General features: G+C 41.5%; 1 long non-coding RNA gene across 1 annotated transcript; it reads left to right on the top strand.

Annotated features, from left to right (window-relative positions):
* Nucleotides 1-35,848: 35,848 nt before the first annotated feature.
* On the top strand, nucleotides 35,849-92,188 carry LOC147375949 (uncharacterized). The gene is made up of 5 exons (XR_015160592.1): nucleotides 35,849-36,186; nucleotides 70,567-70,644; nucleotides 72,317-72,451; nucleotides 74,920-75,027; nucleotides 88,624-92,188. It is a non-coding gene; the product is annotated as an uncharacterized LOC147375949 (long non-coding RNA).
* The last annotated feature ends 24,723 nt before the right edge of the window (nucleotides 92,189-116,911 follow it).

Below are 116,911 nucleotides of genomic sequence, written 5' to 3'. Positions count from 1 at the left end.
GAGACCTGAGTTTGATCGCTAGGTTGGAAAGCTCCCTAGAGAAGGGAATGGCTACCCACTCCAGTATTCTTGCCTGGAGACTTCCATGGACAGAGGGGCCTGGTGGGCTGCAGTCCATGGGGTCACAGAGAATCTGGTATGACTAAACAACTAATACTTACCTACCTGGGGGTCACAGTGCCAAGGAGAATCTGAAGTCACAGTCTTCTTGGTACATTTGGTGGAGTATCAGTTTGTCTTGAAGTTGTGGGAAATAAAACTAAGTATGTTAGTGTGTGTGTTAGTCGCTCAGTTGTGTCCAACTCTTTGCAACCCCATGGAGTGTAGCCAACCAGGATCCTCTGTCCATGGAGTTCTCCAGGCAAGAATACTGGAATGGGTAGCCATCCCCTTCTCCAGGGGATCTTCCCGACCCAGGGATCAAACCCAGGTTTCCTGAATTGCAGGCAGCTTCTTTACTGTCTGAACCACCAGGGAAGCCCCCAAGTAAGTTTACTGGTAAGTAATTAAGTAATTATATAATTCAGATTTATAAATTTGGTTTAAAAAGATAAAACATAAGACTGCAAAGAAATTCTGTGTTCCAACTTGAATGCTCTCCAGCCTCCCGGAAAAACTCCTTAGCCCTCTTTGACTCTCAGGGCCCTTTCTTAGAAAAATGCCACCAGTTTGTTTCTTACCTGTCTGTCTTGTATCCCTATCCAGAGGGTAAGTTTCACAGGAACAGACATTGTATTTTGACTGTTTTGTCCTTTGAGCTTTACATCAGGTCCCTTGTGTAAAATCGTGGCGTGGTTTCCCTATCCCCAAATAAGAATATTCCTGGTTCTTTTGCTCTCATGGAATTTCTCTGTTTTGCAAAGAGCACCAAGGAATAATTAGGTGTCCAGGGGAGCGACTGACAACCCCCCTTCACCTCCTTTGCCACATGCCCCACTTGGGAGACGCACAGAGCAGGCTGAACTTGTTTAGACCATTCTCTGGGACAGTATGCCCTGCACAGAGCCGTCTGCCCTCCTGCTTCCCTGCAGGACAGAGCTGTGCCGAGGTCCAAGCTGCCTAGATCTGAACCTGCTGCTGCCCTCTGACCATAATTGAAGACACCTATTCACAACTTTCTGTGTATGTGTTTTTTTTTTGGCTTGTTTTGTTTGTCTGCTAATTTGCCCATTCTCTGGTTGTCACTGGGCTCCACAGCCCTATATTCAGATGCCCGGCCATAGCCACTGGAGCACTTTGCTGTGAAAGCAGAAGTGCTCCAGGCCTGGGCCACTTGGCATTTATTCCATCAACATTCACTTGCTCTTTGATGCTTTCGGGGAGTGTTTGTTAACTGCCTACTGTATGCCAGACACTTTTTGGGACTTAGGTCACAGCATTAAACAGGACTTTATACCTTTCCTAATGGAGATTGTCTGGTGGAGACAGACAACAAAGTAAGTAAAATACGTAATATGTCAGATGGTGGTAAGTGCAGAAGGCAGGGCTGAGGCTGAGGTGGTGATTTTAGGTAGAGAAGAGCTTGCTGAGAAGGTGCTGTTTGAGTAAAGGGCTGAAGGGGACACGGGAATGGGCCACACTGATGTCTGTCCAGGAAGGGCATTCCAGGCAGAGTGAACACAGGAAAAGGCTCAGGGTAGAGGAGAACATCCAGGAAGCCAGAGTAGCTGGAGAGAGGGGAGCAGAAGGGAGAGTAGTAAGTGATGGAGCCACAGAGGGCTGGAGGGAGGCCAGTCGGCCTAGCATTTCCAGTACTGCAATGGCCGCAGTTCCGTGGTGATGCTTTGCAGCCAAGTTTCAGACGTGTCTCCTCTAGGGGTAGGAGTCTCATTATTGGAAACATTATTGGAAAACACCTGCACTCTTGTAACCATCGTGTCTATCACACAGAATGGTTTTCCCCGCAATTGCTGTCCCAGCCTAGTGACCCCTTCCCCAGGTGGCAGGTCTGTTGGCTACTCTCTGCCTTACCCTCTCCAGGGAGGATTTTGATTTTTTAAAAAGAAAAATTAGAGACCTTAAAATCTTTCTAGATGCTTTTCTGAGAGTTAGAGAACTTGAATCTTAGCACTTGGCAAACACACAAGACTATATTGTTGTGCTCACTCCCTTCTCTGACCACCTTGTATCTGCCCAGGATTTGCTTAGAATTGGTACAAGCTGTACAATATTGCAAACAATCCTTTTATTTTTTGTTAGTTGATACTGTCCTGCTTTGAATTACTTTCTCGAAGTCAAGATAATAGTAACCAAAGACATGATTGGTATTTTGTTACTCTTAAAAGAGGGCCAGGGATTCTAAAGCATTCTAAAATACTCTTTCAAACTGAAAAAGTGAAAGTGAAGTGAAGTCGTTCAGTCGTGTCCGACTCTTATGACCCCATGGACTGCAGCCAACCAGGCTCCTCCGCCCATGGGATTTTCCAGGCAAGAACACTAGAGTGGGTTGCCATTTCCTTCTCCAATGCGTGAAAGTGAAAAGTGAAAGTGAAGTCGCTCAGTCGTGTCCTACTCTTAGCTACCCCATGGACTGCAGCCTACCAGGCTCCTCCGCCCATGGGATTTTCCAGGCAAGAACACTGGAGCGGGTTGCCATTTCCTTCTCCAATGCATACTAGAGTGGGATGCCATTGCCTTCTCCGCTTTCAAACTGAAACTTATTGCAAATCCTTGGTGTTTGCTAATCAGGTGTGTTTTTGAAGAGTTTATGCTCATCTCTTTATACACACCGTTCCACACAATGCAGTCACGACCATGGGTTCAGGATGAATTGGCTTCAATTCTGGCACTTGTGATCAGTGTCAGCTGCAAATATGCATCACTCAGCCTCCACAGGGAGTCCCTATGTGAATCTTGGTGTGGCAACTGGCATGTGGAAAAAAAAAAAACACGTGACATTTCTGAAGTTTATTTAAATTAGCTTAAATCCAGCTGGAAGCTCTGTACTACTCAGTGTTGTGCCAGTGACCTGGGATCTTGGCCCCTCTAGTTGGCCCCACCAGTTGCTGCTAAGGGGCCCTTTGTTGCAGCCTGCATGGTCCCTTGGATCCAGAAGTTTGGCATGGTAGTAGTTGGTAAGACATGGGACATCTGAGCCTGGGGTCTGGCCTTTGCATTCTGCAAGGCTGAGGAGTTGAATGTGATTCTCTCATTACCTTGGGATCCACCAACTTTTATCTCCTTCTCGGTTCCTGGGTTTGACCCTTTGTCTCTCTGCTCTTAAAAGCACCTATCTGCTCATCCCCTGGGACTCCTGGCATCTTATCTGCAGGTAACTTGCAAGACAGAAGAGCCTCTGATTGAAAGTGACTTCTGTTTTCCATTTTTAAAAATCACTGAGGGGAGGCAATACTAAAGCCTGAATTCCTTGTCTGAAATGAGATGAAAGGGAACATACAGGGGGAAATGAATACATATTAATCTCTCGGTTATTTTACCATAGGCTCTCTAACTGCCTCCTACGCCTTGTACTCTGTGTCTCAGGAATGAGTGTCATTGTGCCACAGAGTGGTGGGCTCTGCTCACTTGAAACAACACATCCTTTGCCTACTGAATCTCTAAATCCCCAGAATGTTACTGGGAAGTGGCAATGCAACTTCATGGCCAGGTGGTTCAGTAAACAGTGTCCTAAATGAAAAGTCAATAGTGTAATTCAGAGTTGATACTTTTCAAGGGCTTAGGAGGTGATGGAAAGTAGAAGGTAAAATTAATTGTAATGTGGAAAAGGATGATAAGATTCTTCAGAGTTAGAACTGTTTCTAAATCTGTTTCGTTTCTGGATTATTTAAGGAATATGAGTGTAAGCCTTCAGAAGACATGGGTGATAAGGTGCAAGTGTAGACTTACAGGTAATAATAATGACTCAGGGGCTCAAGGCTCTTACAGTAGAAGGATCTGCAAGAAAACAAGGTGAGGAGAAGTTTTAGAATCCATCCACTTGTGATTTGTTCCTCCTCTGATTTTGTTCTGTCCCTCTTTACTCTTTATAAAGATGTCCCTCCTGGACAAATAAGAGAAAATCATCCATAAGATAATAAAACTATAACAAGGCAAGGAGAAAGTAAACAATTGAAGAATTTTGCTGTAGTTTGAAAGTTTGGCTCTTTTGTGTATTTGTCTTCTTTGTCTAGTAAAAATGTACAGCTATTGTTTTAGGGAATTCTGACCAGATTATGGGAAATGCTCCTATCTCTGCCAGGCATTAATAAGTCCCTGATTGTTCTTACAAAGCAATCAGCACAAAGATTGACAACATCATGAGACATACATCGATTCAGCAAAATTCTTTCTATTTTTTTATGGTACAATTAACTAATAATCAGATGACGACTGCTGGTGAGGTATTTCCCTCCACCTCTCAGAACACCCAGCAGTGGAGTTCCTCTTGGTCAAGAGGGGCAGGAAGAAAGACCTGGAGAGGTTGGTTCAGTACAGATCTGTGGACGTGCCCTTAAGGTGAGAATTGAACCAACAGCCTTATTTTCACTATGGTAATTGCTCATTGTTGTTCAGTTGCAAAGTAGTGTCTGACTCTTTGTGACCCCTTGGACTGCAGCACGCCAGGCTTCCCTGTCCTTCACCATCTCCCGGAGTTTGCTCAAACTCATGTCCATTGAATCAGTGATGCCATCCAACCATCTTATCCTCTGCCAATGCCTTCTCTTTTTGCCTTCAATCTTTCCCAGCATCAGGGTCTTTTCCAATGAGTCAGTTCTTCGCATCAAGTACCCAAAGTACTGGAGCTTCAGTTTCAGCAGCAGTCCTTTTGATAAATATTCTGGGTTGATTTCCTTTAGAATTGACTAGTTTGTCTCCTTGCAGGCCAAGGGACTCTAAAGAGTCTTCTCCAGCACTACAATTCTAAAGCATCAATTCTTTGGTGTTCAGCCTTTTCTGTGGACCAATTCTCACATCCATACATGACTACGGGATAAACCATATCTTTGACTATATGGATCTTTGTCAGCAAGGTGATATCTCTGCTTTTTAATATGCTGTCTAGGTTTGTCATAGTTTTTCCTTCCAAGGAGCAAGCATCTTTTAATTTCATGGCTGCAGTCCCCATCCACAGTGACTTTGGAGCCCAAGAAAATAAAATCTGTCACTACTTCCACTTTCCCCCTCTGTTTGCCAAGAAATGATAGGACTGGATGCCATAATCTTAGGTTTTTGAATGTTGAGTTTCAAGCCAGCTTTCTCACTCTCCTCTTTAACCTTCATCAAGAGGCTCTTTAGTTCCTTTTCATTTTGCCATTAGCGTGGTGTCATTTGCATATCTGAGCTTATTGATATTTCTCCTGGCGATCTTGATTCTGGTTTGGAATTAATCCAGCCTGGCATAGAAAGTCCTTTATCACATATATACTTTGAAAATATTTTCTCTCAATCTGGTGCTTGTCTCTCTCTCCTGTTAATTATGTCTTTGAAGAGCAGTGTTTAGTTTTGATGTAGTCCAATTTGCCAATTGTTCTTTTTGAATCATAGTATTATATCCAAGAAAAATTTCTTAGATTTTAAGATTTTCTTAAAATTTTAAGAACATTTTCTCCTAGAAGTTTTGTAATTTAAAGTTTTTGAAGTTAGGTCTATGATCAGCTTTGAGTTAACTTTTGTGTATGATGCAAGGTGTGGATCGAAGTTCAAGCTTTTGCATATGAATATTCAATGCTTCTGGGACCCTTTGTTGAGATATTGTCTATCTACTGAGTCATCTTTGTACCTTTGTTGAAAGCTGGTTATCCATATATATGCGGGGCAGTTGCTGGACCCTGTTCTCTTTTGTTCATCTGCTTGTGTGTTTTAATGCCACACTGTCTTCATTACTGTGGCTTCATAAATCTTGAAATCAAGTACTGTAAATTATCCAACTTCGTTCTTCTTTTTCAAAGTTGTTTTGGCTACCCTAGGTCCTTTGCATTTCCATATGAATTTCGGAATCAGTTTGTCAGTGTGTACAGTAAAGCCTGTTGGAAATTTAACTGGCATTACATTAAATTTGTAGATTAATCTGGGGAGAAGTAACATCTTTCTGACCCATGAAAAAGGTATCTCTCTCCATTTATAAATTTAAAAAAATTTTCTTGATAATGTTTTGTAGTTTCATAGCAATGTGTGTGAATCTAACAAAAGCCATAATTTTGAGTAAAAAATGCAAGTTCCATAAGAATATTTATAGTATATCACCTTTCATATATGTTTAAAAAACTCAGCACAGTGAGTTACTAGTATAGTATTTAAGGTAATATATAGTTTAAAATTATGGTTTTAAGAAAAGCAACATTCAGATTAGTGCTTGTTGGTGGGTGGAAGGGGGTTATGATTTAGGGGACATTGTGGATACTTCAGCAATACTGTTAAATCTTAGGCCAAGTAATGGAGACACATCATATTTTATATATACAGTTATATTTTATATAGAATATTTAATTGGGATATTGAATCAAAACTGTAAAATTGCTGTATTATTTATAATCTACTTAGAGAAGACCAAAGAAACCTGAGAACTTAACCAGCCTAACAGAATTGAGCAAAGGGGTTGTAAACAGAATGTGTTATGTACATATCACATGTGCCTGTGTTTATAAAGCTTGGAAAGGCACAGATAAGGATCTCTGTTGAAACAGTGTTATTCTCTGGGGCAGGGAGTATCATGGGTGGGCTGTGCATGAGACTTTCACTATTTAATGTAGACCTGCTTATTGTTTGAATTTGTACAGCTAGTATGTTTGACTTTTATAACCTTTAAAACCATAAAAAACAAAATGAGATTGTGTTCTGTATGGCATTTTGTCATCTTAATTGTCCTGATCCTGGGCCTGTCTGCCTTCAGATTTATTCCTTGCCCTTCCCCTTCCTTGCTCTATATTCCTGGGTATGACTCCTTGCTCCCAGGTTGAGCTGGCCAGTGGGGGCACTGGCAGGAGACTGGAGGGCAGAGGAAGGGGGAAGCCAGGGTATTTCTTCTCCTCCCTCTGCCTTTGGAAGCCTCTTTGGCAGCTGCTGCCTAGCACGATATATACATACAAACACACATACACATCTAGACCTGCCATTGCAAAGTTCAGAACACCGAGGAAAATGAGAAAAGATCTGAATAGGTTCCAAAATGGAGAAGGAAACGCCTCCGTCTGCAAAGGAACAGAACCAAAATGCATCAGACTTTGCAGCTGTATCCCTAAAAAGTAGGAAAGTGATAATTGAGAATCTAAACCAATAAAACTGTTTACTAAACTGAAGAGGAGAACAATAAATTTCCAAAGTGAAAGGAAGTTTACTTCCCACACATTCTGTCTTAGGATATAACCAAGTAAGGGAGTAAATATACCAGGAGAAAAAGGAGAACAGGATATAGGCAACAGTGGATCCAACCAGGGAAAGCAGTGTCAGGGGGTCTGAGGCTGGCAACAGACACAGAGAGGACTCCAGATTGGAGCATCACCATGGAAGGTGCTGCAAAGAAACTCTATGCAGGAGAAAGAGGGGCTCAACAGAACCCCTGATCCCTGATGAGTCAAAGAGGTTAAGGAAAAACATCATTAGGAAATAGAAGCAAAAATGCAAGAACGTTGAAAGACAGAAACTTCAGGACAAATGAGGAAGACTGAATAAAAAGGAACTTATGGTGAACACTAGGCATGCAGTGAAACATACTGGGTAGTCACGTAATTGCACTTTTAAAACTAAACTGAATTCCCAGGACTTGGTACAGCTGTAGGACAATGTGACTGAGAAAGCAAATACAATCAGAAGTTGAGAGGTAGGAGACTACAGGATGGGGTGGTGTCTGAAAATCTTTATCTTGGACAGCAATGGTCCGCAACCTTTTTGGCCCCAGGGACTGGTTTCGTGGAAGACAACAGATCCCGAGGAAAAGACACACAATTAGTAATCTCTGTAGAAATTAGGTGGGATTTGTTAAATATTTAAAACAGTACTTTACCTAGAGGCACTACTTTATGTGCCTGTATAGGGAACTGCTGTGTAGTTGTCATTGACAGGAAGGAACATTTTGTGTCTTGGGTATTGCATCTTGTCGGGATTCTCCTGATAGTACACCATGTGTCCAATGGAACCTATGACCCAGGACTCTGTAGAAGCAGTTCGTGTACATGTTAGTTGCTCAGTCGTGTGTGACTCTTTGTTACCCCCATGGACTGTAGCCCACCAGGCTCCTCTGTTCATGGAATTTTCCAGGTAAAAATACTGGAATGGGTAGCCATTCCCTTCTCCACTGGATCCTCCCTACCCAAGGATAGAACCCGGGTCTCCTGCATTGCAGGAAGATTCTTTGCCACCTAAGACCCCAAGGAAGCCTTTCCTGATGCCACCTAAGACCCCAAGGAAGCCTTTCCTGATGCCACCTAAGACCCCAGGGAAGCCGTCCCGGCACCAAACTATTACAGTATTATACCATTCCATGGTATAATAATAAGTGTAATGGCCTCAATCCTCCGCTGGGTGGCAGACTTCTCCCAGCTCTGCAGACCTGCAGGTACCTGGAGCCTCTTAGCTTTCTCTCCCTTTGCCTGCAACTGGAAAATCACTGAGCTGCTTCAGGCCAGATTTGAATTTCCTGCACAAACCATCATTGCCTTGTTTAAAGGAGGGGAGGTAGGTTCGGTTTGTTACCATTCCAGGAGAGAAGGTGACAAAGAAGTTCATTTATGTGTAGCATTGAAGAGAAAGGCTTGTTTACCTTTTTTTAGGCAATTTTTCAAAAATAGAAAAATTCCATGTTTTGCAAGTCAAATTAGAAGTGATTAAAAAAAAACCAGCATTACTTCTCATACACAGTTATATTTAAATGTTCCAATATGAAAATTGTGACCTTAGAAGATATTTTGGAACATTTGTTTTCATAGTGTGATGAATATTTTTTCATTTGCTTAAAATATTTCAAAAAGTGTATTCATAATTCAAGTTTGAGGTACAAGGGGGTCAACATAAGTATAAAAATAAAATAAAACAAACAAGTAAAATACACCACAGATGTGAGTTTTGCCCCATTCTCCTTTGGGCGGTTTTGTTTGTTTTTAAACAAGAAGCTGTTTTCCTTAATTGCCCTTTGGTTGATGTATTTTAAAAGAAATACAGTTTAGGTTTCAGATTAAGACAAGCTTGCTCTGATAAATCTCTGGAATAATTAGCATCATGGGAAGGATTTAATATTACCATTCGACAATTCAATCTGTATTATTGGATTAATCTAAAGTATCTTTCAATTCTAGTAAACAGGGGTTTTTTAATGCTAAATTTGTATTTCAATGTTATGCAACTACGTCAATATAAATATTGTTCAATATACAGTTCTGACATCCATCGGGAATTTCTTAGGGGAAATATGACTGCAGACACTTTATTGCACAGACCCTAACAAACATAAATTTTGACCAGAGAAAAACAGAGATTAGGATGGGGAGCAGAAATACTCAGTTCTGGTGTGATGATGGGCCCCCCTCACAGCGTCCACCAGCTGCTCACCTGTTTGCCATATCCCACTGATAACAGGAACTGAGAAGTACTGGCCCCACCTCCTTTGCCTCTTCCTGCCTCCTTCCTCTCACCCACCACCCTTTGAGCCATTTTTCCCTGTGATTTTTAAAATTCTCAGTTATCTCTTTCCCCTTGTTTGTTAATTTACTAAAAAACTGCAAGCTGGTCACTCCACAACCTAATGGCTTTGGAGGAAAATGCTCGAGAATTGAAAAAGAAAATCAAGGTAATAAAATTGGCCTTGTTAAATTGTTAGTCTTTCACCCTGCCTGAAATTGAGATAAGTTTTTCAGGTCATTTCCCTCAAAATTTGGAAAAATGTTGGTGCTTGAAAAGAAAACACAGAAAGAATCTTGATTGGAGACCTGGTGATATTCTGGTAAATTTTTAGCCAAGGGCTAAATTTTCTCTTCAAATGATCAGGGTTTAGAACTAATAAAACAGATTCTTACAAAAAGTGAGAAAGAAAAGATTATAAATGATTGCCACAAGGCTTGTTCAAGTAGAATAGAACATATTGATATAGATTCCCAGTTTTTATTATTATTATTTATTTTAATTTGGGGAATATGGTTTTTAGTATGTGACACAGATTCTGAAATCTATTTGACATTTAAATAATAAAATTAAATAGTACTTGATTAGTACTAATGATATTCACCAGGTCTCTCTAGCTGTCTCTCTCTTTAAGCCTTAAAACTTGGCTGTGCATTAGAATCATTAGGGTAGGAGGGCCAGGGAGTGGTGTTTAAAAGTCTTGGGCCATACCCCCCAGACCAATTAAATGAAAATCCCTGGAGGTGAAACACAGGCGCAGGGATTTTTTAAAGCCTCATCCCTCCCCCATTCTCGATGATTCCAGAACACAGTCAAGTCTGAGAACCACTGCAGACTGATTTCCTTCTGATCACTGCGTGTAAAGGACGTTATTAATGGTTGAGATGAGAGACCTATAGATAAAGAGTAATGTTCTCCAGCCTCCTACACAGAGGAGAACACGACAGAGGGCTGACAGGATTTGTTGACAGATTAGATAGGGGTTTAAAAGAAATTGTTGAGTACAGGATGACTAAGTTTTTGAACCAAGAAAGATAGGACAGTGAAGTTGCCTTTTATCGAGATGGGAAGAGTATATTAACACCAAAAGAGGTGGACTGAGTGGGAAGGTGGAGAATTGGATTTGGAGCATTTGAAATTTGAGATTCCTATGAGATATCCAAGGTAAAATTCAAGAAGGCATATCTGGAATTCAGGGGATGTAGACTGAGACTTTCGGGAGTCATCAGCATCCAGGTGCTATTTAAAGCCAGATCAGATAGTTACAGAAATGAGTACAGATAAGGAGAAGACAAGGGCTGAAGACTGAAGCCTCCCTCTAGCAAGAGTTCAGAGAGATGAGGAGGAAGCAGTCCAGGGGATAAGAAGGAGCAGCGGTGAGACTGGAGGAAAATCTGAAACACGGGCGGCATTGGATGCCAGGTAAGGTGAGGACTGAGAAGGGATGGAGAGCTTTCCCTCCATGAAGGTCGCTTGGGCAAGGAGAGGAAGAAGATAAGAAAACTCTGTCCTCCCACACTTGATTTTCTCTGGTATGGATGTCCCTGATGTAAGCACCAAGGCAGCAGATGGCTTGGTTAATTGAGTAGGTGCCGTGAGAGCACAGACCAGAAAGGAATTGCAGACACTGGAGAGGGAGTTGTTGACGTCAGGATCGCAGAGTCAGAGCAGAGTAAGGGGAAAGGAGGAGATGGACGCACAGAGAAGTGTGTGGCTTGACAGCCTGGAGGTTCTGGTGAACTCGAAGAACAAAGTTGGTGGGAATGACTGGTATATACATTGAGAGAGGGTGGGTCAAACAGAGATTTTGAGTTATAAATCTGACAGAGAACCAGCCTGGGGAGCTGACAATTTCTCGTGTCCCAGCTAGCTAAAGTCTTTAATGAATGAGAGCGCGTGACGAGGAAATAGAGAAAAGTGTTGGCTACCAAGGGAATAAGTGGTCATGGCAGAGCCTTTGGTGGGATGGGGTTTCACAAGAGATGCCTATGTGGGGAATGGTCTAGAAGTTGAAGTGAGGAGCACACACATCCCACCTTTCACTTTGTGGAGGGCAAGGGGTGTGTCCTCATGGGAGCAGCAGGAGAGGGGAGGAAGGGAGAGACTGAGGGCAACGTTAGACCTTTATGAGGCTAAAGATTACGGGAAGCTGATGAAAGGGAGAATTTGAAAAGTGTGGAGATAGGACTGTGCTCAGAAATGACACCTGTCAGTCTCCGTGCCCAGTTGTGGCGGGAAGTGCTCCTTGAAGCTTGTGCTTCCAGGGGTCCTCCTCTGTGGCCTGAGGCGGGGACCGCTTGGTGGCGATCACGGAGAGAGACACCTCAATCATGGAGAGAGACAGCTCGTCCAAGCAAAATCATCGATTCACGATGCTAAGAAAGTATGGGGCCATGGTACAAACCCCAAATGTAGGAGTTATGATGGCAGGAGACTTAATGGGAGGCACAAGTGGGCGGGGGAGCAGTGAGCATCCTGGAGGCAGAGCAATGACCTGCTTTTTCTTGCAGTGACTTTTTAATCCAATCCCAATGAGGTCTAGTGTGTGTGGGCATGGTTCATTTACAAGGAATAAGATGAGCGGAAGACAGGGTTTTCAAAGAGCGATATGCAGTAATTACTGCACAATGACAAAATTAGAAAAAATGAAAGGAAATTAAATATTGTAAACTATAGAGGCTTTGCTTTTTAAATCAAGAATAGCCAATTAAGCTGTTTTGTTATGTAATATCTCATTCATTTGTTGTTGAATTACCTCTGGCTGTAGGTACTGTTTCCGTGAAGTTAATTTTTATTCTATTATGAAGAAATAAATCCAGTGAAAGGAAATCTGTCCTCATTGCTATCTACAGGAGGAGGGGCTTGAGCCAAAAGTCTTTCATGGTTTCATATTTTTGGTTTCAATTTAATAAAGAAGAAGAGCCTGAGGGATGAGAAAAGAGGTCAGGTTTTGCCATTTCCTCTTGAAGCACATAAATAGAACAAAAGGAAGCAATGAGACGAAGACAATGGTAAAGAACATGAAATCAACCCAGGACATGTTAAATGTTGATGGAAAGCCCAAGCACCGAGGATTTGTGGTACCCCTGAAAATAGAGTAATTAATTCAGCATGTTTTTATTGATGTCTGTGCTAGTCTACCAGGGACTATGCTAGGCATTAGACATGCGTGAAAACAAATAATGTGTAGCTTTTGTTCTTAGAGTTCACAGTCTATTGAAAAGGCTGACATGAAAAAACAATTTCAATTTAAAGTGATAAGTGCTGTAACGAGTTTGTACAGTGTACAGTGGGAACAACAGATGGGGTGTTGACAAGGCATCTTAGGGGAGATGACATTTTTGTTCAGTCTTTGAAAGATGAAGAGAATTTTGCCACACAGAGAAGATAAGTAGGGGTGTTTCAGAGAGAAGGGGGGAGAGCTAGTATAAAGACATATAAGTATGAAGTGGTGTGTTTGGGAAATTGTGAGTTGTTCTATGTGACTGGAGTGTTTGCTGGAGATAATAGCTAGACAGATTAAAAGCAGCCAGCATGTGTCATTCTGAGGAGCTGTGTTTAAAAAGAGAGCCACTGGAGGAATTCCATCAGAAGGGAGTAATGGAACCTACCAAATCTTTGCAGAAGGTGGATGGGTAGGAGGGGAGTGAATTGGTAGCAGGTACAGACTGAAGGCTTAGTGGCTCAGTGGTAAAGAATCCGCCTGCCAAGGCAGAAGATGTGGGTTTGACCCCTGGGTTGGGAAGATCCCCTGGAGAAGGAAATGGCAACCCACTCCAGTATTCTTGCCTGGAGAATTCCATGGACAGAAGAGCCTGGTGGGCTACATACAGTCCATAGGGTCGCAAAGAGTCAAACACGACTGAGCAACTAACACTGTCTCACTCACAAACTGAAGGCAGAGAGACTACACTCTCATCTTTCATGTCTGCATCCCCAGGGTCAAGAACATTATTTGCTATATGGTTGGTGCTCGACAGATGTTAAATGGAGAATACATGAAGGAAGGCAAGGCAGGACTACTGAGTTGGGGTGGTGGATGCAGGATGTCAAGAAAAGCTGTATGGGAGGGTGGTTGTGTCTCCCTTCCGTCCCTTGCCAGATCAACTCACCCATGCCCCACTGCCCTGCCTACTCATAAAAGCAGAGGGCCCGTGACGGGACTGAGGAAGAAGGAAGCACCAAAGAGCTGGCATCATAGAACCTGGGGTGAGAGAGTGTCACAAGGGAAGACATGGCCAACACCGTCACATGCAGTGGGAAGCCCAGCACAGACAGGTCCCTGGGCATTGCCAGGACCGAGGTCCCAAGTGCCTGCAGTGAGAGGAGTTCCCGGGAGTGGCAGCAGCAGGCTCCAGGTGGCCATGGAGCAATGACTCGGGGGAGGAAGAGGAGAGCCTGAGGGTGGACATTTGCTCAGAAGGCTGGTCTCTGAAGGGAGGAGTAGGGAGGGAGGAACTTGAGGGGCAGGCAGGATTAGAGGGATGCGGTTTTGTTTTGAAAAGGTGATAAGTTTATGAACTTGAGAAAACCCAGCAGAGAGCAGAGGTTCAAGCCAGTGGGTAGAGACAGAATAAGGGAGATGGGTTTGGCTAACTAGGGATAATGAAACATTTTCAGTTTTAAAATTGAAACATGCATTTCAAAAGAATGAAAAATGTCAGTAAGGGCAATAGGGTGGGGTGGAGGAGAGAATGCTGCATGTATGATAGAAGTCCTGGGCTCTAGTTCTTTCTTTGTGACGACCCAACTGTGTGAGCTTCACTGAGCTGTCCACCTGCTCTGAGCCTTCGTTTCACTTTTAAAATGTGTGATGCTCTGTGGAATGGTCTCTTTCAGCCATGAACTCTATAATTCAAAAGTGTTATATGCTTGATTTTATATATATATATATACACACACACACACATATATATGTAAAATAAGGCTTTTCCCCACATAAAATTTGACTCAAGTCTAATTTAGGTATTTTGTTTTTGAAATTTTCACTTTATATTATCTTTAGAAATAAATGAGATTGTGTGTAAGAAAGAATTTTGGAGACATAGGGAGGCCTGATGAACTGCAGTCCATGGGGTTGCAAAGAGTTGGACACGACTTAAAGACTGAACAACAACGAAGTAAAACAGCTGAATTTCTGTTCATTAATAATCACAGTATTTCTGACCCAGGGACCTCACACGGTTTCCCTTTTTTGTATATATTACCCCAGAGTATGATAAAATCTTAGCAGAAGGGGAACTAAAATTAAATTAGCTCCTTATCTAAAAATTTAGATGCCCTGATACAAACCTCTCAAGAATAATAAACTAATAATTTCCCTGTGGATGGTGAAATTATGGTTTGCATAATTATTTCCTCATGATTTAATTGAAAATATTAAAGATTAGGCTTATGCATACCAAGGACTCTAATACAGGATAAAACATTTCCCTCTGTCTCTGCAACCCTTGCAGCCGATAAGGTTTAAATGAAAGCAGAAATGCTCGTGAAAGACATTTCTGCATTTAGATGTGAGTTGGGCCATTCGAGGGTATATTGAAGCACTTGGTCATGAGCCATGAGGTGGAGGCCGCTTCCAGGGTTCTGTGGAGAGCAGAGGCCAGCAGCTGTCTTGTCCAGCATCAGGCTGCAGGATCTGGTAAGGCACCCAAACATTCACACCTCAGACCTGGCAGCACAGCAATCGACTGGCTTGTTCTCACACCGAGCTTGTAAATAGACCTGCTGCATGGCTCTCTCCACCACCACTCGAACCCTGTGTTTTAGAGGTATGACCAGTCACTGGCTAGAAACCCAATGGCCATCCTCAGCTTCTTCCTTTCTCTCTTCCCCTGTGTCCAATGTATTAGTTACTTTCAATTTTGCCGCCTGCGTAGCCTCTCTTCTGGGTCCCTTTTGCTCTTTCTGTGTTTGTTGCTCTAACTTCAGCTATTATCTCCCTCCTTTTTCTCCTACTTCCCAGCTTCACTCCCTTCATATCCGCCCTCCACCTGGCTGTCAGGTCTTAAAGATGGCATTCAAGGCCTCCCTGTTTGTTCGGGCCTCTGATGCCTCTAGAGTCTTCTCTCTCACCGCTGTGACTACTTCCATGTCTAGATTCTGGCAAACATTGGTGGTGCCCTCTTTCATCTCGTTGCATATGGCTTCCACTTGGCCATACTGCCCTTATCCTGACTTTTTCTGCCTTTTATTCATATTTCTATTCATGTTTTCTATCATCTTCCCTTGAAAGCTCTCTCTGTTCCAATCTCTCCAATGAACTATAGGAGGCACGGCCAGTTTCTCTTGTTGCATAGATTAGAGGTTCTACATAGTATCTACAGGTTCAGTTTCACTTGTCTCCACAACTAGATTCTGAACTTCTCAGTGGCAGGAGACTAGGTCATACTTATCTAGCACATAATAGGTGCTTAATACATGCACGTGAAATGAAAGTAAATTTTTTTACTTTCCATCTTTGCCAGCTATATAACCCTTTCATTTTTATTTTCACAAATATGTTTCTAGTAAAAGAGAGAGCTTTTCTTTGGCTTTCATACATATCCTAATAATAATAATAGTAATAATAATTGCTTCCGGTATTGAATGCTTTTCAAATGACAGGCATCATTCTAAGAATTTTACATACTTTCTCTCCTTTATTCTTCACAACAGCCATGTGAGGGAAGCATTACTGTGCGTATTTCGTGTCTGAAGAAACTTAGCCTCAGAGATGAAGCAACTTGACTAAGGTCTGGCAGCCGACTTTGGAACGTGCCTGCAGATGTGGGTCTCCTGAGAGCAAGGCATATGCTCTCAGTTACCTTGCACCTGGCTCTTACCAATAGTAATTACCACTTGTTGAATGGGTTTGGGAAACATGATCTTTGTCAATTTTTTTTTTGGTCAATTGTTTTTAAAAGATATTTTAAAAAATGCATAATATGTGAATACCTTCTCTTACTTAAAAGAAAAACATTGCAGAATCTTTGACCACTCATCCCAAACCCATCCCCCAGCCGGGAGGAAACTACTGTGAGCTTTGTGTGTAGTCTTCCAGATCTTTCTCTGTGTTTTTACCCACACTGCACATACCCACATTGTACAGCTGATTCTTGAACAATCTGGGTTTGAACTGTGCAGATCTACTCATATGTGGATTTTTCCCCCCCTAAATATGTAGCAAAGAATCTGTAAATATGTACATAAATCTCTGGATATTTAACCATGGATGTGAGGTCCTGCAGGGGGAGTGGGCACATTTAACCCCTATGTTGATCAAGGGTCAACTGTATTAGTGGGGTCAAAGCAAGCTACTTCAGCAAAGAGGACCCCAAATACAGCTGATTAAAGAAAACCAGACATGTATATTCTCTCACATAATAGTTGCAAGGTGGACAGTTCAGGTAGCAAGGTGGCTTTGTCCACACAGCCGATAGCAGACCTTCCTTCCGTTTTTTCTGTCTTCATGGTTGAAGTTAGGTCAGAGATAGCTCCAAGTCCCATTGTCAGGAAGATGCCTAGAGGAGCTTACACCTGTGTTCTCAGGAACAGACCTACAAATGCACACCTTCACTTCCGCTGATTCTCCATTGGTGGATTATGACCATTTCAAATCTAAAAAATTCTGTCAAATAACTTTCTGTTCAGGGCAGCTGAATCTATTTACATGGTTGCCAGCTGTGTATGAGAGTCTTTGTTTCCTAAATCCTCATTACCACTTGATACTATTAGATTTTTTTTTTTTAATTTTACCAATCAATGGGGAATCTTTTTCTTACTAATTTGTAAGTCTCTCTCCATAATAGACTCTAATCTTTTATTGGGGATATATATACCAAACAGCTTTTCTCTCTAACTTGTCTGTTGACATTGTTTATGGTTGGATTTTTCAACCTTGGCAGTATTGACAGATTGGGCTGGATAAGCCTCCATTGTGAAGTCTGTCTTGTACATTGTAGGATGTTTAGCAGCAGCCCGGGCCTCAGTGCATTTAGATGCCAGTATTATCCCACCTCACTTTCCAAGTTTGGGCAGGTGAAAATGTATTGCCAAACGTCCCCCAGGGGGCAAAGCTTAATTATTAGTACAATTAAATTGAAAGTGCTTTTTATTATGATTTTGCTTTTTTGCATCTTAAGAAAGCCTTTGCTATTCCCAAATAGCATAGCTATGCTCTTTTATTTTCCTCTAGTGTTTTTATAGTTTATTATTCTTTGCCTTTAATGCCCTGGAAATTGTTTGTGTAAAATGGGACGTGGAGATCTGTAGCAGAGCCAGCTTCTGTGCCATTCCAGGTCTCCCTGGCTGGGTCTGGATCTGGCCACCTACCCTGTTTTCCTGGCCAGAGTGACCCTGGTAATGGCTCTCTTTGCTCTCATGGTCATAACGCCGTGGCCACTGAGGCCGTAGACTAAGATGTTCTTACTTGGCCCTGACTGAGGAAAGTCCATCATACCTGCACCCTGATTAGATGGGACCTGGGAGGGGGCTTGGACTTCTCCAGGGGCTGCCTTGCAGGACACACAACCAGGCAATGTGAGGGGGTCAAAGCTCCAGCAGGTGGATTCCTACCAGGACAGAGAAGAGAGGAAGGGGAAAGTCAGCCTTTAAATGGCTTGCTCATCCTCCTCCAAGGAGTTCTGAGACACAGTGGTTTCATACTGCGTTTTTGGAGACATCCTGCAAGACTAAGCAGTGAGCAGTATTGGTTGCAAAGCTGTGGCTCTCACCTCCCTGTATTTGTTCTCTCTCCTTCCTGAAATACAGAGTTAGCATGTAGGCATTTCCCAGGCCTATCAGAAGTTAGAATTCCACTAGCATTTACCTCATATCCATAGCCAATTTCCCTGCTGCTGCTAAGTTGCGTCAGTCGTGTCCAACTCTGTGCACGTGTCCACCAGGCTCCCCTGTCCCTGGGATTCTCCAGGCAAGAATACTGGAGTGGGTTGCCATTGCCTTCTCCAATGCGTGAAAGTGAAATTGCTCAGTTGTGTCTGACTCTTAGCGACCCCATGGACCGCAGCCTACCAGGCTCCTCCATCCATGGGATTCTCCAGGCAAGAGTACTGGAGTGGGGTGCCATTGCCAATTTCCCTACTTTTATGCAATTCTCCTTCCCTTTTATTCAATCTGAGAATGATTTTTTGCTGTAACAAAATTGCAACTAAAAGTAGCAGGGCTGGGACTTCCCTGGGGGTCCACTGGTTAAGACTTTACCTTCCTATGCAAGTGATGAAGGTTTGATCCCTGTTTGGGGAGCTAAGATCCCATATGCATTGTGGCCAAAAAACCGACACATAAACCAGAAGCAATACTGTAACAAATTCAGTAAATACTTAAAAAAAAATAATCCATGTCCAAAAAAATCTTAAAGAAACAGCAGGACTACAACTGGGGTGAAGTAACTGAGGGACTTGTCTTGGGTGTAGATTTGAGAGAGGGCACAAAAGAAATAATAAAATCAGTAACAGAGATTAATATCATTCAAATGCAATGTTTTTACTTTGTCTTTTTCACTTCAACTATTTTTAATTAATTATTTTTAATTCATTGGTGATTGGTTTACAGTATTGGTTTTATTTCTGTCGTACATCAACATGAGTTAATCATAGGTGTACATATGTCCCCCTCCCTCCTGAATCTCCCTCCCACCCACCACCTAATCCCATCCCTCTAGGTTTTTATAGAGCCCCAGTTTGAATTCCTGGAGTCATACTGCAAATTCCCATTGGCTATCTATTTATATATGTTATTGTATATGCATCCTTGCTACCCTCCCCGTTTATCTTACCCTTTCCCTATAAAACCACAATGAATAAAATATTGAAATTTTAAATGAAGTCAGAATCTAATCTTACATTTGCTCAATTTACACACTTCCCCTAATCCTGGGAGAATTTTGTAATGAGTAATATGTTTTCCTTTGTGACCACATGGACTGCAAGATGCCAGGCTTCCCTGTCCTTCACTATCTATCAGTGTTTGCTCAAACTCATGTCCATTGAGTTGGTGATGCCATCCAACTATCTCATCCTCTATCACCCCCTTCTCCTCCTGCCCTCAATCTTTATCAGCATCAGTGTCTTTTTCAATGAGTCAATTCTTTCCACCATGCGGCCAAAGTACTGGAGCTTCAACTTCAATCGGTCCTTCCAATGAATATTCAGGGTTGATTTCCTTTAGGATTGACTGGTTTGATCTCCTTGCAGTCCAAGGGACTCTCAAGAGTCTTCTCCAGCACCACTGTTTGAAAGCATCAATTCTTTGGTGCTCAGCTTTCTTCATGGTCCAACTCTTGCATCTACATGTGACTAGTGGAAAAGTAGCTTTAACTATGTGGATCTATGTTGGCAAAGTGATGTTTCTACTTTTCAATATGCTATCTAGGTTGGTCATAGCTTTTCTTCCAAGGAGCAACTGTCTTTTAATTTCATGGCTGTAGTCACCATCTGCAGTGATTTTGGAGCCCAAGAAAATAAAGTCTGTCACTGTTTCCATTGTTTCCCCATCTATTTTCCATGAAGTGATGGGACTGGATGCCATGATCTTAGTTTTCTGAATGTTGAGTTTTCAGCCAGCTTTTTAACTCTCCTCTTTCAATTTCATCAAGAGGCTCTTTAGTTCTTCTTTGATTTCTGCCATTAGGGTGGTGTCATCTGCATATCTGAGGTTATTGATATTTCTCCTGGCAGTCTTGATTCTAGCTTGTGCTTCATCCAGCCTGGCATTTCGCATGATGTACTCTGTGTACAAGTTAAATAAGCAGGGTGGCAATATACAGCCTTGATGTACTCCTTTCCCAATTTGGAACCAGTCCATTGTTCCACATGCAGGTCTAACTGTTGCTTCTTGACCTGCATACAGGTTTCTCAGGAGGCAGGTAAGGTGGTCTGGTATTCCCACCTCTTTAAGAATTTTCTACAGTTTGTTGTGATCCACACAGTCAAAGGCTTTAGTGTAGTCAGTGAAGCAGAAGTTCTGGAATTCTCTTACTTTTTGTATGATCCAACGGATGTTGGCATTTCAATCTCTGGTTCCTCTGCTTTTTCTAAATCCAGCATGTACATCTGGAAGTTCTCTGTTCACATACTGCTGACATCTAGCTTGAAGGGTTTAAGCATAATCTTGCCAGCATGTGAAATGAATGCAGTTATGTTATAGTTTGAACATTCTTTGGCATTGCCCTTCTTTGGGGTTGGAATAAAAATTGACCTTTCCAACCCTGTTGAATTTTCCAAATTTGCTGGCATATTGAGTGCAGCACTTTCACAGCATTTAGGATTTGAAATAGCAAAACTGGAATTCCATCACTTCCACTTACTTTGTCCATAGCAAAAGCTTCCTAAGGCCCACTTGACTTCACACTCCTAACATGTCTGGCTCTAGGTGAGTGATCACATCACTGTGGTTAACTGGGTCATCAAGACCTTTTTTGAACAGTTCTTCTGTGTATTCTTGCCACCTCTTCTTAATATCTTCTGCTTCTATTAGGTCCATAGCGTTCTGTCCTTTATTGTGCCCATCTTTGCATGAAATGTCCCCTTCAGTTCAGTCACTCAGTCGTATCCAACTCTTTGCGACCCCATGAATCACAGCACGCCAGGCCTCCCTGTCCATCACCAACTTCCAGAGTCTACTCAAACTCACGTCCATCGAGTCGGTGATGCCATCCAGCTATCTCATCCTCTGTCGTCCCCTTCTCCTCCTGCCCCCAATCCCTCTCAGTGGTAGGTATAATGATCATCTGAGTTAAATCCACCCATTCCCATCCATTTTAGTCCACTGACTCCTAAAATTTTGATGTTTACTCTTGCTATCTCCTGTGTGATCACATCCAACTTCCGTTGATTCATGGATCTAACATTCCAGGTTCCTATGCAATATTGTTCTTTATAACATCAGACTTTACTTTTACCACCAGACCCATGAGTAATATAACGCTAAGAAATTACTCTATTACGTGACAAGAAATCCATAGGAAGAAAACGGTAGGCTCCAGGCATGTTACAATCGTCAACTCAGTTATGCCATCGAGGCCGCAGATTCCTTTCTCCTTCTGTTGTGCTATCTTCACTGTCAGCTTCAGCCCAAGGCAAGTGTTCCATGGGATTGTAATTTGCAGTAACATCCCAGAAATTACATTCAGAGAGGACACACCTGCTCGTGTAATTCTACTAATTGTGTTTTGGACAAAAAAAGAAAAGCCTTTGTGTAAATTAACTCAGTGATATGTTTTCTTCCTGACATCTAGTTTAGCTTCCTTGAGGGAGCTTGAGTTTGGGGTCAGGAATAATGACGGGAAAAGTAGAGACTTAATTTTGTGATTTTGGGGGGACACTCCAGAGAGAAGAGATCTGGGTGGCCTCTGGGAAGCTGAAAGTGCAAGAATACTGGGAACTTTGGGCAGGAGACGAGGTGCCAGAAGGAAGGAGGGGAATGAGAAGGAGGCTGAGGATTGACTGCTATAGAGTATGTAGGACCTGCCTACTCCCTCCTCACCCTTCAGGACCTCAGATAAGGGTCTCAGGTCTAGATAAACTTGACCTTCAGACTGTGGCCACTGTTTCACTTGATCCAGTGAGTGGCTCCACTGACATTTACTTGGGAACCTGGGGACACTTCCCAAGCTGGCTAGACAGGGGCCTGGAAGCTCGCTCTCTCTCTCTCTGTATGTGTGCCTTTCTGTCTCTGATGGCACTCTAAATGGTATCAGCCTGGTTTACAACATGAAAACCTCATTTTCTTTGTTTTTTTGACAGCTGTGGCAGCTCAGGCCAGGTGTGGAGGGCCCTCTCTTGGTCACCTGTCACACTGTGGTGTGACACTGTCACACTAAAAAGGGCTGGCCCTTTTTAGGCTAAGCATCATGACCCCAACCTGGGGTTCACCAGATTGTTGGCTAGCTGATTGCTGATCTGATGGAGGTGGGTCTTTCCGGATGAAATGATGTATCTGGCCTTGTACTTAATCCACGGCCCAGCTCATTCTTCCCCACGTGAGGGGAATGGGAGGAAGTAACTTATTTGATTGACTTCAGAAGGAACCGGACATGTTGGACCCAGCCAGCCTCCCTCCACTTTCACTCTTTTGGAGTTGCTCATCCATAGAATAGGCTTAGAGATCAAATTGCCAACATCTGCTGGATCATCGAAAAAGCAATAGAGTTCCAGGAAAACATCTATTTCTGCTTTATTGACTATGACAAAGCCTTTGACTGTGTGGATCACAATAAACTGTGGAAAATTCTGAAAGAGATGGAAATACCAGACCACCTGACCTGCCTCTTGAGAAACCTGTAGGCAGGTCAGGAAGCAACAGTTAGAACTGGACACGGAACAACAGACTGGTTCCAAATAGGAAAAAGAGTACGTCAAGGCTGTATGTTGTCACCCTGCTCATTTAACTTATATACAGAGTACATCATGAGAAACACTGGGCTGGAAGAAGCACAAGCTGGAATCAAGATTGCTGGGATAAATATCAATAACCTCAGATATGCAGATGACACCACCCTCATGGCAGAAAGTGAAGAGGAACTAAAAAGCCTCTTGATGAAAGTGAAAGAGGAGAGTGAAAAAGTTGGCTTAAAGCTCAGCATTCAGAAAACGAAGATCATGGCATCTGGTCCCATCACTTCATGGGAAATAGATGGGGAAACAGTGGAAACAGTGTCAGACTTTATTTTGGGGGGCTCCAAAATCACTGCAGACGGTGACTGCAGCCATGAAATTAAAAGATGCTTACTCCTTGGAAGGAAAGTTATGACCAACCTAGATAGCATATTCAAAAGCAGAGACATTACTTTGCCAACAAAGGTCCGTCTAGTCAAGGCTGTGGTTTTTCCAGTGGTCATGTATGGATGTGAGAGTTGGACTATGAAAAAAGCTGAGTGCTGAAGAATTGATACTTTTGAACTGTGGTGTTGGAGAAGACTCTTGAGAGTCCCTTGGACTGCAAGGAGATCCAACCAGTCCATCCTAAAGGAGATCAGTCCTGGTTGTTCATTGGACGGACTGATACTGAAGCTGAAATTCCAGTACTTTGGCCACCTCATGCGAAGAGTTGACTCATTGGAAAAGACTCTGATGCTGGGAGGGATTGGGGGCAGGAGGAGAAGGAGATGAGAGGATGAGATGGCTGGATGGCATCACTGACTTGATGGACATGGGTATGGGTGAACTCAGGGAGTTGGTGATGGACAGGGAGGCCCGGTGTGCTGTGATTCATGGGGTCGCAAAGAGTAGGACACAACTGAGTGACTGAACTGAACTGAATCTGATTTCTGCCATACTCCATGTGGCCTCTGATTGTTCAACTTGGGGTGAGGAGTGGGTAAGTCTCTGGTTAGTCACTGGTAAGTCTCTTCATTCTGGAGGCCTTAGAAAGTCCATCCACATCCATATGCTCATATGTGATGTGGTTACACACCCACACCATATGCTCCAGTCCAATTACATTAGAAATAAAGCTGTCTGATGACTTCCCCCTCACCTCAATGACTCTGAACTATTGGCCCCTAAAATCCTAACCCTAAAATGAAATTTATTCCAAAAGAGAGAGGTACATAAAGCATCTACTTCCACAGGAAACTTTAAATTTGCTCATTCATTCAACAGATACTTAAGAAGTGCATACTAGGTGCGCAGTGTGGTGCTTGGTGCTGGATATGTTGTGGTGACCAAATCCAGCATCACAGAGGTAATAATGAGTGTGTGTGTGTGTGTGTGTGTGTGTGTGTGTGTGTGTGTGTTGGGAGTGGTAATGAGGAGGAAGGTCAGTAAAGAGAGAAATCCCTAAATTAGTTTATGACAAATGTTAAGGAATTTTACTATGAAGGAAAAGTGCCAAAAGAGTCACTAGTTCTCAGCCAGATCAGTCTGCCCACACATAGCCTCAAAGACACCCTCCCACACCCCATTTCCCATTAGGCAGAGGGCGACAGACAAAGCAAGCCCTGGAAATACCCTTATGTGTCCCCGGGGTAGATACACAAGTTATAGTAGTTCTAGGTTACAGAAGTATCTTTAATTAGAGATGTTAAATTGCCAAATTAAGAGAAGAGGGAACACCCACCAAAAAGAAAAGAGCATTGCATCAAGGAAATAATTGCTTAATCACCCCATGCTGTCCTACACTTTTAAGAATAGGAACATGAATGTTTTTTGGTTCAGAGCAGGCATCAGGCTCCTCTTAGAAGTTGGGTGCAGTTCTTAAGCTGTTCTTTAAAGCGTGTGGGTGTGGAGTGAGGCCCCAAAGATGCAGGGAGACCTCCTGTTGAAAAACACCTTTCCAGTGTTCCCACAAATGAGAAATTTTTCCTGATTTACGAATAACTGATTCTAAAGGTTATGTTAATAATTTTTTGTATAAATTAAGATAATCTGCATTGGGATACTAGCAATTTTATTTGAGAAACTGAGGCAGTAATAAAGAGTGTTGTTTACTGAGAATTGAACTGACTGATTTCTAGAAATTATCTGGTAAAAAGTTTGAGGTGTGCTTATTCCAGTGGGTTTTGAGAAGGTAAGTGGCTTGCTGAAGGTTGTACCTCTGTCGATCAGCATAGTTGTGATTGTAACCCAGAATATTAAAAACATTTTTTTTAATTTAAATTTATTTATTTTAATTGGAGGCTAATTATTATTATTATTATTTTTTTTGGGTATGCCAAGTCTTAGCTGTGGCATGTGGGATCTAGTTCCCTGGCCAGGGAACAAACTCAGACCCCCTGCACTGGGAGCGCAGAGTTTTAGCCGCTGAACCACCAGAGAAGTCCTAGAATCCAGGACAATCTGACTCAGAGTCAACGCTTTAGTCTCATGGAGAATTTTGGGGAAGGAAGGGAGAGAGTATCTCTGTGATATGAGAGGGAGATGGAACAATTATTAAGTCAGATGTGTGTGTGTGTTTGTTAGTTACTGAGTCGTGTCCGACTCTTTGAGACCCCATGGATTGTAGCCCACCAGGCTCCTCTGTCCATAGGATTTTCCAGGCAAGAATACTTGAGTGAGTAGCCATTCCCTTCTCCAAGGGATTTTCCTGTCCCAGGGATCAAACCCAGGTCTCCTGCATTGCAGGCTGATTCTTTACTTTTTGAGCCACTGAGGAAGCCCATTAAGTCAGGTAACTGCAGTTTACTGGGTACATACTCTTCTCAAACCACCCAATATATTATAGTAACTTTTACCCTCTCAACAACCCAAAAAGGGGGCAGGGTAGTATGTGATCCTCACTTTACAGATGAGAAAGGGAGAGTGAAGAAGTTTGCATGACATGCTCAAAGTTATGCATCTTCTAGGTCCAGAAGGCAGCTTGGGTTGCCAGATAAAATCGTACCACTGCATTCCATCCCGAGGGCTGAAAACTGCTGGTGCTTTTGAGAGGACATGCTGTTAGAGGCAGGAAGTAGCCTCAGGTTCGTGATCTGGGCATAAAGTACCTTGGGAAGCAATTGAAACCCAAGAACTAGAATTCTGTTAAGTTTATTTTCCTACTCTGAATGTGTTATATTTATATATAGAATTAGCTCAGAATCACATTTAGAGTTTAATCCATACCTATTCCATGAGGAGCTTTGGGTGTATTGCAGGAACTCAGTTTACACTGGTAGTTCTTAACCCTGCAGGGAGGGGAGGGGAGAAGCAGCAGGAGGAGAAGATTCTTATAGAGTCAGGTGGTCTCTCTGGCTGCCTGAGAGTGGACTAGTCTGGACATATGTTAGCTTTGCTTCATCTTCCCCAGGCCCCCAATTTCTCCCAAAATGGCATGAAACCAACCGCCTCAAGTTGCTTGGTGTTATTCTGTCAAAGTCATCAGAAGAAACCCCATGTTCGAGTCACTAATGAGCATGAGCCCCCAGGAGGTATGGAGGGGACCAGTAGCCTCTTTTTAAAAATGTAGTAATCTTCTGGGCAGAAATAATCTGTGTTGTGGAAGCTTTTCATGGGGACTAAACCCTGAAACACAGAGTCAGGGTGGACTCAGGAGTTTGCTGCCACAGGCTGGAGCAGATGAGCTCCTATCACTGTTGCTGTTGAGTGTGTGTTAGTCACGCAGTCGTGTCCGACTCTTTGCGACCCCATGGACCGTAGCCCTCCAGGCTCCTCTGCCCATGAGATTCTCCAGGCAAGAATACTGGAGTGGGTTGCCTTGCTGCTGAAAGCTAAGCCCAATTTACATTGCTCCAACTACCGCCTCAATCCGTTCTTCGTGAACTCCCCAGAAAGCCCCAGGTGCTCTTGCCATACTACTCAAGTCCCAGGAAATGGTTCGGGTTCCCCAACTTCCCTTGGTGTGTAGATGCAAACTGAATGTGATGCCAGGCCATATGCACAAATTTAGAAGGTTAATAAACTGTTTCAGGAAGTATAATTAGGCATGCTAATAAGACCTTAAGTGAAACACAAGTTAGGCTGTCTGATGAAAAAGGGCTTTGCTGACAACTTCATTAAACTTATATGAGGAAGTGAGTCAAGCATTTCAGCAGAGGAAATCCAGTAGACAGTGGGCAGGAAACTATAGGAACACCAGCAAGGCTTAGAGACATGTGAACACGAAGCATAGTTCATAGGATTAGAATAATTGACTTTGGGATGGATGCATGCCATTACATAGAGTTAATGAGGCTTTGTTTATTCACTCATTTAAAATAATTTGTGGAGCTATTTTTTCATCCCAGGTCCTGTACTAGATAAGGAAAATCTAGTACAACTAAATCTCAATACTTACATAGTTTAATGGGTTAACATTATCAGGAGTTTTTAAGAGAGCTATATAGGCTAGTGGACAATTTGAGCAAGTATTCTTGTTTTTTTGAATTCTGAAACATTTAGTCAAAGTGCATAAACACAAATGTACCTTTTAATGAAAAATAAGAAATACCTGCAGATCTATGGTCCAGATTAAGGAACAGAACGTTACTGAAACCTCAGAAGCCTCCAATACCTTGGGAAAAATACCTTCCCAATTCAATTCTCTTCTCAGCCCCACCCAAACATAGATACTCAAAAATTTGTGGTAAGTATTCTCTTCCTAGTTCTTTTCCTTTTGTATGTTTCTCTGAACAATATTTTGGAAATTTGTAAAGTGTGTACGTGATTCTAAAGGTCATTTTGATAAGAATTATCTTCAGTATGATATTAAATCTTTTTCACTAGGAATAGGGCATGTTTCTCCATTTATTTAGATCATTCACACTCTTGCAATAAAGTTTTACATTTTTTCTATAAAAAGATGTACATCTTTTGTTAAGTTTTTCCCCTAGCTAAATGTATTTTTTAAGTATATTAAAATGTATCTATTAAAAATTATTATTTCTGACTGGTTTTTGAGGGTGCAAAGCAATGTGATTGACATTTACATGGGGATTTTGTCTGATTTGTAGCTGTTTTTGAATTTATATGTGGACAGTCATATGATATGCAGATATTGGCCTATTTATTGCTTTCAAATCCTTTAAAACATATTTTTCTTACCTTACCTGTAGTCTAAGATCTCTAGTACAATGTTAAATAGAAGTTATGGTAAACAGGCATCTGTGTCTTGGGCCAGTCAGAGACTAAGAGTGAAATTTTAAAGGTTTTAAAATTTTATCTTTATTTATATATTTGTTTTTATTAACATATAATTGACTTACAATATTGTATTAGTTTCAGGTGTACAGCATAGTGATTTGATGTCCTTTTACATTACAAAATGATCACCATAATGTTTAGTTACCATCTATTACTATACAAAGTTATAATAATATTATTAACCACATTCCCTGTGCTGTGCATTATATTCCCATGACTTATTTATTCTATAACTGGAAGTTTGTACATCTTAATCCACCTGTTTTGTCCATCCCCATACTATCTCTCCTCTGGTGACCACATCTCTTCTTTGTATCTATGAGTCTCTCCCTGTTTTGTTATGTTTATTAGCTTTTAGAGTTCACATGTAAGTGAAATCTTACAGTGTTTGTTCTTTCTTTAAAATTTAAAAAAAAAAAATTTCTTTTGACCATACCACATGGCACATAGGATCTTAGTTTCCTGAGCAGGGGTTGAACCCGTGCCCCATGCACTGGAAGTGTGCCATCTGAACCACTGGACCACGAGGGAAGTCCCAGCATCTGTCCTGAAACCACTGCTTTAAGTATGGTTGGCTATTGGTTATTTTTAGATACCTTTCAATAAGTTAGAGACTGTTTCTAGTTTCTTAAGGTTTTCAAAAATAATAAATGGATATTGAATTTTATTAAATTCTTATATCTGAAAGTGAAAAGTATCAGCTGCTTAGTCGTGTGTGACTCTTTGTGACCCCATGGACTGTAGCCTGCCAGGCTCTTCTGTCCATGGGATTCTCCAGGCAAGAATACTGGAGTGGGTCGCCATGCCCTTCTCCAGGGGATCTTCCTGAACCAGGGGTCAAACCCAGATCTCTGGCATTGCAGGCAAATTCTTGACCACTTGAGCTACTTGGGAAGCCCCTTCTTAAATGTACTGAAATAATATTTAGGTTAATCATATTTAATTTTAGGTCAAACTTTCATTCCTGAGAAGGAAATTAACTTGATTATGTTACATTATCATTTTATAAAGTTTGGGATTCAGGGTTACAATATTTTCCTTAGGATATTCTTTCGTTCTTAAACAGAGCCTAACTTGGTGATCAGCTTCCTTTCTTGAACTGTCTTTGTCTGGGATAGGTATGGAATTATGGTAGCCTGAAAATATGAATTGTGGAGGGGGAATAATTTTTTTTATGTGCTTTGGAAGAATTAATGTAAGATTACAATTATTTTTTATAAGAATGTTTTGATGGAATTTGACTGTGAATTTCTCTGTATCTAGTTTTCTTTGTGTCTGTGTTAATTGCTCCGTCGTGTTCTACCCTTTGCGACCCGGAGAACTACAAACTACAAAGTTTTCTTTGTAGAAAGGTTTTAAAATATTGATTAAATTTATTTGATAATTGTGAGAATATTTGGGTTTTCTATTTCTTCAGTTATCGTTGGTAAGGACTTTCCCACCTAGGGATTGATTTGTTCCATATGGTTTTCAAATTTATAAAAAGCTGTTTATCACATTCTCTTTTTGGAATCTGTGTTTAAAAAATAGCCCCAAATCCCAGATAAGCACATTATCTTTACCCTGAGCCATTGTTCCAATGAGAGAATTTATTGGTTATTACACTGCTGATTCAACCTCAACTGACAGCCTCTACTATCATTTTGAAAGTAGTGATGACTAATTCAGATGTCCCTACCTTGACTAGGTATTTGCCCCAAAGCTGAGTTTTAATTGGCCTTTGTTGTACCAAAACTTCCTGAATGTTATCTTACCCCATGGTTGAGAGACACTGTACAAATCCCTCAGTTTGTGGACTCTGTTCTTTCTTGCCCTTTTCTGCAAACCTGCCAAATTTCTGTGAGCTCCTATCTTCCCCCTGGCAACTTGTTGAATGCAGCCAATTGTAACTAAAACATATGACTAACATTTTGCTTTTTGAACTCTTCCCCTAGGTTTATAAATTCACTAGATACATCTTCCAGATTACTTCAGTGACAGTTCTACCAAATGCTTCCCACTGCAGGCAACGGATTGCCATTCTAGTTTCTAATTACTTTCCCTGTTACTCAGTTCAGTCACTCAGTGTCTGACTCTTTGCCATCCCATGGACTTCAGCACGCCAGGCCTCCCTATCCATCACCAACTCCCAGAGTCCACTCAGACTCATGTCCATCAAGTTGGTGATGCCATTCAACCATCTCATCCTCTGTTGTCCTCTTCTTCTCCTGCCTTCAATCTTTCCCAGCATCAGGGTCTTTTCAAATGAGTTAGCTCTTTGTATCAGGTGGCCGAAGTATTGGAGTTTCAGCTTCAACATCAGTCCTTCAAATGAACATTCAGGACTGATTTCCTTTAGGATGGACTCCTTGCAGTCCAAGGGACTCTCAAGAGTCTTCTCCAACACCACAGTTCAAAAGCATCAATTCTTCAGCACTCAGCTTTCTTTATAGTCCAACTCTCACATCCATACATGACTACTGGAAAAGGACATTACTCAGGAAAGGACATTACTAAGCCAATGTCCCCTATTGAGGGTTTTTTGTTATTAGCAGAGTCCTTCAAAGTGGTAGAATACCAATTTCTGTGTCTTTCAAACTAAGCCTGGTTGTGCTGTAGTACCAAATGACTTCAGAATGTCGGATGGCTTCACACAGCTTTGAGAGGTCAGTGTAGGTGGGCAGAGGCTTTCCACCTCATGGTCACTCCTTGACAGGCACTGCCAGGATGACAGCAGTAAGGGAAGGGGTGGCTGTGCTGGTCACTTGCATGTTTGCTCGTGGCCCTTTTCTTGGCCCCTCCCCTCCTTTGCTCTGTCACATAGGGAGCTGACACCTAAGGCCTGTTTCATGGGTTCCCATGTTGGCTGGCTTCCTCATGGTTCTGTCGGTGGGAGACACTAGAGGGCAATTCCTGGGTATCTGAGATTCTGAAAGACAGAGACTACTGTCCTCTTCCACCCACAATGTGTCATATTTGCACCAAGATTTGTAGCCCATGAGGGTTCCTCATGGTTACACTCATTCTCAGGTCTGCTTCCCAGCTTTTCACTTGGGTGGGGAATCTTTGGTGGTGAGCATTTGCCAGCATCTTTAGCTTGTCCAATTTAGTTTCAGGGTGAGTTTCGGAGAGAATCAATAATTTCATGATGCTGCCATCATTCTTTTTCAGGAATTCCCCTACGGCCACTTTAAATTTGAATTTTCGGATCACAGAGTTGATGTGAACTTACACTGTGAACCCATGAGAGAGAGCCCTCAGGTTATGATATCTTAAGCGGAATTTTTTCCTCTTCCAGCCAGCATACAGGTGGAGGTAGATTGCTCCTTCCAGCAGAGAGAGGTTTGGTTTCATTACTTTTTTCCTGGGGGTGTGGACCTTTGCCATCTCAACCTGGTACAGAAATCTTCTATTTGATACCCTACCTTGGGTAGTATCTGGGGTTTTCCTTTCTACCATGCATCCTGCAGATTTATTGAATGTGCTTCCAGAATTAGCACAAACCCTCGAGGCAGAGTTTCATACTTGCTTACCACTTGGAGTTCCTGCTCTCATTTCATTTCTGGATTATATAGATTCCTGTGAATGCGACTCAGAAGCATTCAAAGTATTCTAAGAAACATTTTATCCTGCATTTTAGTTAATTCAATTGTGAGATTGTTCAGAGTATCTAATCTGTCCATAATGCCAGAAAATGAAGCCTACTTCTAGTCTTTACTTTTTATTCCTTCTGTAGCACCAGAAAGAGGCTGCTGGGACAATGGTCCCCATTTTAAAGTACTCTAAAAAAACGTGAGGAATAGATGACTGGGTTAGTATCAATTACTAGCTAGTAAGGAAAATGGATGCATTACATATTAGTCACTTGTCTGGAGTGTCTCAGGTCCTCCTATCTGCTAGAATGTTGGGAGAAATGTTTAGTCATCTCAAATTAAAAAGAGAAACACATGCTTGCTACAACAGATCAGAAGATTCTTGGGTGGAGGAGGCTTGCTACATTTAGCAAATAATACATTACTTTTTAAAATATAAATATGTTTCAGGCAATATTTGAGATATCCTTAGACCAAAAAAAGTGTGATCTGAAATTAAAATTTGACTGGGTGTCTTTTATTTTATCTAGTAACCCTGCTTGCATTTCTCCTAGTCACCTCTTGCTTATATATTCTGCTCACAAATTCTTCCTCTTTCTGTTTCACCTTTCATGAATATTCCCTTTTCTTTGCTCCTGGTTAACCTGAAGGAAACAGTTCTCTGATTGCTTTGAAACATATTGTCGGTGTTTTACTCATGATTTGTGGAGGTTGATGTCAGGTTTGTGTGATACTGCAGCAGAGCTCAGCAAGCACTTTGAGATAGATATTAGCTATACTTGTTCTTCAAGATCCACAGCTATGCCCACAACCTTGAATTTATACACAGCCATCTGTTCTCTGGGCTCTTGTTACTTTACCAGCCTTCTCTCTCTATGATGAAAGGAAAATCAAAATGGAATTAGTATTGCTAAGAGAGCTCTCTAAAATAGAGCTGGGAGGCCATTAAGGAAGCATCACTTTTGCTCATCTCAGCCTGGATGGAATTGAACCTTTGACCTGATGACGTCATCTGGAACATTTGCCAGAAACTCAAGACATTTATCAGATCCTTACCCTAAACTTGCTTGTGACAGTCTATCTACTTACCAGACCCCTACCCTAAAACAACTTGTGATTCCTTAAGGACAAATATTGATTTTTATTTTTATTTTAAATTGAAGTATAGTTATTTACAATATTGTATTAGTTTCAGGTATATGACAAAGTGATTAAGTTATATATATATATATATATATACTCTGAAATAATATAACTATATTAATATTAATACATTTCAGGTCATTTTCCATTACAAATTATTACCAGATATTGAATATAATTCCTTGTGCTCTGCAGTAAATCCTTGCTGTTTATTATGTAGAGTGGTTTGTGTCTATTAATCTCATATTCTTAATTTATCTTCCCTCTTTCCCCTTTGGTAACTGTAAGTTTGTTTTCTATGTCTGTGAGTCTATATCTGTTTTGTAGGTAAATTCGTTTGTACTATTTTTTAGATTACACATATAAGTGATACAATATTTGTCTTTCTCTGACTTATTTCACTTAGTATAATAGTCTCTAGGTCCATCCATGTTGCTGCAAATGGCAATATTTGATTCTTTTTTATGGCTGAGTAATATTCCACTGTGTGTGTATACCACATCTTCTTAAGCCAGTTATCTGTTGATGGGCACGTGGGTTGTTTTCATGTCTTGGATATTGTAAATAATGCTTTTACAAACTTTGGGGTGCATGTATCTTTTCAAATCTGAGTTTCTGTCTTTTATGGATACATGCCCAGAAGTGACAGAGAAGGTGATGGCACCCCACTCCAGTACTCTTGCCTGGAAGATCCCGTGGACAGAGGAGCCTGGTGGGCTGCAGTCCATGGGGTCGCGAAGAGTCGGACACGACTGAGCGACTTCCTTTTCACTTTTCACTTTCATGCATTGGAGAAGGAAATGGCAACCCACTCCAGTGTTCTTGCCTGGAGAATCCCAAAGACGGGGGAGCCTGGTGGGCTGCCGTCTATGGGGTCGCACAGAGTCAGACACGACTGAAGGGACTTAGCAGCAGCAGCAGCAGCAGCCCAGAAGTGAAATTGCTGGATCAAATGATTGCTCTGTTTTTAGTTTTTTTAGGAACTTCCATACTGTTTTCCATAGTGGCTGCACCAATTTACATTCCCACCAATAGTGTAGGAGAGTTCCCTTTTCTCCACACCCTCTCCAGCATTTATTATTATTATTTTGGCCACACCATATGGTGTGAGGGATCTTAGTTCCCTGACCAGGGATCAAATTCATGCCCCCTGAGGTAGAAGCATGGAATCCTAACCCCTGGACTACCTGGGAATTCTCTGCAGCATTTATTATTTGTAGACTTTTTGATGATAGTCATTCTGACCCATGTGAAATGATACCTTATTGTGACTTTGATTTACATTTCTCTATTATTAGTGATGTTGAGCATCTTTTCATATGCTTATTAGCCAGTTGTGTATCTTCTTTGGGAAAAAAAAATGTCTATATAGTTCTTTGGCCCATTTTTTGATTGAGTTGTTTATTTTTCTGATACTGAGTTATATGAGCTATTTGTATATTTTGGAAACTAATCCCTTGGTGGTTGCATCATTCACAGATATTTCCTACCATTTCGTTGTCTTTTTGTTTTGTTGATGGTTTTCTTTGTCGTGCAAAAGCTTTTAAGTTTGACTAGATTCCATTTGTTTGTATTTGCTTTCATTTCTTTTGCCTTGGGAGACTGTTATCTAAGAAAATGTTGCTAAGATTTATATCTGAGAATGTTTTTTGCCAATGTTCCCGTCTAGGGGTTTTATGGTATAGAGTCATATTTATATCTTTAAGCCATTTTGAGTATGATGTGAGGGAGTGTTCTAATTTCATTGGTTTACATTTAGCTGTCCAGCTTTTCCAATACCACTTGTTGAAAAACTGTCTTCTCTCCATTCCGTATTCCTGCCTCCTTTGCTATAGATTAATTGAGCATATGTGTGTGAGTTTATTTCTGGGCTCTGTTATATTGATTTATATATCTGTTTTTTTTTTTTTTTTTTTGCCAATACCACACTTTGGATTACTGTAGCTTTATGGTATTGTCTGAAGTATGGAGATGTTACTTCTTCAGTTTTGTTCTTTTCCCTTAGTATCGCTTTGGTAATTCTGTTTTTGTTGTTGTTGTTGTTGTTATTCCGTATAAATTTTAGGATTATTCTAGTTATGTGAAAAAGGTCATGGGTATTTTGATAGGGATATCATTAAATCTGTAGATTGCATTGGGTGGTATAGCCATTTTATCAATATTAATTCTTCCAATCCAAAAGCATGGGATATCTTTCTACTTCTTTGACTCATCTTCAGTTTCCTTTATCAGTGTTTTACGGTTTTCAGCTTATAGGTCTTTCTTCTCCTTGGTTGAATTTATTCCTAGGTGTTGGGGGCCAGAGTGAGGTACTCCGCCCGTGGCAAAGGTCATGAGGAAGGAAGCTCGACATACGCAAAGGCTGGATCGAGCCTCAGGAGTCCCCCTGGAAATCCTCGAGCATCTACCCCCATAACCAGAGCCTGCCTACTTTACTACTTTGTGCTCTCACCTACACCTCTGACTTTACGGGGGGCTGTCCCCCACCACCTCTTTCGGAGAAGGAGTTAACTTAGAGCTCCAGTTAATAAAAACTCCTGGGCGTGACCAGAGTGTTTTAACCTACAAACTCCTCTGAAGGTTCTCTAGCCTGCCTGACAGGCTTGTTCGGCCACATGTGATTGCTCACAGCCTCCCAACCGTGAGAGGCATGAGATGCTTTAAACCTTCTAAAAACAAGTTCCTTAGAAAAGTTAGAAAACTATTAGTATGAGTATAATGGGCTGATTAGAAATTGTATTAGTGAAGGGTTCTTCATTTTTGAGCCAATGTTTGTTGCTAAGTCTCCACATCCCCTGCCCTTACACACATTAATGAATATATAGAAGAAATAAGTATTAACCTTTGATATTAATCACGTTAGACCTTAGGCTAAGTAAATTCTTTCCTTAACTAAAACCCACTACACCCTCACCCTATAGGAATGTAACTTTATTTGGGTGGCGTCTGTTTTAAGAACAATCACCCCTGGAGAAATAAGTGTCCTGGTTGACTGACCGTTGTCACAAGGAGAGGGTCATAAATTATCAGCAGGCCCCCTGGCCAGAAGATGATGTAACACCCCTAAGACCTCTGTATACATTTGTATGAAGCACCTGACTTTGATAAAAGTCAGGACTGCTGACCCCGCGTGACTTTTGCATAACATCTCATTGTATAAAAGTAGACCATGGAAAATAAAGAATTGGGATCAGTTCCTCGAAATACTGGTCTCCCCATGTCGCTCTCTCTCACTCTGGCTGAGTCTCCATCTGGAGCGTGGAACCCGCCATGCTTACTAATTATGCCTGGGCTTCTAAGATCCGGCCGGGGAGGCCTCAGTGTCTCCTCTCCTTCGGGAGACCGGAAGGACACCTGCGGCCTACGTAAGTGGTGCAAACTTCTTGTCTTGAAGTTTTATTGGTCTCCTGCGTAAACCAAGCTACTCAGCCTCTTTTCTCCACTGAATTTTCCTACTGAGCTATCCTTATTCTATTACTCTTTGTATTTTAATTAATATCTAATTGAAGCTATTGTATCCTGATCCTCGCCGACGCCATCCCCGCTTCGAATACCCTGGGTCAGCCGGGGCTGGACCCCGGCACCTAGGTATTTTATTTTTTTGGCACGATTTTGAACATGATTTTTTAAAAATTTTCTCTTTCTGATATTTCATTGCTAGTACATAGAAATGCAGCAGGTTTCTTTATATTAATTTTGTATTCTGCTACCTTGCTGAATTAATTTATTCTAATAGTTTTTGTGTGGAGATTTTAGGGTTCTCTAGATAGAATATTATGTCATCTATGAATCTTGACAGTTTTATCTCTTCCCTTCCAATTTTGATACCATATTTTTCTTTTTCTTGTTTGATTGCCGTTGCTAGGATTTCCAATACTATGTTGAATGGAAGTGGTGAGACAGTGCATCAATGTTTTGTTCCAGATTTTCATGGGAAGGCTTTCAGCTTTTCATCATTGAGTATTATACCTTAGGTGTGCATTGATCATAAATATCTTTTATTATGTTGACATATGTTCCCTCTATGCCCACTTTGGTGAGAGATTTTATCATGAATGGATGTTGAATTTTGTCAAATGCTTTATCTGAGTCTATTGAGATGATCATGTGGTTTTGTCTTTCCTTTTGTGAGTGTGGTATTTCACTTTGATTTGCATACATTGAACCATCCTTGCAACCATGGAATGAATATTTTCTGACTCAAGTCAGAGTTAATCACAAGTCTTACTGGGCACCTTAACATCCTCATGGCTTTTTGTTTTTATAAGCCCCTGGGTTTTTCTCTTCCTCAGGACACTCTTTTGGGGGCAACCCAAATCTATGTCTCTGGAATTACAGTTTATAAGAGCCCAAATAAACTCTCTTCCTATTTCAGCTTCTTGCATTATTTTTTGGTTGATACCATCTTCATTTAGCTCCTCCCTCAGTTTCTACTTTGTACTCAGACTCCACCCCCACTACCCCCTTCCACAAAAACTTCTTATTACATAGGGCAATTTGACCCTCTTTTCTTCACTTGTTGCCCATCCTGCACTCATAAGGAATATCTCTCTATAGCCAGAGGCCAATCAAGATGTGATAAATATATTTTTCTCTTATAAGGATTCTGCCACTAGTTTTTAAAACCAACATCTTTTCTCCTCCTTCTCCCTACCCTGCATGGGCTTTAGTCCTTATAGATGTGAGCATAAAAGAAGAGAGAAGAAAGAATAATCTGTAATTAAAGTACTGAGACTAAGCTATCTTGAAAGGAATTAGGAATACCAAGTGTTGTGAAATTTAGTCTCAGTGATAGCAAAATTATTCAAAGGCATTTATAGCATTGGTGGATCCAACAAATGTTTTTATGCCTGCTTGCTAAGTCACTTCAGTTGTGTCCAACTCTTTGTGACCCCATGGATGGTAGCCCACCAGGCTCCACTGTCCAGAGGATTCTCCAGGCAAGAATACTGGAGTGTGTCGCTATGCCCTCCTCCAAGGAATCTTCCTGACCCAGGGATCGAATCTACATTTACTTATGTCTCCTGCATTGGCAGGCAGGTTCTTGACCACTATTGCCACCCAGGAAGCCCAAGAATACTGGAATGGGTAGTCATTTCCTTCTCCAGGGGATATTTCCAACACAGGGATGGAACCCATGTTTCCTGTGACTGTTGCACTGGCAGGAGGATTCTTTACCAGTGAGCCATGGGGTTTCCCATAATGTATTTATATTTTTCTTTTAATTGATATCAAAATAGTGATTATAAATACAATATATAACATCAAATTATATAGTTGCTTATCATGAAGACTTATAGTTAAAATATATGGTTTTCATAATATTGTATGGTTAAAACATTTTTTGTTAGCAATTTTTTTTTTTTAGTTATGGCATCAAAAAAAATTTTACAGCACCCTATATACTCTAGTACTTATTATTACCAGTAAGTTTTATTTGGTTTTTAAGATTATCAAAATGACAAATTTAAGCTTATTAATTTCCTGTGTAAATAGTGCTGAGTAATAGTAGCAAATTGGTGCCTTTATATGAAAGTGCTTGTTGTTGCATGCTTCTGATGTTATGGTGAGTGCCATGCTGAGAGCAAATAGAGCTGCTCCAAGTACATATGGCCCTTATCTCGGTCACTTTAGTATGACCATCACTCACTGTAGCTTCGAGTTCTAAGAGTATCACTTCTTCACCCAGCAGATTTCACACTCACCTGAATGCTTCTAGGATCAATCTGCACTTCTATGTGGATCTAATTCTTAACTGACAAAGGCCAGTGTCTTACAATGTAGAGAAGAAGTTTTCAAAGTTCTTGGCAACAAAAATTAGAGATTATGTGTAATTTTGACAATGATCCTGAATGAGGACCTGTGACTTGTTGCATTTTTATACCCAATTCTTCAGCATTTCTTGCTTCTACACCCTTGCCGTAGCCTTATTGTGGCTGAAAGTTGTTTCCCACTCCTGACTTTGGGTTCACCTTGGTTCTTTTAATGGCTTGTGCACAGAGGTGGTAGTATACCCATTCTAAACCAAGTCAGGGAATTTCCATAGCACCTCTTATACCCTTGTCATTGCCGTGAGAAGAACATGCCTGGACTAGCCCACTGTTCCAAAGAGGATAAGGGACCTGGGGAGCAGAGCTTTCCCAATCATGCCTAATCTAGATTAGTCAACATGAAGATGCATTAACAATAGTAAATGAGTGTTGCTTTAAATCTCTGAATTTGAGGGAGATTTTTGTTTTATTTCCTTACCATTTTTATGGCAATAGATGATAGATCAGGAGTTTCCTAAAGTTTTAAAAGTAAAATGTTACAAAGATTGAATGAAATATGATAGTTTTCAACTTTCTTGTTAATTCTGATTGATGTTACCAGTTGCCTGATGCATTGTTCTGAAAAGACATTTGAAATTGAGTCTAGATTTAGCACAAAAGTGATGGGATTGATTATTAATGTCTGCCACAGGAGTGGGAGGGGAAAGTGGAAGAATGTATGCTAAACATCTTCCCTCCTTACTCAGACTCACCTCAAGTGTAACTGGCTATTAATGGCTGGTGGGGTAAATGGATCACCAGGAGCTTTCTGAAGTAGATTATAACTTGTCATTAAACCCCACTCAACTCATTCTATTTGTATTTTGTGTGTTGTTAGTCACTCAGTTGTGTTTGACTCTCTGCGACCCCATGGACCATGGCCCTCCAGGCTCCTCTTTCCATGGGGTTCTCCAGGCAAAAATACTGGGCTGGGTTTCCATTCCCTTCTCCAGGGTATCTTCCCAACCCATGGATCAAACCTGGGTCTCCCACATTGCAGACAGATTCTTTACCCTCTGAGCCACCAGGGAAGTATTGTATCTATGTGTATGGAGGATGCTATGTTTTTTGGCCTTCTCCGTGGCCACTGTAATGTTCTCCTAGTATGCATTCCTGTGCAGTAGAGGCTAGAAAGCTAAAAGGCACATTTTTAAGACTCCCTTAAGGTTATGGCTGTAATTTAGATTTTGCCAAAGAGATGTACTTGTGTAACTCAGAACTGAATTAAGTGGGAAGAGGGTCAAGGACTGAAGCATCATTGGGCCAAGCAGGATTGTGAAAGACTAGCAGTTTCTTCAGTCAGCACAGAAATGATTTTCCTTCCTCAGTTTCTTCCTGCCCTTCTTCCTGTCCCTCATCTTTGGTTCTGAATGACTCCATTCCAAGGGGCCTCTCTCCTTATTCCAGGGGCAGCAGGTAGGCATGTCCTCCTAGCATCTCCATAGACAGTGACTGGCTTTGTTCCTTCCCAACCCTCCTTACATTATTGATGACAGCATTCCTTTGAAACAGTCAAGTATTTGATTTTTATTTTCCCTGGAAAAAAAATCAGGAGTAGCTTAGGTTACATGAGTCATATAGATGCATTTCTGAAAGGAAGCCACACAATTGAGCATGGTGTTGGAACTGGGCTGCTCTTCAGGGTGGAGTGGGAGGAGGATTGGGTTTCTTGCCTAAGAAAACTCTTGTAGCTGATCCTGGGACCGAATGACCTTATGTAGGTTGAGGGAAAAAAAATCCAATCATCATTGCCCAGTTATATTTACCATTTAATTAATGGATGAAATTTTTTTACTCTTTAAAAATCAATAATAAAATGAAATATTGGAGGTAGAACATATCAGATTTCAGGCATGAGGAAATCATCAATAGCCACAGAATAATGGCATGTTGAGTTGAAAGTGACTTCAGAAGTAGTTTAATCTAATGCCCCACTCAATGGAGAAATGTCCTTTTACACCATCTGTAAGAGGGCTAATCTCTTCTAAAACATGCCAGCAAAACGGTAATCACTACCTCATCAGAAAATTCCAACTCACCTCAACATTTCTCAAAGTGTGTTTTATTTTGGGAAGTGATAATTTGCAGGGAAAAGTTCTGAGGTCAAATACATTAGGGAAGCATTTTGTAAAATTGCCCCCTCTTGGAGAGGCATCATGCAAAGTAGCGTATAAGAGCTCTGTAGAAATCTTAATGGTGAATATTTTCTATTTTGTTTAACTCAGAATTTTCTAAATATTTGGCTATAGAACTACTCCGCCCCCTGCCCTTCACTAAAGTCATGTTTGGGAAAATGCTGCAATAACTATAAAGCTCTTTTTAGTGAGACAAGTTTTTTTTGTTCTTGTATCTTCTCTCACACTTACACCAATTTGTCTTAATCACAACCTAGAAGCAGAGAAACAAATGAATAATCTTATTCCCCATAAAAACCTGAGGTACAGTGGTCTCCTCAGGACTTCGAGTGCGTGAGGGGTGGAAGGTATGCATGGAAAGAGAAAGCATCATGAGGAATGGAAAAAAGCCAGTCTGTCAATTTGTCTTTCTGTCTGGCTTGTGACACATATTCTACCCAAATTTCTTCTTCACTTTGCCCCATAGGCTGACCTTTCTAATCTGACCACCTTTTAAAACTTTAGTGCTTCCCATCTTGGTATAGGCTTGGTGTATCATCAGTAAAGAATCTTCCTGCAATGCAGGAGATGCAGGTTTGATCCCTGGGTTGGGAAGATCCCCTGGAGAAGGGAATGGCAACCCACTCCAGTATTCTTGCTTCGAGAATCCATGGGCAGAGGAGCCTGGCAGGTTACAGTCCATGGAACTGCGAAGATTCAGATGTGACTGAGCAACTAACACTTACTTTGACTTTCACTTCTTCATCTTGGTATAGATAAATTTCTTTTTTAAAAAAGTTATTAACTTTTAATTGGAGGATAATTGCTTTACAATGTTGCATTGGTTTCTGCCATATATCAACATGAATCAGACATAGGTATACACATGTCCCTTCCATCTGGAACCTCCCTTTCTTCCCATCTCACCCCTCTAGGGTCACAGAGCACCACACTGTGCTTCCTGCACTATTACAACAATTTTCCATTGCCTATCTATTTTACACATAGTAATGTATATGTTTCAATGTTACTCTCTCAATTTGTCTCACCTTCTCCTTCCCCTGCTGTGTCCATAAATCTGTTCTCTGAGTTTGTGTTCCTGTCCTGCAAAGAGGTTCATCAGTACCAGTTTTCTAGATTCCAAGTGTATGTGTTAATATACGGTATTTGTTTTTCTCTTTCTGACTTACTTCACTCTGTATAATATGCTGTAGGTTCATCCACCTCAACTATAACTGGCTCAAATTCATTTCTATTTATGGCTGAGTAATTGGAATGGATAAATTATCCATGTCCCAAACCAATATCACCATATCTGTAAAGTTTTCAAGTTTTACCTGAATTCTCCCCAACCTAGATCCCCAGTAGAGTTAACCACTACTTGGTACTACCCTTGAATGCTGTGCATAATTTTTATTTCTTGGTCTTTTCACTCCATGTTGTAAATATTTGTTTGTATGTTTGTCTCTTATTAAATATGGGTTTCTGAAGAGAGGGATTGTATTAGTTTCCTAGCGCTGCAGCAAGAAAGTTCTACAAACTGGGTGGTTTGAAAACAAAATACATTTATTGATTGTAGTTCTGGAGGCGAGCTGTCTGAAATCAAGGTGATAGTAGAGCTGTGCTCAGTCATGTCCAACTCTTTGTGACCCCATGGGCTGTAGCCCACCAGGCTTCTCTGTCCATGGGATTTCCCAGGCAAGAATATTTGAGTGAGTTGCCATTTCCTTCCTCAGGGATCTTCCCAACCCAGGGGTCGAACCCAGGTCGTCTGCACTGCAGGCAGATTCTTTACCATTGAGCTATCTGTGAAGTTCTATGTGGCCAGGTGCCAGCCTATTTTTGAGTCTTTATTACTAAGGAAGAGAGTTCAAAGAACATACGTTGAGGGGGAAACTAGCAATCTCCAAAATTAGTCCTTCTCTCCCATGAGGATTTTAATGGAATTATATTAAACTTATGGATGACACTGGGGGTAAATTCAATTGTTATGATATCACAGGTCACTAACCAGAATCATGGCCTGAATCTCCATCTATTTAGGTCTTCATTTATATTTTTTCAGTTCAATTCAGTTCAGTTTCCCAGTCATGTCTGACTCTTTGCGGACTGCAGCAAGACAGGCCTCCCTGTCCATCACCAATGCCCGGACTTTACTCAAACTCATGTCTACTGAGTCAGTGATGCCATCCAACCATCTCATCCTCTTGTTGTCCCCTTCTCCTCTGGCCTTCAATCTTTCCCAGCATCAGGGTCTTTTCAAATGAGTCAGTTCTTTGCATCAGGTGGCCAAAGTATTGGAGTTTCAGCTTCAATATCAGTCCTTCCAATGAATACTCAGGACTGATTTCCTTTAGGATGGATTGGTTGGATCTCCTCGCAGTCCAAGGGACTCTCAAGAGTCTTCTCCAACACCACAGTTCAAAAGCATCAATTCTTCGGTGGCTTTCTTTATCCTCCAACTCTCACATCCATACATGACTACTGGAAAAACCATAGCTTTGACTACTGGGACATTTGTTGGCAAAGTAATGTCTCTGTTTTTTACTATGTTGTCTAGGTTAGTCATAACTTTCCTTCCAAGGAGTAAGCGTCTTTTATTTCATGGCTGCAGTCACCATCTGCAGTGATTTTGGAGGCCCCCCAAAATTAAGTCTGCCGCTGTTTTCACTACCTGTCATGACGTGATGGGACCGGATGCCATGATCTTAGTTTTCTGAATGTTGAGCTTTAAGCCAACTTTTTCACTCTCCTCTTTCACTTTCATTAAGAGGCTCCTTTGCTTTCTGCCATAAGTGTGGTGTCATATGCATATCTGAGGTTATTGATATTTCTCCCGGCAATCTTGATTTCAGCTTGTGCTTCATCCAGCCCAGCATTTCTCATGATGTATTCTGCATATAAGTTAAATAAGCAGAGTGACAATATACAGCCTTGATGTACTCCTTTTCCTATTTGGAAACAGTCTGTTGTTCCATGTCCAGTTCTAACTGTTGCTTCTTGACCTGCATACAGATTTCTCAAGGGGCAGGTCAGGTGGTCTGGTATTCCCATGTCTTTCAGAATTTTCCAGTTTGTTGTGACCCACACAGTCAAAATCTTTAGCATACTCAATAAAACAGAAGTAGATGTTTTTCTGGAACTCTCTTGCTTTTTTGATGATCCAGCAGATGTTGGCAATTTGATCTCTGGTTCCTCTGCCTTTTCTAAAACCAACATGAACATCTGGAAATTCAAAATTCATGTATTGTTGAAGCCTGGCTTGGAGAATTTTGAGCATTACTTTACTAATGTGTGAGATGAGTGCATTTGTGTGGTAGTTTGAGCATTCTTTGGCATTGCCTTTCTTTGGGATTGGAATGAAAACTGACCTTTTTCCAGTCCTGTGTCCACTGCTGAGTTTACCAAATTTGCTGGCATATTGAGTGCAGCATTTCCATAGCATCATCTTTCAGGATTTGAAATAGCTTCACTGGAATTCCATTACCTCCACTAGCTTTGTTCATAATGATGCTTCCTAAGGCCCACTTGACTTCACATTCCAGGATGTCTGGCTCTAGGTGAGAGATTATACCATCGTGATTATCTGGGTTGTGAAGATCTTTTTTGGATAGTTCTTCTGTGTATTCTTGCCACCTCTTAATATCTTCTGCTCTGTTAGGTCCATACCATTTCTGTCCTTTATTTAGTCCATCTTTTGCATGAAACGTTCCCTTGGTATCTCTAATTTTCTTGAAGAGATCTCTAGTCTTTACCATTCTGTTGTTTTCCTCTATTTCTTTGCACTGATCACTGAGGAAGGCTTTCTTATCTCTCCTTGCTATTCTTTGGAACTCTGCATTCAACTGGTTATATCTTTCCTTTTCTCTTTTGCTTTTCGCTTCTCTTCTTTTCACAGCTATTTGTTAGGCCTCCTCAGACAGCCAGTTGGCTTTATTGCATTTCTTTTTCTTGGGGATCATCTCGATCCCTGTCTCCTGTACAATGTCACGGACCTCTGTCCATAGTTCATCAGGCACTCTATCAGATGTAGTCCCTTAAATCTATTTCTCACTTCCACTATATAATTGTAAGGGATTTGATGCATGGATGTGAGAGTTGGACTGTGAAGAAGGCTGAGTGCTGAAGAATTGATGCTTTTGAACTGTGGTGTTGGAGAAGACTCTTGAGAGTCCCTTGGACTGCAAGGAGATCCAATCAGTCCATTCTGAAGGAGATCAGCCCTGGGATTTCTTTGGAAGGAATGATGCTAAAGCCGGAACTCCAGTATTTTGGCCACCTCATGCGAAGAGTTGACTCATTGGAAAAGACTCTGATGCTGGGAGGGATTGGGGGCAAGAGGAGAAGGGGATGACAGAGGATGAGATGGCTGGATGGCATCACCGACTCGATGGACGTGAGTTTGAGTGAACTCTGGGAGTTGGTGATGGACAGGGAGGCCTGGCGTGATGCGATTCATGGGGTTGCAAAGAGTCAGACACGACTGAGCGACTGATCTGATCTGATCTGAATACCTGAGTGGTTTAGTGGTTTTCCCTACTTTCTTCAATTTAAGCCTGAATTTGGCAGTAAGGATTTCATGATCTGAGCCACAGTCAGCTCCCGGTCTTGTTTTTGCTGGCTGTATAGAGCTTCTCCATTTTTGGCTGCAAAGAATATAATCAATCTGATTTCAGTGTTGACCATCTGGTGATGTCCATGTGTAGAGTCTTCTCTTGTGTTGTGGGAAGAGGGTATTTGCTATGACCAGTGTGTTCTCTTGGCAAAGCTCTAGTAGCCTTTGTCCTGCTTCATTCCGTACTCCAAGGCCAAACTTGCCTGTTACTCCAGGTATTCCTTGACTTCCTACTTTTGCATTCCAGTCCCCTATAATGAAAAGGACATCTTTTTTGGGTGTTAGTTCTAAAAGGTCTTGCAGGTTTTCATAGAATGCTTCAACTTCAGCTTCTTCAGCTTTACTGGTTGGGGCATAGACTTGGTTTGCCTTGGAAACAAACAGATCATTTTGTCATTTTTGAGACTGTACCCATGAATTGCATTTTGGACTCTTTTGTTGACTATGATGGCTACTCCATTTCTTCTAAGGGATTCTTGCCCACAGTAGTAGATATAATGGTCATCTGAGTTAAATTCACCCATTCCAGTCCATTTTAGTTCGCTGATTCCTAAAATGTCAATGTTCACTCTTGCCATCTCCTGTTTAACCACTTCCAATTTGCTTTGATTCATGGACCTAGCATTCCAGGTTCCTATGCAATATTGCTCTTTACAGCATTGGATCTTTCTTCCATCACCAGTCACATTCACAACTGGGTGTTGTTTTTACTTTGCCTCTGTCTCTTCATTCTTTCTGGAGTTATTTCTCCACTGATCTCCAGTGGCATATTGGGCACCTACCAACCTGGGGAGTTCATCTTTCAGTGTTCAATCTTTTTGCCTTTTCATACGTTCATGGGGTTCTCAAGACAAGAATACTGAAGTGGTTTGCCATTCCCTTCTCCAGTGGACCATGTTTTGTCAAAATTATATTTTTTTAGCACAAATAAAAATTATTTTTCATAAAAAAGTTGCTCATGTCTTTTATAAAAAAATTATTTCAAAAGATTTTTAAGACTGCCATCACTCAATTCCCCCTCCTTCTACCCCTCTTGCCTATGATAACTGTAAATCTTATCTCTTTTTCTGTGTTTGTTTTTGAAGTATAATTGACCTACAATACTATGTTAGTTCCTGTTATACAACATAGTGATTTAGTACCTCTAAACATTTCAAAATGGTCATCATGAGTCTAGTTATGATATATCACCATACAAAGATGTTTTTAATATATAGTTATTGACTATATTCCCCATACTGTACATTTCATACCCATGACTCCCTAAATTTCATTTGTAAGTTTGTTTCTCTTAATCTCCCTCACCTATTCATTCTTCCCCCTATTCCCCTCTCTTCTGGAAACCATCTGTTTGTTCTCTGTACATATAACTCTGTTTCTGTTTTTTGGTTCATTTGTTTTTTAGATTCCACACATAAGTGAAATCATACAACATTTGTCGTTCTGTGTGTGGCTTATTTCACTTTAGCATAATGCCCTCTAGGTCCATGCATGTTGTCACAAGAGACAAGATTTCATTCTTCATCACAGCCGAGTAGTAGTCCAATATATATATAAATCCCGTCTTCTTTATCCATTCATCTGCTAATGGGTACTTGTGTCATTTATATGTCTTGGCTGTTGTAAACAATGTTGCAGTGAACATTGGGATGCATGTATCTTTTCTAATTAGTGTTTTTTTCCTTTGGATAAATACTCAGGGGTGGAATTGCTAGATCATATGATATAGTCGTACAGTACAGTAGTTCAGTCTCTCAGTCATGTCTGACAGGCATATGGTAGTTCTATGTTGAATTCTAAAAATAATTTAAATTAACGAATTAAGGTGGCTCAGACGTTAAAATGTCTGCTTGCAGTGCGGGAGACCCGGGTTCGATCCCTGGGTTGGGAAGATCCCCTGGAGAAGGAAATGGCAACCCACTCCAGTACTCTTGCCTGGAAAATTCCATGGACGGAGGAGCCTGGTGGGCTACGGTCCATGGGGTCGCAAAGAGTCAGACACGACTGAACGACTTCACTTTCACTATCTTTCAACATTTATGTCTAGATATCTATTTTACTAATGTGAGTGATATCTCCTTTCCATTATTTTTCTATCTGGCTATTAGTAGTATGTAGGAAAGTGATTAATTTCTGCCCATGCTTAAAACTGTTTACATTGTGACTTTTCTTATTAGTTATAATAGTTCTTCAGTTGATTTTATTTTCTTGATAGACAATTATAATATCTGAAAGTAACGATAAGTAACTTTTTCTTGGTATTATTTATGCTTCTTAATTCTTTTCCTTATCTTGGTGCAAGGGTTGGGCTGTCTAGAACCACACTGAAATAGGAAGATTTACATGTCAGATATACAATTCAGATACACATGATCACATCTAATTGGAGAACAGATATGAAGGGAAAATTTAGAGGTAGGAGACAAACTAGGAGATTATTAAAATAGTGAGGGAACAGATAATGAAGTCTTAAACTGATTTTATGAAAGTAGGGATGGTAAGTAAAGAAAACTTTAAAGAGATATTTAGGAGATAAAGTCAGCAGGACTTTGGTGGTTGATTAAATTGTGTTGTTGAGAGGGAAGAGTCTTCTTGGAGTGATTATTTGTGTAATTTAATGGAAGAGAGATTGCTATTGAGGCCATGACTCTTTGAATAAAAGTTCTGACAACTTGTATCCTATTTGATTTCTGGAAAAGGCAGGACAGAGATAGGCTAGAAGAGTTCACTTTATTTTCCCTAGAGCTTCAGAATCAAATGTTTAGAGTCTCCTTATTTTTCAGATTGAGTTCTTAAAGTAGAATGTGAGTGAAATTAGTTATGACCAAGAATATTAATAAATTTTGAGTCTGAGTTGTTGAATGTATAATCATGTGGATGTTGAAGTTGTTCATGATAATAATAAAATTGGTGATCCTGGCCATGAATAAATAACAGCAAGGTGTGGGGACAGAATGTAGTATAGCTGGCATGTATATCCTCTGAAAAAAAGTCTGGGGAAGATGGTAGAGAGGATATGGTATGAATGTTGCAATGAAGAACTAGAAATTGTCCTAAGGAATATGGGTTGTGGGAGTTAAGTGACAAAGTAATAAGAAGAGTTTGAGTGTGTGTGGGTAAGCGTGGAGCAGATGCGAGAGTATGTAGTGCTCTTAAGAGTATGAGAACTGAGAGCTGACTGGAGCTTGCATGAGAATAGACTGAAAGTTTGGGGTTATTTATACAATACTAGGTACATCTATTGGAGAAGGCAATGGCACCCCACTCCAGTACTCTTGCATGGAAAATCCCATGGACGGAGGGGCCTGGTGGGCTGCAGTCCATGGGGTCGCTAGGAGTCGGACATGACTGAGCGACTTCACTTTATTTTCTCACTTTCATGCATTGGAGAAGGAAATGGCAACCCACTCCAGTGTTCTTGCCTGGAGAATCCCAGGGACGGGGGAGTCTGGTGGGCTGCTGTCTATGGGGTCGCACAGAGTCGGACACAACTGAAGCGACTTAGCAGCAGCAGCAGCAGCAGCAGCAGGTACATCTATATTATGTGTAGTATATCTAGACTAGACTTCTCACATGGCTCAGATGGTAAAGAAATCTGCCTGCAATGTGGGAGACCTGGGTTCAATCCCTGGATTGGGAAGTTACCCTGGAGAAAGGAATGGCAACCCACTCCAATATTCTTGCCTGGAGAATTCCATGGACAGAGGAGCCTGGCGGGCTACAGCCCAAGGGGTTCCAAAGAGTTAGACATGACTGAGTGACTAACACAAGTACAAGGGGTTTGGTGAGGGCAGCTGAGGTAAGGAGTAGTAGAGGCTTTGTGTTAGAAAAGAGCAATATCTATTGGTGAGGATTTTCTTAGTTATCTCTTGAGGAGAACCTTCACAGGTAGTTAAAGGGAAGCATTAGCTGATCATTTAAACACTGTATTTATAATGGAAACGAGGACTTGAGGTGGCTAGGAAACTTAAAGTGGGTTGGGGGAATTAACTGTTTGCCAGTGTTCTCCTCATTTACTTTGAGATAGGATTGAAGGTATCTGGTATTTTTATCTGGGTGGAGACAGATATGGGTAGAGGACTCAGGGTAGCTAGTGGGATATTCAGGTCAGAACCCATTCCTGGGATTAGACTGAAGGTGGAAAGTTTTGTGACCAAGAGTATTGAGTCATAATCTAGGAGTCCTCACTCCAAGTTGACATCAATCTTATGTGACAGCTGGAGTTAAAAGAGAAAGAAAAATAATAATAGGAGAATAAGCAACCCACTCTATCATTGCCCGGCAAATCCCATGGACAGAAGAGCCTGGTTGACTATAGTCCATGGGGTTGCAAAGAGTGGGACACAACTGAGAAACTAACACTTTCACTTCAAGGAGGAGCAGGAAGAGACAGAGGAGAAGGAGGAGAGTTACAAGAAGAAAGAGAAGGAGGATGAAGAGAAGGAGAGGAAGAGAAATAAGAAGAAGAGGCAGAGAAAGAGGAAGAGGTGCAGGGGGTGGGGGGGCAATTTCAGCTTTAGGCAATTTCTTCTCTTATCACTCTATTCCTACCTCTGATTACCCACTTGAACGTGTAGTTAGCTATGTTGGGTAAATGAATAGGAAAGTGTTCTCTTTACTTTCTACCTGTTGGACTTTCACATTAGGGATGAAGAAAATGTATACTACTAGAAACATTCTAAAGAAGTACTCTGGCTGAAGTTTCAATAACAGTCATGTGATGCAGACTTGGCATTCAGTATTTTAATAGTTCTATGAGAATTTAGACAAGGCTTGCCTCTTGCAAGCATTTGGTTAGCTTAATTTTCCAAAACAAGAGATTACTGAAGTAGTTCCTGCTCAGTGTGAGAAAGAAATCCTAAAAGATTCTGGACTTGGAAAAATTACTTGCAACTGATATCAAGACATCATTAGCCTCAAAGTAGAAGTTATGTAAAGAGTTACTGAAAGAACTGAACAGATATCACCACTGCCCCCCCCTTTTTTTAAAGCCTGTTATATTAAAGACCCTGTGTTATTATGTAAGAGATTTGAATAGCTGATTTTGGGGGAGGGTAGGAAAAAATTATTTGGCTATAGGGTATGTCTTATATTTTCTTTGATTTTTACAGAGTAGTCTTATAAAGTCAACTTTCAGACTGGGAGTCCTCAGATAGAATAATGGAGTAAGTAAAGCCTTCTTTGACACCATCAGATATTCTTAGTTTTTTGGGTGAGATGCTTCATTCCAGATCATTCCTAGGTTGGTTGATAGAGGGCCCAAGTCATCTTCAGGATGCATCAGCTGTAGATGCGCAATACCCACGGGACATCTCGTGATCATCCTTTACTCTATTCTTTTAAAGTAAAATTAGATTAAAATGAACATCAAGAGCAGTTATAAAAGAGAAAAAATACAAAATGAAAATAATGACAAAAAAAAGAAACCAATGCAAAGGGGCATATCATTGACACTATAGCTTTGAAGAGAAGTGCTCTCCCTAGAAGTAGCATAGACTTTGATGTCAGATGGATTTGGCTTCAAGTCTCAACTCTGGTGGGGCTTCCCTGTTGGCTGAGATGGTAAAGAATCTGTCTGCAATGGTAAAAACTCTGCAATCTGCCTGTGACCAGGGTTTGATCCCCAGGTCAGGAAGATCCTCTGGAGAAGGAAATGACAACCTACTCCAGTATTCTTGACTGGGAAATTCCATGGACAGAGGAGCCTGGCAGGCTGCAGTCCATGGGGTTGCAGAGAGTCAGACGTGACTTTCACTTTTTTTTTCACCCAGCTTTGGGGGACTTTAGACAACATCTCTTCTCTCAGGTCCCTCACTTGAAGAACAGGAATGATAAATGCATACTCCACAGGGTTGTAAGGATGATGTTCAAGAATTCTGATAAACAGTGTCCTCAACAAAACTCCCACTCACCCTATTTAAATAGCATTTCAAATGCTACTTCCTTTAAGAAGTCTTCCCTGACTTCCCAAGGGTAAGTATAGGTACTTCCTTCCTATTATGCTTCCATCATAGTTCACATATACCTCCAGAAAGCAGCCATTAATTGTATTGTAATTCCATATTTGTCTGCCTTCTAATGTGGCTTCTTGAGGCCAGTGAGTGTCTTTTTCTTGGGTAGCTCTGATATCAAGTACTGTGCCCCACATTTAGAACATGCTTTAAAATATTTTTGAATAAATGAATGAAGCACTTATTAAAATTTCTGGCACTTAATAGGTGTATAATAAAGATTAATTTCAAACTTCTTTCCATTGTCCCTTTTTACATTGTGGGCATATTATTCAAGGGGTGGGAGGAAAGATGAAGAGAATATTCAGATAGAGAGGTGGGTTGGGTAGACTTGTACATAAACATAAAAACATTTCGGTTTCCCCATCCTTCTGGCTGCCTCTCTGGGTCACAGCTCATCTGCGTGATGAAAGGAGCGAGGGCCTTTCCCTCACTATCCTGGAAAACAGCTTTGATTTCACTGGTTCTTGCATTCTCTTCCTACGGGAACACTCATTTATTTCCCTAAGGGCAAATGTTTGTGGCAGGCATTGAATACAATAAAATACAGTTCATTTATCTATTGATTTATTTTGTCTTAGACTCCTGATTTTGAGGAACTTCTTGAATATAATATACAAACAGATGCAGAGGGACCCAGAGTCTTGGGTGGAGAGTATGTGGTTCTATTTGGCAAGAGAATTAGGACTCATGCTGGCTTTCACACTAGAGTTCCCAGTGCAGCATCCAGCTGATAACTTGCTCTCTGAAGACCCTGACCTTGCACTGATGTAAAACTATTCCTTGGAGTCCTATTTGTTGACCCAATCTCTGGGCCTTGCTATTTGCTAAAGTGAGAAATGGTGTAAGTTGCTTCTCATTAGGTCCGTGCTCTGGGTTCCTAATATTATGAACAGATGTAAATATGAAAAATATTACAGACTTTTTCTAGGGAAAGTCTTCTTGCCAGTTCATCATCTCTGGAGGATTCCTGTATCTCTAACTACTGCTGCTGCTGCTGCTAAGTCGCTGCAGTAGTGTCCAACTCTGTGCGAACCCATAGATGGCAGCCCACCAGGCTCCCCCGTCCCTGGGATTCTCCAGGCAAGAACACTGGAGTGGGTTGCCATTTCCTTCTCCAATGCATGAAAGTGAAAAGCGAAAGTGAAGTCGCTCAGTCGTGTCCAACTCAGCGACCCCGTGGACTGCAGCCTACGAGGCTCCTCCATCCATGGGATTTTCCAGGCAAGAGTACTGGAGTGGGGTGCCATTGCCTTCTCCAATCTCTAAGTACACTGATATCCAAAATGGTTCATTCATTCTCAGTTGATTTAGTCTACTAAGGTTGAATGACTATTTCTCATTTCTAGAAATCTCTAATCGTGAAAGGCGTAAGTCCTTCCTATGTCCTGTTTGACCACCAGGTTTGGCATGGTCCAATGAGGAATGTGTACATCTTCAGGAGTAAGAGTGAAGGACAGGGAAGCCTGGTGTGCTGCAGTCCATGGGGTCACACAGAGTCAGACATGAGTTAGCTACTGAACACCACCACCGCAGCATAAGAATAGAGGGTTTAGTTGTGCTGAAAAGCAGTGGAGGGGTTGGGAATGGTGCTAGGCTAGGAGACATGAGACCATAGTTACAGGTTTGCCCCTTCATTTAATAATCAATTGTACTGAGTCACATTTTTAAAACCCATTTCCTTTAAGAATCATTTTTTCTCACTCATTTTTTTCATCCTATTTCCTGACACATTTGAAGCTAGTATCCAGCATTTAGAGGATGGGGTGGTGGGGCTCACTAAGATATTAGCATATAATCATTTGCCGAATCTAACCTTTTTACGAAGAAAGTAATCTTTCTAAAAATTTAGTATTTCTAAATTCTTTGATAAAAGATTTCTGAATAAAACTGGTTCTGAAATATCAGTGACTCAGAACTCTCATGATTAGAAACATGTAAAGACAACAAATTTTGGTTTTAAATATATGTCTTTAAGTGTTAAAAACAATTCTTTCTTTCTCTGTATCTTATTTTTTCGTTTTTGCCCTTACACTTGCATATTTTTAGATTGTTGTATTAACAGTACACATACTGCTTTGTATTCTGCTTTTGTTTTGGTAATAGATAAAATAATGGGTAATCAAAACAGAGTTATTTTGATCATTTACAAAATCACACAAGCAGGAGGAAAAAGAAAGAAAAGAGTGTCTTATTTGTAGAACTAGTATTAACAAAGCTACATCAGAACAGTATTTTAAAATTTATCCTTCTTGCTCTTTCTGAATTTCCACTGCTTGAAAGAAGCTCACACATCTGTTTATGGAGCCATTGGGACAACTGGTCAGTGTTTGGGAACCCAGCAGGCTCAGGTGCCTCATTTTCTGTCTTTGTCCTCTGAGACTGCTGTAACAACGTACCACGTACTGGGTAGCTTTTAAACAACAGAAATTCATTTTTCACAGACCAGGAGTCTGTGAAGTCCAAGATCAAGGTGCTGGCAGATTCAGTGTCTGTTCATAGATGGTTGTCTTTTCACTGGGTTCTGATGTAACAGAAGGGACAAGGGCGCTTTCTGGGGTCTCTTTTGTAAGAGGGCTAATCCCATTCATGAGGGCACCACCCTCATAACCTAATTATTTCCCAAAGGCCTCACCCACAAATACCATCACTTTCGGGATTAGGTTTCAACACAGGAATTTTGGGAGGTCACCAACATTCATTCTATAGTATCCCCAATGCCATTTTCTTCTGTTGTTCTGGATATACCTGCTCAGCTGAAGTTGACCAGCAAGCCCTGGGGAGATACTTCACTGCTTCTGTGATGCAGTCTCCCATGGCCATCTGCTTCACTTTGTCTGTATTTTGTTGTGCTGAGGTTATTCATTTGTTCTCGATGAGGCAACAGTTCATCTCATTTACATGAAGTGTTTAAGAATTGCTTCCTTGACTTGGTATTACACATTCTTAGCAGAGTCCTAAATCGGGTTTAGGATTCTGCCTTCCCTTTATGTGTTCTACCGCCTTCCAGTTAAGGGTTTCCCTGGAAGCTCAGATGGTAGAGAATCTGCCTGTAATGCAGGAAACCTGGGTTCGATCCCCAAGTTGGGAAGATCCCTTGGAGAAAGGAATAGCAACCCATTCCAGTATTCTTGCCTGGAGGATTCCATGGACAGAGGAGCCTAGTGGGCTACAGTCCATGGAGTCGCAAAGAGTTGGACATGACAGATCGACTAACACAACTACCTTCCAGTAATACCCAGTTTGACACTGGTCACAGACATTAGGGGATTGTTGTCATTCCACATCCAGAGAAGCACTCCACAAACACATTCCTGACTCTCGGCTGTGCTGTACCTTGGCAGCAGGAAAGTTAGTTTATGATCATCCAATTGAGTTTCAATCTTAGACTAGTTGGTAAAAACCTTGAACTTCTTCTCCTTTAAATTATCTGGACAAAGCACAGCTCCAAACCCTCAGAGATAGAGTTAGGGTGTAAAACAAACGATTTGAGGGCGGGTGTGTCAGCAAATGCTGGCTCAGGAACCCAGAATTTTGCTGAGGCTTTGAATGCATGCGCATAAATCTTTCCCCACAATGCTTCCAGAAGGGCTGGGGCAGCAGGTTTCCTCTGGGCGCTCCTGTCCCTGGGCTGCCCCTTTGTCTGTCTTTCCGCAGTAGTGTCACAGTCATGACTTGATTGCTCCCACCCAGACCCCTGAACGTGAAGGTTTTTCATTCTCTATCACTGATGAACCTGGGCTGACAGCAGTGGCAGAGCTATTTTCACCACTGCTGCAATTCTATGATTTCCTACATTTTTTTTTTAAACTGAGGACCCAGCAGGACTAGTATTTGTCATGGTGTAACTATAAGCTCATATCTCCCAGATGGAGAGCAGTTCCATTCGTGAACCACCAAGGTCTTGCCAATAAAATTAGGTCATATAAATAAACTTTCATATATTTTATTAATCACTTTATTATCAGTTTCTAGAAAATAGCAGTAGCCCCAAGATCCCTTGGGCCATGGTTTTAAATTGGACTCTTATGAGATAAAGAATACTATTTTTTGTTTACCCTGGTAAGTCCTATGCATTTGATAACACTCACTTCTTGAAACAGTTCTTGAAAACAACTGGCTTCCTAGCATTTGGTCTGGAGCAACCTCGACTTATGGCTTTGGTACACAGGTCTATTTCAGTACATCTATTCAGAAAGCAGTAGTTCATATTACCTTTAAATTTTTTCTTGTTTTCTGCAATCACCCAATAGGTCCATACAGACTACAGGACTTAGATACAATTAGGTGACCATATATTCTGGTTAGGATAAAATTAATACTTAAGGTATACTAGAGGCTTCCCAGGTGGCTCAGTGGTAAAGAATTTGCCTGCCAAGCACGAGACACAAGAGACATGGGTTCAACCCCTGGGTCAGGAAGATCCCTTGGAGGAGGAAATGGCAACCCACTCCAGTATTCTTGCCTGGAAATCCCCATGGACAGAGGAGCCTTGTGGGCTACAATCCATGCCATAGGATTGCAAAGAGTCAAACATGGCTGAGTGACTGAGCGCACGCACACGCGTGCACACGCACACGCGTGCACACGCACACACACACACACACACACTCTGGTTGGTCTAAGGCAAACCCAATTTTATGCCTATTATTTGGGTGTAAATATTAATAGGGTCTCCTTTCATGTTCAAATTATCCTGATCTGGACAATGAAGTATATGATCACCCCTGAGATGATGTCATTAATCACTGGCTGTAACCAAATGTTAACTGAAGGCAGAATACTCTATCGTGTTATTTTCAGAGTCCAGTTTCTTATACCCGTCTTATGCTCTTTCCCTCAACACTGATGCTGTTACACTCAGGAAGGACATAACCTTACTCCTTGCTTGTATCTTCCTCCTCAGTGTCTTCCTCCATTCTCTGGGGATTGAAGAGTCTTTAAATCAAAATTTTCCAAGCATTAAACTAAGTGTCCGAGTTGTGAAAGCTTCGGGAGTGGAAACTGTTTCTATTTTTCGGTAGAATCTCCACTCAAGATAAGGATGAGAAAAATATCCAGAAGCTCCCCAGTCTCTCACCTCTAGTACTGGCACGTCCTTCAGATGGGCTGGGTTGTACTCTATTGGTGAATCACCCCTTACACACCCATCCCCAACCCAGGCATGCAGTTGCTTCTGTAACCATCTCCTGGTTATCCCCACCCTACTGCAGGAGATCCACCCTCACATACCAGGAAGAGGAGGAAAGCATTTGGCCTTGGGCATGGAATCCCCATTCATAGGATGCTTGCAACAGGAGGGGCTTAGGTGATCATCAGGATGATTTTTAAATTATGGTCATTTGTCCCAGTTAAGACCTTCAGAGTACCAGATCCCTTCTGTTTTTCCAATAGTGCTAAACTCTTCCTTATTTCTCTTGATCCTCTTATAAGGAAACATTTGAGAGCTGTCTGTACTATTCCTTTAACTTCATTTTCAGTGGAGTCCGCCTGTCGCCTTCGAGAGTCCATACTTTCTTCTGTACACTAAAAGTGCATCCAACTGTTCCAAACATCAAACAGTTCTTCTTTTAGATAGAGTAATTAGTATGTAGGGCAAAAGGAAATGGGACAGAGATGCATCATCATTCTGGACGGTGCCTTCCTACTCTCCTACCCCATCCTGGTCATTCTCACATTGATAACTCAAAAGATGACCCTCAGAGCCCATTAGCCAAACTAGCAAAAGTCCAGCTTTCCCCAGCCTCATTCTTCCCTGGTGTTTCTGGAATTACTGTGGTGGTTAGTGGCACTGACCCTCTAAACTGGTCAATATCTGCATAGAGTTTATACATGCTTCCTCCCTACCCCGAGTTCTGCACCGGTGGATTCAACCAACGAGGGATCTTACAGTGCCATAGTGTGTGTGAGTCACTCAGTTGTTCTGACTCTTTGTGACCCCATGGACTGTAGCTCTGGACTGTAGCCCACAAAACTCTTCTCTCCATGGGATTTTCCAGGCAAGAATACTGGAATGAATTGCATTTCCTTCTCCAGGGGATCTTCTTGACCCAGGCATTGAATCTAGGTCTCATGCATTGCGGGCAGATTCTTTACCATCTGAGCCACCAGGGAAGCCAGCACTGCAGCAGTTACTATTTATCTGTGTATAAGTGGCTCCCTGTAGTTTGTATATATGCTCAGTAATGTCTGACTCTTTGTGGCCCCATGGACTATAGCCCGCCAGGCTTCACTGTCCATGGGATTCTCCAGGCAAGACTACTGGAGCAAGTTGCCACTTCCTTCTCCAGGGGATCTTCCTGACCCAGGAATTGAACCCATGTTTCCTGTATTGGCAGGCAGATTCTTTACCACTGAGACACCTGGGAAGACCCTCTGTAGTTGAAACCAGTGTTATTCTAGGGTCACCTGTACCTGCAGGTAGTTTAGGAACTCAGACATCTTCTTGAGGCTCCCACTGGCCATAGGAATTAGCCTCCAACTGAGAATAGCTTGCTCTGAAGTTGGCAGACCCTGGATGTTGGTGTTGCCTACTAACCTAGAGATCCAAATTTCACTCTCATGGGGATAACGCCTCCTGTGATAGACTCAACTGAATGAGATCTGGGTGGTGGTAGAGAGAAGCCTCTAAGCAAGGTTGATTGTGCCCACTGAATTTTGTTTCTGTAGTGGAGTGGCTCTGGCCACTACCACTGGGACAAACTGGGTGGCCGTTACCAGCTTTGTGGGGGCCCTGGCAGCCCTGCAGGGATCTGGCCAGCTGAGCTCCTACTTCTGCAGACCCCATTACCCCTCTCCATTATCGACCAGCATGAGGGAAAATGCAGCAGTGGAACCTCCTGGGGAGAAGGACTCATCTTCTCTCTGCCTTGTCTTTTGTGTCCCACAGAAATCCACCCTGGGCCCCAAGGGTTAAGGCCCTTCTAACACAAGTCTTCTCCAGGGTAGCTGAGCTGGGGAGGAGTTCTGAGTCAGAGGCTGCTAACCCAAGACTTAGCCTTAATGCCAAGACCAATCCACTGCTCTGGATTCCTTCCACCTACACGGTTAATTCCTTTTAGGATTTTCACTACCCTTTCTTAAATTCAAACTCAGACTCTCTCACTCTCAATCCATCAGACAATTTACAAATACTTTGATTTTTTTACAATCAATTTACAAATCTTTCAAAAAGAAGGATTTAGGGGTCTTTAAGAAGTCTTTAACTCTCTTTCTTAATTTATAGCTACATAAAGATTGTGGTCAGACTCATTAATTCTCAAGCTTTAACACAAGTGGAGCAAGACATAAAGCAAATCTGTCATTTTCCTGAGTCTAGGCCAGCACTTGTCCCGCCAAAGTATCTTGTAAAATATGGTCACACTGAATATTCTTTTTTTTTTTTATAGCTTTCATGTTTTTACTTCATGAACATTCTTTCATGAAAATAAATGTTTTTCTACAGCATCATTTTCATGGCTGCATAATATATTTTGCTAATCCTTTAATATGAGACTTTTATTTCAATTTTCTCACTATCATGAACAATGATAAGATGTATGCCCTGTTATAAACATCTGTGTGCGCATCACTGATTGTTTCCTTAGGATGATCTCCTAGAAGTAGAATTTGCTGGGGAAAAGGACACTCCAGTTACACCAACAACAGTAGCTTCGGGGGCTTTGCAAAGGGCTGTCAGTATTCACCTAAAATAATTCAAGAGACATTCTCCAGTGGTTTTTCTTTTAAATGGTCTGTAAGAGAAAGCAATCAAGGCTTAGAATCGTTCACACACATACATGTGGCTACTACTGAATCTCTGAATAACAAGCTAGGATTGTACAGTTTAGTTAAATCCTTTCTCTCAAAATATCTCTTATTGAATATATTTTTAATATTTGCTTTTCAGCAAAACATAATGACAGCTGTAATACTAATAACTTGCCAGGAAGGGCTTTCCCTAATTCTCTGAGTGTTTGTGTGTCAAAGGAAGAGCCTTTATATCCTTTCAAAAGCACAACCAATATGATGGGGTGAGGGTGGGGACAAAATCGCATCTGAAAGGCCTTCCCGTTGGGGAGATGTCCATGAGAGGCCGGGAAGTATTTATTGGTGGGGGTAGGGCTGGTTGTCTCCCCCTCCTGCCCATCAGATTGTATGTAGCCTTAAGAATACTCTGTCTGAATGAAGAGTGATGTTTGCCATTTTGGGTTTCAGTGTGTCTCCTGGGACCCTCTTCTATCCTTCTTATACTTCCTGTAGTATTTTGGCTCTAGAATTGTGACATTTTGTGTTTTTCCCTGAAGGCACAGGAAGAATGAGGAAACCATCTGTGCTTGTCCTCAATACTGTGTTTAAGAGATAAAGAAGCAATTACTTCTCTCCTCAGGCAAGCTCTTTTTCTGTCCAGCCTCTGCCTTGATCTCTCTTTAGTAAACAGTAAAAAGCAATGTAGCGATTCCACAGCCAGGAAAAGCCTGTGGCTGGCTGCTGCCCCCAGCTACTTCAGACTGCATTACTAAACATACAGCATATGGAATGAATAAAACACCCATCCCTGTGTGCTCTGCAAGTCTTCATCCTGCAAACATTTCCTATGCATTATGCCCTGGTCACTGGGCCAAAAGCTGAGATTCATGGCTAAAATCACAGTCCCACATGTAAGGAACTCAGGGAAGGGAGACAGATGTAGCAACAAACAATTGTCATATGACGATATAATTATGTTAATGGATATTTGTTCAAAGGGCAGGAGGTAGTTAAGGAGGTGGAACATCTGGACAAATAGCCCCATGAGGTCTTAGAGGGCAAATAGATGAAGGATAAACTGGTGAGTGGTGAGGGAATTCTAGGCAAGGCAACATCACGTGCAAAGTCATGAAACTATACTGGTTCGTGGAAGGTTGGGTTAGAACATCAAGTATTCTAGTTTTGCTATGAAAATATGAGGAGAGGATGGGCAGGAAATGCAGTTAAAGAAATAGGCAGGCGTAGGTGATGGGTGTGTTTTATATGTCCCATGAGAGAGAAATTGTCCCCCAATACTTGTTTTTCTTGTCTTCAATTAGCTATAGGCTTTTTTTTTTTTTTTTTGCTGAACAGATCGCTGCTAGGATTAAAGGCTACATTTCTTAAGCTCCCTTGAAGATAGGTGTGAGCAGGTACCTAATTCTGTAAACTGTGTCACCTGCTCCAGGAAGTCTGCTCTTGGGCCCTCAAAGACTGGAGCATGAGCGCATTCCTTTCTGTTTGTTTAGTCTCTGTTCCTTTCTCCATCTAAATTCTGAAAAGCAAATTATGTCAGCCATATAGAACGAGATAAGTTGGTCCTCGGTTTTCTGATACCATGGAAAACCTTACAGCCCCAGACCACCTACCGAGATGTCTACCTGCAACAGAAATAAATATCTAATTTGTTTAAACAAAAATTATTTTGAGTTTTTTCTTCCTGCAAACATACCAAATCCTGACTAACACACTATGAAAGTGAGTTTAGATTTTGTGCTATTGCTGATGGAGAGGCAGTGGGGAATTGCTGCAGTTGAGGTAGCAACATAGTTGGAATTGCATGTGGGAACCATCTCCTAAAGCCCAGTGAAGGATGGATTGAATGGGACAGATTTATCATGGGTGGAGCCACATAATTATGTAGTGGTTTTATACTGAATCAGCTTAGTTAAACTGGAATTTGGCTTTCCAGAATTTCCTCCTCTGTGTGGTTCTCAGTTAGGATTGGCTTCTAGAGAAAGATTTGAAAGGGGAAAGTGAAGCAGCAGCCATGTTTATATAGAAAGTCGGTTTGGGGTCGGGCACTGCTAGAGTTCAAACGCGTAGTCTAGAATCTGCTGGTTCACCTTCTTTGCATGAGGCAGCAGCTGGGATGGCAACTATTTCAACTACTGACGATCTCCTCTTTCAGCTCCTCTGACTTCTGGGCCAACCATGGTTTAGGTTCTAAATAAAAGGTGAAGGCTTTCAGGTGATGGGACACTGACAACCACCCCGGTTTCCCTCTTAAGTTCCAACTTACCCCTGTGGGTTCCCATTTGTCCTTGCTCTCCCACTTCCTATCCATTTTTCATTCCCAACTTCCTGCCTTGCTGACTTCAAGCCAGCACCAAGTGAAGGAGCATCGACTGTATATAAACTTAAGTATTCTTAGAAAGAGAAGGAAATGGCAACCCACTCCAATATTCTTGCGTGGAGAATTCCATGGACAGGGCAGCCTGGCGGGCTACAGTCTATGGGGTCACAAAGAGTCATACACTACTGAGCGACCATCACTCACTCACTCACAGGAAAGAGTAGTTTCTGTGATGCACTGGGGTGAGAAACCAAAGCGAAGTGAGTTGTGAAGTGTGTTGATGGGTTAAAAACTCTGTTCTTCTGACCTTGACTATGGGGAAAAAAAAGAGACTGGGACAGGAGTAAAAAGAGAATATGAAAACTAGATAGAGAATGGTTAGAACAGGACAGTGGGCTTTTAGAATTTCAGAGGGAGAGCTGCTGGGAATGATGACAAAGTCTGAGTGTGGATTTGGGAGTGGGTGGCTAAGTGTGAGTAGGATGAAGTCACCAGAGCTGAAATCAAGGAAGTGGAGACCAAGACACAGACACACAGTCAATGTGGGCATTGATGCCCTAGCAGATGGTGACAAGTGAGAAAGATGGTGACAAGACTGGAGAGAAATGATGATGCCCAAGTTTATGATGGACAGGAGATCCAACCAGTCCATTCTGAAGGAGATCAGCCCTGGGATTTCTTTGGAAGGAATGATGCTAAAGCTGAAACTCCAGTACTTTGGCCACCTCATGCAAAGAGTTGACTCATTGGAAAAGACTCTGATGCTGGAAGGGATTGGGGGCAGGAGAAGGGGATGACAGAGGATGAGATGGCTGGATGGCATCACCGACTCGATGGACATGAGTTTGAATGAACTCCGGGAGATGGTGATGGACAGGGAGGCCTGGCGTGCTGTGATTCATGGGGTCGCAAAGAGTCGGACACGACTGAGCTACTGAACTGAACTGAACCGAGAGAATTTACAAGAGATGGGCATATTGCAGGGATGCAGAAGAGAAGAGGTTGTTATTTTTGGTGGGTGTGGGTCTCAAATGAAAATGAGGTGATTTGTTCATTCAGTATTCAATATTGAGGACCTACAATAGTGACCTGGGAGCACGGGTGGAGCATAACTTGGGGAACCCCCTGCTGCAGAATGGTCAGTGGGGTGAGGGAGATCAAACGTGTTCACATAGGAAGGAGATAGATTTCCTAAGCAATTTTTTAACCCTGGCTGCACAATGGAACTCCCAGGAGAGCTTTTAAAAAGTATCATGCCTAGCTCCTCTGCCAGCCCAATGCTATCAGAATCTCTGACAGCATCATCAGCAGGGCAGCAACAGCAGCAATTTTTAAAGGACCCCCAGGGATTTCCATCGTGCAGTCAGGCGAATCACTGATGAGCAGGGAGTCCTCGAGAATCAAGAGGTTCAGTGCTGAAGCTGACGGGGGCCTCTGGGAGATGGAGGTGGGTGTAGGGGGTAGATGCCGAGTGGTATCTGCATTTGGGACTCATTAGGCAGGATGTATAATGGGGCCCCCGGATCTGGAGAGCTCGGATTGTCTGCAGCTGAAGCCCTTGGCTGGGGAACAGGAAGCGAAGCAGGGACCAGGTGCAGAGCATCTTATCTCTGCCTGCAGCTGGGTGCTGGTGCTGGAGGGAGGGCAGGAAGAGAGGCGGGCCCCAGCCATATGTCCCACTGGGAGGCTACTTCTAGTAAGTTCTGTCATCAGTCCTCACTACTACATTTGAAAAGTACCATGAGAAAGTGGGGCCTGTCTTGAGAGGGCAAACAGGAAGGAGACAGTTCTGGAAGTCATGTCACATTAGGAATGAAAGAAGAAACTGGGACCTGGGAGAAGGAAAAAGCTTTGAGTGGCTCTGACAACTGTCATCAAGGAGTTAAAAGGCTATCCTGTAGAAGGGTGATTAGACGCTGTGCTTAGCTCCAGAAGGCACACCAAAGAGTAGAAATTCAAAGAAAGAAGATTTCATCTCCATTTAAAGGATGACATTTCTAACAACTAGCTTCCACCCACTTGAAAGGGTCACCATGTGAAGTGGAACTTTCTTCTAGACTTTACCAAGAGGTTAGGTAGCCAGATCTTGAAATGGTTTAAGAGCATTACAGCACTACTTTGAGCAGGAGACTTGATACCATGATCTTTATGATCTCTTCCTAATCCTAGATTCTATAAAATTCTTTGATGTGAACATTAAAAAAAAAAAAAAAAAAAACAGACAAACACAAAAAACCTGAAAAAATTCTTGGTGTGTATTGGCCATTGTCTTGGGGAAAACAAAATGTTTTCTTTTTCTTTTAATCTAGCATTGCACTTGGCAAATACAGGTAACTATTAAACTATTCAAGCTGGCAGGTCCTTTTTTTGAAATTAAAAAGCAAATGCTTCCTTCATTATATATATCTATAATTTAACACATTAATAACAATATTTACAGGCCCTGGCATTTTCAGAACAATTTCTTAGTTAATCCTCACAGTGTTTCTATTTAAGTAGGTCAGTATTTTTACAGGAGAAACTTGAAAAAGAGAGAAATCTATGTGACTTGAGGAAGGTCATAGCTTAAGTCAGCACTGTAGCCAAAAATAACCAATTGCCATAATTTGACAGGTATACAGCTCTGAGAGTTATTATACCAGCTGAATACATAATACAGAGCATGTAGATAAATACAGTTCCTGTTCAAATGGAGTTCTACATAAACCAAGGCAGATGACAATTAATACAGAAAGAAGATGGCTTATGTTTTTTAGGGTGAGGCAGTAGATATAACCTTGCTTTTCTTTGCTGGAATCTTTAAGACCTTGTGGAGAAACTATGTTGTAACCCTTTACAAATGGCTGTACTGTAAACATGTTTACAATTTTGGAGAAATTAACAAAAAAAATTAAGGAATAACTGGTCAAAACTGGAATAAAAACAGCCACTCAGGGGTGGCTTTAGGAGGATGTTGTTGTATTGTTTAGTCGTGTCCAACTCTTTGTGACCCTGTGGACTGTAGCCCATCAGGCTCCTCTGTCTATGGGATTTCTCAGACAAGAATACTGGAGTGAATTGCCATTTCCTTCTCCAGGGGATCTTCCCCACCCAGGGATCAAACCCACATTTCCTGCCTTGGCAGGCAGATTCTTTACCACTGAGGCACCAGGAAAGCCCTTAGGAGGATGTTGTAGAGCTAATTACTGGATAATTTTGTGGAATTAGATTCAAAAATTCTCAAGGCTGCACAGAACTTCAAATCATGGGGAATGGTAACTGGAAGAGTAGGAACTTGACCTCTAAGAATGCAAAGCTTCCCTTTTGGGCGGTGGAAGGAAATGGCAATTAGTGATACCTGCAAATGTTAAGGAATGCATAACTGTTTTGTTATGCAATCTGTTGTTATTTTGATCTGTCCTGACCAAATGGAGCTAGTGGTAAAGAATTTGCTTGCCAATGCAGGAGACAAAAGAGATGTGGATTCAATCCCTAGGTCAGGAAAATCCTCTGGAGGAGGGCACAGCAACCCACTCCAGTATTCTTCCCTGGAGAATCCCATGGACAGAGGAGCCTTGCGGGGTACAGTCCATAGGGTCACAAAAAGTGAGACACAACTGAAGCAACTTAGCAAACAACGTCACTGTTTAAAGAGAGTAAATAGAGAATATAAAACAAACTTCTAAGTCTCTGTAAGGGGATATGGGCAGGTGTAAGAACACCCTGTTATGGATTAGGAGAGGTAAAGAGATGAAGGACCCCTTTTCTAGAAAGATGATAATGTCTCTGATGCTCCTGAAAACACAGTATGAAATGATAAGTCTCCAGGAAGTTTGGTTTACACAGGCTCTGACTGCTGACTGCAGAGAAAGTAGAAAGTTTCTTCTTCAAATAAAAAATAGAAACAGTGATTTAGTGGTCATTGTTTAAGAATTGATGTTTATAGTGTCAGAAGAGAAGCTATCTGCTTATTCTTAAATTTTAAGCCTTATTTTAAATTGTGTGTCACACTGTTTACAAATGGGCTTACACATTTCATTACATCTCCACAGAAAGAGCGTGTGTCCTGAATTGTGAACTGAGAGCTATAGTGCCAGATATCCCCACCTGAGAGGGTCCTGGGTCGGGGGACTGGGTAAAGATGGCCCGTGGGCACAAAGTTGTCAAAGTATAGAAATTAGTGTGTCTCCAAGTAGCAAGTATGAACCAAGAAGCCATCTTCAGGCACAAGCACCTTCACATTGACCTCTATCTCAGGCCTTAGGGTAGAGATCACTTTTCAGGTAAGTGATGAAATGTCAAAGACAAAACATGTTTAGCTGTGAAATCAGATAAAAGGAAACATATCCCTGTTGTTATCTAGGATGACTATAATGGGGACAAAGAATTAAGTCAAGGTGAGTGGCAAACGATGGGTGGCATATGAATGAAGGCCCTATAACTGTGGTCTTCATCCAAACCACTGAAAAATCTTGTTAAAAAACATATACATTCCCAGACACTACCTAAGAAGACATACAGATGGCAAAGAAACATGTGAAAAAATGCTCTAAAATGTCACTCATTGTTAGGGAATTGCAATTTCTAACAAGGAGATATCACTACAACAGAACTTTAAAACTAAAAAAAAACAAAAAAACAAAAAACAAAAAAAACAACAACACCTGCTGATGCCAAATGCTGATGGGGATGCGAAGCAGCAGGAATCCTCATTCACTGCTGATGGAAATGCAAAATGTACAGTCACTTTGGAAAGCAGTTTAGCAGTTTCTTACAAAGCTAAATATGGTCCTAGCGTATGATCTAGCAATCACACTCCTAGGGATTTACTCAACTGAGCCAAAAATGTATATGCATATAAAATCTGCACAAAGATGTTTACAGCAACTTTAATTGTAATTCCCCAAAACTGAAAGCAACCAAGATGTCTTTTAATAGGTGACTGGATGAACAAGCTGTGATATAACCATACAATGGAGTATTAGTCAGCAATAAGAAGAAGTGTGCCATCAAGCTATGAGCAGACATGGAGAAACCTTAAATGTATATTGCCAAGTGAAAGAAGCCTATCTAAAAAGGTTACATATTACATGATTTCAATTATTTGATATTCTAGAAAAGGCAGACCTATATAGACAGTATGTAAGATCGGTGGTGTCAAGGGCTTGGGGGGTGGGAGGAAAGGATGAATAGGTGGAGCACAGGGGATGTTTAGGGTGATGAAACTATTCTGTCGGATACAGTAATGATTTATGCATGATATTATGCATTTGTCAAAGCCTGTAACAGCTTTACAACACAAAAGGTGAACCTTAATATATGCAAATAGAAAGACCCTTTAGGAGGTCTGGGGATCCAGGAAAGACTGCAGACTTTGACAAGAGAATCTAACTGTATCACAAGCCTGTGAAATGCTCTCACTGAAGGAATGAGGGAAAAGATCCTGATTTAGGTTACTTTGGAAATGGATGGAATCTGTAAGACCAAAGGCAAAATGGAGTGCATATGTGTACTCTAGTCAAAGAAGTTGTTTCTCACGGAGGCTAAGTGTTAACAATTCTGATACTGCTGTACATGCATGTCAGAATCAGCTAAGTAAATGAATGGTGTGTGGTGGGTTCCAAGTATCTTCCTGTTAAGAGTGGGAGATTTCAGAAAAGGGAGAGAATGACCCATATGGTAATGGATTAGAATTGGAAGCTCTTGTAAAATGTTAACATTGATACAAATGGTTAATATAGAAATATTTATAGATATGTACACACACACACAGAAGGGGTATGTTAAATGTGCACAGAAGCCAGCTAAAAGAGCTCCCAAATGCCAAAGCTTGAACATTTTAGCTACAAAATAAAGTGCCTTTACATTATAATCCAGTATAAAATAGATTAAAATGAATGTTAACAGGTCCATACTGATATAAATAATTGAATAAATTGGGGAGACACTAATTTCCCACCCAGACGAACTCCAAATAAACTATGAATCCTTCATCGTGAAGGAGGGGGGCATTAACCCCCACTCCTTCCTTACAGACTGCCCAAAGTGACTTCCTTCCAAAGAGTGCAACGTGGAAAGGGGAAAAAAGGTAACTGTTCACTAGAGAAACCTGACAGACACTATCTCGGCAGATGTAAAGGTCAGCAGCAGTCATAATCATGTTGATTGTATGTCCCTTGATACGCTATAATGAAAATGGAACTTCCCCTCTGTGATTCTCCTCCCCAAACTCATAACCCACCTTTAATCACAAGAAAAAATATCAGACAAATTCCAGTAGAGGGCCTTCCTACCAAATACGTGACCAGGATGCCTCAAAACTGTCAAGGGCATCAAAAACAAGTCTAAGAAATTGTCACAGCTAAGAGGGATCTAAAGACCCATGACAACCACATACATAATGTAGTATCCTGAAACAGAAGAAGGGAATTAGGTACAAACTAAGGAAATCTGAATAAACTACTGATATTAGTTAATAATAAGGTATCAGCATTGATTCTTTAATTGTAACACAGGTACCAAACTAGTGTAAGATGTTAATAGGGGAAGTTGTGTATATGGGAAACACATGTATATGTAACTCTCTGTATTATCACCTTAATTTGTTGTAAATCTAAGACTGTTCTAAAAAAATCAAGTCTATTAATAAATCAATTTAAAAATACACACTCCTAGCTTCTACAACCCAGGTAATTCTGATATACATTGATGTATGAAGACTACTTATATCAAAAATGCTTCAAAGCCAAGAGAAGCCTTAAGTTCTAGATCTCTTAATGGTCAGTATAGTTTTTACAATTGTATGTGCATGTTAGTCCCTTAGTCATGTCCAATTCTTTGTGACCCCAGGGACTGTGGTGTGCCAGGCTCCTCTTTCCATGGGATTCTCCAGACAAGAATACTCAAGTGCGTTGCCATTTCCTTCTCCAGGGGATCTTCCCGACTAAGGGATTGAACCTAGGTCTCCTTCATTGCAGGCAGATTCGTTATCGTCTGAGCCACCAGGGAAGACTATTTATGTTTAATTGAAGGATAATTGCTCTATAATATTGTGTTGGTTTCTGCCAAACATTGAGTCAGTTGTTTTTTGTTTTTTAATGTACTAAAAAGCAAACATGAGATCTTAGCGAATTTTGCAATGTGGTTTTTCTGACATTTGTCCACTTGGCTGGATAGGTCAGGTATAGCAAGAAGCTCTCTGATGCTAGGTTGAGAAGCAGGTTCCTTGTCATGGTTACCATGATGCATTTTTGTCCATTTGGAATATACTTAAGAATTATTGACCAAATAGATTTCTTCACACTGTAGTTGTCAAGGTGTTTCTCACGGTTAGATGCAATTAAGTATTGATATTCTTAGGTAAGTACCATTACATCAATGATAAAATCATTTTGGATTCTAGGACCAACTGCGAATGGCTTTAGAGAACTGTCTGATTATAGCTGAGTATGAGTTATGGTTTGTGTGTGTATGTGTGCGTGTGCCGGTGGGGGGGGGGAGCGGGGGGTGGCAGGCATATGCACTCAGCAAGCAGACAACAGCTGTTTGGTTACAGGATGAAGCAGGCCAATTGGGAATTATAGAATTATTATTTATTTGCCCAGACCTTACTCAGAACTTGCTGGTTTCTGCAAGATTGGCCTGTGATGTGAATGAAGAGGAATGGACAAGTTTCTACCCCATAGAGACAAAGCTCTTTTGACATGGTCTCTCCAGTTGGACTGAGCCACACATGGTTTTGAGTATGCTTTTTATTTCACCATGAAAGATGTTCTCGAAATGCTGAATAAGGCTGTCCACTGCATCTGCAGCATATCACGGGGTGGGTACAGCAGAAGCTGGGTGGGAGAAAACATGCACACCTGGATACCAACAGTGATCATCTCCAGCCTGCAACTAACTAAAAACTGGGTGATCTGGAGCAAATTAATGACCCTGAGTCCCAGACCCCAGCAGGAACCGAGTAATGACAATGCCTGGCTGTGGGACTCAAGCATCAGTCATTTTTTGAAGAATCCAAGGGATTCCAATGTGCACCCAGGCATAAAAACCACTGACTAGTAACTGATCTGTAGGTTCCCTTCTGGACCAGAAGTACAAATTGAACCTGAATTTTGACAGATGACTGACCACCAGCTGTCCCAGCTCCTTCCCCTTGTTATTTTATTTCTTTTCTTAATTATTTTTCTAATTAGGATCATTAGCTGCTGTATCATAAGACATCTGTAGCCTTAAATCCAGAATCTGGAATGATACATTCAGCCTGAGGCTGGCAGGTCCCACCTCCCAGGACTAGCTGAAACTATGTGTCAGCCCCTCAGTGCTCTTGCCTTATCATTTTAATGAACTTCTTGTTATTTAAAAGTTGGTGCTGGCAGTGTGCCTTCTCTAGGCCCATTTACTAACAGCTGGTTATCACCCTAATTAGAATGTATTGACTTTCTTTTCAGTGCTCTAATTTAGGGTGCAGAAGCTGCCAAGTTGAGGTCAGTTTTGTTTGTGAGATCTAAATCTTACTAAACTGACCTTGACAGCTAAAACCTAAAACCTATTAGAGGATATTTTTACCACATTAAGTGACAGTTTATTAAGGGCTTCACTTGTGGCTCAGCTGGTAAAGAATCCGCCTGCAATGTGGGAGACCTGGGTTCGATCCCCAGGTTGGGAAGATCCCCTGGAGAAGGGAAAGGCTCCAGTATTCTAGCCTAGAGAATTTCATGGATCGTTTAGTCCATGGGGTTGCAAAGAGTCAGACATGACTGAGCGACTTTCATTCACTCATTCACTCCCAAGTGGCTCAGTGTTAAAGAATCTGCCTGCCAATGCAGGAGACCTGGGTTCAATCCCTGGGTTGGGAAGATCCACTGGAGAGGAAAATGGCAACCCATTTCAGTATTCTTGCCAGAGAAATCCCAAGGACAGAGGAGCCTGGTGAGCCACATGGGGTTGAAAAGAGTTGGACATGACTTAGCGATTAAAATAACAACATATCATATAAAATAATATTTTTCTATTACTAAAATTATTAATTGTAATTAGATATGTTAAAAGCTAAAAATATTCCCCAGAATAAATTAATGAATGCATGATAACATATCTCCACTGGAAGTGTTATTTCAAATATTTATGTTATTTTTATTTCATAACATCCAGGGCATAGAATTATGGAATTAGGAGAATTACGGGTTCATCATTTTTCTATGAAATATAAAGAACTGATGTCACCGATGAGTAAGTACTTACCTTCCAAACAGTTCTAATGATTGTAATTGGTTACTATATTCATTCCTTAGTGATTTATTTCTATTAAGCACTTATTTAAACTTTGAAATTTCTAATACCTATGCTAAATTCAAGGATTACACAGATTTAAGGGGAAGATCATGGTTTATTTTCCCACACCTCAGTGTAGGAAGCAAACAAGATATCAACTGTAACAATACAATGAAACATGGACTCTTAGAGGTAAAGATTTTTATGGGAGCTCCAAACCTGGGAAATAATTAATTTTGCTTCAGACAAGACTAGGAGAGGGAAAATGTTGTTTAATTGCTAAGTCGTGTTTAACTCTTTTCGACCCCGTGGACTATAACCCACCAGGCTCCTCTGCCCATGAGATTTCCCAGGCAAGAATACTAGAGGGGGTTGCCATTCCCTTCTCCAGGAGATCTTCACCACCCAGGGACTGAACCCATGTTTCCTGTTTGGCAGGCAGATGTTTTTTTGTTGTTCTCTCTCTTTTTTTTTTTTTTAACTTTACAATATTGTATTGGTTTTGCCATACATCAACATGCATCTGCCACGGGTGTACACGTGTTCCCCATCCTGAACCCCCCTCTCACCTCCCTCCCCGTACCATCCCTCTGGGTCATCCCAGTGCACCAGCCCCAAGCTTCCAGTATCTTGCATCGAACCTGGACTGGCGATTCGTTTCTTATATGATATTATACATGTTTTAATGCCATTCTCCCAAATCATCCCCCCCTCCCTCTCCCACAGAGTCCAGAAGACTGTTTTATACATCTGTGTCTCTTTTGCTGTCTTGCATACAAGGTTGTCGTTACCTCTGAGCCACCTGGGGAAGTTTCACACAGGAAACGGTATATGATTTATTTTCAGGCAAGAAAGGAATAAAAAGAAATAACAGCAGTACAGTAGGACCTCTCACAATCAAAACCTCATTTTATCCTTTATATCTCTAATTCTTTCTCTCTTCTTTTCCCTAAGACTAAAAATAATATATAATTTTGTTACTCAAAATATGTCCATGCACCAGGAGCTTGAAATAAATGGAGACTCTCAGATCCCACCCCGATCTCCTGAAGCAGCATTTGCACTTTTATTTTATTTATTTGATTCCTGGGTGATTTGTATGTATATGAAAGTTTGAGAGACACTGGGCTACACCTTGTGTCTTCATTTCCTTATCTCTCATTCAGACTTTTAAAAAAAGTATTTTATAACTAACTAATGCATGTACGTGTGTAGTTTAAGCAATCAAATAATTCTTTGAGGTTCTTAACAAAAAAACAACAGACTCCTTTCTATTCTTCCTCATCCCTACAAATCAGTTCTGAGAATGAACTACTTTTACATCTTTTAGCTAATTCTTTTAATATTTACCTCCAACTCTAAAATTAATATGATCATATTACTATTTATAGATGTATCCATTTAAGAACTAACCTATACGTCTTATCACAGAAAGTAAGAATTTAACTTTTTTATTACACTTTGACTTTCCTTCCCTCCCCTCCTTCCAACATAATTATATATACAGTTTTGATTAAGCTAATATTTAGTATTTATAGTTTTTAATTATAAAAATTGTTCATTAAACCAAGTAGTACACTTTACAATTTTTTCCTGGAGTTAATTATTGCCTTGCTTTTTATTTGTTTAGATTTTTATGTACCTATGCTGCTGCTGCTGCTGCTGCTGCTGAGTCGCTTCAGTCGTGTACGACTCTGTGCGACCCCATAGACGGCAGCCCACCAGGCCTCGCCGTCCCTGGGATTCTTCATGCAAGAACACTGGAGTGAGTTGCCATTTCCTCCTTCAATGCATGAAAGTGAAAAGTGAAAGTGAAGTCGCTTAGTCATGTCTGACTCTTAGCAACCCCATGGACTGCAGCCTACCAGGCTCCTCCATCCATGGGATTTTCCAGGCAAGAGTACTGGAGTGGGGTGCCATTGCCATACCTATGCCTAATTCTTCCTTATCTCTCTAACAGAACTGTACAAATCCTCTGAATACAGTCAAACTATTCTATCAGTTCTACTTGTTTTTCTTGGAGTCCTTTGTTAAATTCCTATATCCTCCTATTCTAATCTGGGCTGGCTGCTCTATAGGCAGCTAACACAGCTGTCATCCCAGGACTTCCTGTTTCCATTATCTTGGAAAATTCTTTGCCTCTCTTCTGTCCTGAATTTTCTGTTTTTAGGATCTTACTTTCTCCTCTTTTTTTTTTTTTTTTTTAATTTAATCTTTCATTTTTGTGGGGCATATCCTCCAAAAGCTTCTGGAAAGATATATGTGCCAGATATATGTCTATCAGCTTTCAGTACCATTCTCTCCCTGTAGGGTACAGGCCAGAAACCTGAGAACTACATTTCCCAGAATTCTTTGCCAACAGTTCTTGTTTAGTGTAGCCTAATGAAAGGTGCCCATATAACATTTGGAAGGAGAACGTGAGAAAGGGTTCTTCTTCTTCCATCAGAAGTGGTGGCAGATTAACATGAGCTTCTGCAAGTGGCTTTCTCGCATTCACTATTAGATCTAGCAGTTGCAGCTTCATTGGCAGATTTATGTGGTTTCCTGATTGATGCGTAGCTCCAACTCACCTCTTTAGACCTTTCAACAGTGTGAGATCACAATATTAGATCATTTCCTGCTTAGACTACCTATAATAGATTTTTGTCTTCACTGAACACTTAACAAGAGTGGCTCCAAGAAAAAGACCTTCAAAAATAGGATTTTAAGCTTTGTTATTGGAGTTGCTATCTTTGAAACAGTGATGACCTACTTAGTAGTGATATCAATTAATGATCAAATAGTTATATAAATTATCACCTGTATTGAATAGAATGAATTGCCTAATAGTAAAAGTACAGTTTTGGAAGACCAAGTAACTGCTGCAATATGTGAATATCGTTGGAGTGGAAACCACAGATATTTCTGAGGGCACTGGAGAGATTACTGAAAGAAATGATCTCAGGGTTTAAAAATGTCTACTTAAGACATCCTCAGAAAACCAGAATATTTCTATGACTGCCCTCAGTCATAGAAATCTTATCTTTTAGAATTACAGGACCAAAGTAACCAAAAACCAGGCCAAAAGTTCATTCTTTTACACACTGAATAATTGTAAAACAAGTGAATTCATTACTTTACAAAGTCTACTATGTGAAAGTTAAAACATAATAGGAAGGAGTGTGTTATGGACTGCATTGTGTCACTCCAAAATTCATGAACCCCTAACTAATAATGTGTCTGTATTTGGAGGCAGGGACTTTAAAGAGACAGTTAAGGTTAAACAAAGTCATAAGAGTGGGGCCCTAATCCAATATGACTGATGTTCTTCTAAAAGGAAGAGATATCAGGGAAGAATGAGTGCAGAGTAAAGGCAATGTGAAGACATAGAGAGAAGGCAGGCATCTGCAAGGCAAGGAGAGGACCACAGGAGAAACCAAACCTGCCAATACCTTGGTCTTGGACTTCCAGCCTTCAGAACCATGGGAAATAAATTTCTGTTAAGTCACCCCATTGGTGGTATTATTTAATGACAGCCCTAAAAAGCTAATACATCCTCTTAGAGAATACTGCCTTTATCAAAACTTGAGGTAAGACATTGACCACAGGAGCACCAGCTTTCTTGGAAAGTTCTTTACTGGCTGTCCTTAAAGTCTGGGGCTGAGAGCTGAAGATGTTATTGTTGTTCAGTCGCTAAGTTGTGTCTGACTCTTTGTGACCCCATATACTAAAGCACCCTAGGCTTTTTTGTCCTGTACTATTTCCTGGAGTTTGCTCAAATTTATGTCCATTAAGTTGGTGATGCTGTCTAACCATCTCATCCTCTGCTGCCCTCTTTTCCTTTTGCTTTCAATCTTTCCCAGCATCAGGGTCTTTTCTAATGAGTTAGCTTTTCGTATCAGGTGGCCAAAGTATTGGAGCTTCAGTTTCAGCATCAGTCTTTCCAGCTGAAGATACTGGCATAGAAATAGGCTCTTTGATTTAAATGTGAATGATGGATCTCAGAGTGATGGTCCAAGTAGATACTGCCAAGCCAAGATAAGCTGAATAGTGATAATTAGAATGGTTTAATTACAGACATTTCTGAATATGGCCAAGTAATCATGGTGTCCCTAAGACTAAAACAGATAGGCAGCTTTACTTTTATGTGACAATGTTTTACTTTATATATAAAATATAAAAGTTCTAGGTCTGTGATTGGAGGCTTAATGTTTATCACCATGAGGAGTTAATGCTATATATTCTCTTTCTCAGGTCTGAGAAACCGGTCTGAGCAAGTTCTCAAATATTGAACCCCATGAATAGAAGGAAAGGCCTATCTCCTGGAGGAAGAATCCTGTGACATAGCTTCAATCATACATTGTAAGTCATCTACAGAAAAATCCCCAGACATTTCTGGGACTTCTGTATACTGCCTCTGAGATGACACTGCTTCCTAGGGTTCTTTGAATGAAAAAACCATGAAAAATGCCATAATGTTCTTACCGGTTAGCATGGCAATCCATGCAGGTCAAATGATGTAGTGTATTTTATTACTATTTGCCAAATACTCCATTTTCTCTCCCTGCAGTCCTTCAAGATGGCAGAATTATAGCATGAAAAACTCCAGAGTGGCATGTAGATTTGCTCTGACTATGAAATGCAGGCAGGAATGACATATGCCACTCTTTAAGACACAGACACAGTTTTTTTTTTTTAATGTTTTGCATTTTTCTTTTCCCTGTCTCATAAAGTAGGCAGTGCTCCAGAGAGCAGCTACTAGCATGAGTCCTGGAGTGAAACACTGTGGGATATAGTCATAACTAATCAATGATGCTATGGAAAATAAGTAATTATGCTTTGGTTTTCTAAGACACCCATATTTGTGGTTATTTGCTATTGCTGCATAACCTAGACCATTTTGACTGATGTAGCTGTTAAATGGAGTTTACCCAAGTCTTCATCACAGTGGGCTCCCTGGATCCACAGAGTCTTGTGGTTATTTCCCTAGGATGTTATTTGGAACAGATGTGTTAAGACACTAGCAAAATATTCACTCTGATGTGTAGTTTAGTATAGTAGAAACGACAAATTTGTGAACTGAAAGTAATATTGAATCCCTAGAGGAACTGTAGGGATTAATGCTACTATCAAAGACTTGAAAGATGCGTGGATGGTGATGCCTGCAGGCGTACCTCAGAGATATGAAACACTCCAAAATGACGTGGTCACTTCCTGTCATATCCAATCACCAACCACATTTTCCTTATTTGTCAGAATAAGGTCTGTAACATCGGTTCCTTTTGTTGCTTTCTGTGGCTTCCAAGAGATGAAATTATCAGCAGGGCAAAGAGAGATTGAATCTGATACTTGATTTTCAGCAGAAGGGAATTTTTAGAAGCTGTTGATGTCATTGGTACAATTGAACTCTACCCTGAATTTTTTATCTCCTTTAGAAAAAGAGTGACTTTCATCTAGCTTTGTGCTCTATGGAGCATGCCCACAACCATTTAATTTGTGCTCTTTCTATTTTTATCTCTAACTAAATACTTTCTAATTTGCATGTATTATCAGAATCCTGGATTCCAAGACAGCACTTTACTGATTTACTCTGGAGTGTTGCCATTTCTCTGCCTCCTTTCTTGTGTATTTGCTCTTTATTAATAAGATAAGCCCTTCCAATATTGGGCTATGAGTTCCATTTTTATAAGCCTCAGATTGTGTTTATTACACTCCATGAAAATTCCCTGTTTACCAAGCCTGTTCCCTATTCACTGTGCTCTGAAATATAGCATTTTTTGTTAAAATATTGTAAATCAGTAGATTTGAAGTTACATAGTCAAATTACCCAGGGTAAGAAATGCTAGATGCTACATCAAACAAACCACCATATCTCAGTGGCTTGACAGAATAAAAGGTTAATTCTTGCCCCGTAAAGTCCATAGCAGATATTTCTACTTTTCTACTTAGTGGATGGGCTACCAAATGGTTGTTTGGAAACCTAGTCACCTCAGTCTTGTGGAATATTCTTAGAATCCTGTCCATTCAGCCTGTAGATAAGGAAAGATAGAAAGTAGCAAAGACTCCCACAGACAGTTTTTCTGAGTCAGATTTGCAAGTGGAGTAGATTGCTTTTGCTCTCATTACATTGGTCAGAACTCAGCCACATGGCTATACCTAATTGCAAATAAGTCTGGGAAATGTAGACTGGCTGTTAAGTCCAGGAGTAAAGAGAAACAAAATTGGTAAACAGCCAGCCAGTCTCTGCTATAATTGCATATATAGTGATATAAATATAAGATTTGTTGAGAGTTCTGCATCTTGCTTTAATTTTCGGAGTTCAGTCGCTCAGTTGTGTCTGACTATTTGTGACCCCATGGACTGCAGCACGCCAGGCTTTCCTGTTCATCACCAACTCCTGGAGTTTACTCAAACTCATGTCCATCGAGTTGGTGATGCCCTCCAACTATCTCATCCTCTATCGTCCCCTTCTCCACCTGCCTTCAATCTTTCCCAGCATCAGGGTCATTCCAGTGAGCCAGCTGTTCTCATCAGGTGGCCAAAGTATTGGAGCTTCAGCTTCAGCATCAGTTCTTCCAGTGAATATTTAGGACTGATTTCTTTTAGGATTGACTGATTTGATCTCCTTGCAGTCCAAGGGACTCTTAAGAGTCTTCTCCAACACAATAGTTCAAAAGCATCAATTCTTCAGCACTCAGCTTTCTTAGTGGTCCAGCTTTCACATCCATACATAACTACTGGAAAAACCATAGCTTTGACTAGATGGGCCTTTGTCGGCAAAGTAATGTCTCTGCTTTTTAATATGCTGTCTAGGTTGGTCATAACTTTTCTTCGAAGGAGCAAGCGTCTTTAATTTCATGGCTGCAGTCACCATCTGCAGTGATTTTGGAGCCCAAGAAAATAAAGTCTGTCACTGTTTCCATTGTTTTCCCATCTATTTGCCATGATGTGATGGGATTGGATGCCATGATCTTAGTTTTAGGAATGCTGAGTTTTAAGTCAGCTTTTTCACTCTCTTCTTTCACTTTTATCAAGAGACTCTTTAGTTCCTCTTCGCTTTCTGCCATAAGGGTGGTGTCATCTGCATATCTGAGGTTATTGATATTTCTCCCAGCAATCTTGATTCCAGTTTGAGCTTAATCCAGCCCGGCATTTCGCATGATGTACTCTGCATATAAATTAAATGAATAGGGTGACAATATACAGCCTTGACATATTTCTTTCCCAATTTGGAGTCAGTCTGTTGTTCCATGTCTGGTTCTAACTGTTGCTTCTTGACCTGCATACAGATTTCTCAGGAGGCAGGTCAGGTGGTCTGGTATTCCCATCTCTTTAAGAATTATCCACAGTTTGGTGTGATCCACACAGTCAAAGCCTTTTGTGTAGTCAGTGAAGCAGAAGTAGATGTTTTTCTGGAACTCTCTCACTTTTTCTGTGATCCATTGGATGTTGGCAATTTGATGTCTGGTTCCTCTGCCTTGTCTAAATCCAGTTTGAACATCTGGAAGTTCTCGGTTCATGTACTGTTGAAGCCTAGCTTGGAGAATTTTGAGCATTACTTTACTGGTGTGTGAGATGAGTGCAATAGTGTGGTAGTTTGAATTCTTTGGCATTGCTTTTCTTGGGAATTGGAATGAAAGCTGACCTTTTCAAGTCCTGTGGCCACTGCTGAATTTTCCAAATTTGCTGGCATATTGAGTGCAGATATTTTAACGGCATCATCTTTCAGGATTTGAAATAGCTCCAATGGAATTCCATCACCTCCACTAGCTTTGTTCATAGTGATGATTCCTGAGGCCCACTTGACTTCATATTCCAGGATGTCTGGTTCTAGGTGAGTGATCACATCATCATGGTTATCTGGGTCATTAAGATATTTTTTGTATAGTTCTTCTGTGTATTCTTGCTACCTCTTCTTAATATCTTATGCTTCTGTTAGGTCCATACCATTTCTGTCCTTTATTGTGCTCATCTTTGCGTGAAATGTTCCCTTGGTATCTAATTTTCCTGAAGCAATCTCTAGTCTTTCCCATTCTATTGTTTTCCTATATTTCTTTGCATTTATCACTGAGGCTTTCTTATCTCTCCTTGCTATTCTTTGGAATTCTGCATTCAGATGGGTATATCTTTCTTTTCTCCTTTGCCTTTCAGCTCCTTTTCTCAGCTATTTGTAAGGATTCCTCAGACAACCATTTTGCCTTTTTGCATTTCTTTTTCTTGGGGATGGTCTTGATCACTGCCTCCTGTCATGTCTGCATTATGATGACAATGTCATAATGACTTCCTTGCTTGTAGTTTATAGTTCTGCCAATAACCCTAAAGGGCCTCAGTAGATGTATCTTCTTCGAATACTGTTTTTATTGTGTCTTTTTCCTGTCTTTCTTAAATGACAAACTCTTCATAATATCTCCATAATTTGGCTCCAGGGCTTCCCTGATGGCTCAGTGGGTAAAGAATCCACTTGCAATGCTGGAGACACAGGAGACATAGGTTCAATCCCTGGGTCAGAAGGATTCACTGGAGGAGGAAATGGCAACCCACTCCAGTATTCTTGCCTGAAAAATCCCATGGATAGAGGAGCCTGGCAGGCTACAGTCCAAAGGTTCGCAAAGAATTGGACATTACTGAGTGACTAAGCATGCATACATGCAATTTGGAAAAGGTCAATTTTCATTCCAATCCCAAAGAAAGGCAATGCCAAAGAATGCTCAAACTACCGCACAATTGCACTCATCTCACATGCTAACAAAGTAATGCTCAAAATTCCCCAAGCCAGGCTTCAACCGTACGTGAACCATGAACTTTCAGATGTTCAAGCTGGATTAAAAAAGGCAGAGGAACCAGTGATCAAATTGCCAACATCTGTTGGATCATCGAAAAAGCAAGAGAGTCCCAGAAGAACATCTACTTCTGCATCATTGACTATGCTAAAGTCTTTTACTGTGTGGATCACACCACACTGTGGAAAATTCTGAAAGAGATCAGAATACCAGACCACTTGACCTGCCTCCTGAGAAATCTGTGTGCAAGTCAAGCAGCAACAGTTAGAACTGGACATGGAACAACAGACTGGTTCCAAACAGGGAAAGGAATACATCAAGGCTGTATTTGTCACCCTGATTATTTAACTTATATGCAGAGTACATCATGAGAAACCCTGGCATGGATGAAGCACAAGCTAGAATCAAGATTTCTGGGAGAAATATCAATAACCTCAGACATGCAGAAGACACCACCCATATGGCAGAAAGCAAAGAGGAACTAAAGACTCTCTTGATGAAAGTGAAAGAGAAGAGTGAAAAAGTTGGCTTAAAACTCAACATTCATAAAACTAAATATCATGGTATCTGGTCCCATCATTTCATGGCAAATAGATGGGGAAACAATGTAAAAAGTGACAGACTTTATTTTTCTGGGCTCCAAAGTTACTGCAGATGGTGACTGCAGCCATGGAATTAAAAAACACTTGCTCCTTGGAAGAAAAGTTATGACCAACCTAGACAGCATATTAAAAAGCAGAGACATTACTTTGCCAACAAAGGTCCATCTAGTCAAAGCTATGGTTTTTCCAGTAGTCATGTATGGATGTGATAGTTGGGCCACTATGAAAGCTGAGTGCTGAAGAATTGATGCTTTTGAACTGTAGTGTTGGAGAAGACTCTTGAGAGTCCCTAGGACAGCAAGGAGATCCAACCAGTCCATTCTAAAGGAAATCAGACCTGAATATTCAGTGCAAGGACTAATACTGAAGCTGAAACTCTGATACTTTGGCCACCTGATGCGAAGAACTGACTCATTTGTAAAGACCCTGATGCTGGGAAAGATTGAAGGTGGGAGGAGAAGGGGATGACAGAGGATGAGATGGTTGGATGGCATCACCAACTTAATGGACATGAGTTTGAGTAAACTCCGGGAGTCAGTGATGAACAGGGAGGCCTGGTGTGCTGTCGTCCATGGGGTTGCAAAGATTCGGACATGACTGAGTGACTGAACTGAACTGAACTGAAGCATGCATACATGCAATTTGCCTCCATTTTATTTAGCCAATATTTTCTCCCATTAACTTTACTCATAGTTGTAAGTGTATGGATCGAGTGGTTGTATTTGGCCTGGGATCCAAACACCTAAATCCTGTGATGTTGTACTTCTCTTCCTTAACCCCACTGTACAATCCACAGAACAAGGCCAGGGAAATGATACTCTTCACTGTTATGAGCATCAGTTAGTATTTTCGGTCCATAAAAATGATCCCCAAACTTAGTGACTTAAAGCAGCACACATTTATTATTCCTTGGGATTCTGTGGGTTGCTGGTCAGTTCTTTTGGTCAAGGCTGGCTCGGCTGGAGTGGATGTTCTGGAATGGCCTTGCTCATGTATCAGGGATTTCAGCCAGGGTGCTGGGGAGTAGCTAAGTGTTAACATGGTATGTCTTCCTCCAGAGTCTGACTTGGGCTGTTGGAGTGATGGCACAGGGGTTCCAAACAACACGAGGTGGCAAGCTCCAGTGCACACATTCTTTTCATGCTTCTGTTGGCATCATCTTAACAATCAGATAGAGGAAAAGTAAAGGAAATTTTCCTCTTGACTGACAGAAAATTGAGGAGGAAAAAGAATCATGGAAATTTCCTTTGAGCAGGGAATTTTGATATGGTGAGGGAGTAGAAAGTGGAGGTGCCCTCTTGTTGACATTCAATATCACAGAGTAAAGGTACTTATAGGAAATTAATGGACTTGAAAACAGTGCCAAGAAGGAAAATCATGTATTAGAGAACACTGATAACAGGCTTCTTTCTCATCTGCTTCAAAGTTTACTTCTGTCTGAGTCTGTAACGCACTGTCTTGTTTAGAATGCCATCTTGGCTTCTGTTTACAACTTGTAGGTCCTTTCTTCAGATGCCTCTACTTGCCTACCTAATATGCATCAGCCTCTTCTTCATTACTAGCAGAATACTAGTTCTATTTATTTTACATTTTGTCAGCTTCTTTTAGGGCTAGGTCTTCCCTGGTGGCTCAGATGGTAAAGTATCCTCCTGCACTGTGGGAGACCTGGGTTCGATCCTTTGTTTGGAAAGATCCCCTGAAGAAGGGAATGTGTACCCACTCTAGTATTCTGGCCTGGAGAATCCCATGAACAGAGAAACCTGGCAGAAATGGTTAGGTGACACAGTTCTGGCTTATCTGCTAAAGATTTCCAGTAAATTTTTGCTTTCTTGATGTAGGTACCACCTTTCCCCTCTTTGTTGCTTTCTTCTTCCTATCGAGGATGAAGATGTTAGGCTGGAGATGGAGCAGCCATCTTGTGGCTATAAGGCAACCATAAGGCTGAAAGTCATATGTTAAGAATGGAGAAGTCAAAAATTAAAATGATCTCAAAGACTTGACATCATGGATTTGCTGTAATCAGTCTTGCTTGCCTACTTTCAGACTCTGTGTCGTGAAAACAGTAAGTGGCTCTATTTATTTGTATCACTGTTTATAGCTTTCTTTTATATGCAGACCGACAATCCCAACTGACATAGCCTTTAGATCCTTTCAAATATCTCATCTCCCCCATGAAGCTCTCTTTATTTGATAAATATTAATCTCTCTTCTTCTTGACCACTGCAGCACTCCCATTTATAATATGTTTTAATTAGTTTCCTGTTGCTGCTGTAACAAATTACTATGGATTTGGTGGCTTAAAATATCAGAAATCTGTTATTTACAGTTCTGGAAGAAATCTAAAATGAGATGGTAAGTCTGTATTCTTTATAGAGATTCTAGGGAAGAATCCATTTTTGCCTTTTCTAGTTTCTAGAGACTGCCACATTCTTTGGCTTGTCTCCCCACATCATTCCAACATCTGCTTCTTTTTTTTTTTTTTAACATTTTCTTTTGATGTGGACCAGTTTTAAAAGTCTTTTTTCTTAAAATTTGTTATGATATTGCTTCTGTTTTATGCTTTATTTTTTTAGCCCCAAAGCATGTGTGGGATCTTAGCTACCCACCCAGGGATAGAACCCGCATCCCCTGTATTGGAAGATGAAGTTTTAACCACTGGACCGCCAGGGAAGTCCCCAACATCTGCTTCTTTTGTCACATCTCTGATTCTCTTTCTGTTCTCTCATAAAGACCTTTGTGATTACAGCTGGCCTGCCAGAATAATCTGGGATAATTTCTTCATCTCAAGATCTTTAATGTAATCACACCCACAGAGTTTTTTTTGCCATAGAAGGTAAAACATTCCCAAGGGTTTGGAGATCAGATCTTTGGGGGGACCATTATTTTGTCTTCCAGATATGCCTTATATTTGTGTATCTGTAATACAGTTTAACCCACATATTTAATTTAGCCCTATATTTTATATTCTTTCTAATTATTTTGTGTGGAAGTCTCATTTTCTTGTCCAAGTATAAATCCCCTAGAGGTGTGTATCCCCCACACTGCTGGCCACATACCTATTGGTTTTAAAGTTGTTTTCATTGACAAGTGCTGTCTCTTTGGTATAAAGACAAACACCAAAATATCCTTATTTTAATCAACTTCTATAAAAATGTATTTGCTCTACTTATTTCACAGGGGTCTCAATTCTCATTATGTAATAAAAATATATAAACTCTCATAATAAGCCTGAGGTGGAAAGTAGTCTTTATTAGCACCTGGTAATCATGTTTTAGGAAGGATCATAATGGTATTCAGGTTGTTTTTGCACCAGTAATGGGGTGTTTGGGCTTTCCCTGGTGGCTCAGTGGTAAGAATCCACCTGCCAATGCAGGAGATATGAGTTTGATCCCTGGGTTGGGAAAATGCCCTAGAGAAGGAAATGGCAACCCACTGCAGTATTCTCGCCTGGGAAATTTCATGAACAGAGGAGCCTGGTGGGCTACAGTCTATGGGGTAACAAAAGAGCTGGGCATGACTTAGCAACTAAACAGCAACAAATAGGGTGTGTGAATTATTTAGTCATTGTACATTTGTTTTCAAATACTTTTTGCATGGTTAACTGAACTTTAGACTTTTTTCATAAAAAATTTTCAAAGAATTGTAGAAAGAAATGTCCAGTGATTACCTATAAACTCACAACCAAGACTGAGCAAAATATACACACGTTCATGATTTTTTGGATGACTCATTTTAAGATAAATTGCAAATAATCAATTTTTATTCATTGCCTTTAAGAAGTGACAATTAATATACATTTCTTCCGTTTCTTGAGAATCATTAAATTATGGCTGGAGTTGGTGAACATTTTGTTTTATATAGGTTTTCTCTCCTTTAAAAAATATCTGGTGTGCTTCAGGTCACTGTAAACTGAGGCCCCTTCTCCCCACTAGAACATCTGTAAACAATCGCTTTTCTCTTTCAAACACATAATTAATTTTGACTAAATTTTATTTTAATAACTATACTCTCTACATTCCTTTTAATTTCTTAACTAGTTTCCTGGAAAAAAGTCACTTAATTTCCATTTAATTTGGGGTCAATCCTCATTCCAAGTTGTTACAGTGATGTTTGCATGCTAGGAGACTAAAGGAGTAATTGTTTTGGTCTTGATGTTTTCTATCCTGTCATATTTGAACATTTGTACTAGTTCTTGGCTGCTTTGTTTCTTTCTCAGAAAAAAGAATTTGGACATACTTTAACTTAATACACACTTACGCAATTCCTTTGCCCTTGCTCTGATGAAAGGAATTATGGGTACTCTTTTTTACTTTCTCCAAAAATTTTTGTCATGATTAGAACCAACTAATGTCAATCTTAAAATAATTAAAGTATCAAAACTACAATGAGGTACTACTTCACACTTGTTAGAATGGCTATCATCAAAAAGACAACACATAGCAAGTGCTGGCAAGGATTTGAAGAAAAGGGAACTCTTGTATACTGGTGGTGAGATTGTAAGTTGGTACAGGAACTATGGAAAACAGTAGTGAGTTCTTTGCCGAATTAAAAATAGAACTACCATACAATCTAGAATTTCACTTCTGAGTGTTCCTCCGAAGAAAACAAAAACCCTAATCAAAGAGATATATGCACTCTAGTGCTTACTGCAACACTATTTACAATAGCCAAGATACAGAAGCAACCCAAGTACCTACCCATCTACAGAGAGATGGATAAAGAAAATATGGTATGTATGTGTGTACACACACACACACACACACACACACAAGAATATTACTCAGTCATAAAAATGAAGTCTTGCCATTTGTAATAATATGAATGAATCTAGGAGATATTATCGGAGAAGGCAATGGCACCCTACTCCAGTACTCTTGCCTGGAAAATCCCATGGATGGAGGAACCTGGTAGGTTGCAGTCCATGGGGTCGCTAGGAGTCGGACACGACTGAGCGACTTCACGTTCATTTTTTCACTTTCATGCATTGGAGAAGGAAATGGCAGCCCATTCCAGTGTTCTTGCCTGGAGAATCCCAGGGACGGGGGAGCCTGGTGGGCTGCCGTCTCTGGGGTCACACAGAGTCGGACACGACTGAAGCGACTTAGCAGCAGCAGCAGCAGAGGATATTATGCTAAGCAAAATAAGTCAGACAGAGAAAGACAAATACTACGTGATCTCACTTATGTGTGAAATCTAAGAAACAAAACAAAAACAGACTTATAGGTACAGAGAACAAATAGGTGGTGTCTGAGGTGAGAAGGGTAAGGGGATTAGGGAAGTGGTGAGGATGGCTAAGAGGTACAAACCTTAGGTTATACAATAAGCAGATCACAAGGATGTAATATATAGCATAAAAGAATAAAGTCAATAATATAGTAATTACTTTGTATGAGGACAGATGATTACTAGGCTTATTGTGATGATCATCTCATAATGTATGCAAATGTCAAATCATTATATAGTATACCTGAAATTAACATAATATTGTATATAAGCTATATTTCCATTTTTAAATAAGAATGATAAAAATACAGTTTTCAAGTAAACAAAGCATTGGAATTTTTGCTGTAACTCTCTCATTTCAGAGTGACAAATTATCTCCCAATCACACATCTTTCACTTAAAAATTTGAGTTCAGCAAAAATCTTCAAGCTAGAGATTTGACTTTTAGTAAGTCAGATGGTTGCTGTTCCCAGAAATTTGAGTTGTCTAGATGAACTAAGTATACTGCTTAAGACAGTCTTTAGGAGAGAGACGTGGTCACTATTCTCTCTCTCTCTCTTCCTGCTTTTCTCTTTTTTCACTTCTAATTAGGATAAAGATTCACAAAGCAGCTTCACTCTACACCTAGGTAAGAACTCTGATGGTCATTATCCTAATAAAAGTAGTTTGTCTTTCTAAATGTAAATCCCTTTCTTAGCAAAGACATTCTCAAGCTTTATTCCCTCTTTCCATCTCAAGACTTTAAACTTCTATTTAACCAGTGATCATAGCCAGCATTTTCACTTAACATATTTCACAGAGTAATCTAGAGCTTTTATTGTCTTAGGTAATTCTCTTATTTTTAGCATAATTCCTGGCTTTATTTAGAGTGAAAAACCTCATCCATTTCTGTTTTAAAGTATCCTCATTTTATCTTTATTTTTTTCGATTAGATCAACATTTATTGCAAAACTACAAGCAGGTTTTCTCATCCAAATGCTTTGGCTATACTGATACAAAGGTGTATTTAGAGAAAAATCAAGAGTTTAAGATAATACAGTTCCAGTTATCTGTGTATACATACAAATTTTGTTTTATTTACTTATTTTTATTCTTTTCTATTATGTTTATTAAGGATATTGAATATAGTTCCTTGTGCTAGACAGTAGAACTCTGCTTTTTATTCATTCTATATAGAATAGTTTGCATCTGCTAGTCTCAAATTCCCAATCCAACTCTCCCCCATCCCCCCTCCCCCCTGACAACCATAAGTCTGCTCTCTATGCCTGTGTGTCTGTTCGTTTTGTAGATAAGATCATTTCTGTCACGTTTTAGATTCTAAATATAAATGACATCTCATGGTATTTGTCTTTCTATTTATGACTTATTTTGCTTAGTATGATAACCTCTAGGTCCATCTATTGTATCCATGTAGCTGCAAATTGCATTATTTCATCCTTTCTATGGCTAAGTAATATTACATTGTGTGCATATATATGTGGGTCTCTCTCTCTTAAATATATATATTTATTTATATTTATATGCTTAGTTGTGTTGGACTCTGTGACCCCATGAACTATAGTCTCCTATGGCTCTTCTGTCCATGGAATTCTCCAGGCAATACTACTAGAGAGGGTAGCCATTCCCTTCTCCAGGGGATCTTTCTGACCCAGGGATAAAACTCTAGTTTCCTGCATTGAAGGCAGATTCTTTACTGTCTGAGCCACCAGGGAAGCCCCATGTATATATATGTATGAGTGTGAGCATGAGTGTGTGTGTATATTTAAAATCACATCTTTATTCATCTGTCAGTGGACATTTGTGCTGCTGTGAATACAGGCACACATGTATCTTTTTGAATTATAAATTTGCCCAGATATATGTCCAGGAGTAGAACTGCTAGATCATACAATGATTCTATCTTCAATTTTTTGAGGAATGTCCATACCATTCTGCATAGTGGCTGCACTGATTCACAGTCCCGCAAGCAGTGTAGGAGGAGCCCCTTTTCTCCACATCCTCGCAAGCACTTGCTGTTTGTAGACTTTTTGATGATGGCTGTTCTGACTGGTATGAGGTGGTGGTTTGTTGTAGTTTTGATTGGCACTTCTCTATCTTATTTTATCTTTAAAGAGCCAACAATGAACATTTATTGTTTGAATAAATAATAAATTACCTTAGTGTTTGAATCTATTGTTTCCCACCATAAATTTTGGTCACAAGTATGTCTTACTTAGAAAAAACTGACCCAAGTACTAGCATGAAAAATAGGTACCATCATAAAAAGGCAGTAGTATGTGTGATTTTTATTTTAGAGTTACATGTCATAAAACCATTCCACTCTGATATTATAAGCAAATATTATACAACAGTAAATGTTATTTCCATTCATGTTAAGCTATTGGAGTTTGAAGAATTCTTAAAATAATCTAAAATTGGTATTTCGTGTTTAGCATTTGATTTCATTTGAGATCACAAAAATCATCAAGTCAGCTAATAATGTATTTATGCAATAACTCAGGTGTATTTCCTAAAATGTCTTAAGAACCTTAAATAATTTTTGAGAAATGTTTCTTCTAAGAAAGGAATGCTTTACACTTGGAATAATAGAAAAAAGTGTTCTGTGAAAAGAATTCAAACAACAGGATTCTCAGACTATTACTATTCTGACACCAATTCTCTGACACCTACTAGGTGTCCTGCAATTCAATTCTGACACTAATATTAACACCCAGATTTAGCATAAACCCCAAGGGCTTCAGAGCTCAATCCTCCAGAAGACTACACTCACTTCAGACTCCAGCCCCAAGTCTCAGAGGCTATCTTCTCTTCTAAAGACCAGTCGTAAATTTGGGGTTCCTCTGAGCCCTTCACATTCAGGAATTTCCCAGAACAACTCACTGAACTCACTAAAAGTGTTATACTTACCACTGCAGTTTCATTATAGAGGATATAGACTAGGAATGACCACATGCAAGACAGACATGGGGCAAGGTCAGGGGGAGGGTGCATGGAGCTTCTCTGTGTCCTCTTCTCGTGGAATCCCAGCACATCACTATGTTCACCAACCAGGAAGCTCCTCCAAGCTTGGGTCCAGAGTTATTATTAGGGTTTCTTTCCTGGGCATGGTTGATTAAATCATTGGCTGTATGATGAACTCAATCTCTAGCAACCCTGCCCTCTCCAGAGGTCAAGCTGCCTAAAGTTCCAACGCTCTAATTGTGTGATTGTTCTTTTTGATGGCCAGCCCTCACCCTGAAGTTATCTAGGCATCCACCTGGAGCCACCTCAGTTCAGAGATGCTTCTATCATTCTGTGTATTAATGTGCTGAGATAACTGTATAAGAGTATACCATGGACTTCTCTCTCCACAGATACATCAGTAAGACACCTTCAGACACAGAAGTGCATGCAGAGCACCAGCTGAGAGTGGACAGGAGTACCTGACCAGTGGAAAAGAATATACAGAACCATGCAAAACTTGGTAGGATGAAGGAACTAGGAGGAAAAACGGGAGTGTTAGTAGGACCGGACCTACCCTCGGTGGGTGGGGGAACTGAAACAGGGGTCCGACCCCCACATAGGGGCAACTGTCTGTGTCAGAGGAGAAACATTTGAGGCTGAGAGTGAAACAGCTGACCTGTGGTAGCCTAAATGGAATGAGAATCAGACAGTCCTTGCCACAGACATATATAAAAGGTCCCCTGGAAGGTGTAGTGGCTGGGAGCTGGAGTTTACGGATTGTGGAGCAATCCTAGGGAGAGATCTGCTGTTGACTGTGGAGAGATGGATTGAGGGGATGTGAGGGAGGAGACTGTGGTGGGAAATGCCTGTGGAGGAAAGCTGGGCAGCTGTGAAAGCAAGGCTGAGTCATACACAGGGGGTGGAGCCATCACCATAGCCTCTCCCTCCCCACACGCCAGCATTGGCAGCTGAACAATAGAGAGGCTGGCCCATCAAACACCTGACACACTGAACTAGAGTAGGACCCACCCAGGGTGCCCCTTTAAGTGCCTGACACGCCTCTCTAGAGAATAGGACCCCAGCCAGGGGAGGCCCTCTATGTGCCTGACACGCCGAACAACAGAGAAGGATCCCAGGCATGGGAGCCCTCTAAGTTCCTGAATGGGCAGAGCTACAGAGAAAGACTGGCCAAAGAGGCCTTCTGATCACCAGCTACAGGAGGTTTTAAAAAAGACTGATCGGGCCATAATTCTTGTGGCAGAGGCAGTCCGTGTCCCTGCACACTTGGCGCCTCCAGGGTCCCTGCAAGCCAAGCAGCTATGCTACCTTCACACTCAACTCCTACTGGGGCAGAACTGCAACAGGCAAAAAAAGTCTTGCATCTACGCACGCAGTGTCACTTCGGTCATGTCCGACTCTTTGAGACCCTGTGGACTATAGCCTGCCAGACTTCTTGGTTGGGGAGGGGTTCTCTGTAGTTCAGTGCATTCAGCAGGGTTCTCCAGGCAGGAATACTGGAGTGTATTGGCCAATACTGGTTGCCATACCCTTCTAGAGCACTATATTTCCTGCTGCCCTAGCCACTAACTCCCCTGAGTACCTGGTGATACCAGAACCCCTGTGACCCAAGCAGCCGCACCACCTCCACACCTGGCCCTCACAGGGGTAAGCCCAAGTCCTCCAGGGCAGCCTCAGGAACAAACCCCAGTGGACGACCCACATGTAGAGGTGGAAATAAAACCACAATTGAAATTCAGGGGCAGTGTGGCTAAGGAAGAAGACCTAAAACCTTGCTGTACAAACGGCAGGTTAAATCCACATGATCAACTAGGCAGACTCTGTGTCTATGGAATATACAAAAGGTCATTGAAAGCTTCCATAAAAGAAAACACACTAGTTCTGATGCCTGTGGACATTGGGAGCAAGAACACACAGGAGTAGTTACAATCTGAGCTGCCCCCACAGCAGGTCAACAGATCAGCACGGTGTCGGAAGGCATTCTAGGGAGCTGAGGTGGACTGTGACTCCCAGTGAGGGAAAGGATTCTAACAGCAGTGACTCAAGAAAAAAATTTATTATTCTTATGTTTTGACTTGTTCTGTAGATTCTTTTGGATTCTTTTTTCTTTTTCCTTTTTTTCCCCCTACAAGCTCTCACTGTTTGCAGATGACATGATACTATACATAGAAAACCTTAAAGATAGTATCAAACTATGGCTGTGCCATCATGACTGTGGCTCAGATCCTGAACTCCTTATTGCCAAATTCAGACTGAAATTGAAGAAAGTGGAGAAAACCACTAGACAATTCAGGTATGACCTAAGTCAAATCCTTCATGACTATACAGTGGAAGTGAGAAATAGATTTAAGGGACTAGATCTGATAGACAGAGTGCCTGATGGACTATGGATGGAGGTTTGTGACATTGTACAGGAGACAGGAACCAAGACCATCCCCAAGAAAAAGAAATGCAAAAAAGCAAAATGGCTGTCTGAGGAGGCCTTACAAATAGCTGTGAAAAGAAGGGAAGCAAAAAGCAAAAGAGAGAAGGAAAAATATACCCATTTGAATGCAGAGTTCCAAAGAATAGCAAGGAGAGATAAGAAAGCCTTCCTCAGTGATCAGTGAAAAGAAATAGAGGAAAACAACAGAATGGGAAAAACTAGAGATTGCTTCAAGAGAATTAGAGATACCAAGGGAACATTTCATGCAAAGATGGGCTCGATAAAGGACAGAAATGGTACGGACCTAACAGAAGCAGAAGATATTAAGAAGAGGTAGCAAGAATACACAGAAGAACTGTACAAAAAAGATCTCCATGACTCAGATAATCATGATGGTGTGATCACTCACCTAGAGCCAGACATCCTGGGATGTGAAGTCAAATGGGCCTTAGAAAGCATCACTACAAACAAAGCTAGTGGAGGTGATGGGATTCCAGTGGAGCTATTTCAAATCCTGAAAGATGATGCTGTGAAAGTGCTACACTCAATATGCCAGCAAATTTGGAAAACTCAGCAGTGGCCACAGGACTGGAAAATGTCAGTTTTCATTCCAATCCCAAAAAAAGGCAATGCCAAAGAATGCTCAAACTATCACACAATTACACTCATCTCACACGCTAGTAAAGTGATGCTTAAAATTCTCCAAGCCAGGCTTCAGCAACATGTGAACCGTGAACTTCCAGATGTTCAAGCTGGTTTTAGAAAAGTCAGAGGAACCAGAGATCAAATTTCTCAACATCCGATGGATCGTTGAAAAAGCAAGAGAGTTCCAGAAAAACATCTATTTCTGCTTTATTGACTATGCCAAAGCCTTTGACTATGTGGATCACAATAAACTATGGAAAATTCTGAAAGAGATGGGAATACCAGACCACCTAATTTGCCTCTTGAGAAATTTGTAAGCAGATCAGGAAGCAACAGTTAGAACTGGACATGGAACAACAGACTGGTTCCAAATAGGAAAAGGAGTATGTCAAGGCTGTATATTGTTACCCAACCCACTCCAGTATTCTTGCCTGGAAAATCCCATGGACTGAGGAGCCTGGTGGGCTACAATCGATGGGGTCACAAAGAGTCAGACACGACTGAGTGACTGAACTGAACTGAACTGAATGCATATATATGAAATCTAGAAAAAATAATACTGAAGTATTTACTTACAGGGTAGCAGTGGAGAAACATACAGAGAATAGACTTATGGACATGGGGAGAGGGGGGAAGAGGGTGAGATGTATGGAAAGAGTAACATGGAAACTTATATTACCATATGTAAATGAGATAGCCAACGGGAATTTGCTGTATGGCTCAGGAAACTCAAACAGTGGCTCTGTATCAACCTAGAGGGATGGTATGGGGAGGAAGATGGGAGAGAGGTTCAAAAGGGAGGGGAGATATGTATATCTATGGCTGACTCATGTTGAGGTTTGACAGAAAACAACAAAATTCTGTAAATCAATTATCCTTAAATAAAAAAATTAATTAATTTTTAAAAAAGTATACCATGGACTGGGTGGCTTAAATAACAGAAATTTATTTTCTCATAGTTCTGGAGGCTACCACTGCAAGATCAAGGGGTTAGCAAGCTTAATTTCTTCTGAGGCATCTCTCCTTTTCTTGTACATGGCCCTCTTCTCCCTGTCTTCACAAGGTCTTACCTCTGTGCGTGTCTGTGTCCTCATTTTGTCTTCTTATAAGGACACCAGTCACATTGGATTAGGGCCCCACCCTTATGATCTCATTTAACTTAATTACCTCTTTAAAGACTCTCTCTCCCAAGACAGTCACAGACTCAGGTAATGAAGGTTAGGACTTCACCTATAAATTTTGAGGTGACACAATTCATCCCATAACACTCAGGAAATCCTAAAGGTTTTTGAAGCTCTGTGCTAGGAACCAAAGACCAGATGCATTCTTTATTATTCCATAATAATCTTCACATATTCCATTTGCTCATCTCCTTCATAGAAACACCTCTAAGTGTCGACTAATAGCTACGTCCTAGAGATAAATGCAAATAAGTGGCTTTGTTTTGCTGCCTAGAGATTGGTGGGGCAGACCACCTTTTTGGAGGGAATGCTCTGTCTGCTCCTGGAAATCATATTCTGAAGACCGTGAGGAATGTCCTGTTTAAAAACTTGAAGTAGACTGAAAGGAGTATTCCTTTATTTCAGATCCATTTTCTGCTGTTCATTTCTTCACTTCTCAGCACCTACACATTTTTTTCCCCAACTCAAGCTTTCTTCTGTCCACACTAGAAAAATGAGTTCAGAAATAATTTTGTCCATATTTGTATGCACTTAAATGAGCATGTATATTTGCACTAAAGTCTTACCTTCTCGAATTCTTATACTCTTGAAATTGCCCCAGGATGGTGGCTTCTTGGCTATAAGTTTGGTATTCACTACAACGTGTGTGTGTGTGTGTGTGTGTGTGCATGCACATGCTCAGTCACACCCAATTCTTTGCAGCCACATGGACTGCAACCTGTACGGCTCCTCTGTCCATGGAATTTTCCAGGCAAAAATACTGGAGTGGGTCGCCATTCCCTACTCCTGGGTCAGGAAGACCCAGGGATTGAACCTGCATCTTTTGTGTCTCTTGCATTGGCAAGCAGATTCTTTACCACTAGCACCACCTAAGAAACTTCCCCCCTTCTCCCTGTCCCGCCCCCGGCCCTGCTCAGTACAAGGTAAATGATACTTTCACATTTTTTCCCTTTATAATTATCTTGTTTCTGAACTCATCAAATGGAAGATCACAAAACGTCTCAGTTCAGTTTTTTAGTATATATGTACTTTGTCAAAGGACAAATATTATTATTTTGATGGGAATTGATTCCATGTTGCTTGTTACAGCTCTGAAAACTTTCATTAGGTCTTGCCTTCACTTCAACTGTAGAAACTTGTGATTCCTGAGGGCAGGCAGGAAATAGAGTTGGGAGTGAGATTATTCTCTCTCTAGTTTCTAAGGAGAAGGTGGGCAGCTGAATTTGACTTAAAGTCTGTCACAGAATGATTTTATTTTAGAACTGAGAGGTGAGAAGGGCACAAAGATCCCCCGGTGAGTGGTGGTGTTAGTATTTGGTAAAATAGATGTGGGAAGACAACTTTCTGCATATGGTTAATAAGCGTGTGCTCACATGTTTGTGAGATGCCAGAGGGAAAGCAGTAAACGATGCACAAGTGCTGCTCTAGTTTACTCATTCTGCTTTCGTTTTTTCATTTGGCCACACCACATGGTATGTAGGATCTTAGTTCCCCACCAGGGATCGAACCCACAACCTCTGTGAGCAGCACAACCTCTGTGTTGGAAGCAGCACTGGACCTCCAGGGAAGTCCCTACTCATTCAAGTTTAATTATTTGAAAGAACAGCTTATCCTGGCACCAGTTTAGAAACATTGCAACCTAGGACAGCAACCCAGGGTCTCTTTCATATGACAATATCTTGAGAGCATCAGGAAGAAAGATTATTTTCTTTTTGTGTGAGTTCATTCCTTCCATGGCATTCAATAAACATTTATAAAGGGGACTTTGCATGCCAAGCACCCAATAGAAATAAACCATCTTATTTAAGATAGATGGGCTAAAAGTTATTAAAGAAATATTCCCTCATACTAAAAAGTGAGGATTTTGTTAGTTTTCATGATAGTAATTGTAAGAAATGAGTCAGGCAATTTATCTCCTCATCTGTAAAATAAAAGATTTGCTATTGATAATCTCCAACCTTTTTTCCAACTTTAAAATTCTAGGGTTCTGTAGTTTCTGTCATCATTTCTATACTCCAAAAGAATAAGTTTCAAATTTAATTGATGCTTTCTGGTATAGAATTCTCTCCCAACTGCAGAACTTTTGCACAGTACATAGTTTTTCAATATTGCACTGGTTTCTGAGATTCTGAGGTTGGTAGAGAGAGGCTAGTCATAGTTACTATTTCTTAATACATTTCAGGAATTTTTTTTTTTTTTCCCATTTCCAAGAGCCACGGAGGGGTCTGGTCTAAGGAAGGCTTTCTTTCTCAAGCAACTCAAATCCTGCCGTGAAACCAGAAATGCCAGAATTAGAGATTTACTTTACTGTTACTTAAGTCTTGTTCTCTGTCTAGCCCATTAGGATGAATAACAAACTAGAAGTTCCTGGCTTTTCCACTGATTCAGCAAGGATGCTTTTGGGTAACAGAATACCCAGCTCAAAAAGATTTAGCCAGTAAACAACAGGTTTCTCACGTAGTGTCAAAATTGGATAACTGAGTCCCAGGTCAGCTTCTTTCGTACCTGTTGGATTTTCCCTCCTAGGCACAAAATGGCTGCAGCAGTTACCAGCATTAGGTCCTCACATGAAAATGTCCAAAGGCAGAAAGGATTGTTTGTCTTCATGAGCCTCTTTTTATTAGGGAGGAAACCTTTCTTTGAGGCTTCCAGCAGACTCCCTCTTACTGGCAAGTACTGTGTTGTATCCCAGAGCCCCTGGCTGCTCAGGGGTAAAAGCATCTTACATCTTGTCAGCAAAGGAGAGGGTGATGGGAATGCATTAGGGAGGCAGTAATATCTGCCTCTTCTTTTCTGGCCAAGAAACTTGACCACAGATCTAATTGGAAGGGAAGTGATGAAAGGTATTTTGTTCACATATGTGTATGATGGAGTGCTCCCTCTTCATCCCTTTAGCCCACTACCCTTAATTTCCAAAGGGCCCTGGATAATGATTGGTGAATGTGAAGTTGAGCCTATGAGTAGTGTGGCATATATGCGAGGAACAGAGACCTACACAGAGAGAGCAGACAGGGGGAGGCCCAGGTGAAGGTTGAGAGTGAGGCTGCGGCTAATGGAAGCATAAGGGTGGCCAGCAGGGCAGGCAGCACTGGGTGGGATTCTGGCCCTGCACACTCGGATACATGGTCTGTTTGCCCTTTGCTGAGCATCAGGGAAATTTGTAGCAGATTCCTGTGATAGCTTGTACCAGATTACAGCTCCCCTGACATTTTACATATCTACAGGATGTTTCATCTCTGATAGTTAGCCAGAGAGTATATAATTATCTTAATTATCTGACTTATTGCCCAGGGTAGATGATCCAGACACAAATAATGGGCTCCTGACTTCTGATGTTGGATGTGCTCTTTTGGGATTGGGGATAAGTTGAATGGGTGTCATTCTATTATGAAAACCTGTTTCAGTATTCCTGTAACATATAATTAATTTGCTCATGTAATTTGTTCAAGTTCAGTCAAGCTTTTGACTTGAAGTCATTGTGTGGGTTAATGGGTGAGTGCTTTAAATGAGAACACAAGCATTTAGGAATGAGGGGTTGGAAGAATTAAATGAGACACGCAGATAAGGGTGACCCTAACATTTCCTGACATACAGAGTGCACTTAATAAATATTAGTGTCCATCCCTCGTCTGGCTTCCTTCCTAATTACCATGTCCCCAAATTCTCAATAAAATGATCTCATCCTCCTTTTTTGGAGCATCTTCTATCCCTGCTCTAAAAAGAGCAGGAAGAATATAACCCATATTCCAAGACAAGGTAATAAGAGATGAAAAGATGAAGGAAAAGGAATGACTTTTTATCAGGCACTGAACATCTGTGATAGATGTATTAAGGATTCTGAGTTAAGATACATATTCCAATGTGAAGGAGCTCATTCTCAGAAGGGAGATTTAGAGGGAAATAATGTGAGATTTGAAGACTATGGCAGCAGAAACTTGCACAGGGGGCAGGTGAGCACTTAGATAGGCACCTAATTTACAGTGCATAGGGCATCAAGGTGGGTGGCACTGGGAGCCTTCTTTGGCGTAACGGTACCTAGTGGTGAGGCTTGCCCCTCACACCTTGGTTGGGCCACAGCTCATAGGACTCTTGTTCACCAAGGAGGGAGACAGAAGCAGAAGATATGGATTTTTCCAGAAGTCCTGGAGAGAGCCAAGGAGCAGCCATTATTCATGGACTTGTAGGGTTGGGGGCTATCGCACGTGTATCAGGAGGCTTCTAGGTGGCCCCATTTCCTGAACACACTGTGTTCTGGTGCTTGTATTGGTAGAGTACGTGAAACGTCCACATACCTAATCCATGACCCTTGGGTTCTGGTACAGTACATCTGGAATGGGATCTGCTGAAATCTGGCCCCAGGGTGTAACCAGGGCAGGTGAATGGCTGCAGTAGGAAGAGAGGTACATGGGGAGAAGTAGCACTATCTGCTACTTATTTTCACAAGTGTCATCTAATTTAATCCTCAAAGCTTCATGAGGGAGAGACTAGGTAGCTATTTTGTAGATGAGGAAGCTAGAGAAGGTAAGTGAACTGCCCAAAGTCACTCAGCTGACATCTGGCAAGATGAACCTTGTGGTCAGCTCTCTTTAGCTCAAGTCTCGGGCATCTTCTGTTATGCAGCAATTAACTGAAAACATTTAATTGTGTCCCATCTCTTCCAAAAAGGTATAGTTGCATATGCACATGTCTGTGTATATGTAGGCACAATAACATATTAGAAATAGAAAATTAGAAGCATGGATGACAAGAGTAACCAACATAACACGAACTTCTGCTTGAACATCAGAGTATGCTCTGAGTTTCCTGGCATTCAGAGCAAAAAGAGAAACTGTCTAAATAAGAGTTCTCATTATTACAAAGGAGGAAACATTACAAAGGAAACATTTCCTCTGTAGAGGAGGATTCCTTTATTCTGAGGTTTTTCTGATCATGAAGGAAGAGGAAAATTAGTTCCTCAAGAAAGTGATAGATTTGGAAGGTTGATGTCTAACAATTCACTGCAAGGAAAATTGAATCATACAATGAAAAATATTCTCCACTAGAGTTTGCTGATAAATATAAATGTGGTATTTACTTGACTTGGACTTTTTTATTTGTTTAACATGCCCAAATAAATGATCCAGGGATTGAACCCACATCTCTTATGTCTCCTACATTGGCAGGTAGGTCATTTGCCATTACTGCCACCTGGGAAGATCCAAAATGGCAATAGCCTACAATAACACCAACATAGCCATTTGATGGGATTAAATATAGGATATATATATATATATATCAGATCAGATCAGATCAGATCAGTCGCTCAGTCGTGTCCGACTCTTTGCGACCCCATGAATCGCAGCACGCCAGGCCTCCCTATCCATCACCAACTCCCGGAGTTCACTCAGGCTCACGTCCATCGAGTCAGTGATGCCATCTAGCCATCTCATCCTCTGTCGTCCCCTTCTCCTCTTGCCCCCAATCCCTCCCAGCATCAGAGTCTTTTCTAGTGAGTCAACTCTTGGCATGAGGTGGCCAAAGTACTGGAGTTTCAGCTTTAGCATCATTCCTTCCAAAGAAATCCCAGGGCCGATCTCCTTCAGAATGGACTGGTTGGATCTCCTTGCAGTCCAAGGGACTCTCAAGAGTCTTCTCCAACACCACAGTTCAAAAGCATCAATTCTTTGGCGCTAAGCTTTCTTTGTAGTCCAACTCTCACATCTGTACATGACCACAGGAAAAACCATAGCCTTAACTAGACGGACCTTTGTTGGCAACGTAATGTCTCTGCTTTTGAATATGCTATCTAGGTTGGTCGTAACTTTCCTTCCAAGGAGTAAGCATCTTTTAATTTCATGGCTGCAGTCACCATCTGTAGTGATTTTGGAGCTCAGAAAAATAAAGTCTGACACTGTTTCCACTGTTTCCCCATCTATTTCCCATGAAGTGATGGGACCGGATGCCATGATCTTCGTTTTCTGAATGTTGAGCTTTAAGCCAACATTTTCACTCTCCACTTTCACTTTCATCAAGAGGCTTTTGAGTTCCTCTTCACTTTCTGCCATAATGGAGGTGTCATCTGCATATCTGAGGTTATTGATATTTCTCCCGGCAATCTTGATTCCAGCTTGTGTTTCTTCCAGTCCAGCGTTTCTCATGATGTACTCTGCATATAAGTTAAATAAACAGGGTGACACTATACAGCCTTGACGAACTCCTTTTCCTATTTGGAACCAGTCTGTTGTTCCATGTCCAGTTCTAACTGTTGCTTCCTGACCTGCATACAAATTTCTCAAGAGGCAGATCAGGTGGTCTGGTATTCCCATCTCTTTTAGAATTTTCCACAGTTTATTGTGATCCACACAGTCAAAGGCTTTGGCATAGTCAATAAAGCAGAAATAGATGCTTTTCTGGAACTCTCTTGCTTTTTCCATGATCCAGCGGATGTTGGCAATTTGATCTCTGGTTCCTCTGCCTTTTCTAAAACCAGCTTGAACATCAGGAAGTTCATGGTTCACATATTGCTGAAGCCTGGCTTGGAGAATTTTGAGCATGACTTTACTAGCGTGTGAGATGAGTGCAATTGTGTGGTAGTTTGAGCATTCTTTGGCATTACCTTTATTTGGGATTGAAATGAAAATGGACCTTTTCCAGTCCTGTGTCCACTGCTGAGTTTTCCAAATTTGCTGGCATATTGAGTGCAGCACCTTCACAGCATCATCTTTCAGGATTTGGCATAGCTCCACTGGAATTCCATCACCTCCACTAGCTTTGTTCGTAGTGATGCTTTCTAAGGCCCACTTGACTTCACATTCCAGGATGTCTGGCTCTAGGTCAGTGATCACACCATCGTGATTATCTGGGTCGTGAAGCTCTTTTTTGTACAGTTCTTCTGTGTATTCTTGCCATCTCTTCTTAATATTTTCTGCTTCTGTTAGGTCCATACCATTTCTGTCCTTTATTGAGCCCATCTTTGCATGAAATGTTCCTTTGGTATTTCTGATGTTCTTGAAGAGATCCCTAGTCTTTCCCATTCTGTTGTTTTCCTCTATTTCTTTGCATTGATTGCTGAAGAAGGCTTTCTTATCTCTTCTTGCTATTCTTTGAAACTTTGCATTCAGATGCTTATATCTTTCCTTTTCTCCTTTGCTTTTTGCTTCTCTTCTTTTCACAGCTATTTGTAAGGCCTCCCCAGACAGCCATTTTGCTTTTTTGCATTTCTTTTCCATGGGAATGGTCTTGATCCCTGTCTCCTGTAGAATGTCACAAACCTCATTCCATAGCTCATCAGGCACTCTATCTATCAGATCTAGGCTCTTAAATCTATTTCTCACTTCCACTGTATAATCATAAGGGATTTGATTTAGGTCATACCTGAATGGTCTAGTGGTTTTCCCTACTTTCTTCAATTTCAGTCTGAATTTGGCAATAAGGAGTTCATGGTCTGAGCCACAGTCAGCTCCTGGTCTTGTTTTTGCTGACTGTATAGAGCTTCTCCATCTTTGGCTGCAAAGAATATAATCAATCTGATTTTGGTGTTGACCATCTGGTGATGTCCATGTACAGAGTCTTCTCTTGTGTTGTTGGAAGAGGATGTTGCTATGACCAGTGCATTTTCTTGGCAAAACTCTATTAGCCTTTGCCCTGCTTCATTCCGTATTCCAAGGCCAAATTTGCCTGTTACTCCAGGTGTTTCTTGCCTCCCTACTTTTGCATTCCAGTCCCCTATAATGAAAAGGACATCTTTTTTGGGTGTTAGTTCTAAAAGGTCTTGTAGGTCTTCACAGAACCATTCAACTTCAGCTTCTTCAGCGTTACTGGTTGGGGCATAGACTTGGATTACTGTGATATTGAATGTTTTGCCCTGGAAACGAACAGAGATCATTCTGTCGTTTTTGAGATTGCATCCAAGTACTGCATTTCGGACTCTCTTGTTGACCATGATGGCCACTCCATTTCTTCTGAGGGATTCCTGCCTGCAGTAGTAGATATAATGGTCATCTGAGTTAAATTCACCCATTCCAGTCCATTTCAGTTCGCTGATTCCTAGAATGTCGACATTCACTCTTGCCATCTCTTGTTTGACCACTTCCAATTTGCCTTGATTCATGGACCTGACATTCCAGGTTCCTATGCAATATTGCTCTTTACAGCATTGGACCTTGATTCTATCACCAGTCACATCCACAGCTGGGTATTCTTTTTGCTTTGGCTCCATCCCTTCATTCTTTCTGGAGTTATTTCTCCACTGATCTCCAGTAGCATATTGGGCACCTACTGACCTGGGGAGTTCCTCTTTCAGTATCCTATCATTTTGCCTTTTCATACTGTTCATGGGGTTCTCAAGGCAAGAATACTGAAGTGGTTTGCCATTCCCTTCTCCAGTGGACCACAGTCTGTCAGATCTCTCCACCATGACCTGCCCGTCTTGGGTTGCCCCATGGGCATGGCTTAGTTTCATTGAGTTAGACAAGGCTGTGGTCCTAGTGTGATTAGATTGACTAGTTGTCTGTGAGTATGTTTTCAGTGTGTTTGCCCTCTGATGCCCTCTTGCAACACCTACCATCTTACTTGGGTTTATCTTACCTTGGGCGTTGGGTATCTCTTCACGGCTGCTCCAGCAAAGCGCAGCCATTGCTCCTTACCTTGGATGAGGGGTATCTCCTCACCGCCGCCCTTCCTGACCTTCAACGTGGGATAGCTCCTGTAGGCCCTCCTGCGCCTGCGCAGCCACGGCTCCTTGGACATGGAGTTGGTCCTCCCGGCCACCGCCCCTGGCCTCGGTCGTGCGGTTGCTCCTCCCCGCCGCCCTTGGCCTCGGGCATGGGGGCGTGTATACATATATATAAATTTACCTCATTTCTTCTTCAAATATTTATTGAGCACTTGATATATACCAAGATTACCTTAGTAATTACTGTGTGAGTTCCTGAATTTATTGGGGAAATTGGTAACATAATTTAGGGATGAATTATATAGATCTATAATTTAGAAAAGCAGTAAAACATCTTGTCAATGTCCAGCTCCATTTAATCCCACTGCTCTCTGTTATCATGTGTCTTTGGTAATACTTTGTGAATTGGGGCTTCCCAGGTGGGACAATGGTAAAGTATATGCCTGCCAATCCGGGAGAGGCAAGCGGCTCAGGTTTGACCCCTGGGAAGCGAAGATTCCCTAGAGAAGGAAAATACAACCCACTCTAGTATTCTTGCATGGAAAATTCCCTGGACAGAGGAGCCTGGTGGGCTACAGTCCATGGGCTTGCAAAGTCCATTGGATGTGACTGAATATGCATACACACACTTTCCAAATTTTAAGTTGATGCCCTTTGAGGAAATTGTTCACCAAGACAGGCCTAGAGAGAAGGGAGATCTAGAATGATTTGAGAGGGATTAGCCTGAAAAATCAACTTCAGAATTCTCAGATTATACATACAGAGCTGGTTGGAACATCTGTCTGTTTCAAGCATGTAAATTATGCGTGTTGCGCTAATGTGGGCTGACACCAGGCAGGTAAAGGACAGCAGGACTGGGAACTGGCTACGGAGACTTCCAAATGCCTCCCCAGCAGGACTGGGAGAGACTTGCTCGTCAAAGGTCTGTTTGGAACCACAAGCCCAATTAGTTTCCTGCCTCTCATCTCTGTTAGACCTGGCCACCTCCCAAAACACAAGCCCTGTGGACACGCTTCCTTGAATGTACTTATCCCTGTGTTGTTTTGAGCAGTTTAGCCCCTGATTCATCCTCCCACTGCTGTGCCTCTGCCAACCTTCCCCGCCTGCCCTCTGCAATACCCATCCAGCTGTAAACCCCCCACCCCCTCACAAACTTGTTTGTCACAGAATGTTCCCTCCACTTCCTCACCTTAACTGAAACGCTGCTCTCTGCCAAGCAAAGGGGTTTCATAGAGAGCTTGCTGTTTCTCCCAGGTCCCAAAGACCAAAGAGTTGGGAGGCAGCCGGAACATTCTCTCAGCTTCCCTCTGCTGCTTAGCATCTTTTCTCTGGTGCTGAGATACCTTCTTTCTTTGAAGCTCTTGGAGCCCGGCTTCCCCCGCCCCTCTCTTCACCGCTTTCATAGACAGATGGATGGTGGTCGCTGGCCACAGGTGCTGGTGGAACTCTTGAAATGTGACATAAGGGTAAATGTTTCCAAGCCTTAGTAAGAAAAAGAATACAAAATGTCTCAATATTTTTCTACTGATTGCATATTGAAATATAATAATGTTTTGGATATGTTACATAAAACAAATTATTAAAAATAATTTCACTTCTTTCTATTTCTTAAACGTGGCTACTGGAAAATTCCAGATGACTCAAGTGGCTTCTATTTGTGCCTTGTGTTATTGTATTTCTATGGACTAGCACTGCTCTGAGGACTGCCAGGGCCAGTGTGGATCTCAGACTCAGATCTTCAGCTCCTGTACTGGCTGAGGCTTTTTTATGAATTAAAAAATACTTTAATTTTATTTTTTACATATTACAAAGTAAAAAATTTCCATTATAAAATATTAGAAAATGTGGATTATAAATTTTTAATAGAGTGACCATAAATACATAAATATATATGAAAGAATATATACCACTTCTTTGTAATTACCTATACTTTCCAACATGTCATAAATATCTTTCTGTGGCATATGTATTCTTCTGTGATAATTGCTTTACAATGTTGTATTGGTTTCTGCTGTACAACAACATGAATTAGCCATAAGTATACACATATGTCCCCTCTGTCTTAAAACCTCCCTTCCACCAACCACCCCATCCCATCCCTATAGGTTTTGTGACAGTTTTAAAAAATGGTCAACTACTTTTTTTCTTATCAGTTCAGTTCAGTTCAGTTCAGTCGCTTAGTCGTGTCCAACTCTTCACGAGCCCATGAATCGCAGCACACCAGGCCTCCCTGTCCATCACCAACTCCCGGAGTTCACGCAAACTCACGTCCATCGAGTCGGTGATGCCATCCAGCCATCTCATCCTCTGTCGTCCCCTTCTCCTCCTGCCCCCAATCCCTCCCAGCATCAGAGTCTTTTCCAATGAGTCAACTCTTCACATGAGGTGGCCAAAGTACTGGAGTTTCAGCTTTAGTATCATTCCTTCCAAAGAAATCCCAGGGCTGATCTTCAGAATGGACTGGTTGGATCTCCTTGCAGTCCAAGGGACTCTCAAGAGTCTTCTCCAACACCACAGTTCAAAAGCATCAATTCTTTGGCACTAAGCTTTCTTCACAGTCCAACTCTCATATCCATACATGACTACTGGAAAAACCATAGCCTTAACTAGACGGACCTTTGTTGGTAAAGTAATGTCTCTGCTTTTCAATATGTTATCTAGGTTGGTCATAACTTTCCTTCCAAGGAGTAAGTGTCTTTTAATTTCATGGCTGCAATCACCATCTGCAGTGATTTTGGAGCCCAAAAAATAAAGTCTGACACTGTTTCCCCTGTTTCCCCATCTATTTCCCATGAAGTGGTGGGACCGGATGCCATGATCTTCGTTTTCTGAATGTTGAGCTTTAAGCCAACTTTTTCACTCTCCACTTTCACTTTCATCAAGAGGCTTTTGAGTTCCTCTTCACTTTCTGCCATAAGGGTGGTGTCATCTGCATATCTGAGGTTATTGATATCTCTCTGGGAATCTTGATTCCAGCTTGTGCTTCTTCCAATCCAGCGTTTCTCATGATGTACTCTGCATATAAGTTAAATAAACAGGGTGACACTATACAGCCTTGACATAATCCTTTTCCTATTTGGAACCAGTCTGTTGTTCCATGTCTAGTTTTAACTGTTGCTTCCTGACCTGCATACAGGTTTCTCAAGAGGCAAGTCAGGTGGTCTGGTATTTCCATCTCATAACTTATTTTTCCAGTCTTTGTTGATTGGGCATTTTTGAGTTTTCTATTATGAATGAAGCAGAATGCCTTCTCTTAAATGGTTTTTAGAGAGAGGACCTTCTTTAAAGTTGCCAGCCTTTTCTAGCTGTAGAAAGAGGAGGTCAGTCACGGAGGAGCCCACTTGTTTAGTTCCCATCACATGACTGTCACATAATTTTAGAATAAATTTACACTGATTTTTCTGGGAAAACCCACAGATTAGTGCTGTAAACCAAAGGCAAATGCTTCAGACTCAGATAGTAAGTGTGTGTTCATTTATTTATTTATTTTGTCTGCTTTGGGTCTTCGTTGCTGTTGGAGGGGGCTTTCTCTATCTACAGGAAGCCGGCTTCTCAGTGGGACGGCTTCTCTTGTTGCAGAGCATGCCTTCTAGGCATATGGGCTTCAGTAGTTGCAGCACACAGGCTCAGCTCAGTACAGGCTCAGCTGCCTGACAGCAAGTGGGACCTTCCTGGACCAGGAATTGAACCCGTGTCCCCTGCATTGGCAGTCACATTCTTAACCACTAGTCCACAAGGGAAATACCAGTAAGAATGTCTCAATTGGATACCTACTATCTCCTTGGGAGATGGACTTTCAGGTGTCAAGAGTCTGGGTCTTCTCTTAGGCTAAACCCTGTTCTCCCTTGTGGAGTGCTGTTGGGAGCCAGGCACCCCAGATGGGGTGAGGTCCTGGAAGCTGTAGAGAGGGATGGGTCACAGCTTACGGAACCAGGTGAGAGCAGATGGCCAGCCGAGGTGACCAGTGAGTCCCAGCAGGGATTGCAGAGTGTGTGTACTGTCCTCAGAGAACCCCAGAAACACTCAGGGGACATTCAAAAGCAGGTACTGCCATCTTGGTGCTACCCAAGTGAAGACTGTTAAGTTGCTGATTGTTTGGGTTAAAAAAATGGCTGACATTTCCAACAGTGTTCACCTGCTTCTATCAGAGGCTGGAAGCATGTCTCTTGGGAAAGTACTCAAAGCTAAATCTGTTCCTAGGCAGAAAGTGTGTAAGCTATTTAATTATACACATATCCCCAAAGACATACAATGTAACAACAATTAAATCAGAATTAACAGAATCAATAGTTTCCAATTCTAGGACTATGTCAGATATGTAAGAAGGGGTATAAAGATAGTCTTAAATGGACATATTTCCAGGGTTCACATAGTATTCATTGCTAAAGTTCCAAGGCAGGTGAATATGGGAGTCAGATGGCCTGGGTTTGAATCCAGATCCACAGCTAGTGAGTAACCTTGGACACGTTACTTAATCTCGCAACTTCTTGCAGAGACTTGAGGAGAAATAAAGGAGATGGCACATGCCAAGGGTTTGGCACAATACCTGGTGTATAGTCAGTATACAGCACATGCTAATGGTTCTTATATTGTTATTTTCACATTATTTTTCCTGTGTATTGTAATAGCTTCCTAACTAGGTCTCATTGCTTCCACTCTTTCTCTTTCTCCAATATATTCTACATTTAGCAGCCAGAAAATTAAACATTCGAAGCCAATCATGTCACTCTCCTGTTTAAGACCATTTCCCCACTACTGCTCTGTCACTGCATTAAACTCCTTGCTACCGTCTATGAGGAAGGCCTGGTCAGGTTTGGCGTCAGCTCCTTCATGACAGCCCTCCTTTTCCCCACACTTCCAGCACTTCAGCCCTGCTGGCCTGCTTGCTGCCCCTTGAACTTCCTATGCTTGTTATTGCCTTGTAGCCTTCGTACTTGGGGTGCCCCCACCTGGAATGTTCCTCCACATGGCCAACTCCTTCACATCATCCTTATCTCAGCTTAAATGGCACTGCTTCAGGGAGCCTTCTCTGAAGACCCAATCTAATCAACTCACCTGACGGTTGTAACTGCATCGTCTAGTTTTATTTTCTATGCAGCGTCATCCTTCTGTTCATTTATTTGATTTCACATTATTGTCCGTTTCTCTGCGCTGGGGTGTAATCTCCCTGACAGCAAGTACCTTCTGTGTCTCATTCAACATTAACACCCAATGTCCAGAGCTGAACCCAACACGTGTTAGGAACTCTAGAAGTATTTGTAGAATCAGTGACTGAATGAATGATTGAATGGTTTTGATATGATACCCTATTCAAAGAAAGATTGTTTCAACCAGAGTTTAAAAGTGCCTGTATGGAAAAAAACCACTTTAGTTGGAGGACTGATGATGGAATTTGGAATCGATAGAATCTTACTGCCTGTCAATTTCTAACTTTTAAATTTTCTTTTTATTTTTGGACTGCATATGGTCTTAGTTGGGGCACTCTTTCATTGTGGGCTTTTCTCTAGTTGCGGTGCGTGGGCTCCAGAGCATGTGAGCTCTGTAGGAAAGGCATGTGGGATCTTAATTCCCTGACCAGGACCAAACCTGCGTCCCCTGCATGGGAAGGTGAATTCCTAATTAGCGGACCACCGAGGAAGTTCCTAGACTGTCAATTTCTGAGCTGATTTTTTTCTTTGTGTGTATATATATACTGAAAGGATCCTGGATTGAAAAGCATTTTTCCTAGATAGGTGGAGTTCTAAAGACTCAATGGGGGCCATAGCTCGAAGGACATAAAAAATGATGGCCTCAGTGGTGGAAGGCAAAGCATGACAGTGAAGAAAACAATTTGTGCTGAGCCCCGTACACCACCCTGGGGAACAAAGGGAGGAAAGAGGGCCTGCTGCTTCTCCCTCCCACGTGTCTGACACCGTGGAGCTTGTGAGTCACTTGTGAAAGGCTGCTCTCAGAAGCTTCCAGTCCTCTGCTTCCAGAGGCAGTCATGCCTTTCCCCCTGAAATTCAATTAAATCAGCCCTAATGAGTGACTATGCAGACAGGGAGCTCTTGTTTACAGAACACAAGGAATAATAATGAGGCAATATTAATTAGGATTGCTGTTGCAAATCAGAAAAAGTGATTCTCCACCTCAACAGCAGGGCAGATTTCTACTTTCAGACACCATATTGCACAGGTTTGAGAAAGAGAGAGGCTTGCGATCTTTGTTTATTGCCATGAAGTAGATGTTTGAGAACACCACCACTAAAATTTTCCTTTGTTCTACTGGCTTTAGTCGATTCCACCAATCACCATTCACTCTTTTTCTGGCTGTTGCCACTACTGAGTTTTCTGAATAAACACAGGCAACCGAGTTTTAACCACAATGATAAAATACTTAAGAAAAAAAAAGTCTGTGGGCAAAGGGCCACAGCAGTAGGAGGGTTTGACATGCGGATCATGTTTATCCTTTGATCATCTGTCATTTTGTTAGAAGAAAGCATATGCCATCCTCTGCTCTGTTTTTAAAATAGATTCAGAGGAAGTGAGGAATTAATCTTAACCTTAAACACATTGAGCCCAGTATTTCCTATCCAACTGTAGAAGGCACTATCTAGTTTCCTACACCTCGCCCTTGCTAAGTTTAGGTTCTTTGGGCCAGCTGTCAAGAGGGAAAAGGAGGGGGAAGGGCCTTTGCTTTAGATGGATAAGGCATTGCGCTGTCCACCATCAATCCTGGCTTATTTCCTCTCAATGCCTTTCCCGTTCCCCACAGCGGCAGAACCAAGCATGACCAGAGCTAATGACCCCTGTGATTTTTCAGACGTTTGTTTCAAAATGGGATTGGCATGAATCTCTTTTCTCACTGTGTTCCGCTTCATGCTTATGTGCTACAAGCGCTGAAAATGAGTCAGCCGGTCAGCAGTGCATATCTTGCCCATCATCGTACTCTCTAGAAAAGCAAAGCTTGACCTTGCTTTTTAAAAATGATTGCTCAGAAGGGAGGCCAGCATGTCATCAGCTCACTGGCTCTGCATTCAGTGGAGGTGGTGTGGAGCAGCAACATTTGGAGAGTTTGTCTTTTAAAGTTTTTCTTCTTCAGGTTAACATTGACTTCACAGACAATTCAGTCGATGTTCTTCAACTTTTAAAAACAATGAAGCTTTAGCTATTGCTGATGGCAGCACTTATAGCCACATGCTCTGTGCTCAGTGCTCAGGCTGGACTCATGACAGGTGTTCAATCTGTGCTTCGTGAATTGAACCTGAGTTAATGTCTAAGTGCCCTGTGGGGTGCTGGGGACCCTCTAGTGCAGGCGAGCTGCTCCCAGACTGGGTAGCTTCCCAGTGCACTTCAGTGGGGGTTGCTGCTCCTGCCTGTTTTTTTTTCAGCCCCTTCAGCCTGCTGCCCACTCATTTCCCATGCCCTGTGCCTGGGTACCGCCCTTCTTCTGCCAGAGCAGAATTCTGCTTTCCACACAAGCACAAGAGAATCAGAGAACACATAGCAATATCTGCAGTCCCTGAGAAAGGCATGGCAACCCGCTCCAGTATTCTTTCCTGGAAAATCCCATGGACAGAGGAGCCTGGAGGGCTACAGTCCACGGGGTCGCAAAGAGCAGGACACGACTGAAGCGACTTCACACGCATGCACGCAGTGCCTGTGGGTCCCATGACTTCAGGGTATGGTGAAGCTTGCTGAAAATGTTTATGAAAGAAGCCATGTGAGAGAAGAATAGCTATGAAAAATATTCTGCGTCCAAGAATCAACACTGCCTTTTCTTCTTTTTTTACAGAAAATTTAAAACACAAAGACTAAGCAAAGACTAATGCAATGAACACTCATATACCCATAATGCAGCTTCAACAATTATCAATTTTTTGCTAGTTAGTTTCATCTATGAACTCTTCCAATTTTGTGTGCATGTCTGTGTGTGTGAGGAAACCAGGGAAACTTGGCCTTTACATAGTATTGTGTGTGCATTCTCAATTGCTCAGTCATGTCTGACTCCTCACAACCCCATGGACTGTAGCCTGCCAGGCTCCTCTGTTCATGGGATTCTCCAGCAAGAATACTGGAATGGATGGTCGTTTCCTCCTCCAGAGGATCTTCCCGACCCAGGGACTGAACCCGTGTCTCCTGTGTCACTTGCACTGGCAGGCAGATTCTTTATCACTGTGCTACCTGGGAAATCACACTTCCATATTATTTAGGCACACATACACAAACATTTATAAATGAGAATGTTACCATTGAGTCTTTTATTACAGTGCCCTATTTTTAGGTCTTGGGACTGGTGGCTCCAGAATGTTTCAATTAAATGCTAGTAATGTAGAAAACAGCCTTTTTCAAGGCCTCATGTCCCCTTCATCAGTGGCTTTCAGCCACTTCCTTCTGTCTGATTGAATTCTTACACGTGTCTCTGGTGCTGCTGGTGGAACTCGTGTTGCTTTGTCAGTCTGTCTGCTTCTGGCACCCACACACAGCAAGTACAAGCTTCCTTTGGGCGTTTGAGACCATTGGAGCTCAAACTTTTGTTAATTGCTGTATTTGCAGTGAATGTCCTTTTGTCACAGTGCAATGACCCATTTTTTTTCAACCACAGAGCTGATGGAGATGGGCTGCCAAGTCACATCAGGGGAATGGCTCAAAGAAAGGAGCAATGGGCAGCAGCTGCACCCACGATAACCTGGGGAGTGCTCAGTTTTTATGGAATACGTTCATTTTATAGGTTGTGTTCTGTTACTGGTGTAGTTGAGAAAGATAAGGTGATGTCATCTGTTTTGATTTATACGCCCATAAAATAAGAAAAATCAAATGGAGTCCATAAAATTACCAGACCATCTCATTAAAATTACTCCCTGACCAGATGTGGCTCCTTGGTTCTAATAATTAATGATGAATTTGAATAAGTCAAAAGAGAGTAAACCTTGTTTTTATTATACACATGTTTCTGATGCTGCAGAGATTTTAGTATGCCAGTCGTTCCCCTACATAGATTAGAACAAAGTCAACAGGATGATTTATATTCATAGAACTGTAAAGTGAGATTCAGAAGAATGAGTTTCAGATGTCCGTTCCAGCGTGAGCTTCCCACAGGAGTGGTGATGTGACTGCAGTGATCCTGAGCAGGTTCCCCAGATCCTCTCCTGGACCTTCCCTGGCAGACGGTGCTTCCCTGACTTTCCTGTCACTGACTTCCTGTCAGGTTCAGCCAGAGGAACGACTGACATGTGGGAAGAAGGGACAAGCCAAGCGTCTCAGTTTCCCGTTGCTGCTTTAAGAGATTACCACACACTTATGGACTTAAATGACATGTTTATTACCTTTCAGTTCTGGAGATCAAAAGTTTGGAATAAGTCTTATGGGACCAAAAGCAAGATGTCAGCGGGGCTGCCCTCCTTCTGGATGCTCTAGGGGAACCTGTTTCCTCTCCAGCGGCTGCCACCTTCCTGGGCTGTGACCACATCACTCTGACCTGTCCTTCTGTTGTCACATTGCCTTCTCTGACTCTGACCCTCTTGTCTCCCTCTTATAAGGATCCTAGAGATGACACTGGATCCTCCTGAGTCATCTAGCACACTCTCTCCTCCTGAAGAGCCTTACCTACTCACAGCTGCAAAGTCCCTTTTGTCCTGTAAGGTAACATACTTACAGTTTCTGGCGATTAGAATGTGGACATCTTTGGAAGAGGGGGTGGCATTATCCTTCCTTGCACACCAACGCATTTCTCCCCACCCACACTCAAGGTGACCTGGGCCCCTGCCCTCCGGTAAGCCTCCTGCTCCCTTCATCCTTATGGCCTGGGGATGGCAATGGCTTCCTGCTGGTGCTAACCTCTGGGTGCCACCCTGTCCCCAGGCTGGCCAGTCTCTTTTGTCTCTTGTGTAACAAATCCCTGGCATCAAATTCACTTGGTTTGAAATACAGAAAGTTGTTTGCTGTTTTCCTGGTTGGTGTCTGATTAATGAGGTAAAGTGGTGATGCCTGGGTGCTGATGGTCCGCAATGGAGAGTTTGGGAGATTACTCAGGATTAGCTGAGGCCCCGCCTTCCATTTAGCAGGAGTTTTCTCCCTCTCTGGGCCAGGACCATGCAAGCATGGTGGAGCTGTTAGAAGGACGGGCAGTGTTGTGAGTGAGGTACATAGGCTTCTGGGGTAGACCAGTTCAGCATCTCAGTGCAGATATGAAGAGCTCCCTAACCAAAGATTCTGAGCTGTGCAAAAGGACTATTTAAGAGAAGCTACCAAAGTAAATGTGGGAAGAGGTATTTAAGTCTCAATACTTGGATTTAAGTTCATCTATTTGTTCTCTGCATGATTCTTAACAAATCACCTACTTTCTCAGTCTCAGTATCCTCATCTGTTAAAATAGGAAAATCATACTTCAAAGGTTGCGTGAAGGCTAAATTATATAATATATGGAAAGCACTAAGTAAATGTCTTTTATTGGTTAATTCTAAAAATAATTACTGAGACCTACCATGGGCTGGCTACTGTCCTAAGTCCCTTTTCTTGTGGAGTTTTTGATTTATTGAGAAGATAGATGTTATTCAAATAATCACAAGAAACATACTTCTAATTAGAAGCACAGCTTTGATAGAAAGGTGCATAGTTCTTTGAGAACGTATGACAAAGAAGCCTGCCTTTAACCAGAAGTTCAAGAAAGCACCTAGGCTGAGATTTGAAGGATATGCAAGAGTTAAGTAGGATTAAGGGACTGGTAAGTATAAAGTTTCTGGAGTTAAATAGCACATGTTGTGTTCAAGGATCTGAAAGAAGCCCAAAGAGCAAGAAAAAAGTACAAGGCAAAGCTGAAGAGGTAGTCAGGTCCAGACCATGCAAGGCCTTACCAGGACTTTTATGCCAAGAGCTGATGGGGAGATCCTGAAGGATTTGAGGCAGGGTGTCTGTGTGATAAGAGCAGCTCTGTGATTCAGCAGACGCTTACCCTGGCTGCTGCCTGGAGAACAGAAGGTCAAGAGAGGATGAGGAAAGACTAGCCTGGGAGGGGCTGGTGTGGTCTCCGTGAGAGCCGGGAAGAAAGCTTGGATTTGGGGGTGTGGAGACTGAGGGAGAGGCAGGGGTCTCAGCTTGCACTGCAGGATGGATGGTGGTGCTGAACTAGAGGCAGAGAGCGCTGGAGAGAACGCACATGGGGTGGGGAATGATCCTGAGCGTGGCGTCGGATATGCTGAGTTTGAGGAGCCGCAGAGAAGTCCGTAGGAGACGTTCCTTTAGCCACTCAGGAGAGGTCTGCCCGGATTTAGAACTTTGGGTATCATGGGCTTGTGATAACCACTTGGGCTTAGATGAAATTGTCTTCCTGAGAAGCTAATGTGTATTTAGGGTTTATTCTGTGCCAGGCACAAGTCTAAGCACCTTACTTGTATTAACTCATTTAACTTCCATAACTGCTTTTTGAGATATTTCCATTTTACAGATGGGGAAACTGAGGTAACAGAGGACTTCCATGATTTGCTCAGGTTAAAACAACTAATAAGACTTGGAACCAGGATCTGAATCAAGCTGGCTCCCATACTAGTGTGATTAGGCACTTTGCCACACTGCCCCTCGCTGTCAAGGCTCATGCCTCGAAATTCCGAGGACTCAGAGTGTTCTTACGCAGGGACTTGTTACAAAGTGTGCTCATTGGTTTTCACAGAGTAGAGGCGATGTTGGTGTTTCTCGTTGCCACAGTTTACATAATATACATTCCTCACCTGCTGGAATCCTACTGTGGTGAGGAGCAGCTGCCAGGAATTGCAGAATGAACATGTACCGGCAGCAAAGCAGAGCAAGTGGATAAGAGGGTGAGGATGAGGAGAGGCACACCGCAATTACCGCTTCAAGCAAAAACACGTCTGAGATGCCTTTGGTTACCAGAAGGCTCTGCGTCTTTCCACGGATGGAGGTTGATCCCGCCAACAAGGTAACGACTGTTTGTATGTAAACTGGGCTTATTAGCTTTTACAAACTGGGAAACTGTTGCCTTAAAGTTCTATCTATAACTCGCTGTCTGTATTTCACCTTGAGAGAGCTACATTGCCACGGGGAAAAGATTCACTAACTTTATCCTAAAAATGCTTTAGCACAGGCACCATCAAAAAGCAATTGCCTCCAGCTGAGTGGGTGTAATTCCACGCCCCAGAGAGGAGAGGGAGGATGAGCCTAAGATAAATTATATAAGCTCTTGAGCAGAGCTACATATAGATGGGTTCTGTTAGTGTGATGCGCTTTATCATGAGAGGGGACGGTGTCCTTTCCTGGAGTGTTGTTGCAGCTGGCAACCGGTTCAGCCAAAGGCAGCTTAATGCCCCGTAAAGTGATTAGATAAGGATGAAGGCAGATCATATTTGTGGGTTCTGTCGCACAGCTGAGGAGCATTAACTACGACACCTGGTGTGGACACTGCAGGAAAGTCTTCCATTTGCCAGGCCTGCTGAGGATGCCCTGTGAGTGGCCCTGCTACACAAGGAGACTGAAAAGTATCTGTTTTCTCGTCTGTTACACCCGGTTCATCCTTGTAGTTGGGATGGTCCCACTGCCTCAGGGTGTCCTTTTTCTGCACTGCTGAGCTATTTGCTTAAAAGTCCAGAGGGCAAATAGGACATAGAGAGCTCTTGATTCAGTGCAATATAACTTGGGCACCTACTGTGTGCTCCTAGCATAAGGCACTTCAAAGGAGAAAGTGCATATCTGCCCCCAGGGACCTGGGGTCTGGCCTGCATGGTTGTCAGTGATAAGCCTAAGGTGTGTGGGATTCCTTGGTGGCACAGTTGGTAAAGAATCTGCCTGCTAATGCAGGAACCACAGGAGATGCAGGTTCCGTTCCTGGGTCAGGAAGATCCCCTGGAGGAGGAAATGGCAACCCATTCCAGTATTCTTTTCTGGAAAATTCCCTGGACAGAGGAGCCTGGCGGGCTACAGTTCATGGGGTCACAAAGAGTACTGACCGAACAACTGAGCTCTCATGTGCTAAGCATGTAATGTAAGCCTAAGGCAGACTGTGACATTGGGCTTGCATCTAGAAAAACTGGCAGATTTCTGAGAGGTGGCGCCAGAGAGGGTGGACAGGCCAGTTATAACTCAGTTGGTGACAGCAGGTTTCTACCTAATGTCTGAAGGGCTTTTGTGGTAACTTGAGCTACCCACAGACAGGCTGGGTTGCCTCATCTGAAGAATAGAGGACTGCATGTTACAGAAGTCTTGCTTTGGGGTTTGCATTTCATGCCCCCCAGAGTCCCCTCCAACTCCATGTTCCTATTTTTCAAGCCCCTCAAAATGAATCCCTGCCTCCCTGCCCAAGAACTTTTTAGCGTAGTAGGCAGACGTGACTAAAAATATTCCGCAAAGATAATTTTAAGAGTCCAAAAGTTTTCTGTATTTGAGAGACTAAATGGATATTTAGCATTATCTAAATATAGCTTTCTCTGAACATTGGCACTCTTTTCACAGAGTGAAATTTATTTCTTAAAATTATCTTTAAGTATTTGTTCCAAAGAGATGGAACAAACTGTATGGTTCCTATGGACATATTTTTTAAAAAATATGTTAAATTATTCTTTTTTGAAAATAAGCATTGTAAGCACATCTTAAATAATCCAAATATACCAAGCATGTCTGCCTTCTAGGTCATTCTCTAATTCTCTGTGACTCCTCCTCCAAGCAACCACTACAATTGGCTTCTGAAGTATTCCTCCAGAAAGAGATACACCCAAACAAGGACATGTTTGTGCAGCGTGCTCTGTACACTGTTCTAATTTCTCTGGATTATTGCTTAATTATAGTTAAGAGCTGCATAGTATTGTTTGTATATTATATACCTATCAGATCAGATCAGTTGCTCAGTTGTGTCCGACTCTTTGCGACCCCATGAATCGCAGCAAGCCAGGCCTCCCTGTCCATCACCAACTCCCGGAGTTCACTCAAACTCACGTCCATCAAGTCAGTGATGCCATCCAGCCATCTCATTCTCTGTCGTCCCCTTCTCCTCTTGCCCCCAATCCCTCCCAGCATCAGAGTCCTTTCCAGTGGAGTCAACTCTTCGCTTGAGGTGGCCAAAGTGCTGGAGTTTCAGCTTTAGTATCATTCCTTCCAAAGAAATCCCAGGGCTGATCTCCTTCAGGATGGACTGGTTGGATCTCCGTGCAGTCCAAGGGACTCTCAAGAGTCTTCTCCAACACCACAGTTCAAAAGCATCAATTCTTCGGCGCTCAGCCTTCTTCACAGTCCAACTCTCACATCCATACATGACCACAGGAAAAACCATAGCCTTGACTAGATGGACCTTTGTTGGCAAAGTAATGTCTCTGCTTTTGAATATGCTATCTAGGTTGGTCATAACTTTCCTTCCAAGGAGTAAGCGTCTTTTAATTTCATGGCTGCAGTCACCATCTGCACTGATTTTGGAGCCCAGAAAAATGAAGTCTGACACTGTTTCCACTGTTTCCCCATCTATTTCCCATGAAGTGGTGGGACCGGATGCCATGATCTTCGTTTTCTGAATGTTGAGCTTTAAGCCAACTTTTTCACTCTCCACTTTCACTTTCATCAAGAGGCTTTTGAGTTCCTCTTCACTTTCTGCCCTAAGGGTGGTGTCATCTGCATATCTGAGGTGATTGATATTTCTCCCGGCAATCTTGATTCCAGCTTGTGTTTCTTCCAGTCCAGCGTTTCTCATGATGTACTCTGCATATAAGTTAAATAAACAGGGTGACAATATACAGCCTTGACGAACTCCTTTTCCTATTTGGAACCAGTCTGTTGTTCCATATCCAGTTCTAACTGTTGCTTCCTGACCTGCATACAGATTTCTCAAGAGGCAGATCAGGTGGTCTGGTATTCCCATCTCTTTTAGAATTTTCCACAGTTTATTGTGATCCACACAGTCAAAGGCTTTGGCATAGTCAATAAAGCAGAAATAGATGCTTTTCTGGAACTCTCTTGCTTTTTCCATGATCCAGCGGATGTTGGCAATTTGATCTCTGGTTCCTCTGCCTTTTCTAAAACCAGCTTGAACATCAGGAAGTTCATGGTTCACATATTGCTGAAGCCTGGCTTGGAGAATTTTGAGCATGACTTTACTAGCGTGTGAGATGAGTGCAATTGTGTGGTAGTTTGAGCATTCTTTGGCATTACCTTTCTTTGGGATTGAAATGAAAATGGACCTTTTCCAGTCCTGTGTCCACTGCTGAGTTTTCCAAATTTGCTGGCATATTGAGTGCAGCACCTTCACAGCAGCATCTTTCAGGATTTGGAATAGCTCCACTGGAATTCCATCACCTTCACTAGCTTTGTTCATAGTGATGCTTTCTAAGGCCCACTTGACTTCACATTCCAGGATGTCTGGCTCTAGTTTACTACTATGTTATCTATATATTTTATATAACTGTATTTAGAGATATGGGTCTTCCCTAGTGACTCAGTGGTAAAGAATCTGCCTGCCAATACAGGAGACCCAGTTTCGATCCCTGGGTTGGGAAGATTCCCTAGGGAAGGAAATGGCAACATACTCTAGTGTTCTTGCATGGGAAATTCCATGGGTAGAGGAGCCTGGCTGGCTACAGTCCATGGGGTCACAAAGAATCAGACTTGACAGTGACTAAAAACAACTATAGAAATTTAGAGCTATACTATGAGATCAGTATGTTCTATATATTATATAGCATAATACTAGTGTATGTTACATGATATAGCATAATACTAGAGTATATTACAATATAGTGTATTATAGAACATAGTGTAGTATCCTATGGTATATTCTGTACTCTGTGTGGTAGTCTCTTTTTTTAAAAA

Source organism: Bos grunniens, chromosome 3, assembly GCF_055505025.1.
Source record: "Bos grunniens cultivar Pamir isolate PY7600 chromosome 3, Bosgru_T2T1.0, whole genome shotgun sequence".
NCBI lineage: Eukaryota > Metazoa > Chordata > Mammalia > Artiodactyla > Bovidae > Bos > Bos grunniens.
This window is presented reverse-complemented; position numbering and strand designations above follow the sequence as displayed.